Source organism: Gymnodraco acuticeps, unplaced genomic scaffold (assembly GCF_902827175.1).
Source record: "Gymnodraco acuticeps unplaced genomic scaffold, fGymAcu1.1, whole genome shotgun sequence".
Lineage (NCBI taxonomy): Eukaryota > Metazoa > Chordata > Actinopteri > Perciformes > Bathydraconidae > Gymnodraco > Gymnodraco acuticeps.
Genome location: NW_022989992.1, coordinates 15001 through 158275, shown reverse-complemented (window position 1 = coordinate 158275; position 143275 = coordinate 15001). Strand labels below are relative to the sequence as shown.

Genomic DNA, 143275 nt, shown 5'->3' with positions numbered 1-143275 from the left:
AGAACCACTTCCATCAGAAGGTCCGAGAGAAGGACAGTTTGGCAGCTGTGAAGTATTGGTCAGACTAGATCAAACATATTTAACAACACATTGACTAGACTGTTACCAGCACAATCGAAATACCAAGATTCTTTGGGCTTCAGGTAGCAAAAATACACATTTTTAATATTAATGTTGAATATATCACACACATTTTTCTTATGTTTTGTTATTCTTCTCCTTGAGGTAAAAAACAGCTATCAATAAAGTTAAAAAAAGCAGTGAGACATAATAGTTGGAAATTCTGCCGTGATCATAGGTCGTTTTTTAAACAAAAAACAGTTACTGCTTCACTGAAAAGATATTACCTCCAATATGAAGCACATGTCGGACTTTGAAACTGGACCTTTGAAGGAAAATATAAGGTGTGGGTCATGTGATTGTTTAATTACATGTGTATACAATTATCAATATTGATATGTATGCATGTGTTAAATAATCTGGATTGTTACATTTCTTTATCACAAACAGGAGTGTGCCTATTGACCCTCATGTTCTGTCTTTTGCTTCTTTGAGACCCTGTACACTGGCTCCAGTGCCCCTTTGAGCAGCTCTTCGGCCTCATTGGTCCAGTAAGAAAACCTCTGTCCGTGGTTATAAAAATCACATAATATCAGGATGAAAATGTAAATCAGTGTCAAAGAAAACTGTTGTCTATAAAGTAACATTTAAAATGTATGATTTACCCTTCAATCTGGTACCGTTTCCATGAGCATAATGCACCACCATTTCCGGATCTGTGCTATGTCCCGCTAAAAGAAAATGTAACAATAATAAAGTTGAAAATGAATGGAACCTCATCATTTGTCTACTCAATGTTAGCCCCCTCTTCCCCCTGAAATACTAACTCAGAGGATAAATACTGACCTCGGTAAACCAAAGTGGAGCATCTGTGCTGAAGTTGAGTGCATACTGTGAAAGGATAAAGATCTGTTAAGTTATGAGTTTCAAAAACTAACAAAACCCCTTAAAAAAAAGTGTCAAGGGAGGAATTTACCATCAGTATGAAGACACCACAGTCATTGCCCGTGGTTTGGTGAGGCAAACCCTGTAAGAATTTGGAATATAACAGTGATGTTCATGGTCAAATGGAAAATAAAGACATGTGAAAGCAGGTGTATGAGATGGTGGAGAAATGTACCTTGACGTCTCTGCCGAACTTTACTGTCCACTGACCTGGAGCAATGCGGTGCGCTAGGTCACTGTCAAAAGAAATGATAAGACATGGGAATTGATTTGGTGAAGGAACGCTATACTCAATATAATTCATGTTTTTGGATTTCCTTACATTGAACTATTGCATGCCTTAAAAGAGGAAAGTTATGAAAGCCACTGAACGGGGCTAAAATAAAACAAACAAAAATACGTTTACCAGCCTCTGAACAAAGCTGAACTTGAAAACAACCTTTGAACAAGGCTTATAACAAAATGAACATTATAATTCATAGCATCCTGTTGCAGACTCTTTTTCTTTTGGTTCCACTAAGGACACTCCAGACTTTGTGGAAATGGAGATATATTATAAATGAATTTGATCAGATTCAGACCCCTGGTCTACAAGATGGTTACTGCAGTATTAGAATACTATAAACTATTTAGAACTCCCATACAAGCCACAGAACGGTGGGGGTAATCATGTTACAAAAACCTAAATATGTCCTTGTAGGAATTGTCCCCAAAGCCATCTGGCTTAAGAGGGTCGAGCAAATATAACTCTCTCTTTGCTGGCTTGATCACCTGTCAACCATTGACAAAATAGCTGAAATTAGACATAATCAAACACCAGAAGAAAACCACACAGCACAACTTATGTTCATTTTGTACATGCTGGTGAGATCATTTGGACCAGACTCACGCAAAGCAAATAGTGATCTGCCTTTCCTTGCTGCCGACTCCAGGCAGGGATGAAAACCATGTCCTTGGTGGCCAATTGGTCAGCCTAGTATTTTAAACAAGGGATTTTAAGTTGCTGTATATCAATTTCAAGAAACATAGGTCTCAAGCAACAGGAACTTACTGGAAAACTGGCCAACGCGTCAGCTGTTTTGGACTTCCAGGTAGGAACCACATACATATCCACGATGTATATATCTTTGCCCTATATTGATAGTTTTTCAAAAAAAATGAAATCTTCATAGAAGTATGTTCAACAACAAGAGACAACCACACTTCACGAGATTGGAGTTTCACCACTAAACAGCTATTTAGAAAATATGTGTTATTCAAAAGAAAAAAGCAGGCCAATGATGTCTGTTGAAAACCGGACATGTCTTTGGGTGGCTTCTTGTACCATCTTCAGGCACGTGTTTCCAATCTGAAACAGTAACAACAGTAAGTTACCTGTGCCATTTATTTGAGACAAGATGAAGTTGGGAGGAAAGCTCAAGTATACCTACATTTGACTCCATGCACTGAGGAAGACCCAGGCTCCAAAAGTCCTCTCTGGTCAGGCACACATCACCCTCCTTCACAATGACCTCTGCTCCAGGCCTATTGTGGTCTAGCACATAGCTGAGCTGCAAATAACAGATTGCAAAACATACTTCAAGCCAATAGAAAACATAGAAAAATTAAAATCAAAACAATGCACCTCCATCACTGTGCATGAAGTAAACATATATCTACCAGCTTGTCTTGAATCGGATGTAGATCCTTTGCGTATTTCGCACCAGAGAGGGCATACTGGTGGTCAGCAACAGACCCCTCCGAATCCAACTTCGGTTCAGCTGTTATTAGATAGACAAAAAATAAACAGTATTATTGAAGTACCACACATGAAGTATACCTAAAATGTGTCCTTGTATTGATAATCAAAATACCTCTCAACATAGGCCTGATAAAGGGCTTCAGCTGAGACACATTCACACTCTGTCTCAGCTGAGCTCCTGTTGAGCTCAACAGGGTTACCACACCCTTGTTGGTGATTGAGGAAACCACATAAGGGCCAAACCAGTTGCACTCCAGTTTTCCACCTTTTCGGCCCTCCTTCCTCTTATTCGCTCTTAGGACCTCATCTCCAACGTTAATCAGGAAAGATTTCACATTCTTTCCCTTGCGTTTTTCAAAAGAGATTTTCTGTCTCTGTTGTGCTATTTGGATGTTCTGGTAAATCTGAGAAAGATATGTAACAGTTATCATTTACAGTCCTTAACATACGCTTGCATTTTTTAGGAGTTATTATGTTTTAAATATTGCCATTTTATTCTCACCTTCGAGTGCAAATCTGCAATGGTTGCAGCCTTTGCCTCAAGCTGCTGTTCTGCCTCATCAGCAGGCACCAAAACAGAGGTATCATCCCTGTCATTGACTGTAGCATTTATAACACCCGGGACGCGAGGGGTGCCTCCCAAACTGGGCAAAATAGGGCGTGCACTTGGTTGACCTCTGAAAGCATAAAAATTCCTTTTAGTATCTCTGTTGAGTATTGTTTCCATCTGCATTTGTTACAACATTGTACCTACTTTGAGGTGTTAATGCTCGCCACAATGCCCCTCAGATGTAAATCCCAGTCATTCTGGTCCTCTCCACAGTACTTTGCAAGTGCTTTTTTTATGTTTTGGTTTGTACGCTCATCTTGGCCATTGCACTGGGGATGGTACGCTGAAGTGATGCAGTGTTTTACACCCAGTGCATCAAAAACACCACGGTTGACCTGCAGATGGTTTAGTGTACACCAATTACCAAATTACCTGAAAAATCGTATTACATTGTTACACATAACACATACACTGTATTAGATAGATTATTGTACCTCATTGACAAATTCCCGTCCTTGGTCGGTAATGATCTTCTCGACAAGACCGAAATCGAGAAGAATATTTACAATCTTTTTTGAGACCTCAACAGCTGTTTTGTGGTAGAGCGTTTTTGCTACCACCCACTTCGTGAACAGATCAGTCGCTGTTAGAATGTATCTGCAATATAAAATGCAGAATGTTGTAAATACATACAGAATCACTGTAAATGATTTCCTTTCTTTTTAAACCAGATTCTTCACGTTTAGAACCTTTAAAGGAGGTTACACATGCTTCAGCCCATCATGATAGTACCTTTTGCCCTTAGCAGTGGAGGGAAGTGGGCCAATGAGATCCACACCAAGGACAGTCCATGCCTCGGGAACATGAATGGGATGCAGTACGGGTGCAACCGTTTTAATGACCTCGTGTTGCTGGCAGCGGGGACACTCATCAACCTTAGCAAATATCATACATTTTCAATCAGCAAAACAAAAAACTTTAGGTATAAAAATGATAGAACAGAGAAAACTTTCAGAGGAGACAGAATTAAACTGTTAAAGTTCTGAAATATGTTTTCTCTGCTCTGATGGAGCTCAAACTGTCTCACTCTGTTTCAATGTACACATACAACACATTTCTGTAGATCAATAATCAGTCAGTCAGTCAAAAACTCCCACCCATTTCTTCACGTCCTCCCGCATAGTGGACCAGTGGTACGTTGCCAAAACCTTCTCGGTGGTGCGCCTTCTCCCTGCATGACCTCCGGAACCCAGGTTATCATGGCACTCCTGCAGGACATTGATAATTTGGTCCTTGGTGCACACAACCATCCTCTCATTGTCCTTGTATGTGTAGTACAAATCTCCAGCTGGCACAACAGGAACAAAAAAACAATCATTTAGACATGTGTAGAGATGACATTATGACTAAAAGCTGTTCAAGAAATCCAGTGGCAAATGTGGTTTAGACGTAACAACTACAGTAATGTAAAGTGTGTATAACAAGAAAAAGGAGAAACAAGCTGTGGAGTCCTTGCGATTTACTGAAAAATGTTGGAATTGCAATATGATAAACCATTAGAGGTATGATCACTTTTGCACCAAAAAACACCATTAGATAAATAGATAGATAGATATATACTTTATTGATCCCTATAAGTAAAGGGATGTGATGATGTCACATGTACAGGGGGTTTATACCTCATAATAAAAACGTATGTTCGTGACTTAACCATGGTCTTATTCTGTTACTTACCTTTGATCAGGTATTGTTTGGATGCCCTCCGAATGAACGCCTTCCTTTTATCATGCTTTTCAGCGGCGATGGTGAGATTGTGGTAACCACCATTGAGCACGTACTGCTTTATCTCAGCATAAAAGCTCTCCATTTCTGTCATGAAAGTTAAAATGGTCGCGGTAATTATGGGGGAAGCGGAGGGATCTAGATCGTTCACACATAACAAGCTGTACCGAGTTCCTCCGGCTGCAGTTCCGCAGACGGCCGGTGTGTGGCAGCATAGCGCTGGGAGCAGAGGGAGGTGAGTATATGACGGATATGACGGATGACGGATGCGACGGAAATACACCCGAACATATCTGGTAGGCCGAACATATCTGGTACTGACACCGGCCCGCACGACGGGGGTGACTGCGGCGTGGTTACAGTAACCACTGTGTGGAGTCCAACAGAGAGGCAGCAGCTGCGGGACAGTAGACTGCGTACTGCAAAACCTTCCCTGTCTTGAAGAAGAAGTGATCCTTCGTTGTGAAGTCTGGTTTGTGCGCTCCGCACCACAGCAGCAGCCCTGCTGCGACGGAGTCCAACAGAGAGACAGGAGCTGCGGGACAGTAGCCTAGAAGCAGGGTTGGGTTGTAACGGAATACATGTAACGGCGTTACGTAATCAGAATACAAACATCAAGTAGGCTAACTGAATTCAGCTGGCGTTACATTTGAAAAAACGAGTAATCTGATTACAGTTACTTTCGTAAACCTGAAGTGAATACATTTTGGATTACTTATTGGAATTATTGGTGGAAAAGTTTCCTCACAAAATGTAATATTCATTACCGGCAGAGCTGTGTGCACACTGCACAGCGCTGCAGCATGTCTGTGAGCGAGAGAGATGCAGTGTGTCTGTGAGGCCCCGCCCCCGCACGCAGATGAGAGAGAGGGATCTCTTTTAAAATATATTGAAAGTTAGAAACGGAGATGGTTAGATCAAATGTGCAAGATAACGTTTATGTAGCATTTCTTTATTGTCGAAATGATGACATTTCATAACGGGATCAAATCAAAGTGAATGGCCTGCTGCTGCTGTATGCATGGGGCAAGTGACTGGAAAAAGTTTTAAAAGTTATAACATCGTTTCAGATAATAAATAATAATGATAATTCATTCTATTTAGGGGCGCCTTTCAAAGCACCCAAGGACACCTTACAATTCATAACATATTCCAAGGAAAGGTTTTAAAGCAGTACAAAGAATGCAGTCTGGGTGATGTTTTTATACGGGGTGCAGATGAGAGGGAGCTGTCCAGAATGACACCAAGATGTTGTGTTTGAGTTCTTGATAAGCCATTAAAACAGTAAAATACGTGTCTCCTGTTCACAAAAACATACCCATCTGTTATGGAGAAAGAAAGTATTCTAAAAGTAATCCCGATTCCAACGTTTCAGACACGTAACTGTATTCTGATTACTTTCAGAGCCATATATTCAGTATTCAGTAACTGATTACAGAACACTCAATACTGTAACGGACCCTGCTGTGTTATCTTGACTTCACACCTTACATTCATAATTTCAGCCGGAGGGAGGGGGAGCGGCGCTGCGGAAGAGCAGAGTGGCAGTGAGAGGCGAGCTTCCCTTTACAAGCTTAAACAATCAAAAATAAAAAAATATACACAGCTAGATCAGATCGCGTTTTAGATGCGACTTTAGAGTAGAAGGGAATTATTGAAACGGGATTTGTACAGTGTTCCGCGCCGCGTGTATATACGTGTGTGTTTGTGTATTTTTGCGTTTGTGTGTATTGTGTTTGTTTCCCGGGGAAAACACTCACGAGAAACACCGGCTGTTGTTATGCCTGCTGTGACGTTAAATTACTCCGTTCTCCGCTTGTAATTATGCCGTCACAAGCTTCAAAGTTGTATTTATCATCTGAATTTGCCGAAACAAGTTTAATATTCTGAAACCCAAGACTTTGCTTATTTGAAATCAGATAAAAACAAACTGTAACGGACCCTGCGGTGTTATCTATGATTACTATACACCTTACATTCCTAATTTCATCGGGAGGGGAGGGGGGCGGCGCTGAGGAACAGCAGAGTGGCGAGAGCTGTCATCTTCCCTTTACAAGCTTCAAACATGCCTGTAGCTACTAGCTAGTGAGATTGAATATAACAATCAAAAATAACAAAATATACACAGCAAGATCAGATCACGTTTTAGATGCGACTTTAGAGTAGAGGGGAATTATTGAAACGGGATTTGTACAGTTTTCCGCGGCACAGTTTCATGGAAACACATCAGTTTTTGGACGACAGTCAATATGGATTCAGGAAAGATAGATCAACATCTATGGCACTAATGGAATTAAGTGAGGAAATAGCAAATTGCATGGACAATAAAAAAACAAGCAGTGGGAATATTTATAGACTTACAAAAAGCATTTGACACCATAGATCACAATATTTTACTGATAAAGCTGGAACGGTATGGCATCAGAGGGGTGGGATTAAACTGGGTGAGAGATTATTTAAGCAACAGACAACAATTTGTTGAAATTGGTGAACATAAATCAGAATACATGAACATAACTTGTGGAGTACCTCAGGGGTCCGTGTTGGGTCCAAAGCCGACATTTGCAGAGTATCAAATATATTGAAATGTATTTTATTTGCAGATGACACAAATATGTTTTGTTCCGGTGACAATTTGAAAGAGCTAATGGAAGTGATAACAGCAGAAATGATTAAAGTAAAACATTGGTTTGACACAAACAAATTATCATTAAATATAAGCAAAACAAAGATTATGTTATTTGGAAAACATAAAACAAATCCACAGATACAATTAATACTAGATAACATACACATAGAAAGAGTATATGAAATGAAGTTCCTTGGTGTGGTTTGAGAGCACAACATCAGCTGGAAACCTCATATCACTCATGTAAAAGCAAAACTGGCTAAAACTATCGCAATATTGGGAAAAGCCAGATACATTCTGGACTATAACTCATTGCATACTCGATATAACACACTCATATTGCCATATCTGATTTACTGTGTGGAGATTTGGGGAAACACGTACAAAACCAACCTACAGCCGTTATGCACATTACAGAAAAGGGCTATAAGAGTTATCAATAATGTTGGATATCTTGAACACACTAATGTATTATTTTTGAAGTCACACATATTGAAGTTCATTGATCTGGTTAAATTTAAAACGGCGCAAATCATGTACAGAGCAAGACATAATCTACTTCCTAGGAAATTAAAAACATTGTTCGTAGACAGAGAGGGGGGGTATAATTTGAGAGGAAATCTACATTTTAAACTCAAGGTCAGAACAACTCTGAGAAGTATGAGTTTAACAATCTGTGGGGTGATTTTATGGAATGGTTTGGAGCAGGAGTTCAAACATAGCACAAGCATAATTCAGTTTAAAAGGATGTACAGAAACACTTTTTTGTAAAAATATGAGAATGAAGAAAGGTGATTGAAGATGAAAAATGATTGTATATGTATAAATGTAAATCTAAGTAGGAATAACTTGCATAATGATTTAAAGGACAATCATTGATCAAGTAAGGGGTGGGAATTAATAAGCATTTGCTTCCTCCTACTCCTTTCGGACACATATGATTTATTATTATTATTATTAAGACTTTTTTTGTTTTTTTTGTTGAATATACAAATATTACCATGAATGTGGATAAATACTGTATTATAACAATACGGTATTCTGTTTTCACACACACACACACACACACACACACACACACACACACACACACAGTTCTGTACTGTTATGCTGTTATGTTCAGTCACTGTTCTTATGTTGAACATGAATACATTTACTTTGTAAGTGATTATGGGACGTATTTCTTCTTTATATACATTTTCCTTCATACTTTATTGCCGTGAAATAGGTCTTAAATTCTATTCAAAGTGGTCTTAAAAATGTGTTAAAAAGTCTTAAATTTGAGTTGGCGAAACCTGCAGGAACCCTGTACAATAAAAAGTCCTGCATTCAAAATGTTACAAGTAAAAAAGTATTAGCATCAAAACATAGTTAAAGTACCACCTGCAGAGGGATCTAGATTCAGGTGTTCTCTTCCCCATAGAGACCGCCTCGCTGCACATTATCCCTTGCATAAAGTTAGATTGTGGGTCCCTTACAACATGTTGTACACAGTGGAAATAAACATTCTGGTTACCTTAACATCAGGGATCTTATACATTAAACTCCTTCTGAATCAGGGTTAGGGTTAGGTTGGGGAAGAGCGCAGGGCTCTTATTAAACCTTATAAGAACCCTTTTAAAAGCATCATAAAAGCTCAGTGAGGACAAGATCATTTCGAACGAATGGTTGGGAAGAGCGCAGGGCTCCGGAGGAGCCCTGCGTGGGTTAGGGTTAGGGGTTAGGGTTAGGGTTACCTAACCCTAACCCTCTTAAATTAGAAAAACACACGTTACTTTACCAGCAGAGAGAAAATGGATTATTAAATTATTAATGTGACTAATAAAGAGCAGTTTGATTATTAAGTATTATCCTGTTGATCGATGTCATTACATTTGGTGAAAAGCACATAATGACTTGTTTAAGACTCGTTTTGTCAAAGTTTAGGACTTGGACTTGACTTGAACTTGCCCATCCTGACTTGAGACTTGACTTGGACTTGAGCGCAAAGACTTGAGACTTGACTCGGACTTGCAAAACAATGACCCACCTCTGCAAATGACTCCCCCAAACCTAAATGCACAAACAATAAACATTTATGACAATAAGAAACAAATGGGGCGAAGCCTGCGAGCTAGTTCAGGCAGTCAACTCGAGCACCTGATACATTAACACGCACCTCGTCCCTCTTACAACCAACCAAACACATTCTCCTAAACATGCCGCTCTATTTAAGCTGCCAGGTCTGCCTGCCTCTGCCTCGCTAATGCTGCTGCTGATGTGTTCACTTGCTGTTGCTACGTTCCTGTTCCTGCTGCTGTGTTTCATGTTGCGGATGCTCGCCTGCCCCACCACCACCCCAGCTTCCACCACCCCAGCTTCACCCCAGCTTCCACCCCACCACCACCCCAGCTCCACCCCAGCTTCACCCCAGCTTCCACCACCCCAGCTTCCACCACCCCAGCTTCACCCCAGCTTCCACCCCACCACCACCCCAGCTTCCACCACCCCAGCTTCCACCACCCCAGCTTCCACCCCACCACCCCAGCTTCCACCACCCCAGCTTCCACCCCACCACCACCCCAGCTTCCACCACCCCAGCTTCCACCACCCCAGCTTCCACCTGTAGGCTCGGGGGATAGTTATCTAATCATCACTCAATGTTCTTTGTAAATCTGTGGAGTGATGAGGCCCGAGCCTAGACGCCAAACTCAAACTATATGCTGCTTCTAATAAACATATTAAGAAACATGTGAGTTGTCTGACTGAACTTTATTTATTTTCATACTACCACACCAAACTCCCATTTTTCTTGTAAAATGAACATGATGAATAAATAAAGTCGTAGGTAATGTTCGTGGCAGACTAAGATTACCATCCTCTGTATACATTTATTTTCTTTCGCTTAAATAGTTCATCAATCTTTGCAGCCTCAACAGATCCAGGATGATTGCCAGTTTTTGTCCATGGATGCAAATTAAGTACTTCTCCAAAGTAATGGTTCCACATTCCTTTACTGTCTGCTCCAAAGCCGAACACACTGACCTGTGAAAACAACAGGAATACACTGAAAGTCATATGGATTTAACTTGAAGATGAATATTATCATGGATTTTATAACCTAGCTTTCTGGCAGCATTACCAATCTGACTTTTGGACAATTAGCTGTCCTCATTAACATTTGTGTGAACGTATGACATTTTTTATTTAGAGTTAAGTTGTAGCAGTAGCCCATGTAATATAAGCACTAATATTCACTGTTAGAATACATTTAGATTGGATCACAATTCATTCTAAAAATATTTGACCTTATTGTAATATCATTTTTTTCTTTTATGTGAATGAATAACAATGAACCTACCTCATCGCACATGTAGATGCTGAAAATCAAAGTCAAAAAGCCAGTGGATGGATATTGGCCCTTCCTCCCGAGCCACTTCAAATGAACGTAATTCATGAAAGCTGGACTGAGGATCATCACCTGTTTAGGATTAAAGTAGGACTTCATTTTGACATTCATCAAAAACGAATTAGCATAAATTGTATAATGGAAAATACTCACTCACCAAATCCTTGTTAGCTTTTAACCCTGAGGTAGCATTTTCACTGTTGGAGGAAACATGACATGTTGTTGAAGTCTTTCTCTCGAAATGGTTTCAAATTAGTCCATGTTGTTCTTGCCTATACAATATGTCTAACAGATCCCAATATCAGCCTGTAGTAGGCCTATAAGGCTATGGTATTATAGTCAATTAATACATGTATTGCTCAGATAACACATGTTAGCACTATATGCTAACTCAAAATTCTGTCAGAATGAGCAGAGGTAGGCTCGTAGAAAATGAAGTTACCTACTGTAACTCCAGTTTCTATGAGTATTGGCGTAGCCCTCTAACCCCCAGTTTCCACTGGGTCCGTCTGCGCCGCGCTGCGTCGCGTCACGGCTGTGCCGCGGTTTTGGTCCGACCTCCTCTAGCGCCATAACCCACCGGACGCGTTTCAGAAGCGTAGCGTCGTGCAGGCTCGCAGTTTTGTTATTGATTCGGGCATCCTGGACATTTGTACTTCTACAAGAAAGTAAGTAGGCGACCTAGTTAAATGTTTTATTTTTGTGTCTGTTTAAATTGTGTTTATTGTTGTTATACATTTCCTATTTTGTTGTGTTGTAGTCTACAGACACAGTTAATAATAATTGTAATAGTCCACTTCCATGATGAAAACCTCGTTGTCCATTGTGCGTATCGTAGTGGAGGTGTTTTGATGAAGGAGGGGGGTCTGCTAAATTAGTATATGTGGGGGATGGGCCTGGCCCGGATGCTCACCTTTCCACTTCCTGCGAGGGGGGGTTGCCTGCCCTGACCTTATGTTACGGCTGCGCCGCAGCAAACATAGAATTCATCCTAATTTTAGAGAAGCGCTGCGCCGAGCCGCTTCTGGGACGCGTCTGAGCCGTAACACGGCACGTGTGGTGGAATAGCACCCATTGACTAGAGTGGCCGCGATACGTACGACCGCCGCGGCGCAGCCGTAACACGGAGCAGCGCGGCGCAGACGGACCCGGTGGAAACTGGGGGTAAGGCTATCGCTATTGGGTAATCCCCTGCGCAACCGCGCAGCACTGAAACACTTGTAGTCCACGCCCACTCTCAAGGTGGGCCCCACCCTCGGGCCTCCTTCCGGTATAAATAGGAAGGAGGCCCGACAATCTGCTCCCATACAAAATAACTTTTCTTCAGCTATTCGTGGAGCCAGTGGGGCCCAGCACTTAGAGGGCTACGCCAATACTCATAGAAGCTGGGGTTACAGTAGGTAACCTCAGTTCTATTTCGTATATGGCTTCGCCCTCTAAGGCTATCGCTATTGGGTTAAGGGCGAACCATGATGTAGTCTGCGCCCCACTGGGTCCGCCCGGTACTAGAAGCACAGACATACCTGCTCAGATAATAACCCATGCCTATTGCGCCATGCGTAATGGCGCATCGCCGTCCCTGGAATATAGCATAATATGAATATTCTCCATGAGGGGACGAAGGCTGGGAACAATACATACTTGCCGCTGTGAAAAAGTAGAGACGAAGGTCCCACCTTGCCCAGCGACAAACAGAGGGGGAACGGCAGCTCTCTGCGTGCAGACAGGCAGGAGAGCACACGGCTGGATCCCTGACGTCACTCACTCTGACCAGGCACTCCGTACAAAGTGTGTCAGAGAGGAATGGGAGACATCCCTCAAATGAATAAATGAACAGGGGGAAGACCAATATGCAGCAGTGCAAATATCTTCCACTGACATTCCTCCGTGCAAAGCCGTGGAGGAGGAAATTCCTCTGGTGGAGTGCGCATTGATGTTCTCCAGGGGATCCACCCCAGAGGAGACATACAGTATGCCTGTGACACAGCCTCACACAGCCAGTGTGACAGCCGTTGTGCAGACGATCGAGCGCTCTCTATAATGCACAAACAGGCGCTGAGAATGGCACAAGGCAGCTGTGCGTGCACTAGCAGGACAGCGCGCGCACAGGACAGAGGAGATGAGACGCGGCTTCTTCCTCCGACCTGTGAGGAGGGGGAAAGAAGCCATCCAAGGTGATCACTCTCGACTCTAAAGAGCTTGTGATGACCTTTGGCATAAAAGCCGGGTTAGGGCGTAAAACAGCTGAACTGCCATCTCCTTGGATCCGGAGGCATGACGGAGCCACAGAGAGAGCAGACAAATCACCCTTTTCTCTGATAGATACTACTTTGGCTGACAACAGTTTAAGGGGAACCTGGTCTAAAGGTTCAAATGGGGCTTTGCTTAGTGCGCGTAAAACCAAAGCCAAATCCCACTGAGGCGCCAGTGCACGTGACACAGGTCTGAGTCTCCATACTCCTCGCATAACACGGCTGCTGCGCTCTGCGAGCCCCTCTGTTCAATTCGCCAGGAATATACATTGCTCTGATGGAGAGCAACGTGTGTGCGCGCCCAGAACAGCAGCCGCCTGGCTGCGTTCAGAAGCTGCGCAGATCGTACTCCTCCCTGGCGATTGAGGTAGGTTGCTTCCATAGCCGTGGCCTGTTGTCTGTGCAAATCAACACATGTTTGATTGTACAGCAACGGGGCGACTCCCCCGTTCTTTTCCGAGATTTAGAAAAATAGCGGGGGTAAAAACCCAAAGACACTGTTCCTGGGATGACAGGAGTGTTTCTTGTATCCCATGGAACTGCTGGGGGGAGAGGCTTCTCTGTGATGTGCCGTAATGGTCATCATGGTGACGAACCACGCCATCGCCGCCGCCGCTGCCCTTGAGGCAAAAGGGCTGCGAGGGAGTTTCCACACGCTGCATTTCACCCCGTCTCACATCATGAGGCAGAGGATGAGAGGTGTGTGTATGCTGTCCACACGAGGCGTTATAACGGTGCTCGTGGATTTATTATGACCGTGTGTAGGAGGCATATCTGGGACAGAGGAATGCCACGGGCTCTGCAGTTTATAAACCAATAGGTTAAAAACAGCAGAATTCTGCAGCGAATGAACCACCTCTGGAGTGTCCCCCTGTTGGAAGAGACCCAAGGGGATCATCACGTGACCAGCTGACGCCAAGGCCGAGCAGCTGCGTCACGGAGAGGGCTGTGCGGGTTGTGACATGCCGGAGGAGAGCTGTCAGTTCTTCCACTCGCTGCCGTGAGAGCCGCGCTCTCATGCTGGCTGAGTTTAATTCCACTATCAGATAACCGATTGTCTGAGAGGGAAGAGGACAGCTCTTCTTCCAATTTATTATGAAACCCAGGCTTTGACAGATGCGATATGTACCGTCTGTAAAGCGACTTCCTCCCTGGAGCGAGCCAGCAACTAGCAGGTCGTCCAGAGGAAACCACACTCTCATCCCTCCTCTGTGTAGTGGCTCCAGCTTTCTCTACACAAAGAATGCGAGGAGCCAGGAAATATCCGAACGGCAGACGATCGTCTGGTCTGATATTCCCTGAAATGAGAAAACGCAGGAATTTCCTGTGTTTTGGGATGATGGGTACGTGGAAGTATGCATCCTTCAGGTGGAAGTGAACCAGTCGTCCTGGTGAACACATTCCAGCACCTGTTTGATCGTCAGCATGTGGAATACTGACGGATCGAGGATGTCTCATTCCCCCAGTGTTTTTCGGGATTAGAAAAATAACGGGAGTTAAAACCCCTGATTTTCCTCCCTTTGAGGAACCCTGGATATATCCTCTTTCAACAGGAGTTCCAGCAGCTCTGAATGGAGCGCAAGACTGTTCCTGGGATAACAGGAGTGTTTCCTGTATCCCATTGAACTGCATGTGGGGGGGAGAGGCGAACTGCAGGGTGTACCCTCTGCTTGATCAGCCTGCTCATCCATCTGTCCATCAGACACACGCGCTGCCACTCTGAGAAACACTCTGAGAGCGGGCGCACATGTTCGAGATGTTCTGTGGTCGTCATGGCGGCGAGCCACGCCAGGGAGCCTCCACAAGCTGCGTTTCACTCCGGCTCTCATCATGAGGCGTGTACACGCTCAGGGGATGAATGGAGGTGTGTGCAGTGCTGTCCACACGAGGCGTTATAACGGCGCTCATGGGTTTATTATGACCGTGTGTAGGAGGCGTATCTCGGACAGAGGGATGCCGCGAGCTCTGCAGGTTATTAACCGAAGTTAAAACCAGCAGGCTTCTGCAGGGAGCCCTGCTGTCTACTTAATCAACAGATTAGTGGCAGCCGGCTTAATTACCGGCTCTGCTTCCTCGGAGGCTCTCACGGAGCAGACCAGGAGCGGGGGAGCCTCACTCCCCTTTGACTCGCCGCCGGGAGACCCTGTCTCTGGGGTGGCGGGGGAGCGGAGACGTGGGACGGAGCCCCTGCAGCCGCCGAAGGGCGAGTCTGACGCCGAGGCGGTTGCTGTGGGCGTCTCTCCGCTTGCAGCCTCCTGTGGCCGGCGCGGGCGCCGCTGTGGGCGCTCAGCAGGCTGGAGCCAGCTGTACATGCTGGCAAATGCCGTCTGCCTGTTCCGCGGCCGTCTTCATGGACTCCACCATGGCGTGGAACTGGGGTCCGAACAGCCCGTCCGGGCTGATTGGAGCGTCCAGTAGCCCTTTTCTGGCCGTCTCCGTAACAGACGCCTGCTGCAGCCAGAGGTGGCGCTGGATCTGTGTCACCCACACGGAAATCCTCGCCTGGGAGACAGCGACGGACGCGCACAGAATGAGCGCCGTGCTGGCCGTCTTGCTGATTTCCTCTGCCTTGGTGGTGGACCGCTCTATGTGTCACCACCGAGTTGGAGAGCAGCGCAATGTTATTCACCGCCGCCTGAAAGGCACACTGGTGCCCGGTCGGGCTGGCGGGTGACATACTGGTCTCTGTTATGTTGACCTGTCTTACCCCAAAAAACGCCGTCAGGCTCGGCTCCAGAGAAGGGGTGGCTGGGAAACCAGCATCTGTGAACCCCTCCACCTTGGTGAGGGGAACAAAAGCCTCGGGTTTTTCCGCCGCCCCTCCTGGAACCTCCTGATGGCTGGGAAGTGTGGCCAGATCGGGTCACTCCTGACCGTCTGCACCCGCGAAAAAACTCCGGTTATGTCGTCCGGTGAGCGAGGGGAACAGGGAGATCTCTGCAGGCGGCCGCCTTGCGTATGATCTCCGGCAGTTCCCCTAGGATGCCACCTATCGCCGGTAGCGCTGTGGTGACGGAGAGGGGGAAAGCATGTTTGGCCGCCAAGCTGGCACCCTGCTCCGACTCTGTCTCCCTCGTCCGGGGGAGAACCGAACGGTGAACCGTGGAGGGAGGCGGGGCAGGAGTTGTTGGACTCCTGCCCGGCACTCGGCCCCAGGGACACAAGGCCCCCGTCCGCGGGCTCGTAAGCCTGGACGGGCCAATCGTCCTCCTCGGCCGCAGCAGCAAGAGCGTCCGCTCTCCGCTTTCTGTCGCCCGAGGGGAGTCGGGCGCAGTGTGTGCATGCTACCTGCTGGTTTAGAGCCGCGTACGCGTGCTCTGATCCCAGTTAGGATTCGCATACTGTGAGCTGGTCATAACTCATTATGAACCCAGAGCCACATGAGGGACAATCTCTTACACAATTGTTACTCATGTTTACTGTAGCCTTGTAAGCTATAATAAATATTGATTAGAACCTGCTTTAAACTACCATCCCCTTGTAGCTCCTGTGCCGTGCAATATTATTGGTCAGTTGGTGCATTGCTGTCATACACATACACATTTCTTCTGTGATGTTTAAATATCAGCCTTCCCTATCCCGAGCCTCACCAGCTGCCTATTATTATATTAATACCCAACAATATATAACACACATATATCACACACCAACTGTACCTTGGACTGAAAGTCTTGATGAGCCACTCTAAATCCCTTATCTTGAATGGGAACATCACAAAATGAGTGCTGTTGTCCAGATTAGTAGCACTCACTGGAAACATCACCCGATGTGTGGTTTTGTTTCCTACATCTCTCTCATAGCCTATGGTCGGGCCTTCGTTGATTCTAAATGGTACGGACAGAGGATATACATTTGTACATCATGGATTTAAAACAAAAGCTTGAAAGTCACTCACATGAGAAGGAAATATGGAATCAGGTTGCTTGTTAGTGAAAGATGGATACATTTGAGGATTGGCTGAAGCGTCAATTGAAGGTCACCTATTATGCAAAATCCACTTTTTGATGTCTTTTATACATGTGTCGTCTCTGTGTTAAGAGATTCGATTAGTTTCAGGAAAAAAATCTTCCCTATGTTTTTGACCTGATCCATCAATATAAAAACCTGTCTGAAAATGAGCTGATTAATTTGTAATGTCAAAATGTTTTTTGGGGGTTGTGCAACCATTAGCCAATAAACAACCAAGGTCCCGCCTTATCGCCTGAATCTCCTCCTAGAGCACCATTGTGTTTTAAAACCAATCATCTCTCAGAGGGGCGTGGCCAGCAGCAGCTCATTTGCATTTAAAGCTACAGACACATGATCAGCACTTTTGAAACAGGGCTGAAGCAGAGGGGTTTATGGGATGCTGCAATGACGACATGTTTTGTATATATCCGAGGCATATAATATACTGTTAAAAATAGTATAATAGGGGACCTTTAATATATTACATTACATGTCACTTGTTAGACACTTTTATCCAAAGCGACTTACATACATTCAGTACTGTGGGCAATCCCTACAGGAGCAATTTGGGGTGAAGTGTCTGAAGGATTCCACCTTAGTTCTCAAAATCAATTCCAAAATAATGTGCAGTTCACTTAAAGCTCTCCTATTATGCTATATTTTAACAATATATTATAGGGCCATATTTATAAAAAACATGTCTCTGAAGTGTTTTGCTCAAAATACCAAACAGATCACCTAGCCTCATACCCCTCTATTTCAGCCCTGTTACAAATGTGCTGATTCTGAGTCTGGCCCTTTAAATGTAATCCGAGCTGCTGCTGGCCACGCCCCTCTGGAGCTGCTGACCACGCCCCTTTGGAGTCCGCATGCAAGCAGTGAGCTCTGTGAAGAGAAGAGTGTCTACTCGGCAGAAACTCAGCTAAACGTTGCTTAAATTAAACGCCATATCATGTTCAAAACCACATCAAGGATTGGAGCTCAAATGCTTTCTCTCTCAGGTTTACCACAAGGTGAGTTCCTTTTTGTTTCCTGCTTTTTTACACATACTCTCTCCAGTACAGGTTAGCTCTGAGTGTTAGCGATGCTTGCTAATGTAAACAAAGACCATATTACGTCCAAAACAGTCGGGCATTGTTTCTGATAGCAACGTTTCTGATAGGTCCATATTTCAGATATTACGTCATATCGGACGCAAATCTGGATCAGCTCCGTTGTTCCCGCATTTTAAAGATTTGGATAAGGAGGAAAAGAGAGAGGGTTTTATTATCTGACACTTTGTGAGCCTCCTTAAACATCAGGGACATATATTTATGTATAAAAGACATCAAAAAGTGCATTTTGCGTAATGGGTGACCTTTAACACTGAAGCTGATGATTTATTACCTTATGACGATATCATGAAAATCTATTAGAGGTCCATAGTGTGATCTCTTCAAATTACCAGAATTTCCCACCACAGCACAAGTCCTGCAGCGATTAGGGCTGGGCTTAGGTGAATCATTTCTGCGTGGGAAGATTTTAAATACTTTATTCACTGTTTTATTGTAGACACCGAAGCCGCGTCTGTCTGTCTGTATTCTCTGAAACACATAACAAGAACAGATTGTCTTTAACAATGATGTGCACCACATTCATAGGGAGCTAGCTATTCATTTACAAATTACTTTATCAGAACCCACTGTGCAGTTCACTTAAAGGTGGGGTAGGTAATTTTGGAGAAACCAGCTCGAGTGTGCTAGTATTTGAAAATACACAGCCGGAACAAATCTGCCACTTCCTCACAGAGCCCCTCCTCCAACACACACGAACGCGCTCATGCCCAATGAGGGCACGAGATAAGTTTGTGCACAGATAGAAGGCTGACAGGCAGGTAGGCCATCCAGTTACTTTAGCCGGCTCAGATGATTGGTCGTGCTTTTTACAGTACCACGGCTTCCACAGATGATATTTTTTTATGGATTTTTTGTCAAAGCACTTCAGATATTCATTGCTATCGGGATGTTAAGAGCATTCCATGGAATATAACAAAAAGTGTATCTCGAGCCGGTTTCTCAAACGTACCTACCCCACCTTTAAAGCTCACCTATTATGCTATATTTTAACAATATATTATAGGGCCATACCTATACAAAACATGTCTCTGAAGTGTTTTGCTCAAAATACCAAACAGATTGCCCATTGTAGCCATGCCTCATATCCCTTTATTTCAGCCCTGTTACAAATGTGCTGATTCTGGGTCTGGCCCTTTAAATGTAACCCGAGCTGCTGCTGACCACGCCCCATTTGGAGCTGCTGGCCACGCCCCTTTGGAGTCCGCATGCGAGCAGTGATACTCTCTTCAGCACAAGTTATCTCTGAGTGTTAGCGATACTTGCTAATGTAGACAAACACCATATTACATCCAAGACACGTTGCATTGTTTCTGATAGGACCGCGGGAGTAAAACCAGCCCACATTTTAGTAATGTCGTCATGACGCAGCAATTCTGGATCAACTCCGTTGTACCCCCGTTTTTAGAGATGTGGGTACGGAGGAAAAGAGAGAGGGTTTTATATTCTGACACTTTGTGAGTTCCCTGACACACCGGGGACACATATTGATGTATAGCCAGCGCCAGCCAATCAAATCCTGTTTCGGAAAATCTGACAGCTCAAGCCGTAGCCAATCAAACCGCGTCTAAGCTGGGAGAGATATCCCGCCGTTCATTTCTATATTTCAAAAAAAGATGGAGGAGAAACTAATTATCCGGTTTTGTATGACCAGACCCTCTTCACCTACCGGGATACAAACCGGAGGAACCAAGCATGGAGGGAGGTGGCAGAGACAGTGGGTGAAACTGGTAGGTTTTCGCCTGTTTGGGGAGTTTATATATATATATATATTGCTCCCATAAAATCCCCGGGGGTTTTTGCTTTGGATGTCGGGGGCGGGAGATTCATGTGATTGGTGGTTGGTCGCGTTGCTTGAATAAAATCCCCAAGCTTCAGACACGCCCAGCTCCAAGCTTTTTTTGAAGCTGTAGTGTGGACGCTCCGTTACAGCAACAAAAAAAGAACAAGGGCCATATGTGAATTATTTTTTGGATTTTATCAAAAGTAACATAACAACGTTTTTTGAGTTCTGAGAATAATCTCTGAATTCTGAATATAATCTCAGTTCAACATTTTTTACTCAGAATTATGACTTTTCAGAACTAAAAGAAAAATGTACTTTCGATCAGATGCAAGATGCTGATTTGGAGGGAACATGTAAATACGCAGTCAGTGATTATTTTAGTAATATTATTTTGGAAAACACAGAAGTCATAAAGTGTATATGTGTCTTTAAAGATTGTAAAAGTTGATATTTACCTGATACCATTTAAAGTCATCCGCTGAGATCTTGTTTTCTGGTGTCAGAATGGGATCTGGAGAGGCTTTCATCAACTCAGTAAACCATGGCTCATACTCCATCATACATTTGCGACATGCACAAAGACTTTGGTTCTCTCGAGGGGAAAAGGACTCGTGGTACACAGATGAAATCCATGAAGACGAATGAAACACTCCAATGGCAGTGATCCACAATAGGAAAATCCAAAACAAGATTGTTCTATTCATCTTGGCAACTGGAGGTTCTTAAGTGAGGATCACATCCAATCTGTGGATACAATATGTGAGAAATACAACGGTGAACCAAGATGAATGAACAGTCCTGACAGCAAAACAAAGACATAGTTCACTCCAATCGTTATAGAGGAACCCCCTGAAGGCTGGTGTTGCTTTTGAAATAAATTCAGTCAACACCTTATTTTTCTTTTTTAATCTCATCCCTATATCTGTCACTTTCAGGGCTGCTGGATACCACATTGTTCTGCATGTGTTTCAGTACTGGAGGTAAATTATTATAGCCTACCCTCACGCATTGAGCGTGAGAGTCACGCAATTAACCCATATATCACGTACTCAGGCCACGCATGCCTTTCCTCACGCTAAGTTTTCGTCCAAAAATAAATGTATATAAAAATAAAGTGAAAGAACAGCAAACCGAGCGGTCTACGGAATGAGACGCTCCGGTTTACGGAGGACTTCCTGTTTGCGTCACCTGACACTGATGCCCGCGGTCCGTAGCACTGTCGCCTAGCAACCTGGACAGCGACAGCCTGTTGTTCATGTTTTACAGGTAGTGGCGGCGCCAGAGATTTTCTTTTGGGGCTGCTGTGGGGTAGTTTGACGTTTCATAGAAGGTGCTCAAACATTTAGGGTTTCCCATTAATGTACCGGGCGCTACAGTTGAATGTTCTACTGCAACACTCCCCACACGCACATACACAGTACACCCGCGACTGTTACAACGAAGGCTCGATAATCAGCATATAGGTGTAAGCAGGGGTAAAGTGCAGTTTTACAAGTGGGGGGTGGACCTCATATCCTCTAGGGGGGTCCTCACCTCTTCTAGGGGTCTGGGCTCGGCCGGGAAGATGTTTTTTTTAAATATTGAAGTTAAATGCATCAATCTGGTGCACTTTGAGAGCAGCATTAAGAGATCTATGGATACATCTCTTAACACCCATATGAAACGGAACTGTCTGTAAACAGATTTTCTTTTTCTTCATGGATATTTACAAATCACTCCCCTTTTAAACTGTATTGGGTTAGGGTTAGTTGTTTTACTGTCATATAGTATTTCATAACTGTTTTTCATGTATTCTCTTGTTTATTTAACTAGGCTATAATGATCATATGAAGGTGTGCCTCGGAAATAATTGTTGACATAGGCCTAAATGGGTGACCAAACCGTTTGAGACCCACTGAGATAACTTAGACTAAAGTTAACTATCTAAACACTCAGAGTCCTACACAAATACAATACTATTTTATTGTATTGTATTTGTGTAATATTTAATAGAAGGTACTTCTGTTTGATGTAAGTTCTGTTTTCTCTATTGTGTTACTATAATAATAATAATTCATTTATTTTATATAAGCGCCTTTCAAGGCTCTCAAGGTCGCCATACAAACACATACAAAACAAGATACACAATATATAACACCAGCATAAGAAACATAAACAAGACAATGCAGTATATACATCAATCAAATAAATCATTACTGTGCTGTTAAAAGATATATCTCCTGTGACTTGATCACACTGTGTACCAAGCAGGTTTGGGTTCTGAAAACAATTATTTGGACACAGACCTGTCTGGTGACATATCTTTAAAATAAAAATGGGTGTAGGGGGTGTTGAAAGAATGTACTTTGGCCTTACTTTAAAAGCGAATTAATAAAATGAAATGCAAAACTAAACATTTTTAAGGTAAAGGCTGGTAAATGTCTTAAGTCAAGTTAACCATTCTCAAAACAACTATAGGCCTACTATACCATGATACTTTATTGTAAGATCAAGTCTAAAGGTTATCTTGTATCATAGCAGCTCCATTAACAACATCATAAAGGACAACGATTAATGACAAGAACAAATATGTGAAAGACAAACACACCAACAGTTAACATACGTCCAAATATGTGTCACTCTTACCTTAACATACATTCCATTCAAATACAGGAGTCCAGTTGCTCTCCCTAAGGCTGCTAAAGAAGGAAATTAACTGTGCATTGGCGGCTGGTGGAAAATATTTTTGGTGGGGCTGTTGATGTAGTGAGTAAACAATTTTTTTTGGGAGAAATGACCCCTTAAATTAGGACTTCTGGTGATGTAATGGCGCGTTTCCAGTGCAGCGCGGAGCTCGCTTTAATGCTGCGTTCAGACCGGACGCGATGCGAATCTTCGCTTCGCTCTAAACGCTCCTATCGCATCGCTCTCGTCGCTCGAGTTTCACCGCGGCTGCCAGCTGTGTAAAACTCGCATCATTCAAACAAGACGCGCTGGCTCGGGAGCTACAACTACAACAAAATGAACATATTTTACCGTGATTAAAATGTAATACACGTTTCTAAATTATGCCGACGTAACAACATACTAATACCGGTTAGTAAAAACCATGAATTAATGCTTTGACAAGTCTGCAGACAGACGGCAGGCGAAAAACCTTTTAGAATGCTTGTTTCTGAATGGAGCTTGGCTAAGCTAACGTTATATATGCTCCGACCGTCCACACTCACAACACCGGCCTATACAGACATAAATAAACCAGCGACTGTATTCTCCATGACACAGACAGTCTGTGGTTTGTACTTGTTTAACTTTTGTCTAGTTTCTGAACAGATCGTATCTGTCCCCGGCTGTTTGAAGAGCAAGCATGTGAAACAAAAGATAGCATTTACCTGTTTGGGTGCGGACCGAGGTCCGGCGACTCCACCTGCACACCATTCTCATCCAACTACTACGTCACCTTGGTCACTCACGAGTCTAAAAAGCAACTCACGTCAACGCACGTAAGCAACGTGGGCGCCAACGCGAGCGCCCTCGTGACCAAAATATTTGACGGCGCTGATTGGCTGAAATTATGTTTCGGCGGCACAGTTTACTATTAAGACTTTTGCAACGTGCTGGTTGCTGCTGTTTGGCTCGGGGGCTCCGCCCGGAAATGATAAACTAATGCCACGGGCAAGGCCAGGCAGGAAACATGTGATTTATCAGTAACTTTAGACATCGTAACACAATTTAAACGAGATTTTATTGTAGATTATACATTTTACTGATACCAATTGTATGATATTTAGCTTGTTAATTAAAAATAAAAATATAAAATATATATTTTTTTTAAATATATATTTTTTAAATTTAATTTTTTTTTAATATATTTTTTTGTATGTGGGAAGAGGTGGGGTGGGGCCCCTAGCGCCCCTATGGGCCGGCCGCCACAAACATGAAACATGTCATCCCATATAAAGACGCCCAAAACAATGGGTATGTTTTGGCTGCATGCCATTAGTGAAGTGGATAGATCTGAGCACCCAGTGTTGTGACAGGAAAGGTCAGTCAGTTGTGTACACTATTCCTACTTCTGCAAATACTCTTTTGAATTATTATTTGTACAAGTGAGTTAAAGGTGGGGTAGGTAATTTTGGAGAAACCAGCTCGAGTGCGCTAGAATTTGAAAATACACTGCCGGAAAAAATCTGCCACTTCCTTACAGAGCCCCTCCTCCAACACACACGAACGTACACATGACCAATGAGGGCACGAGATAAGTTTGTGCACTTAGTATTTAGTTTAGACAGTAGCTGCCGGGTCCCGCATGAGCTCAGACCCCTCCTCTTTAAAGCTTTATACCCCAAATCAGCACTTTTGAAACAGGAAGTGAAATAGAGGGATATGAGGCATGGCTAGAATGGGTGATCTGTTTGGTATTTTGAGCAAAACACTTCATAGACATGTTTTTTATATATCTGAGACCTTTGCTATTGCCTACAAATAGCATGATAGGTGACCTTTAAATAGAAAACAGGAAACACTTGGTGGCATTGTACTGAAGGACAAAAGACTTGATTCTAAGACAAGTTTCCAAACCTACATGTAAATGCGATAACAATAAACATGTGTGAAATAGAAAAACAACTTCATTTCTGCCACCACACCAAACTGCCCTTTTTCTGGTAAAATGACGGGAATTTATAAATAAAGTCATAGGTGATCTTTATGTCAATATTCACCATCCTCTGTATAAATCTATTTTCTTTCGCTTAAATAGTTCATTAATCATTTCAGCCAGGATGATTGCCAGTTTTTCTCCGTATACTCAAATGAAGTACTTTTCCAAAGTAATGGTTCTATATTCCATGTTTATCTGCTCCAAACCCGAACACACTGACCTGTGAAAACAGCAGGAATACACTGAATGTTAAATGGATTTAAATTGGATATGATTGTTATCGTGGATTTTATGACATAATTAGCAATTACCCATTTGACTTTTTAACACATTATAATATAATACCATTCCATAGATTTGCTTTAACACGTGACAATGAGAACCCAGGAAACGTACACTTTACATTTGATGCAAACAGACAAAAAGACAAGGTAGTTGAACAAAATATAATAGCTAAGTTGAACCATTTTAATCCAGTTAGAACATTTGTTGATAGGCCATTCTTTCTAGGGATGGGAACGATTAATCGAATATTCGAAATTATTCAGGTATTCGAATATGAGAATATGAGTTAGAATATTTTTTTTGGGAGGGGTGCCTAAGTTGATTACATATGAACAAATGGAATAATTCAATGTATGCGACAGTGCCATAGCTAAGTGTGTTAGGTCTAAAGGTGTGTTTTGCTCCGCTCACGGTCCCTCACAGCGGGCAGAGCTGCAGGTGCTGATCCCTCTCTCTCGCGTCCGGTTATACTTCACTCGCGTTTATGTCCAAATCCATCAGATCTAGCGAGTTGTAGCTAACGATATGGCTGCTGACACGCAGATCACGCAGACTCAAACCTCATCTTATGCCCAAATTCCAGCTGAGAGGGTCTCCTCTACAGCTGGCCTGATTGTGAATCGCCTCCGCACCCGCCTCTCCCCTGAGTAGACATGCTCATATTCTTAAACAAGAGTATTGAATAGCTGCATTCTGTGCATAGGCCCTGTTATAGGTTGATCTCTGTTGTAATAGGGTTACGTTACCCTAACTCGTTAGGTTGTTCGTGTATGATCCCCAGAGGTGGGAGTAAGTCCTACATGTGCAAGTCATGAGCAAGTCTCAAGTCTTGACCTACAAGTATCAAACAAGTCCCAAGTCACTGTGGTGAGAGTCAAGCAAGTCAAGTCAAGTCATTGCTCAGGTCAAGTCAAGTCATACGAAATTCTGATGAACAAGCCCAGCTTCCACATTTAAATCAGTTAAAAGATAGTGGTTATGAAAATGGATTCAACCCACACTATGATCTTCATTACATACACAGTTAATCATTTGAAATCTAATTTAGACCGATGACAATCATATTAGATTCATATTAACCCCAGAACTGCAGACAATAGAGCTAGGACTCAAAAAGTCTGTTCAAAAAGGCAGAATTCCAGGTAAGAAAATCATAAATGGCATTTGTCATTACACATTTTTAATTTAAATGTCTGTTAACACTAGAACCGCCAACAACGTCAGCACCTACATAGATATCATTTTCAAATCATTTAATTTGTTCCTCTTCATAATTTCCTTATAAACTAAGTAGGACGATTTAAAACTCACTTAATTGGGTTCATTTTCAAATTGCTTCAGTTTATCATCATTCTTTCACACACACATACGGGTATTGGGCCGAGGGCGACACCGTACTTCCGGTATCCGCCGTTTTACGCGAGGTGCAAGCAGCCGTACACCGTCTAGGTGTTGCTAAGCTTCCTGTACTGAATATCATAGTCTATTGCCTTAATCAATATCTAGTCAACTCTAAAATACCACATATATGCAATGGCATGATAATATTATTGTGACAAGTGGGGTATTCACCTGGTGTTTCCAGAAGATAGACGTAGATGCAGCCAAAATCGACGAAGGCCACTGTCGTTTTTTCATACATCTGCAGGCAGTCTGTAACAACCCACACAGCTCTAGTTTACGCTGGTAACGACCTAAAGCACACCCCTCAAGTCCAGAGATGTAATCCGAAGACATGCAGCGATTTCTTCAACACATCCTCACTCCCAGGTCGGCCTATGTTGACGTTATGTCAAGTCCCCTGTCGGCTTTTTCCAACGCAAGGGGGGGGGCCTTAGCGTCCATTTTCAACGCAAGGGGGGGGCCCTTAGCGTCCATTTTCAGCTTTCCGGGATGTCCATATGCTTCTATGGACGCTCATGGAAGCACGGCATTCGTTTGTGTCGGCTGCCCTTAAAGGCAATGTGAGCGTCCATTCTCATTGGATAACGGAGAATTGTACGTAAGTATTCCCCTTACTGTCGATTGATTTTACAGTGATATCTGCACTACTCATCGACTAAAAAACACCAGATTATCCTTGTTAATTACACAACATTGATTGGTTTAAATTGTGTGCAATGCTTTTGTATTTTTCCCCTTCGATTCGGAGAAACAAATATGTTTTCGGAGTAAAGGATGGCAGAAGACACTACACTACCCAGAATCCCCAGCTATCGTTTGGACTACACCATGTGCTCTGTTTGACAAACCCCGTGATAGTCCTCAAGCTCTGTGATTGGAGAGTGTGCTCCGAGGGTTACGCCGAGCCTCGAACAGCACTTGAAATGGGATGGAACCACGCAGACTGTCCAAAACTGGATTTGAACGGGTCCACCGCGTCCCCCCCCTCCCCCACCCTGTCCCCAGAACTACAAATGCTGGCTATTCTGTTTCGCAACATGTTCTGTATCTATGGCACGTCTCTACTGGGAGTTGTAGTTTTAAAAGACGTTTTCGTATTTCCCATAATAAGAAGTTGCCAGTATTAAACTGTGTACATCCCTGGAGGTTTAGGGGATAGGAAACACTCACATTTAAAACATATAATTAATAAATGGGTGAAGATTGCTTGTGCCCATAATGGGCAGCATTAATATATATACACACATGCCAGCTAAGGTCAGAAGAACTTTATTTAACAGCTGGTCTTATGTTTGTGACCCCTGTTGTTAATTGATAACATTACATTACATTACATTAATTGATAAGCCTGAAACATGCACTTGTTAAGGTTCAGAGACACATTTTGCAAATATGGCAATATAGCCATCGATCAGCTTAAGATAAGATATACTTTATTGATCTCAAGTTGAAACATTTGCGTTACATCAGCATGTGTAACAGTTAAATATGCAGTGGTGTTTATTTGTAAATAATTTAGTGTAATCACACAAATTCTGTGTTTTATATTCAACAATTCTGTGTTCTTTATTTATTGATTGTTCAATACCCGACAAGGTCGGAGATGAAATATCTACATACATCTTATAAGAGTATAATACATTATGTATAATATCAGTTAAAAGAAGTGCTTCAACATAGTTAACATTGCTGGAGGTACGCACAAATATTGATAGATGTCTTGTAATGCACTATTGAGGAACCTGCGACCCAAGTTTTTCATTCAATGCATAACTACACCATAGTTGTGTAGGCCTATATGATATGTCAATAAACCTTAGAACATCTTGAAATCTTGAAAGGGATGTGCAAAATAGTCATTATATACAGTCTTTAATGAACTATTAGTAGAGAATAACGAGTAATTAATATACTTTATAGGGATCCTATTAATATCTAATGATACAAATAATGAAATTCAATAACATGCTTTAACCACTAGGTGTCCCTTTATATCAGCTGTGCACCTTTATGGTGTAAATACAGCCTATCTACCAATTGGATCAAATATAAAAGTCAGCCGAATTAGTGTTGATACTGCAAGGAGACGTATTGTGTGAAAAGAAATGTAAGATGTTGTTTAATGGCTGATATATTTATGATCCACGTCACGTTTTCAGTTCCTCATGTTTGTCTAGAAGTCTTCTCATCAGGGCTCTATAAATACAGAACTACGGCAGATATGTAATATTTAATGCAGCCGAACCGTGTATTACAATGCCGTTATGTGATGACTTCAAAAGAGAAAAGCAAGCACACTCGGAATAAAGTATTATTGTATTTTTTTTCAATGTTTTCGGTCTGTTTCCGGTATTTGTTAATGACGATGTGCTGTGAGATGTGAGACTGGAATTGCACAGGGGAAAATAACGTAGGCTATCTTTAGATGCGGATTTTGTTAAACTAATACGTTTGCGCTGTGGACCAACACTATACATTGACGGGGAAGGGGGTAGCAATAAAGATAACACCATTAAACAGTTACACAACATAACAGAAATAATATCGATAGCAGCGTCCCTAGCAACCACCTTGGTAACAATGAAAACGTTATGGACGCAATTTCCTGAAGTAATCTTCGTAATAACTAGCAAACTAAAGATCATGTACATCCACTGCACACATCATCTGAAATAACAACTCATATTTCTCGCATCAAATGACATCAAAACGCATTTTAATGGCCAAACTAACTTTAAAATAGGCATTTTCCATCGAGAATAAAACGAAGTTCGGCCATGTTTTTTTTTTCTTCAGGGAGAAATTTGAAGATCACGTGACGTCAAACAGAGCACATGGTGTAGTCCAAACGATAGCTGGGGATTCTGGGTAGTGTAGTGTCTTCTGCCATCCTTTACTCCGAAAACATATTTGTTTCTCCGAATCGAAGGGGAAAAATACAAAAGCATTGCACACAATTTAAACCAATCAATGTTGTGTAATTAACAAGGATAATCTGGTGTTTTTTAGTCGATGAGTAGTGCAGATATCACTGTAAAATCAATCGACAGTAAGGGGAATACTTACTTCCGGGTGTACAATTCTCCGTTATCCAATGAGAATGGACGCTCACATTGCCTTTAAGGGCAGCCGACACAAACGAATGCCGTGCTTCCATGAGCGTCTATAGAAGCATATGGACATCCCGGAAAGCTGAAAATGGACGCTAAGGGCCCCCCTTGCGTTGAAAATGGACGCTAAGGCCCCCCCCCCCTTGCGTTGGAAAAAGCCGACAGGGGACTTGACATAACGTCAACATAGGCCGACCTGGGAGTGAGGATGTGTTGACACAACACATGCACGTACCTTTCTCTGTGTTTTTTTTGCCATGTTAACTGACACGCCTGGCTACTAGTGGGTTGCCAGGTTTGCGCGCATGGCACTATAACCACCACGTTTTTCGAAAAATCTAAACGTAATATCTCACTACAAAAACAAACGCAAATATTTAATTGTACACAGTCAAGTCCTTTCAAGTCATCTATCTCAAGCTTAAGTCAAGTCTCAAGTCATGAATACCAAGTCAAAGGAAGTTAGTTAAGCAAGTCTCAAGTCAAAACATATGCGACTCGAGTCAAGTCATGTGACTCGAGTCCCCACCTCTGATGATCCCTCTTTCATTTAAAAACCAAGTTGTGTTTTAAGCATGAAAGCTGTAGCCTATAGCTGTCAACTGTTCAAACTGTGATCACCAGTTCAATACATTTGACAAATTCGACTTGGTTTCTATACTTATTTGAACATGTATTTTTTTGAATAATATTTATTTTTCCAAATGTAATTCTTCTTTTTTTCAACATTTTTCCCATTTTTTTGGGGGTTGAATATTCGAATATACATTTTCTTTCAAATTCCCATCCCTACTTTCTACCAATACCTCTTAAATGATCCATATCAATTATAATATTGATTTCACAATGAACATACCTTATCGCACATGAAGATGCTGAGAATCACAGTCATAATCCCAGTGGATGGTATATTGGCCCTTCTTCTTGAGCCAATTCAAATGAACGTATTTCATGAAAGCTGGACTGAGGATCATCACCTGGTCACGATTACATTTAGATGTTATCTGACATTTATTAACTAGCTCATTCCCATGAACTGTATAATAGATAATACTCACCAAATCTTTGTTAGCTTTCAAGCTTTTTTGTTCATTTGTATCTTTTCTGTCGGAGTATAAAAGAAGTCTGTTGTTCTTTCTCCTTCAAATTGGTTAATATTTTAAACTCTCAACGTGATGCTCACCAACAAATATGAGATATATTGCTCAACACTTTCTATACACAATACTCCTGTGATTGGCAGTTAAACAAAACAGATGCATATACTTGGCAACAATAATCACAGTATAAGAGCAATAACATGTGGCTATAATAAAAGCTTTTTTCAATACACTGTCTGGGAATAGCAAAAATCTGGTAGCCTAAATGCCATGCTAAGTTACCAGCTTTGGCAAATGTTCCACCCAAAGAAAATGTGTCCTCCCTGGAGGTCCCTCTGTTTTACAAACAAGCCATCATTTTAATATCAAGGCAATATTCCAAGACTTTTTCTTTGATTTAATTGTATTTTATTACACTTTTACGTGTTTAGTTTACATTTTTTGTCTAAGAGATGCTGATTTGAAACCGTTGTTACATACAGTTACAGTTCTGCCGGAGAGAGGGGAGGCCGTCCCAAAGCTTGCTGCTGTATTTACTCCCTCCATCTGACAGGAGGGAGCCTCGTTGAGCTGCGAGTGTGGCTACAGACGGAGTTCACTCCGTCACGGAGGGGTAGGGTCGAGGGAGTGGTTTGGGATTGGGCCTAGATGTCCTTCAACATGGCGCGCTGAAATCCATTTCCGGGTCACTACCGGAGGACCGAGGATTCGAGGAGTCGAGGAGGGGAAATTTGTGAAATGAGACCTGTATTGTACTGCTTCCCTTAAAAAAAACATATCTAAAGCTGCACATTGTATTATTTATATTTATTTAACCTACTTGCCCTTTTCAGTATAGCAGGCTCCATTTGAGTTTTCGTGTAAAGAAAACTGAATATCTGAGTTTGTTTTATCATCCATCCCTCCCACACAAGTTAGTACCAATGACTTGAAAATGGAAAAAAATCAACGAAGTGCCGCTTTAATGGGTTTTATATAACAATTAAGACCTCAACTGGATGGAAATAAGAAGTGTGACGGATATAGATGTGTTTAAATTCAGATTTAAATGAGTCAATACTACATCAGTGTACAATTGCACCAATAAAGGGATGTTTATGCAAACACATGTTGTTGTCCACTAGGGGGCAGTATCCCTTCATAGAAAATATGTACTGTTGTCTGCATGGTGGCTGACATATTTGAATTTAAACAAACGATGTGTTTATCAGTCTGTTATACCCGGAGAGAGAAAAAGAAAGAAAATGAAGACATTGATCGGGCATTATGTTTTAAGGCACATGGAGCAAATCATACCATATAAGCACCAGCAAGCTCAATTCCTGACTCATCTGAAATAACATTTCAGATCACAGATTATTTTTTGGTGAAATTGATAACACATCGTCACAAAGCTTTTACATCAAGTTCAGCGACTGCAGCTAACAACATCAAAACATAGCTGTGAAAGTGCAAGACTTTAAGACAAACTTACAGACAATATGGTTAATGTTTGTATCAGGCATATGATACTTGACAAATACAATAGTATAAACTAAACGAATGTAGTTAAACTGCTGATTAATATTACAATAAAGTACAATTTTATGGAGAACATTAAGTCTTTAAATCCTCCCATTAGAAGGCACTTAACACCTACTTTTTTATGAATAATATATGTCACATTGATATAAAAAATGTACAATTGATTTTTCACAATAAGGCACCCCTGTATAGGCTGTATGTCACATTTCCAAGATAAACACCTTGACACCTCAATCATTTTTCTTCATAGCACTGAGTGATTAAAAACCTCATCGATGGCTTCACTTTAGAAACTCTTTCTCTGACATTTACTGCAGGCCAAAGAAGAACGCTCCAACAATCATCCCCTGAAGATGTGTTTTAATCATTGCCTGCTCACATTTAAATTGTTATTCTAGTTTTCCATCTACAGTTTGCACGGTCTGGTGCAGGAGAGTAAGGAGAGTATTTCGTATTTCCTAACCCTAACAGCCCGTCCACACAGCGGCGTGCGTTGAAGCTTCCAACGCTTCTGCCCATTCACTTTGAATGGGGTGACGTCACTTTTAGCCGAACTGCATTTTGGGAAGCGACGTGGAGCGTTGCTGGCGTTGCTGGCGTTGCTGGCGTTGCTGGCTTCAAAAGTTGAGCAATGTTCAACTTTTGACGCCTCGACGGAGGCGTCAGCCAATGAAATCCCGTTTATGCAAATCTGCCAGTACAAGCGCTAGTCAATCAAACCGCGTGTATGCTGGGAGAGACTACGCAGGTCATTTCCTCATATTCCAAAAAATGGAGGGAAAATTCATTGTAGCGGTAGTGAATCACCCGGTGCTGTTTGATCAGTCTCTGTTCATCTACCGGGATACAAACCGGAGAAGCGAGGCATGGAGGGAGGTGGCAGAGACAGTGGGTGAAACTGGTAGGTTTTCGCCTGGTTGGGGATTTTATATCCAGTTTACTTCGTTTTAACATTGCTATTGCTTTGTATGTCGGGGGCGGGAGATTCATGTGATTGGTTGTTGGTCGCGTTGCTCGCAAAAAATCCCCAAGCTTCAGACACGCCCACCTCCAAGCGTCAACGCACGCTGCTGTGTGGACGGGCCGTAACAGAATGACATTTCAAGTGGCTTTGAAACATCAATTTCTCTATGTTGAGATATGTACAGGGAATAATATTAAACAAATGAATGACTAAATCAAATTGGACTGATTCAAATAACTTTAAACCTTATTTTTCTCGGTGTAGATAGACTCAGACGTGAGCACTTCTAAAACCCTGGCTACAATTTGTAAATATCATAATATGCTAAAAAGTGCGATCTTTGGGGCTGATTTTGGACTTAATGTCGGAGTGTCCCATGGCCAGGCGTGTGGCACAGTGGATTAGTGCGTTGGTGTTCGGATCAGGGGGTCACAGGTTCAAACCCCACTGCAGTCAGCATGTTGTTGTGTCCCTCAGACACTTCATCCCAAATTGCTCCTGTGGGGATTACCCACAGTATTGAGTATGTAAATCACTTTGGATAATGTAATGTGTTAATCTAATATGCAAGTCCTTTATGAGAATGATGTCCCAATCTATCAGTGTAATGGGGAACGAGTGGATTCTCCAAGCATACACTGTTTGTACCCTTATATGCAATAAATGTTATTTTTAGCCAGCCCAGGTGACGTATTATAGTAAAAATCTGTGTTGGAGGACTTATACTATACAACAGTACAAAAGCAGTCCTTATTTGCATGCTTGTTGAATTCCACCATTGTGTTGTCCGGAGGAATTACACAAACCAATGGCAGTGTGACTTCTGAATTGTTGGCGGTCTGTCGTTGTCTGGAAACACAGAGAGTGAAGTTCTGTTCTATCTCAATAGGTAGCATTACTCAATCATTGTCTTAGGTAAAGAAAGGGAAACCGGTCGGAGCAGAAAAGTTCATCGGAGAATGTCTTTTGAAACACGAAAATGACATTCTTCCAGCGTGAGTGAGGCGATGAAAAGTCAGACATTGAAAGGCTGTAGACCAGTTTCGTGGTTGCTGCACATGTTGGCTTTGTATCATCTGCCGTGAAACATTTGGATTTTGTGCTTGTCTGCCAGCAGCATGGTGACATTATATTCGTAATCTCCGTCGTGGACTCCCGTGTGTCGGAAAGCTCCGGCCAAATGGTTTTCCTCCCAGTAGTGGTGCCAGTTTCCATACTGGTCTGCGCCAAACCCAAACACATTGACCTGGAGGAGAAGAGGAACAAAACGCAATGTGTCACAAACACAGTAGAACATCATGGATACACAGGGGTGTTTCACCGAGGGCCACAGACAGAAACATATCGACTGGGCCGCTCACGAGAGGTATATTGCTTCATAAGTTAGAAACATCAATCAAATGTAGGTAAATTATGGTTGATATTGATGAAAAAAGCTCTCTGTAGGGTTTCATTTATTGTCTTGGCAGCTCATCCCTTAAAACAGAAGCCTCAGATTGATTATAATAAGAGGAAATAGGAAGGGTAGATTTCAAGGTTGTTATGGAAATAAATTATTGGGCTTTTTTCTTATCAACTAAGATTTGTTAGAACGTGTTTTCAACTTTAATTGACTGCATTTATTTGAAAATTGGGCTTATTAACACATGAATACTGTGTTATATAATTGAACATATGTATTTAAGAAGTACAATAGCAGCTGTTTAATTTGTGGGCCATATTTTATTCAATATTATACTTTTGGAATTTGCTGAGGGCCAATTCAAAATGGTCCGTAGTTTGGACACCCCTGCACTAAACACTTCATCATTAGTGCTGCGTACCGGTACACCGAACCGGTACTGGACTTGTAAAAAGTTTCGGTTCAAGTCCGGTTAAAACCGGAACGTCGGGAACCGGTACTTGGACTCGCAAAAAAACTAGCACTTACGTATATTCTCCTTTTTGTTCTAAACCATCTAAAACCTTCCATAGATCGAGAAATGTGCGCTGAGAAAAGACGAAAAACATCGTGTCGGCTTCTGATATGGCGGCCATTACTGAACTCACGAAGTCTCGCAAAATATCGCAACTGCTCGAGAGATCTGTGTGACGTCAAGGAAAGCTAGCGATGTGATTGGCTTAGACATAGTGGACGGTGTGGGCTGCTGGTCGCCATATTGGATATTTGGTAGTGTAGCTAACTCCTTTGTTTGGTGAAATAAATGTTTGAACTTTGTAGTAGTTCACTGTAGTTGTCATAAGTCATTTGTAGACTAAGTGGCAAAAAGTGTTTTTTTTACATTTGTACTTTGTAAAGAAATGTAGACACAAGTTGGAAGGGAGCACAATAAACCTGACGAGTTTGAATTTGAGTTGATTATGAGTTTATTTTCAATTGATAATTAGCTCACAATAAGTTCACTTTAGTTTCTCACACAACTTGACACAAGCCATGGGTTCAGGTCCGGACTTATAAGTCCGGACCTGAACCTGAACCTCTGGACTTGAGTCCGGACCTGAACCTGAATGTGAGTCCAGGTACGCAGCACTATTCATCATTAAGGGATTTTTTCCAGCTTTCACATTATGTCAAATTCTTTTAAAGAGTGGCTAATACTGGTCTTTAGATAAGGGTGCTGGAGAGACACTTCCCCCAAAAGCAAACAAGAGAGGTTGTTTAGTTTCAACCAAACTATTCATATCTCACACTGCACTGTAACTTTTATTCATGTATTTTGTCTTTTAATGTTTATTTTATTATCTTAGCTTTTTAAAATGCCATTTTCTTAATGTCTTTCATGTTTTGAATTGCCTTGTGTTGAAAGGTGCTATATAAATAATATTGCCTTGCCTAGTTTAACTTTAATATATCTATTAAACAATAAACTCCAGTGGACTTTCCAGAAATAAAAACACAATCAAAAATCCAATATAACTATTCTGTTCAGGCAAAAATAATTGACCAAATAATGCATAAAATAATATGCTTAAGCTCAACATGATAAAAACACAGACAGACAGACAGACAGACAGACAGACAGACAGACAGACAGACAGACAGACAGACAGACAGACAGACAGACAGACAGACAGACAGACAGACAGACAGACAGACAGACAGACAGACAGACAGACACACACACAGTATTCTGACAGGAATTTCAGCAGGAAGTGTTTATGAAGACTCACCTCGTCACAGATGTGCAGAGCGAGCAGTAAACTGAGGAAACCTGTAGAAGGATATCGTCCGTGACCTTCGAGCCAAGACTCGTAGACGTATTTGAGAAATGTTGGACTGTAAATCAACACCTGCAAAATAAATGGATTTGTTAAAAAATCCTTTGTTATTTACTGTGTTGAAAAAGAAACAGATATACCGTACAGGTGACTGAGGTCAACATTTGGATTAATAGACAAAACCATGAACTTCAACAGTTTTTTTTCTTGTAAAAAATATTTTATGAAATGTTATATTTAAACATGCAAATTAGGCTTTATCCTATTAAATATGTTACCTTTGAATAATCCAGATTTAAGAGTATTTTTTTGATTTGGTTGACATATTTTGGTCAAAGACTTAGACAGAGGAAGCAGGCTTACATGTTTCTATTGATTGAAAAGGGGTTTATTTAAATATATACAACATTAAAAGCATCTGTTTAAACCTTTAGAATGCAGTCAGGACTTAATATACTACATGTTGTTAATGTTAGTGATACTAAAATGGAGATTTCTGCAACAGTATGAGAAAAAAACTAATTTAAAGTGAAGTGCACCTAAAACATTATGAAGGATAGAATAGAATAAATAACGTCTGATCAAAAGTAATGTGATATTCAATTCAACAAACTGTATGTTAACCTCACTTTGACTCACCTTATCTTTATTTGCCTTTATCCTTGATGTAACAGCTGTGTATGTGCTGGAAGATAAGAAAAACATAGCAGGAGTGTAAACATTTGGGCGTTAATAAACTTGAATATCCTTGAAATCCTTGAACAATTCGTCTATGAAAACGTTCAGTGTGAGCTTCTATGCATTTCTGACTTAACCTACACGTTAACCTACACGTTAACTTACATGATGATTTAAAAAGAATAGGCTTAGTGTTAGGTCACATATGTTGATGTTTTTGCATGTTGCATCAATCGTATGGGAGACGACCTTCAAATAAAGCTGTGTGTTCAGTTCCAATATTTAAATGCTGCGATTTGCACAGAGAAAACCTGCTTGACAAACCCCGAGCCTGTTTTTCAGGTCTCAGGCTCGAAAATGACATTCCCAGAACAAATGACCATATCTTTTCTTCTAAAAGGGTTTAATTAATAATCTTTTTTCTCAAAGTAATGATAAACCTGTGAGTTGGATGTAGAAAAGTCAGATTCAATATAAATGTTTTTTATTTTAAAGAACATTCAGATTGAACATGGTAAAAAACTGTAAATTATAGTGTCCGTCCAAAAGATATTTGGTACTTATAGTGAAAACCAGGGCCGCCCCTGGCCAACTTGGGGCCCCAAGCAACATTGTGAGATGAGGCCCCCCCCCCACCACAACTGACAGGAGTGAAACATTTTTTTTGGGAAACAAAGTAGGCTACTTTGCAAATATAATTCCTGTTTATTATTATTATCAACACAGTTACTTTTTTATACAGTGAGGTAAATGGTAAATGTGCATGTATGTCGTTCAGTATGCGTTTACAGGTGAATACGTCTGCATTTCCTGCCAAATACTAGCCTCACTACTTCTACTAATAATAATCATAATCAATTCAATAATATAAATACTATATTATTTTTATTATAATATAGTTGTAATATAGTCAAGACAAAACATGCTTATGACATGCTCAAAAACTGACATTTCTTAAATCTGTATTCTAGTTCCCTCTGTCAGCAATGTATCAACAACTACACACACATTTCTATCAGTATTTCTCTGTGTTGTGGTTGACATGATGGTGACTGCTAGGAGTTAAGGGGAGAGGCTGAGCGTCACCATGATGATGACTGCTAGGAGTTAAGGGGAGAGGCTGAGCATCACCATGAAATGTTCAAATTGACATAAAAATGAATAAAAGGGGAAAAAATGCTCCATGTTTTTTAGGCTGTAAACTTTAACTGTTATGTAAGCCAACTAGACAGACAGTGTATCACTCTTCCTCCTGTACATTAGCAGATAAGAGGCATCACATACTTGAATGAATGTTAAATAAAGAATGCTGGAAATAACTGCATCTCCATTAGCCTGTATGCTCTGCAGAGACTGCCTTCTTCATGTCGTGAATTGCAGCTGATGTTTTAATATGGCAATTGGCAACATGACATTTGACTTATACAACATTAGCAAGTTGTACATTTCACTCATACAATAACCCAAGGCTTCGAGTGATGCTCTAGTTTCTTCATGTTTTTTTTCTTTCCCTCTTACATGCGCCGGACTGAAACTGTCTTTTCGCCGACATCTCTTCACCTGCACTAGTGGCCGTATCAAAGCCGTGATTGGTCAGATGTCGATTCATTGCAACGGTGTCGGGTTACAGACGTGCTCCCCTTGTCACCTCTCACTCTCACTCTCGCGGGGGGTGCGCAGAGAACTGAGCGGAGAACTGCGCACAGCAGCTGAGGCCCTCTGGGCGGGGCCCCCTGCGCAAGGCGGGGCCCCATGCAGCCTGCGTGATTGGCCTGTAGGGAGGGGCGGCCCTGGTGAAAACTAACGTTGGATGATGGGTTAGTAGACTAAAAGCTTTAGGAATCCAAAGTACAACATATAATAAGTACCCTGTATCAAGATTGATGCAAAACAAGTGGTATTTGACCTTTTTAGACAGATTTAGCAAAAAAAAACCTCTTCTGGGGCCATTTGGGTGGATTTTCCTTATCTCTGTTATTATGTCAGGTGCGCGTGACATGTGCCCCTGCGCGTTCGTCATTTGCAAAGTGCTTACACAGCATCAGAAAATGGTTAAAACAACCAGCCCTTATCGCCAGCAGCAACACTGCATCTACTGCAGGTAATAACAGTTCAGATCATGGGGACATACGTTACCCGCTGCCACTGTCGTGGACACTAACGTCCTCCTCGCCCACGGAGGCGGAGCAGCCGCAGCCGTCTTCGTTGCCCCAAACACCGCCGCCACCCCTGGGGACAGAGGACCTCGGCAAAACAGAGCCTGCCCAGGTATATTTAAAAAAGTATCCAACTCGCCTGTACAGTGGGGTAAGGCGCTCATTTTGCAGATCATGGTTTCAAAACAGAGATTGGCTGGAATATTCCTGTAAAAAAGATGCCATCTTCTGCTATGCATGACATTTCGGTCTTAAAAGGGTGATTTGTAAAATATCCATAAAGAAAACATCTGTTTACAGTTCTGTTTCATATGGGTGTTGAGATGTATCCATAGATCTCTTCATTTTGCTCTTAAAGTGCACCAGATTGATGCTTTTAACTTCAATATTTAAAAAAAATCTTCCCGGGGGAGCATGCACCCGGACCCCCCTTGAGGAGGTGAGGACCCCCCTTGCTGGATTTTGACATGTGACATCTCTTTCTGACCGTCAGAGCCAATGGAATCGAGGGGAACTCCCACATAGTCCTTATTTGGTCATGTGTGTGTGTGAGACTGCCGCATAGCCAAGACCGGAAGCAGCAGCCACTCTGGTGGCTACCATTAGCAGCTAACATTTGCTCTCCGATTTTTACATAAAAATTGAATTATGGATTATAAATTAAATCATTTTTTTTATACAGAGACGTTAAAAACCTATGGATTAACCGATTCAGCCGCGTTTTTTCTGGTTTTAATGCCATTGAACACGTCTTTTGATCAGATTGACAGCTACGGTGAGACGATCTCCCTAGAAGCTCCGTAAAGGTACGTGTTGTGATGTCTATGTCTATGTTTGCTTCCCCTGTCGCGAGTCTGGATCACTCAGTGATGATACTATATACCTAAATAATCTGTGGAACCTCAGCTTTAATCGGATATCTTGTATGTGCAGCTACGATAAGTAATAAGGGTACTTTTATCTTGAGTTCTGTGCCAATGTCCGTTAGCATTTTTCGCTAAGGGGTCATTTAGATGCTTCTTATGAGACTTGTGTTTTGTTTTGGTAAAAATGGTTTGTATCGTCAGTTAGCTGAGATTATTTCCGTTAATCTGGTATAACACATTAATAGGTTCTTAAATATTAAGATCCCCTGAGACACAGTGTCGTGAGAAAAAAAAACAGGGTCCCCGCCGGCGGGGACCTTGGGGTTTACAAAGGGGGCTCTATTATTAGGCTTCTCCCTCTCCTGTGTGTGTGTTATACAGGTTTTTGTGAATGTAAATGGTCTGCAAAGGTTAACATCCGTGTGTAGGGAGTTTCTCTCCCTCCCACGCCCTTTGTTTACTTCCATATCATAGTGTTGGGAAAATACCAGAGGTGGGAGTAAGTCCTACATGTGCACGTCATGAGCAAGTCTCAAGTCTTGACCTACAAGTATCAAGCAAGTCTCAAGTCACTGTGGTGAGAGTCAAGCAAGTCAAGTCAAGTCATTGCTCAGGTCAAATCAAGTCATACGAAATTCTGATGAATAAACCCAGCTTCCACATTTAAATCAGTTAAAAGACAGTGGTTATGAAAATGGATTCAACCCACACTATGATCTTCATTACATACACAGTTAATCATTTCAAATCTAATTTAGACCGATGACAATCATATTAGATTCATATTAAACCTAGAACTGCAGACAATATAGCTAGGACTCAAAAAGTCTGTTCAAAAAGGCAGAATTCCAGGTAAGAAAATCATAGATGGCATTTGCCATTACACATATTTAATATTTAAATGTCTGTTAACACTAGAACCGCCAACAACGTCAGCACCTACATAGATATCATTTTCAAATCATTTAATTTGTTCCTCTTCATAATTTCCTTATAAACTAAGTAGGACGATTTTAAACTCACTTAATTGGGTTAATTTTGAAATTGCTTCAGTTTATCATCATAACAGATCAAAAAGTTCAGATTCATTTTTACAATAAATCAAAGAATGATGCACTTCTACAAACAAAAACAACATAATTAAACAAACTACTAAAAGTAGATGAACTACATTATTCAAAAGTTTACAGTAACTTCTGATAATAACACGAGGCATCTCTCTCTCTCTCTCTCTCTCTCTCTCTCTCATCTCTCTCTCTCTCTCTCTCTCTCTCTCTCTCTCTCTCTCTCTCTCTCTCTCTCTCTCTCTCTCTCTCTCTCTCTCTCTCGCGGTTCTAGTGTTAATTTTCAGTTTTGTCTTCTCTTTGCTTAATCGATTTGAAACCAAGTCTAACGTAGCTTAAATGTAACGTTAGCTTTCTAGCTAACACAACACATGCACCTTTCTCTGTGGGTTTTTTTGTAGTGGTGGTCGTGTCACTAATCTTTATGCTGCAGACCCTGCATACCGCTGTTCTCTTCTTATTACGTGCGTTGAAGCTTCCAACGCTTCTGCCCATTCACTTTGAATGGGGTGACGTCACTTTTAGCCGAACTGCATTTTGGGAAGCGACGTGGAGCTTTGCTGGCTTCAAAAGTTGAGCAATGTTCAACTTTTGACGCCTCGATGAGGCGTCAGCCAATGAAATCCCGTTTATGCAAATCTGCCAGTACAAGCGCTAGCCAATCAAACCGCGTGTATGCTGGGAGAGACTACGCAGGTCATTTCCTCATATTCCAAAAAATGGAGGGAAAATTCATTATAGCGGTAGTGAATCACCCGGTGCTGTATGATCAGTCTCTGTTCATCTACCGGGATACAAACCGGAGGAGCGAGGCATGGAGGGAGGTGGCAGAGACAGTGGGTGAAACTGGTAGGTTTTCGCCTGTTTGGGGATTTTATATCCAGTTTACTTCGTTTTAACATTGCTATTGCTTTGTATGCCGGGGGCGGGAGATTCATGTGATTGGTTGTTGGTCGCGTTGCTCGGAAAAAATCCCCAAGCTTCAGATATGCCCACCTCCAAGCGTCAACGCACGCTGCTGTGTGGACACTCCTGCCTTCTAGTGGGTTGCCAGGTTTGCGCGCATGGCGCTATAATCACGTTTTTCGAAAAAACTAAACGTAATATCTCACTACAAAAACAAACGCAAATATTTTATTTTAAACCGTCAAGTCCTTTCAAGTCATCTATCTCAAGCTTAAGTCAAGTCTCAAGTCATGAATACCAAGTCAAAGTCAAGTCAAGTCTTTTATCAATGTTAGTCAAGCAAGTCTCAAATAAAAAAATATGCGACTCGAGTCTGACTCGAGTCAAGTCATGTGACTCGAGTCAAGTCATGTGACTCGAGTCCCCACCTCTGGAAAATACTGAATGTACTCTTCCAATCTCAGAGTACACATGATAAGGGTATCCCAACTGTAGCTGTGTACATTACAGGATGTATTAGTTCGTGACAAAGTCAGGATTTAGATATTTTGAGAAAAAGTCATAACTTTGAGAAAAAGTCATGATTTTGAGAAAAAAGTCATAAGTTTTGAGATTTTTGAGAAAAAGTCATAATCTTTGAGATTTTTGAAAAAAAGTCAGGATTTTGAGAAAAAAACCAACATTTTGAGAAAAAAACTCTTGATAACAAGAAGCAGCATTCCTCCATCTTGTGACTGTGTAACTCCCTCTCTTGGATATCAGTATGTGAAGGACACTGTTCAGGAACTAGTTGATGCTCTGTATGTGATGACTACTTCCATTCAGGAGAGGATCACAGATACATGGATCCTGAGGTTGAAGCTCAAGCTGGTGACGAGTGAGATTTTTCTAACATAGTCACATCACTATGTAACACTTGCACTTCTATTGGCTTGTTTTGTGTGTGACAGTACAGGAAGTAATATGTTGTAAATTAGTGAAGTATTTTCTTGGAAGGAACTTCTGTTTAAAGGGGCCCTATTAGGCTTGTTGTGGTTATCCCTTTCCTGTAGTGTGTTATATAGGTTTTCTGTGCATGTAAATGGTCTGCAAAGGCTAAAATCCCAACATTGACCAATCACAACAGAGCCGGAAAGCTAACCAATCGGAGCAGACTGGGCTCTGGTTTCAGACAGAGGGTGAAAAGATAAGATCATATAAGAAGATAAGAAGTACTTTATTGATCCCAATACACCTGAACATCAGCAGGAGAGGACTCTTTAAAGTAGAGACACTACATACTGATATACACCTGAACATCAGCAGGAGAGGACTCTTTAAAGTAGAGACACTACATACTGATATACACCTGAACATCAGCAGGAGAGGACTCTTTAAAGTAGAGACACTACATACTGATATACACCTGAACATCAGCAGGAGAGGACTCTTTAAAGTAGAGACACTACATACTGATATACACCTGAACATCAGCAGGAGAGGACTCTTTAAAGTAGAGACACTACATACTGATATACACCTGAACATCAGCAGGAGAGGACTCTTTAAAGTAGAGACACTACATACTGATATACACCTGAACATCAGCAGGAGAGGACTCTTTAAAGTAGAGACACTACATACTGATATACACCTGAACATCAGCAGGATAGAACTCTTTAAAGTAGAGACACTACATACTGATATACACCTGAACATCAGCAGGAGAGGACTCTTTAAAGTAGAGACACTACATACTGATATACACCTGAACATCAGCAGGAGAGGACTCTTTAAAGTAGAGACACTACATACTGATATATACCTGAACATCATCAGGAGAGGACTCTTTAAAGTAGAGACACTACGTACTGATATACACCTGAACATCAGCAGGAGATGACTCTTTAAAGTAGAGACACTACATGCTGATATACACCTGAACATCAGCAGGAGAGGACTCTTTAAAGTAGAGACACTACATACTGATATACACCTGAACATCAGCAGGAGAGGACTCTTTAAAGTAGAGACACTACATACTGATATACACCTGAACATCAGCAGGAGAGGACTCTTTAAAGTAGAGACGCTACATATTGATATGATCCTGAAAATGTAAACCCAGTATGTGCTCTTTAAAGCCACTAAAATATTCCACACTGTGCCTGTGCAGACTGAGTTTGAGAAGTAAATGGATGGCATACTAATGAGTGAAATGAAAAGTAATGACCACACTGTGAGATACTATCCTGACAAATGTTTCCAATTAAAGTAAGTTTTATTAAGGCTATTGCAATGTTACTCATTGAAATTCAAATATTATACAGACTGGCTTTAATGTGTTTCTGTACAATATAACCTACCAACCATTTTGTCTTCATTTTGCGGTGAATGAATGTGAAAATGGCCGAGTGTCTACTGGTGCATTAAATTATCCAGAACACTTAGCACTCTAATGTTATAAAATACATACTTCCATGCGTGAAATGTTTGCATTGAGAACTGCAATCAGTCCCTTTGTCATTTTAAAGAGGCCCTTTTCTATTTAACAAGATGAGAAAATGTAAAATTCACAGCCCTCATTTGAGATCTAACGGCTGTTGGGTTAACGCTGACATTACTGCCAATTCTGTGAAATGTAATGAGGCAGAAAGATTGCTTTGGAGTTGGACGACAACTATAGGAAACATTTGGATTCACTCGTCCTTATACAGTCTAACATGTTGGCACGTGTGAGTTATTGTCAGCTTTTTGAACATTTTTTGGACGTCCAGTAATCAAGCTAATGATCACAGGGTCATTGAGAATGAAGCAGCTGACGGAGAAATGTACTGGAAGATTAACACAGAACGGTTATTCTTATACAGCCATCTGACAAATAGGAATACTGAGTGAATGCTGTTATGACAATCTGCTAGTTAGAGAGTGTGAATGGATTTGGGGGGAAGCAACACACGATGCACAGTAATGAGTTCAAAGCTATTTAATATATAAGGACAGTTTTTAGATTGAATTGAGAAATGAAGCTCAGCGTAAGTTCAACCAGGAAGACCTTCTTTACTCATTCATTTACTATTTCCATGTCACTACTCTCTCTCCTCTCAATAAGTGATCGGGGGCGTCACTCCCCAGCTTAACCAATCACTTCGCTCTATTCTCACAAGCCTATCATAGCGCTCCGCTAACCCTTTTTTAAAATCTGCTCTCCCCCCTCTGACAGCTGTCATTTCAGGTGACTCGATGCAACCCTCCTCCACCCCTTTTCACCTCCTGTCCCTCTGAATCCAGGGTCAAGCTAAGCCCCTCCCCTTCAGACCGACCCCAACTATCCATTCACCACCACCAGGGTCAAGCTCCTCCCCTTCAGACCGAACCCAACTATCCATTCACCATCACCAGGGTCAAGCTCCTCCCCTTCAGACCGACCCCAACTATCCATTCACCACCACCAGGGTCAAGCTAAGCCACTCCCCTTCAGACCAACCCCAACTATCCATTCTCCACCACCAGGGTCAAGCTAAGCCCCTCCCCTTCAGACCGAACCCAACTATCCATTCACCACCACCAGGGTCAAACTAAGCCCCTCCCCTTCAGACCGAACCCAACTATCCATTCACCACCACCAGGGTCAAGCTAAGCCACTCCCCTTCAGACCGACCCCAACTATCCATTCACCACCACCAGGGTCAAGCTAAGCCCCTCCCCTTCAGACCGAACCCAACTATCCATTCACCACCACCAGTGTCAAGCTAAGCCACTCCCCTTCAGACCGAACCCAACTATCCATTCACCACCACCAGGGTCAAGCTAAGCCACTCCCCTTCAGACCAACCCCAACTATCTATTCACCATCACCAGGGTCAAGCTAAGCCACTCCCCTTCAGACCGAACCCAACTATCCATTCACCACCATCAGGGTCAAACTAAGCCCCTCCCCTTCAGACCGAACCCAACTATCCATTCACCACCACCAGGGTCAAGCTAAGCCCCTCCCCTTCAGACCGAACCCAACTATCCATTCACCACCACCAGTGTCAAGCTAAGCCACTCCCCTTCAGACCGAACCCAACTATCCATTCACCACCACCAGGGTCAAGCTAAGCCACTCCCCTTCAGACCAACCCCAACTATCTATTCACCATCACCAGGGTCAAGCTAAGCCACTCCCCTTCAGACCGACCCCAACTATCCATTCACCACCACCAGGGTCAAACTAAGCCCCTCCCCTTCAGACCGAACCCAACTATCCATTCACCACCACCAGGGTCTTGACCCCGGGGGAGTTCATCGGATCGGTTCTCCCCTCCCGAATGATACTCCTGCACAACGGGGCCTCGTCGCCAAAACTCCATTACATTCACTTGTGTATTCCTGGCATACATATGTATTCTTACAGCGTATTATTATTAAGTACTTGTAGAACCGTCCCTTTCAAGCAACACCTCTCACATTAAACATAATCATTTGATCCATTAAATGTAAGGAGATATGGACGCAGCTTCATCATCACATAAGTACACTTACTGTTTGATGGTTCCTGTGGTCAGAGCACTGATGATCCACTGCAGGTCTAGAGTTTTGAAAGGAACCAGCACCAGACACGTGTTGTTCTCCAGGTCTATCGCACTCTCTGGATACATGACATGATGTGTTGTTCTGGAGCCAACATCCTCCTCAAAACCAGACGTGGGACCCTGGTTCATTCTGAAAGACACAGAAAAGCAGAGTCATTTTCTGTCCGTTTTTTCACCATGTTTTTCTTTGATTTGATTCGAACGTGTAAGGCTTTTCTGGTTATTACCCGTACCCTTGTGCAAAAGTCACAAACCCTCAAAGTACACCCTGTAGCGAGTAAAACTCTAACACAGAAATTACCTGTATATGCTGCCCCAGAACGCTTCGTTGGACCTTTTTCTTCCTGGGTATAGTGACGTAACGGCTCCATTTGGACCAGCTCCTCACACACCAACACATTCTCACTCCTAACTCGTACTATAGTGACGTTATGTCAGGATCCCTTGGCGTCTCTATCAAACGCAGCGGGGGCCCTTTAGCGTACATTTTCAGCTAACAGGGAGTCCCATTGACTTGCATAGAGCTCCCTGAACGTTGGTAATAGACGAGTTGGGATCGCGGAGAAATGCTCTCCGCAGACCCATTCTCACAGCGTTATAAACCTTTTTCTTACTCAATATCAAGCCACACTTATTGTTTTTACTTCGGCTGTGAGTGTGTGTGTGTGTGTGTGTGTGTGTGTGTGTGTGTGTGTGTGTGTGTGTGTGTGTGCTCAGGCTGACTTCAGGCTGAGTTTTGCGGTGTCTCGCTGTCTCGCAGACCCCACGCAGCAACCAGGAAACGACACCAGTAATACAGCTCACACTGTCCGCTCCTCGAGCCTCAAAGGGCGAAGCAGCGAGCCCCACAACGTCCCGCTAACACGGCACCCAGACCCCACGCGGCATTTTCATCTGTTTGTCATTACTGGTGTCTACCTGATAAACAAAAACATTACTGACTTACAAATTAAATAAAAACCAATGATTTATCTAATTACACATCTGAAAATGGGTGGGAAGAAGTTTACACTTATTTAATCCCACCCCTTCTCCCAAAAACTAAATTATTAACATTTTTCTTTTAACAAAATGTACATCTAAATGTATGTCTACATACAATATACATTTACAATTATAAATAGATTATATCATTATTACTACAATATATATATATTTCCACACGACTACACAAATCGAGGTTTATTTCTAACCACATGATGCAACATTTGGTTTTTTTCTTCTGCTAATCCCCACAACCAACAAGTCAGCCAAAACACAGCGCATGAGAAAACAATATGCAAATGTCGAGACAAAAATCTCCATTTGCCCAATTTCTCCACGTGTTGGACCTCCAAACAGCCATGCAGGGTTCATTCAGAGCTCAACAATCACCACTTGGCAAGCAAGGCATGGCTATTATTATTATTTCTAACAATACACACTCAAGCTGCACCAGTTATTGGACAGCATATAGTTTGACAGTGGGAATAGGCATTGGTCAGTGACAGGAAGTGGCACAGAGGAGCAGAGGTGGGAAGTAGTGGAGTACAAATATAATATATATAGTAAATGTTTCTGGTATCAGTACTTTACTCCACTACTTATTTTTCTGATGACTTTTACTTTGACTTCTTACATTTTGAACCCAAATACCTGTACTTTCTACTTCTTACATGTTGAACACAAATACTTATACTTTCTACTTCTTACATGTTGAACACAAATACCTGTACTTTCTACTTCTTACATGTTGAACCCAAATACTTGTACTTTCTACTTCTTACATGTTGAACTCAAATACCTGTACTTTCTACTTCTTACATGTTGAACACAAATACCTGTACTTTCTACTTCTTACATGTTGAACACAAATACCTGTACTTTCTACTTCTTACATGTTGAACACAAATACCTGTACTTTCTACTTCTTACATGTTGAACACAAATACCTGTACTTTCTACTTCTTACATGTTGAACCCAAATACCTGTACTTTCTACTTCTTACATGTTGAACTCAAATACCTGTACTTTCTACTTCTTACATGTTGAACTCAAATACCTGTACTTTCTACTTCTTACATGTTGAACACAAATACCTGTACTTTCTACTTCTTACATGTTGAACACAAATACCTGTACTTTCTACTTCTTACATGTTGAACCTAAATACCTGTACTTTCTACTTCTTACATGTTGAACACAAATACCTGTACTTTCTACTTCTCTCATTTTCCAAACAGCTGGTTCCTTTAGTCTGAATGTGTGTTTGATGCGTGATCATTATTCTTTAGAGTCATTGCGTGCCTATTGATTTGAACACGATCCGTGTATCCATCATTTCCTGGTCTTCTCTAAAGAAGAGGGACCAATGGAAACGTTGTCATGTTGCCGTTGTTCAGCATGGAAACATTCATTAACTAACAATGACATTATTGTTCTATTAATATAAAGGTAGGTCAGGTACTCTTTAAAACAGCTGCTAGTTATGGGTACTTTTCACTTAAAGGTCACCTATCATGCTATTTGTAGGCAATAGCATAGGTCTCAGATATATAAAATATATAAAAAACATGTGTATGAAGTGTTTTGCTCAAAATACCAAACAGATCATTCTAGCCATGCCTCATATCCCTCTATTTCACTTCCTGTTTAAAAAGTGCTGATTTGGGGTATAAAGCTTTAAAAAAAAAGGAGGGGTCTGAGCTCATGCGGGACCCGGCAGCTACTGTCTAAACTAAATGCTGCCGTGATGAAACGCCATATCATGGATTATCAAGGATTCTCTCTGAAACAGTTTGGAGCTCAAAGGCTTTCTCTCTTGCCGGTTATACCACAAGGTGAGTTCCTTTTTACTTCCTGCTTCTTCACACACATGCTCTCCAGTACAGGTTAGCTCTGAGTGTTAGCCATGCTAATGTAAACATGCACCGACCATATTACGTCCAAAACAGTCGGGCATTGTTTCTGATAGCAACGTTTCTGATTGGGCTGTGGGTCCACATTTAAGATATTACGTCATATTGGACGCAAATCTGGATCAGCTCCGTTGTTCCCCGTTTTTAGAGATTTGGGTACAGAGGAAAAGAGAGAGGGTTTTATTTTCTGACGCTGCGTGAGTTCCCCGACACACCGGGGACACATGTTGATGTAGAGAAGACATCAACAAGTGCATTTTGCATGATAGGTCCCCTTTAAGTACATTTCAAAGCCCAAACTTCTTTACTTTTACTTGAGTAATTAAGTTTAGTCAGTACTTCTACTTTCACCAGAGTATTTTTAAACACGAGTGTCTGTACTTCTACTTGAGTAAAGGCTGTGTGTACTTTTGCCGTCCCTGCTGAGAAGAGAAATCACGAACCTGACCTCCTGTGTGACGAGCATCACATGTTTTAGCCGTCCCCCCCTCATTACTGACTCTGAGATGACAGCTTTATAACAACTTGACCTTTTCAGCCTGAGCCTTTCAGTCTGGACTCAAAACAACCTCCACTTAAGTGTTCGAGGCTCTCTGACAGGTGATGAGAAATGTTTTTCCATTTCATCTTGTAACGTGTAAGATGTAAGATTATATAAAAGATGTAGCCACTCTGGTTTGAAAATGACCATAACCTTGAACTGTAGATATATAAACTCTGTACCTAAAAGGCTCAACTAAATCAGTCCCAAGACGTTGAAATCAACAAAAGTGTTCTGTTTTGCATGTGGAAATGTTTTCTCTCAGTGATTGTGATGTTATGTTTGTTGTTTGTTTTTCTTTTATTGTGTCTTGATATTTGTCTGTTGATGTTACACATGGAGCTGCTGTGATGCAAGCTACATTTCAGACTTGCTCTGACCAATAAAGTATTATCTTATCGTATCGTAAATGGTTGCCTTTTATGATCCATGCTAATGCTAAAAAATAAGTGCAACCCCACACAATAGACCACTTACTTCTACCACTAATTGTTATAAGAATAAAACGAAAGGAATAGTTGCATTAAATTAATCATAATTCCATTGTTGAGGTCTACTAGAATAGATTTGTATTGTGCAATTTTCCAAACTCACATTGGTTTCTCATACAGCATCTCTGTATAGTGTATTCACTCTCTGTCCTAAACGGCTTGTTGGAGCTCCTGCCCCCCCTCTCTATGAGTCCAGTGTGCTCTGATTGGTCAGCTCGCCCACTCTGTTCTGATGAGTCCACCACCGTTACAGCGGAACATCAGTGATTATGTGTTACAATGGCGTTAGCAACCAGGAAATGACACCAGTAATGACAAACAGATGAGAATGCTGCGTGGGGTCTGGGTGCCGTGTTGGCGGGACGTTGCGGGCTCGCTGCAGGGGATCTGCGAGACAGCGAAACCCAGCCTGAACCCAGCCCGAGCAGACACACACACCTGCAGCCTGGCCGTGAGTCTGCGGGTGTGCTCAGAACGAGCCCAGGCCGGCCCCGCCGCGTCTCGCCGTTTCCGGCTGAGTTCAGGCTGAGTTTTTCACAAGAAAACAATGGAAAAAGATAAATCCCCAACGAGGCGTTCTGGGGCAGCACAGAGAGGTCTTCTCTGTGTTCGAGTTTTACTCGCTACAGGGTGTACTTTGAGGGTTTGTGACTCTGCAGACCGTTTACATGCAGAAAAAGCTACGTAACACAAGGGGACGGGTAATAACCAGAAAAGCATGACATGGGACCTCTAAATTGGATTTCTGTTTCTTGTTATCGGCTGTTTGTTAATCCAAAATTCTGATTTAGCTCGTTTTATCTAAACTCCTAGAGGACATATTTGTATCAACTAAATGCTCCACTGTGTTCATCAGCTAACCGCTAACTTTGCCCATCTTCTGTTTGATGCTTAGCAGCTAGCATAGCAGAAGCTACTTTTGTTACAAACCTCAGTGGACTGCATCTGGATTCTAGAAACGTTGCAGTTGTAATCCTGTGTAAAACAGTCCAGTTGCAGTTTATATCTATATTTCTCCAAAATGTAATACTTTTAACCATTTGGCATTTGTGTTGAATTGGCAACATATTTGCTTTTGACGTAGCCTCAGAGTCTGAACAAAGAAGCAATGCGGGGTGTATTAAAGCTGAATTATTTGCATGGGTCCACTGGTTGCAAAGATAAATCTGATTCTGTAGAAGAAGAGATAATAACCATACCTTTCACTTGATTTATTGCCATGCTTATTGAGTAATGGATAACAAGGTAAGGACACGAAAAGGGTAACTGCACTCCCTTACGGTTACATAAAAAAAGACGTAAGGTTTCTTGTACGATGTTAAAATAATTGGGATTATGGGCAGGATTACAATGAACAATACATTTTACAATGAGCAGAGAACACATTTTATTACAAAATATGTTTCTCTTTAAGACAGCATTGCTCTGTTGTTTGACAAAATACACTTTAGTAAAAAACATCTTATTGATATTCTATGATATTGATTTGCGTATATGATATTTAGGTAACGGAAATGAATCAGGTATTGTTGAAATGAAACTAAGATTAGGTTACTGGAGACATTTTTTTTAACAGGTAATAAATTGTCACAGATTATATTTCACATTTAGTCGACAAACCAATTAATCCTTTTACACAGTCTTTTAACAGCCGTCTTTAATGCAACAGCTCACTAACGCCTTCAGTCCCAGTGGAGAGAAGTGTTGTGTCACCAGTAATAACGCTGCCACACCAGAGGCGTCCGTGGTTATGATCACCAGTCGTATCATTCTGGAGGGAAAGGAGCTGTGCAGAATAATGATGTGTCAGTTCGCATGAGCACATCAACAGCTCTCTCAGCACAGACTGTTCGGTCCATTTTACATCAGACAAGGAGAGACGGAGTGAAAGAGCAATTTAATGTACTCTCTATTAACAAGACACGTGTACTGTTTCCTCTGTCAGCTGTGCAGGGAAGGAGGGCCAGAGTTTGCAGCTGCAGCGCGTTGCTTTTCTGCTTTATAGCCTATATAGAGTAGAAATGCACTGATGGAAGAAGAGAAGGCATAAGGCAGTGGTTCCCAAACTTTTTCAGTCGGGCCCCCCTTGGGTAATTGAAAATATTTTCGGGACCCCCCCAACCCGGTTCCCATCTATATTGGTAGGATTAATTGTATATTGTTGTAAAAACATTACATTTTCTCTGCTGATAATAAGATATAAAGATCCAACTATAATTGTATATCTTATTATGGATTACGCATGAACAAAAGTGCTTGTAATAGATACTGTGAATTAATTTGGCCTAATTAAAACTGGTTGGCCTTCTTCCCTGAGTAGTAGATTTTTAAATTCAAATTTCTTTAAGGAAAATATATTAATTAACTACTATTTCTACTGCAGGTTGCAAACGATCACATCACTTTACCATTCCTATTCCATAGCTTATCAATGACTTGTGTGTGCTTGCTTTCCCTCGCAGATCTTCTCAAAGCGGGGCTGTTGTTTTGAGACTGCCACTCAGTGCATTCTCAATGTTCAGCTTTGATCTGTATTTGGTTTTGATGGCAGCAACAGCAGAAAAAGCCTATTCACACAATGTTGCAAAAGGCAGCATTATGCCCACAGCTCTCTGACCAATGAGATATTTTCGAGCAGTGTTTATTTACAATTGAATAATAATAATACATTTGATTTATATAGCATACTTTAAAAACAACGTCATCTCTCAAGGTGCTTCACAAAGCTAAAAGGAGAACATAATAAAATCTTCCCGCGACCCCCCTGCAGTACCTCCGCGACCCACCAGGGGTCGCGCCCCACAGTTTGAAAACCACTGGCATAAGGGTTTATGGTGCAATACCTCAGTGGGAAAATAACAGCTTCTGACAGGACTACATTGGTGGGTTTCTCTCCTAATGGTAACTACAGCTTCAGGGAGTTTAGGAATTGCTCACCAAATGGATCCCTGCTGTCCAAAGCAGATGTGAAATGACGGCAGTGAGGGCAGAGGAACACCGTGGCCACATATCAAATAGCATAATGTGAAGACTTCATCACTTCTGCAGCACATTCAGAGTGTCTTTGCAGGTTGCAGGAGTTTTTCCTGAGACTTTAAAGCTGCAGTGGGGGACATATATGAAACAACTTCCTGTCAAATTTGCAGAAACTGTCCCATATGCTGACGTGCAAGAGACAGGAAATCTATGAAGAAATGATGCTACTCTGCCTCCCCCCAGTGCCCATAATGACATTAGTTGGCATATCTGTCTCATGCACTACTGTCAGGATAAAGTGCTAGTTTAAGCAAATATGATAAAAGTTGTTTTTTGTTCAAGTTACTAACTGCAGCTTTGATGGAACGCTACATAATGCTATTTTCTTACACACAACCAGAGATGGCAAAAGTACACACATCCTTTACTCAAGTAGAAGTACAGATACTCGTGTTTAAAAATACTCTGGTGAAAGTAGAAGTACTCACTAAACTTCTTTACTCAAGTAAAAGTAAAGAGGCTTTGAAATGTACTTCAGTAAAAAGTACCCATAACTAGCAGCTGCTTTAAAGAGTACCTGACCTCCCTTTATATTAATAGAACAATAATGTCATTGTTAGCTAATGAATGTTTCCATGCTGAACAACGGCAACATGACAACGTTTCCATTGGTCCCTCTTCTTTAGAGAAGACCAGGAAATGATGGATACACGGATCGTGTTCAAATCAATAGGCACGCAATGACTCTAAAGAATAATGATCACGCATCAAACACACATTCAGACTAAAGGAACCAGCTGTTTGGAAAATGAGAGAAGTAGAAAGTACAGGTATTTGAGTTCAACATGTAAGAAGTAGAAAGTACAGGTATTTGTGTTCAACATGTAAGAAGTAGAAAGTACAGGTATTTGAGTTCAACATGTAAGAAGTAGAAAGTACAGGTATTTGAGTTCAACACGTAAGAAGTAGAAAGTACAGGTATTTGTGTTCAACATGTAAGAAGTAGAAAGTACAGGTATTTGAGTTCAACATGTAAGAAGTAGAAAGTACAGGTATTTGAGTTCAAAATGTAAGAAGTAGAAAGTACAGGTATTTGAGTTCAACACGTAAGAAGTAGAAAGTACAGGTATTTGAGTTCAACATGTAAGAAGTAGAAAGTACAGGTATTTGGGTTCAACATGTAAGAAGTAGAAAGTACAGGTATTTGTGTTCAACATGTAAGAAGTAGAAAGTACAGGTATTGAGTTCCACACGTAAGAAGTAGAAAGTACAGGTATTTGAGTTCAACACTAAGAAGTAGAAAGTACAGGTATTTGAGTTCAACATGTAAGAAGTAGAAAGTACAGGTATTTGGGTTGCAAACATGTAAGAAGTAGCAAAGTACAGGTAGTTGAGTTACATGTAAGAAGTAGAAAGTACAGGTATTTGAGTTCAACACGTAAGAAGTAGAAAGTACAGGTATTGACAGGTATTTGGGTTCAACATGTAAGAAGTAGAAAGTACAGGTATTTGAGTTCAACATGTAAGAAGTAGAAAGTACAGGTATTTGAGTTCAACACGTAAGAAGTAGAAAGTACAGGTATTTGAGTTCAACACGTAAGAAGTAGAAAGTACAGGTATTTGAGTTCAACATGTAAGAAGTAGAAAGTACAGGTATTTGAGTTCAACATGTAAGAAGTAGAAAGTACAGGTATTTGAGTTCAACATGTAAGAAGTAGAAAGTACAGGTATTTGAGTTCAACATGTAAGAAGTAGAAAGTACAGGTATTTGAGTTCAACATGTAAGAAGTAGAAAGTACAGGTATTTGTGTTCAACATGTAAGAAGTAGAAAGTACAGGTATTTGAGTTCAACACGTAAGAAGTAGAAAGTACAGGTATTTGTGTTCAAAATGGAAGAAGTCAAAGTAAAAAGTCGTCAGAAAAATAAGTAGTGGAGTAATGTACCGATACCAGAAGAATGTATTATATATTATATTTGTACTCCACTACTTCCCACCTCTGCACACAACAGTAAAGGAATACACTTTATTTCTTTGTCAAAAAATTACGGAAATATATCGCAACCAACATTTTTCATAGCAGTTTTAAAAAAGCCATACGCTTTTCTATTGTTGAACGGCAAAGAAAATGTCATTTATTCTCAGTCTTCAAGCATTTCTTGAATATTTTACCCCATCTTTATGTAACTTCACTTGAGGTCTGTAAAGGATTGCGTTGTTCTTTCCATTTCTCATTGCAGCAATCAATGTTACATAATAATACAAGTGTGTAAGGGCACTCAAAAAGCTAGCTGTTTAGTGGATTCAGTGGACGGCGTTTTCACTTAATCTTGAGGGGGCGTCAACTGCTCCAAGGAGGCGAATATTTCAGATTGCTCTAATCAATATTCAACTTCTGCTCTAGTGCAGGAAACTTGAACCAGATGGCCTTGAAACATTTGGGGACTGATGTGTTCAGCCTTTGAAAGGTCCATCCCACCAACAAATGGTCTGCTCACGCACAGGAAATACAATCAGGAAACAATGGGAGGTTAAGATAAGATACGATAAGATAAGAAGTACGTTATTGATCCCAATATGGGAAATGTTTGTGTTGCAGCAGCATAAAAAGACATGGCATTGCACAATAGAAATGAAAAAGACTAGAAATAAGCAAGAAAGTAGAAAATATACATGTTGAATTTACAAATGAAGAATAACAAGATATACAGTAAAGCAAGGTATTATATTAGTGCTGTCAAAATTATCGCGTTAACGGCGGTAATTAATTTGTTGAATTAATTGCGTTAAAATATTTAACGCATTTAACGCATGTGCAGAATGGCCCGCCCCATACATGCCACCAGTGGCAGCGCCAGGGTATGGCTGGAGTAGGCTACACCCATACCAATAAATGGCTTAGCCCCACCATGAAAAATGATGTTAAAGTAAGCAAAATAAAGTCCGCCAACTCGCGCGGAGTAAATTGCACAGACAGCAGTTAGTAAGATTGATTTCAGTAGCCACGGTTTGTGAAAACTTTTGTCACGTAGTGATCGTCTTCTCAATAGAACATCTTTGATAACGGCGTGGTGTTGTTGCAGGAAGTCCCGACGGAGAATACTTTTGCTGTAGTACAGGGGTGCACATAACTGGTACGCAGGTTATGTGCGTAATCTGAAATGCGTACCGTCACTTGTGTCACAAAGCGCATTTGCGTACCGACGTACTTGTGAAGCTTTTCCAGAAGGCGGTTAGATCACCGGACGACAGAGTCGGTCTCCGTGTGCACAGACAGGGCTGCTGTTAACGTCGGTCTGGACAACGGAATTGTGCCAAAACTACGCAACCGGCTGCGGAGGGAGACTCCCCCCTTCACTGGAGAACTGCGCTAAAACAGCTGATCACAACGTTCACACTCTGTGGTCAAGAAGTACTCCACGAGCCGCCGCCCCCCCCCCCCTCTGTCGACTTTCCTGAAGTACTCCCCCGTTGATAGAAATCAACACGTAATGAATTAAGACCCCACGGTTTGATGATTGATAGGTGTGTGGGTTGTCTTTCATTTTGACACGCAGAAAATGTTATAATAAACATAGATACTGTGTTAAATGGATATATCCGCCTTCTTTCATTTATCTTTCCATTCTCACAACAATATACATAAAGAAATGGCATATTTTGGAAAATAGTTCGAATGGTGATTAATCATGATTAATTAATTTTTAAGCTGTGATTAATCTGATTAATTAATTTTTAAACTGTGATTAATCTGATTAAAAATGTTAATCGTTTGACAGCCCTATATTATATATACATAGGCTACATATGTGGCAGAAGGAATATTAAATATTAAACTGAATATATAAATGTACAATGTACCTCTGCCTGAGGTAAATAATGTTTTTAAAAAGTGAAATGGTAAAAAATAGTCTCTGGAGAATCATAAAGTTTCGAGTATTGTAACACAAAAAGGTTTGCTGTTTCTCGGTGGAGTGAAGGTATTTTTTAACTGTTGGCAGACATCTTGACAAGTAATTTTCAGCAGGCTTACATGGAGACTTCATGTACAAAGTGCCAGTATTCGAAGCATCAATCAACTTCACTCAACATAAGTGGCTCTCGACATCTCAAATACAAGTGGGTTTGAAATGTGCAAAGGTCTACTGTACAGCAGTGATTGATTGATGAATGAGTTTCATTATTCCCATGTTTTTCAGAGTTGAAGCTTTTAACCTGTTCTGTCTTGATGTATTTTCAGATTTAGTTTGAACAGAGTGCCAATACTACAAGACTCAGATCAGATGGACTACTCTTGACAAATTAAAAACAACATGCATGAATGAAACCTCACTGAGAGAGGTATTTTAAGAGTTTATTTGATATCACCAGAGATGGCAAAAGTACACACTTTACTCAAGTAGAAGTACAGATACTCGTGTTTAAAAATACTCTGGTGAAAGTAGAAGTACTGACTAAACTTCTTTACTCAAGTCAAAGTAAAGAGGCTTGAAATGTACTTCAGTAAAAAGTAGGGCCGGGACTTTAACGCGTTAATTAAGATTAATTAATTACACAAAGATTAACGCGTTAAAAAAATTAACGCATTTTAATCGCACTTATTTTTGCACCGCGGAACGTTTCTCACTGGATGAGTTTCAGGCGTACCGATTATACTGGAGCACCAACTAACGTTCATGACTTCAGACAACAACAAACCACAGTGAAGTGGGAAATGTTGTTTTAAAAAACGGACGGATGGAAGCGTCGATAAGAGCACGGTTGTGTGCAAATTATGCAAAACGGAATTCGCATATCACCGCAGCACATCAAGCCTCAAGTATCACCTCAATGCAAAACATATAGCAGCTAGCGTGGACGTTAGCCTCTTTTATCGCGTTCACACCAAAAAGAGCCGGTACTAAAATTAGTTAATGAGAACCTTTTTACCCCCACGAAAGTCCCTGCTAGAGAGCAGAGAGCTGCTAGAGAGCAGGGACTTTCGTGCGGCTCTCTTGTGAGAAAAGAGCTATATTTCTGATTGGCTGGGTGGATTGCAAACCACGCCCCGTAAAACTCCCAAAAAGTTTTGTGAAGCCGCCATTTTATTATCCTCGCATTAGCATTATTAGCATTAGCCCAGCGCAGAAACGCAGAGAGACTAACTTATGGCAACACAAAATAAAACATGGGAGCGGTGGAGATGAGGAGGTTGTCGGCGTTCTGGCGATTTACTCGGAAGGCTGCTGGGACTCCCAGCAGCTTCTACTGAAGCCAGTCCCCAACTCCGGGGACTTCCGGCCGGGGACTTTGGGCGGCAGTATACGCCGTGAAGTGATTTGCGGCCTGCCAGTAAACCCAAAGCAGAAGAAGAAGAAGTGACGTCAGCGGCTTCATTTGCCTAATCCACCCCCAGGTTCAAAGAGTTCTCATGAACTAAATTCTCATGAACCTTTGTGGGAAAAGTACTGCGGTGTGAATGCGCCTAATGGTATACTAAAATCCATGTGAAAAAAAATTGCTTCTCACTGTTCTTAGGTCAAATATGTATATGCGATTAAAAATGCGATTAATTTCGATTAATTAATTACAAAGCCTCTAATTAATTAGATTAATTTTTTTAATCGAGTCCCGGCCCTAGTAAAAAGTACCCATAACTAGCAGCTGTTTTAAAGAGTACCTGACCTCCCTTTATATTCATAGAACAATAATGTCATTGTTAGCTAATGAATGTTTCCATGCTGAACAACGGCAACATGACAACGTTTCCATTGGTCCCTCTTCTTTAGAGAAGACCAGGAAATGATGGATACACGGATCGTGTTCAAATCAATAGGCACGCAATGACTCTAAAGAATAATGATCACGCCACCAAACACACATTCAGACTAAAGGAACCAGCTGTTTGGAAAATGAGAGAAGTAGAAAGTACAGGTATTTGAGTTCAACATGTAAGAAGTAGAAAGTACAGGTATTTGTGTTCAAAATGTAAGAAGTAGAAAGTACAGGTATTTGTGTTCAACATGTAAGAAGTAGAAAGTACAGGTATTTGTGTTCAACATGTAAGAAGTAGAAAGTACAGGTATTTGTGTTCAACATGTAAGAAGTAGAAAGTACAGGTATTTGGGTTCAACATGTAAGAAGTAGAAAGTACAGGTATTTGTGTTCAACATGTAAGAAGTAGAAAGTACAGGTATTTGTGTTCAACATGTAAGAAGTAGAAAGTACAGGTATTTGAGTTCAACATGTAAGAAGTAGAAAGTACAGGTATTTGTGTTCAACATGTAAGAAGTAGAAAGTACAGGTATTTGTGTTCAACATGTAAGAAGTAGAAAGTACAGGTATTTGTGTTCAAAGTGTAAGAAGTAGAAAGTACAGGTATTTGGGTTCAACATGTAAGAAGTAGAAAGTACAGGTATTTGTGTTCAAAGTGTAAGAAGTAGAAAGTACAGGTATTTGGGTTCAACATGTAAGAAGTAGAAAGTACAGGTATTTGTGTTCAAAGTGTAAGAAGTAGAAAGTACAGGTATTTGAGTTCAACATGTAAGAAGTAGAAAGTACAGGTATTTGTGTTCAACATGTAAGAAGTAGAAAGTACAGGTATTTGTGTTCAACATGTAAGAAGTAGAAAGTACAGGTATTGTGTTCAACATGTAAGAAGTAGAAAGTACAGGTATTTGGGTTCAACATGTAAGAAGTAGAAAGTACAGGTATTTGTGTTCAAAATGTAAGAAGTAGAAAGTACAGGTATTTGTGTTCAAAGTGTAAGAAGTAGAAAGTACAGGTATTTGTGTTCAACATGTAAGAAGTAGAAAGTACAGGTATTTGTGTTCAACATGTAAGAAGTAGAAAGTACAGGTATTTGTGTTCAAAATGTAAGAAGTAGAAAGTACAGGTATTTGTGTTCAAAGTGTAAGAAGTAGAAAGTACAGGTATTTGGGTTCAACATGTAAGAAGTAGAAAGTACAGGTATTTGTGTTCAAAGTGTAAGAAGTAGAAAGTACAGGTATTTGGGTTCAACATGTAAGAAGTAGAAAGTACAGGTATTTGTGTTCAACATGTAAGAAGTAGAAAGTACAGGTATTTGTGTTCAAAATGTAAGAAGTAGAAAGTACAGGTATTTGTGTTCAAAGTGTAAGAAGTAGAAAGTACAGGTATTTGGGTTCAACATGTAAGAAGTAGAAAGTACAGGTATTTGTGTTCAACATGTAAGAAGTAGAAAGTACAGGTATTTGGGTTCAACATGTAAGAAGTAGAAAGTACAGGTATTTGAGTTCAACATGTAAGAAGTAGAAAGTACAGGTATTTGGGTTCAACATGTAAGAAGTAGAAAGTACAGGTATTTGGGTTCAACATGTAAGAAGTAGAAAGTACAGGTATTTGGGTTCAACATGTAAGAAGTAGAAAGTACAGGTATTTGAGTTCAACATGTAAGAAGTAGAAAGTACAGGTATTTGAGTTCAACATGTAAGAAGTAGAAAGTACAGGTATTTGGGTTCAACATGTAAGAAGTAGAAAGTACAGGTATTTGAGTTCAACATGTAAGAAGTAGAAAGTACAGGTATTTGTGTTCAACATGTAAGAAGTAGAAAGTACAGGTATTTGGGTTCAACATGTAAGAAGTAGAAAGTACAGGTATTTCTGTTCAAAATGTATAAAGTAAAAAGTCTACAGAAAAACAAGTAGTGGAGTAAAGTACTGATACCAGAAAAATGTACTTAAGTACAGTAACAAAGTATTTGTACTCCACTACTTCCCACCTCTGGATATCACATCAATGCATCATGGGCATGATGCATTGATGTGATATGTGATATGGGCTGCTGTTGTGATATTGCCTGCATTTCCTGGTCACTAACTGACTTCAGGCCTCATTGCTTGGTTATCTACAGATTAAGCTAACAGTGTTCAAATTCCAAGGGAGCCTTTAAAAGGAACATCTGCTATCTTTTAATGCGGATGTCTAATCAACGTTGATGGTAAATGTAGTCGATTAAAGCAATACAATTCTCAGCGTGTGGAAAATTGACAAAACAGTGTCCGCAGTGCCTACATGTCCCAGAATGCATTGCAAATAGGTCCAGCAAGTTGTCAGGGGCTTATCATATTCAAATGTTTATTTAACATGCACTTGACTTGTTTGCAGAAATAAGTCTGATTGTATAGAAGTCTATGAGAAAAAATGACACTACTTTTTTTTTTAACATTTAGTCTACAAACTAAAATGTCCACTTCTTTTAATGGTCTTATATTGACGTCAAATCAGCGTGATGGTAAATGTAGTCAATTAAAGCAATACAAATCTCAGTGTGTGGCAAATTGACAAAACAGTGTCCGCAGTGCCTACATGTCCCAGGATGCATTGCACATGAGCCCCTGATATACTAATCAAGGGTCCAATTAACCTGCACTCTGTCAAAAACCAGCAGGGGGCAATTTGTTTGCAGAAATAAGTCTGATTCTATAGCAGTCTGAGGAAAATGACATTATTTAAATTTAAAAAAACATTTACTCTACAAACTAAAATGTCCACTTCTTTTAATGATCTTATAAAAACTTGCAATCCTTCTCGGCCCAAACAACTAGAAGCCATTGATGGGAACGTTGTTAATGGGAACTTTGTTGATGGAAACGTTGCCCAAACACTCTCGAAGTAATTGATGAAAACATTGTTGAAAATAATCCTGTTGATGTCCGCTTTCTCAATCAAAATAGAAACAACTGATTTATTTATTGTATTATTCAACTACATTTAAAGCTCCTTACACACCAAGCCGATTTTCGGCGTCGATAGATGTCTGGCCGTCGATGAGCGTCGTGTCGCCCTACTCAGATTGGTGTGTACTGCACCGTTGTGTCTTTTCGGCCGTGCCGACACCTTCCGCCGACATGTTGAATCGGTAGGCTGTCGACCAAAGACATCACTCTGATTGGCTGTTCAGCTAGCGAATCAGTGCATGAGAAGCAAAACGGAAGTGAGGGACCCAAACAAACGATTAAGAAGGCAAATGTGAGATTTCATTTAACTCCAGCTCTCGACAGGTTCGGGAAAGCCCCGTGAGCTTCTCGCTGAAGAGGGAAAATGGAACACGCTATTTGTTGTTTGTTTATATCACGCAGTCTGTTCTTCTTCTCTCGGTTATCACGCAGTCTGTCTTCCGGTTGTTGCCTCTTTTGAATGACGAATACACACTACCGCCGCCTGCTGGTCAGGAGAGTTATTGCCACTCACGCATGCGCAGTTCGTACGTGCTGCTTGGTCGTCGGCTGAAGTCTTTGCGGTGTGTTCCAGTGCGACACATGGCCGAGACGCAGGAGACGTGAGGCGACGTGAGGAGACGTGAGGCGACGTGAGGAGACGCTCCGTCGGGACGTGTTCTTTGGTGTTCGTTTGGTGTGTAAGAGGCTTAAGAGTACACTGATTGGACAAGATAACACATTTTGTCAAAATGTTTTTATATCATGGCACAGTTGTTAATCACAATTGGTTTATGAAGCAAATGTTTGACGATTGTTAAAGGGTTTTGCCAGTTTCTACAGATCTGAATATTTCCACACATCTAACAATCATTCAGTAAGTCACAAAGTCTGGTCTCACTGATGGTTTCTTAAAGAGCTTGCTTGCGACATCTTTGAAGTAAGAGACAGAAAATGTGCAAAGAAAGGCCACAAGAATGGATGATAGTGACACAGCTGTACACGTTTTGTAAGTCAAGGACTCTTAAACTTGACAATGACTTCTTAAGAAAAATCTACAGTAGAGTTTTCTCCCTGGGAAAGTCTTGTCTTTTTTCTGTGAGAAAGTCATACCGATACACGATTAATTGCATATTTAATGTCAAGGCCCGCGAGCAGGGTGTTGGACATTTTTCTTCTAATTATTATTAATTTGTCTTCAAAATGCTTAAAGGCAAGAAACCCAATGTTCCATAGCCAGATCACGCAGCATGTAATAGCCACCTAACACTTTAAAGGTCAGAAGCATTCACCACTGTCTCATTTCTTCCCATCTCGCTGCTATCCTTTGTGAACCCAAGTGTGTGTGTCTTCATTTTCAAATTGACTATGCTGCTCCAGCTGACTCTGACATAATTCCTGATGGGGGGGCGGACACTGTGTACATTTGTATTAGGTAGGTGAACTAGAAAGTGGCAAAAGTACACACATCCTTTACTCAAGTAGAAGTACAGATACTCGTGTTTAAAAATACTCTGGTGAAAGTAGAAGTACTGACTAAACTTCTTTACTCAAGTGAAAGTAAAGAGGCTTTGAAATGTACTTCAGTAAAAAGTACCCATAGCTAGCAGCTGTTTTAAAGAGTACCTGACCTCCCTTTATATTAATAGAACAATAATGTCATTGTTAGCTAATGAATGTTTCCATGCTGAACAACGGCAACATGACAACGTTTCCATTGGTCCCTCTTCTTTAGAGAAGACCAGGAAATGATGGATACACGGATCGTGTTCAAATCAATAGGCACGCAATGACTCTAAATAATAATGATCACGCATCAAACACACATTCAGACTAAAGGAACCAGCTGTTTGGGAAATGAGAGAAGTAGAAAGTACAGGTATTTGAGTTCAACATGTAAGAAGTAGAAAGTACAGGTATTTGAGTTCAACATGTAAGAAGTAGAAAGTACAGGTATTTGAGTTCAACATGTAAGAAGTAGAAAGTACAGGTATTTGAGTTCAACATGTAAGAAGTAGAAAGTACAGGTATTTGGGTTCAACATGTAAGAAGTAGAAAGTACAGGTATTTGTGTTCAACATGTAAGAAGTAGAAAGTACAGGTATTTGTGTTCAACATGTAAGAAGTAGAAAGTACAGGTATTTGTGTTCAACATGTGAGAAGTAGAAAGTACAGGTATTTGTGTTCAACATGTAAGAAGTAGAAAGTACAGGTATTTGGGTTCAACATGTAAGAAGTAGAAAGTACAGGTATTTGTGTTCAACATGTAAGAAGTAGAAAGTACAGGTATTTGGGTTCAACATGTAAGAAGTAGAAAGTACAGGTATTTGAGTTCAACATGTAAGAAGTAGAAAGTACAGGTATTTGAGTTCAACATGTAAGAAGTAGAAAGTACAGGTATTTGTGTTCAACATGTAAGAAGTAGAAAGTACAGGTATTTGGGTTCAACATGTAAGAAGTAGAAAGTACAGGTATTTGTGTTCAACATGTAAGAAGTAAAAGTAAAAAGTCGTCAGAAAAATAAGTAGTCGAGTAAAGTACTGATACCAGAAAAATTTACTTAAGTACAGTAACAAAGTATTTGAACTGCACTACTTCCCACCTCTGGGTGAACCAGAAAGTGGCAACAGATGAAGGAGCAGAGTCTCAGTGGTTTTAAAGCTTGGAGCTTTGTAATTAATAGGGAGAATATCAAACGTGCAGTCATGGTTGTTTTGAGAACAGTGTGAGCTTTAGACAGCTTGCTTTTGTCCTGGAGCTCGAACACTTGACATTATTCACTAGTTTCTGAGTGGGCTGATGAAACAGCAGCAGCCAAGGTCAGTAGACTAATACACGCTTTGATCTAAAAGTAAACTCCACTCATCAAAAAAGGGGCAATTGAGCACATTTTGGGGTTTTTCCTTTCCTGCAGTGTGTTATAGGTTTCTGTGCATCTAAATGCTACAAAAAGGCTAATCCCAGTGTTTCTCTCCCACACACTCCCCCAACGCCTGAAACGCCTCCATTGGACTCCTTTGTTTACTTCCCAAACACAGTGACATCACTTTGTAACAGTCGCACTTCTATTTGCTAGCGCTCCAATCACAACAGAGCAGGCCAGCTAACCAATCAGAGCAGACTGGGCTCTGGTTAATTTAATTTCAAGCCTTTATTTACCCAGGTGTATCCCTTGAGATCATTGATCTCTTTTTAAGGGAGACCTGCTCAAGTAGGTTCCACATGAAACATAAAACAACAGAACAACAAAAAGGACATCATACAGCATCATTACAGGGGTTACAATTTACAATAACTATCCACATGAACAGGTACCAACAGCATCCGATTGAGTAGCATCCAACCGAGCTTTAAAAACATTTAGTGGCACCAGATTGCTCAGTTTCCATTTCAATTGCAGACTATTCCAAGACAGAGGAGCTGCGCATCTAAAAGCTTTCGTCCCTAAGACAGTCCTAGCAGTTGGCTCATTTAATAAAACCACAGCATTCGATCTCAGGCAGTAGCCACTTACAATTCTCCATGAGATCAGGGAGCAGATGTAGGATGGAAGTTTACCTAACATGGCTTTGTAGATGAAAATGTACCAGTGACTGAGCCTCCGTACAGTTAGTGAAGGCAAACCAGCCCTTGCATACAGGGTACAGTGATGGGTTAATGCTTTACAGTTAGTCACAAATCTCAGTGCGCTGTGATACGCAGCATCTAACTTGATCAGGTCACCAGAGTCCAGCACAGGTCAAAAGGTCACAGAGCCTTTTCCTGGCCTCAAGCGAGAAACAGGACTTGTTCCTGTAAAAGAAACCTAGCCTAACCCTCAGCTTTTTAAGCAGGTTATTGACATGAAGTTTAAAAGTGAGACAATCATCAAGCCAGATACCAAGGTATTTGTAACAGGTAACCACTTCAAGTGTTATTCCTTGCGTAGTTACAATATCTACAACAGGCTCTGGTGTCTTTTTAGCTTTAGAAAAGAGCATTACCTTGGTTTTATCAACATTTAAAATAAGCTTTAGTTCAGAGAGCTGAGTCTGAATAATGTTAAAAACAGCCTGTAATTTAACACCAGCCTCCTTAATGGAGGGACCTGCACAGTACATCACGGTATCGTCCGCATAAAAATGTAAGGTTGCTCCATCGACATTTTCACCTAAACTATTGATATAGATGGAGAATAATAGCGGACCTAAAACAGAGCCTTGTGGTACACCATTAGTAATGTTCAACCACTCAGAAGACAGTCCATCAAACTGAACACATTGGGACCTTTCAGAGAGGTAGTTCACAAACCAACTACTGCATGGCTGGACATGCCGATACTGGCTAGCCTCTGCTTTAAGATGCGATGATCGACGGTATCAAACGCTTTGGTCAGGTCAACAAATAGAGCTGCACAACTCTGCTTATTGTCTAAAATACTCGTAATGTCATTCACCACTTTCATTGTGGCAGTGATGGTGCTGTGTTGCTTTCTGAAGCCTGACTGATGTTTAGACAGGATGTCATTGTTACATAAAAACTCCTTTACCTGTTCACTCACTAGGCGTTCAAGAACCTTAGCCAGAACTGACAATTTAGAGATGGGCCTATAGTTATTTAATAAGGTGGCCTCCCCTCCTTTTAGCAAAGGCAGGACATACGCTGACTTCCATACTTTTGGAATTGTATTTGTGCTGAGGGAGAGGTTAAAAAGAGAAGTGAGAGGTGGAGCAATAAAATCTGCAGCTATCTATAAAAAGAAAGGTTCTACGTTGTCCGGACCAGCCGGCTTTTTAGGATCTAACTGGGTTAAGGCTTCATGAACAACTAAACCTACAAACCTAAACTACACCTGGGCTAGAGGATAACAAAAGAAATGTAAACACACCTCACACAGCTTGTTAAAGGAGCCCTCATTGTTCACAAAGTGGGAACATAATGAGTGTTCAGGCTCTTAATCCTGTGTATCAGTCGTAAAGGCCCTGACACACCAAGCAGTCACCAGAGGACTCGCCGACGTCGGCTGTTGCGTCGCCGTGTTCTCCTGCGTCTTGGCCATGTGTCGCACGGGAACACACCGCAAAGACTTCAGTGCGTGAGTGGCAATAACTCTCCTTACCAGCAGGCGGCGGTAGTGTGTATTCATCATTCAAAATAGGCAACAACCGGAAGACAGAGAAGAAGAACAGACTGCGTGATATAAACAACAACAAATAACGTGTGCGTTCCATTTTCCCTCTCGTCCATCTAAAACATGTTTTCGTGCGGCACTGGAGCTAACCCTTTTCTCCGTGAGGGCCTTTACGTACAGAGCTGGCCTCTCCTGGATCAAGGTGATGAGCAGGTCTTCGTTTGCGTCATTCCAGATCGCCATGATGAGATGAAAATGAATATCAGTCTGTGTGTGCCTTCTTAAATCGTTTGTTTACGTCCCTCACTTCCGTTTCGCTTCTCATGCACTGATTCGCTAGCTGAACAGCCAATCAGAGTGATTGCTTGGTCCGACTGCAGTCCAAATAAGGCGTGTCACGGCTGCCGGTGCGGGACACACTAAATTGAGTTTGGGCGACAGGACACGCTTCGTCTTCCGATTTACGAAAACGGCCGAAATCGGCCTGGTGTGTCAGGGCCTTAAGCATCTACTCACAGAGAGGTAAGAGGTTGTGTGCACACAGTTTTGTTCTCACCTTTTGTTTCATTTCCACAAAGGTGGTTTTAAAGTTCAGGGTATTTTCTGTCCTTTACAGGAACATTGGTTTGGCTTTTAGGATTCACATACAGAACAATGAAGGGTAACAACAAACAAGACATAGTTTACTGCACAGTTAAAAAAAAATTAGCAGTAAAATGAGTACTGACTGGATGAAACATAAAAATGCCATTTCTTATAACCACATTTATTACTGGTTTTAGACAAATCTGCATTTCATTTTTTCATTAAACCAGACAAGGCCAATGCTAAGATAGAGTTGTGACTTTAAAAATGACACCAGAAAAATAAGGTTAACGTCTAGGGCAAAAGTAAAGCGGCCAATTCCCCCAGACCCCATCTTTTAAGTCTGTGACACAGATAGACTGTATAACATAATAATAGTATATATAAGTATCCTCCTGTATTTTCTATTTTTCTCTAAATGCTGTTTTGGAGAGGAATTAGAAAGACATTATAACCTTGTTATTGAGATAATCCATGGGCGAGAAGCAGGGTCATTTTGATCATAGACCTAAATGAAATTGGACACTTTGCAACCAGTGGAGTTGCCTCCTACTGGCTATAAGAGAGAATGTGAATTAAATGCATTTCCTCACTTTACTTAATATTCAGGTACATCAATCTGCCCTTATTTTCAGATAAGATCGAAAAGCATAATTCATAGGGTTCGTTTGTTAGAATCAGAAACAGGTTTATTGCCAAGTAAGTAAACACATACGAGGAATTTGCTTTGGAGTATGGTGCATACATAAACACAGTGAAAGAAGATGACCCTTTAAGCCCCGAATGTGCTTTTTATCGCTCTCGAAATGTTTTTTGTGTGTACTTTCCTTACTATTAGATGTCCAAATAAAGTGTCAGCAGGGCCGTCCCTCCCTACAGGCCGATCATGCAGACTGCGTGGGGCCTCATCTGAGCCGAACATGCGGCGCACCTATGCGCTTATGCGGCGCAATTAGTGTGGCGCGGCACGGTTTCGCCGCGGCTCCACTAGCAACTCCCCCCCCCCCACGACGCTCGCGAAACAGAGGGCCTCATCATATAACTTTGCGTGGGGCCTCATGTTGGCAAGGGACGGCCCTGAGTGTCAGCCTATCAATAAGAGGAACAGAAAACAGATTGGTTTGCTCTTCTTCTTCCCTTTTATACACCCGGTGATAGCAGCTAACCCCCGCCACCAAGTATTCAAAATAATATTGCATTATATAATACAAATAAAATAAATTGACATGCCGACAAAACCCATAAAATGGCTCCTACAGATACCCTGTGTGGGCCTGTAACTTCACATGGAGATTGTGATTGGCTGCTTGGGGTTTTCGACAATATGTTTCAAATGCTCTTGGAGATTATTGATGGGAAATACAACAGTAAGCCGGTTGAGTAAAGGCCTCCATTTCTCAGTAACACATGTCTATAAAGCTTTTGTTAACCTCAACCCATTAGCTTCTATCAGAGTGAATGGATAACATAGTTACTTTGTGCTCGAGTCCTATTTGGTTGTTTACCTTTCTACTACTTCCTTTGTTGCTATGTTTGCACTTCATGGCACGGTCTAGAGTAAATAAATCTGAATCTGAAAATTAAGATTGCATGACCGCAGTTTCCCAGTCAGCATTAATACAAGGCAACCATTCCCAACATCGATCTGAATTAGAAAGTAAACAACAGAATGTACGCACAATTACTTTGGGGAATAATAATACAGCACCAAACAGCCCGATCACGTACGATACAAGTTTCTAGAGAACTATACATCTAAATGTAAGGATATGACAGGACCCCTGTTGAGTATAAATCCAGCTTGTCGTCTGCATGCTCCTCTCCTACTTTAATATCAGACGTTGTTAAAAACAGTAGGAATAATTCATTGCTAAACACGTCAGAGTTGTATTCATTTCTTCACACTGTGCTTTAAATAGATCTGATAAACACACACATGTTCCTTAAAACAGCAGGAGGACATATAAATAATATTTACGAGTGCATCCATACAAGAAGCCAAGCTACATTTCAGACAATGGATGACTAACAAATAGAAACGGTGCAACTAAAGTCACCTGCAATAGATGAAATTGGCAGCAATTTGAATTGAACACATTCATAGCGTCGGTAGCACAATGAATACCATGGGTGTCACAATAACACAACTGAGGAAGGGATTGATTGCAGAGTGGAATCAAAACACTTGAACATGAGGTCTCAATTGGGTTCTTTTCGTAATGATGGACCTTTGAAAGTGCTCTTCTCGTTGAGCTATAATCAAGACAACAATTGGGAGGAATGGTAGCAAAACAAGCTTTCAGTGCACTGTTGAAGCTTTAGGGCGCTGATGAACAACACAAAGTGCAGTTTATGTGTCCTTGGTCAGAGGTTGTTGATGGGTAAGAGGCACTTATTCATGAGCCCTCTGGAGCTTATCATTCTGGTAATAACGCTCTCTCAGAGGAAAGAAAAAGTTCATTCTCTGAATCTCTTCAACAGGTTTTCAAGGACATCCTTACTAGTTATGAGACATTTTCAGAAAACAGCTAAACCTCCTGTGACCTAAGATTGTCATAACTACACTGTAGCTATGCAAACATGACAATAAAAGCCTGTACAAGATCCCGGTTTTAAAGCCAATTTCAAACAGGGATTTCTGAGTCACATTTATGATGCGCCTACCTATTACATTTGCTGGCTTTAACATCCATCCTAATGAAGCAATTTGCAAGGGCTTACATCATAGTATGGAATATAAGCATGACTGATCCTCAATTCAACAGAGTAAATATGAACGATGAGACAATCACACATCTAAGGCAGCCTACTTCGTTTCAAATCAAATATGCTTGTGTGCCTCCGAGCAGAGAAGTACTGAAGGAATGTCATTGCATGTGATCAGATACTGTGTGCAAAAGAGATGTGAGTGATTACACATTTCTTATTTGTCTAGATATGGAGAGAGCAAGATTTCATGAAAGTGTATTCTGTACAAAATGTTGCCCTCAAGCATGCTGCCCAAGTTTTGTGAAATATGTATTGGAGGGGTGGTTCGGCTTAGCTAGGTTGACCTTTAGTCTCAGCATTAACACCTCCAACCAAGCAAAGCTCCAAATGTAAAGCTCAGGCTCAAGTAAATAAAAAGATCCAATCCATTGCATCGTCAGGGAAATGATTACTGAAGTGATAAATCGAGTGAGGAGTGGGGTCGTTTTATTTATAGACCTCTACACAAGACATTTAGCACTAAGACCAACCAAGTAAGACTCCAAATGTAAAGCTGAGGCTCGAATAATACATCTAAAAAATACATAGATAGACAATTAAGGTAAAACTGTGGTAGCTATTTGGCGATTACAAAGAAGCCCCCGCCCAGAAAACCTATGGGATCCTTTTCTCATCGACCCAATACAATATTGTCTATATTGCTCTAAATGAGACCATACTTTCAAACAGTTGGATCATCCTGAAATGAAGAAGACTGGAAACTAGTAATTACGATTATAACATCGTCAGGGGAATGATAACGGAGAAAATTAATCGAGTGAGAAGTCTGGTCATTTTTCCTTGACTATACTCTGAGCTCTAACCGCGGCGTTCACAGCGGTTCACGGCTAGAAGCGTCCCAGAAGCGTCTCGGCAAAAAATAGGATGCAAGTCTATTTTCGACGCGAGGCGTTGCATAGCGCCGGGCAGGAAGTGGACCGGTCAGAGCATCCAGTCAATCCCCAAAATAAACTCATTTTACAGACCCTATCCCTCCGTAGTCTTTCAAGTAGGAGGAGCAATGCCAGCGTTCTCCTCCGGTTTACAGGCACTGTATAAATTATATATATAGAATAATTATGATGATGAATGCATTTTTTTACCACTAAAATACAGCAACACATCTTTGAGTCATGTCGTTTATAACTGGAATATTACAATTCCGCTTCTGAAATGCGCCCGGTGGGTTATGACGCTGGAGGAGGTCGGACCAAAACCGCGGCGCAGACGGATCCGGTCCGTCTGCGTCGTGTTACGGCTGCGTCGTGTTACGGCAGCGTCGTGTTACGGCTGCGTCGCGTTACGGCTGCGTCGTGTTACGGCTGCGTCGTGTTACGGCTGCGTCGTGTTACGGCTGCGTCGTGTTACGGCTGCGTCGTGTTACGGCAGCGTCGCGTTACGGCTGCGTCACAGTTTTGGTCCGGCCTCCTCCGGCGTCATACCCTACCGGGCACGTTTCAGAAGCGGAGCGTCTTGCCTGCCGGCTCGCAGTTTTTGTTGATTTGGGCATATTTCCTGGACAGGCTACTTTGTACAGACGAAGTTCATAATAATTGTAATATTCCAGTTATAAACGACATGAATCAAAAATGTGTTGCTGTATTTTAGTGGTAAAAAAATGCATTCATCATCATAATTATTCTATATATATAATTTACACAGTGCCTGTAAACCGGAGGAGAACGCTGGCATTTCTCCTCCTACTTGAAAGACTACGGAGGGATAGGGTCTCTAAAATGAGTTTATTTTGGGGATGGGCCGCATGCTCTGACCGGTCCACTTCCTGCCCGGTGCCTCTGCAAAATAGACTTGAATCCTATTTCGAGCGGAGCCCAGAGCCGAGACGCTTCTGGGACGCTTCTGAGCCGTAACACGGCGCGTCTGGTGGAATAGCACCCATTGAAGAGTGGCCGCGATCCTGGCGAACGCCGCGGTGTAGCCGTAACACGGCCGTAACACGACGCAGACGGACCCAGTGGAATCTAGGCGCTTCCAACCAAGTAAGACAACAAATGTACATTTCAGGCTCGAATAAATAAATAGAAAACTGCATATTTCCTCTGCATGCTCCTGCAGGAAACTCCTCTGCTAATGGCGAAGGATAACTCTCGTCTCCTGCCATCCTATAATTGAATCGGTAGACGAGGCCATGCTGTTGTCGCAGTGGGGGCTGGCAGAGAAGATAAGTGCAGTAATATGGCTTTATAAAGAGCCAACATGTCACAGCATGTTCACAGCCACACTGCGATCAATTAAGAAGCATGCACGAAGATGCTTGTGTGAAATTTGCTTTTGGATATTTAAGTGGCGCTCTGGTTACTCTTGATAAGATCTTCCTTTCAGCCACATCGTCATGAAGTACGTTTGCCATCAATCTTAACAGAGTCCTCCCACACCTTTTTCCATAGAGGCAGTTCTATTGGCAACTGATTTTGATGGAATTGTAACACTTTCCTTTCCTTACCAATAACAATTGAGTTTGATACACATTTCTCTCAAATTAGGGTTAGGGTCGGGCGGGTACATGACATTGAAAAAAGATCTTCAATAGTCCTCAAATAATCATTATTACGAGATATGTATGTATGTGGAAGACTGCAACCACTACTATTTAGAAATATTTATGTCTATTTTACTTGCATCCTTTGGTTACTATAACCCTTTATGAACACAGTTAGAAATACACTACATTCATACAGTTTTGTACATTTAAAGTTTTTAGACTGTAAGTGTAAATATGCACATTGACATTGCATTTTATCATCGCTGCTAGCTCTGCGTTTACCACTCTCATTTATTTATTTGTGACTATTTTTTACATATAATATAGGGGTATAAGTCCCCTACGTGTGCCGTTTTAGTTTCAAGACCCTGGTTCGCGGAGGACACCAAAAAAGTCCTAGAAAGACAGGCGTGGTGAAAAGCAATAAACACAAAACATTTTACAACATAACCTGAAACAATGAAACAAATGTTTAAGTCGGTATTCATGTATCATCTACAACCGTGTTTAAAAAGACAAGGATGTGAAACACGAAGGTAACAAGGGGAAAAACAACATTCAAACAATGCACTGAAGACAAAGGGAAAAATCTATTTGGAAATACACAAGAGAGCAACTAATTAAAATACAGGTGCAATCAGGGCAGGGCTGACTGGGAAATAATCAACAACAAAAAACAAGACGAGACACAAGCGGAGTGAACCTTCAAAATAAGACAAGAAACAGACAGAACAAAAACCCAAAACGGACATTTGTAATGCAATCTTTAACTGCCATAAATGTCCAACTGCTGCAACTCATGATTACATTAGTTTTGTCTCTGTGGGGGAAACTTCTGAAGCAAATGGGAGTCAGGACTCAGAGAGACACGATGGAGAGCTGGAGCTTTGATGGCAAACACTGACGGTTTATTTGGAGCAGAAAATTCACAAGACATGGGCCACGATCTGACCACACGGTAGAGATGCCAAACCAATTCTGAAGAACTCTTCTGTAGTTCGAGGTTTTAACTAGTTCAGAGTTTAATAATCAACATTCTTCAATAGAGAGACTAAACAGCTGAGGACACTGAATCACATTTGTTGTCGGTTATGGCTCGGGGTCATCTACACCCCGAGAAGGATGTGTTCCAGGTGTCCCACAACAATAACTATCTCTCACCGAGAGTTGCCCGGTCACAAACTGGCAACATCAACAAAATGCTAGGGCAGCCCCTCCTTCAGAGAGATAGCATGCTGCCCAAGGCTGGGCATGCGTCAGAGGGCGAAGAGGACTTAGATACTAATATGACTACAAAATGAAACAAGAATGTTAAACCTGGCTTTATCCAAAGCTCAGATTTCGATTCCTGAAATGTGTTAAAATATGTGCATATTTAAATCAAATCTAATCAAGTTTTATTTATATAGCACATTTATAAACGATTTTTGGTCGAGCCAAAGTGCTGTACATATAATAAAAATAGCCTACAGTAGAGACACTTTACAGCAAATACAGCAAAAACAGCACAGATTGTTCAGAATATCAGTATGAGAAAAACGACACCCTCTGTCCTTAGACCCTCTGTCCTTAGACCCTCTGTCCGTAGACCCTCACATCGTACAAGGAAACACTTCCAGAGAAAACCCACAGTTTAAAGGGAACATGGAGAAACCTCAGGGAGAGCAACAGAGGAGGGATCCCTCTCCCAGGACGGACAGACGTGCAATAGATGCCGTGTGTAAATCCAAGAGATAATACATTTTAATGAGATAATGGATAATTTGCTTATTTAAACATGCTATTTCAGAAACTTGTAATACAAAAAACAATTGCCTTATTGTAAGTAATTAACTGGAGACATTTCTAGCTGATACCTTTAAGTTCAAAAAATTACCCTATTCACCTGGGGTGTCTCGCCAAACCTAGCTTTTTAATTTGGGTTAACTTTAAATTCTCACTTGTATCATTGTCCATGTTTTACTGTTTTGCTTTTATTTTACATTTCTAATTTTCTTTTTTAAATTGTTTTATTTGAACATATTTGAATTTGTTGTCAGCTTTAATTCACGGGAATTTTATTAGGATCGCTGTAGATGTTTTATCTTGTTCTGTATTTATTTTAATATTATTTTAATATTGTTGTTATGTTTTCTGTAAAGCACTTTGGGCTGCTTTGTGCATGAAAGGTGCTACACAAATAAAGTTTATTATTATTATTATTACTACCTGGAAAGGTCTATTACATCGTTGTGCAAAATAAATAGCCATGTGTTTCTGTTAGTTACAGGGAGAGTGGGTACTTTCTGAGTAATGGGCTTTCAGAACAATGGGATTTTGTGTTTGGGATAACAAGTTGTCGGACAAATTAGCTTTTGGTCCAATGGGAATATTACCAGACTCTAATGTTTCCGTAAATGTATTTATTCGTTTTACAAACCTAGAAATATCAGCTTAGATTTATGCAGGTTACATGTAGTAACCAAGCCCCCAGAAAGATATTCGTTGTGTCCAAACGGCGGTACTACAATTTCCGTATCTGTCCGTGACGTCACTGGCCCCAGAAATACTTTTCCCCATTGACTAACATGGGAAAAGAGACCTCTGTAAATCAGCGGATACTTTTTTAAAACTAAATAAACTACCCAGTACGAACTATTTTATAGTTCATACAGTTTAAAATGAGCAGCTCTCATAGGAAATAACGAGACCCCGCCTCCCACGCTGTATCCAGTTCTTATTATACATCCATGGTAGTAACCTACCTGAAATGCAAGATGCTTGCTAGTGCGATAGGTCAAGCTAAAAATCAACTTCTGAGAAAGAGATTAATACAGGTAGTGCATCGAGTATTAATCAGCATGCCACATTATTTGAATCCATAAGCAGCTTTTACATTATTGTTTAGTTATTTTTTTTGGGGGGATAACAAATATAATACATCATACATCTAGTTATAAATGGTCCCTAATTATTCAGCGTGCCTCATCTTCATTGGTTGTCTGTCAATGACTATGTTCTCATTATAGTTCCTTAATTACATTTTCACTGACTTTCTTTTTTATAATTCAGTTTTATCAGACACATGGACATAATACTGCCATGCTATGTTTGTGTCATAGGTACTTACTTGTTCATATTCAAGTCAATATTTTGTGCCTCTTCTGTGACATTTCTCCATGCTTTAATGTTCAAAAAGCTCTTTATTTTTCGCATACCTAGTTACTTAAAGGTTGAGTAAAATATATGTTATGTATCATGAAGCATCCGTTAAACGAATAAAGGAATCATATGGTTGTTGTTTATGCGGTCTTGCATAAAGCTAGACATTTAAAGAGTCCTCTCCTGCTGATGTTCAGGTGTATATCAGTATGTAGTGTCTCTACTTTAAAGAGTCCTCTCCTGCTGATGTTCAGGTGTATATCACTATGTAGTGTCTCTACTTTAAAGAGTCCTCTCCTGCTGATGTTCAGGTGTATATCAGTATGTAGTGTCTCTACTTTAAAGAGTCCTCTCCTGCTGATGTTCAGGTGTATATCAGTATGTAGCGTCTCTACTTTAAAGAGTCCTCTCCTGCTGATGTTCAGGTGTATATCAGTATGTAGCGTCTCTACTTTAAAGAGTCCTCTCGTGCTGATGTTCAGGTGTGTATCAGTATATAGTGTCTCTACTTTAAAGAGTCCTCTCCTGCTGATGTTCAGGTGTATATCAGTATATAGTGTCTCTACTTTAAAGAGTCCTCTCCTGCTGATGTTCAGGTGTGTATCAGTATGTAGTGTCTCCACTTTAAAGAGTCCTCTCCTGCTGATGTTCAGGTGTATATCAGTATGTAGTGTCTCTACTTTAAAGAGTCCTCTCCTGCTGATGTTCAGGTGTATATCAGTATGTAGTGTCTCTACTTTAAAGAGTCCTCTCCTGCTGATGTTCAGGTGTATATCAGTATGTAGTGTCTCTACTTTAAAGAGTCCTCTCCTGCTGATGTTCAGGTGTATATCAGTATGTAGTGTCTCTACTTTAAAGAGTCCTCTCCTGCTGATGTTCAGGTGTATATCAGTATGTAGTGTATCTACTTTAAAGAGTCCTCTTCTGCTGATGTTCAGGTGTATATCAGTATGTAGTGTCTCTACTTTAAAGAGTCCTCTCCTGCTGATGTTCAGGTGTATATCAGTATGTAGTGTATCTACTTTAAAGAGTCCTCTCCTGCTGATGTTCAGGTGTATATCAGTATGTAGTGTCTCTACTTTAAAGAGTCCTCTCCTGCTGATGTTCAGGTGTATATCAGTATGTAGTGTCTCTACTTTAAAGAGTCCTCTCCTGCTGATGTTCAGGTGTATATCAGTATGTAGTGTCTCTACTTTAAAGAGTCCTCTCCTGCTGATGTTCAGGTGTATATCAGTATGTAGTGTCTCTACTTTAAAGAGTCCTCTCCTGCTGATGTTCAGGTGTATATCAGTATGTAGTGTCTCTACTTTAAAGAGTCCTCTCCTGCTGATGTTCAGGTGTATATCAGTATGTAGTGTCTCTACTTTAAAGAGTCCTCTCCTGCTGATGTTCAGGTGTATATCAGTATGTAGTGTCTCTACTTTAAAGAGTCGTCTCCTGCTGATGTTCAGGTGTATATCAGTATGTAGTGTCTCTACTTTAAAGAGTCCTCTCCTGCTGATGTTCAGGTGTATATCAGTATGTAGTGTCTCTACTTTAAAGAGTCCTCTTCTGCTGATGTTCAGGTGTATATCAGTATGTAGTGTCTCTACTTTAAAGAGTCCTCTCCTGCTGATGTTCAGGTGTATATCAGTATGTAGTGTCCTCTACTTTAAAGAGTCCTCTCCTGCTGATGTTCAGGTGTATATCAGTATGTAGTGTCTCTACTTTAAAGAGTCCTCTCCTGCTGATGTTCAGGTGTATATCAGTATGTAGAGTCTCTACTTTAAAGAGTCCTCTTCTGCTGATGTTCAGGTGTATATCAGTATGTAGTGTCTCTACTTCATGTCTCCATGCTTTAATGTTCAAAAAGCTCTTTATTGTTCTCATACTGCCTGTGCTGCAGCACCTCTTTTCACCCTCTGTCTGAAACCAGAGCCCAGTCTGCTCTGATTGATTAGCTGGCCGGCTCTGTTGTGATTGGTCAACTGCTTAGAGATGTCCCGCCCCTTAGCCTATCACGTACAATGTGTTGTAGCGCTAGCCAATAGAAGCGTGAATGTTCCATAGCGATGACACAATGTTTGGAGAGTGTGTGGGAGAGAAACTCCCTTTGGAGGAAACACAGGGATTTCAGCCTTTGCAGACCATTTACATGCACTAAAACCAATAGAGCACAGGAAAGAGAAAACTCTAAAGAGTAGAATAGGGCCAACAACGAGCCGTCAGTCAAACGTATTCTCTTTGTTTCTTTTCCATGATGTTGCATAATTTAATTCCAATTAGTTTCTGCTGCATTATTCATGCATCCACACACACCTGCAGTTTTGTTATGCCTCTCATGTTTACGTTTCCATTACATTGAAACGATCACTATGCAAGACAAGCATCTACCAGGCCGGTTCTGTTTTTGTTTTATCTCCACCCTGTGTGTGTCCGAGCAGCCGTAGAGATGAAGTGCGACTCTGCTATCTGTGTCTTCTTCAAAAAGCGAGCTGTACTTTCACATTTACAAGATAAAAGCATCGACTTTAAGCCTGATTGTATTTTTTATCTGCACTGAAACACAAACTTTAAATGTTTTTTGTGTGTACTTTCCCTGCGATTAGATGTCCAAATAAAGTGTCAGCCTATCCAGCCAATAACGTCTGACTTAGAAGAACGAAAAACATAATCACATTTTAAGGAGGACTTGAAACATCATTATTCAAAATCCATCAAGCTTGTTTTTGCATTTGGCAGACTCTCTTTGAGACTCAAATCTATTTTACCAATTCAATCTGCTGAGCAAACAAGAGGATTTAATATTCATAGTGGTTCAAAAAGCAGGCTTTGGAGGATGTGAGCAAAATACATAATGGATATTTGGAATAAAACATTAGTTCTTAGTCTCTTTTAACCCTCACCCATGTATTTTTTCTTTTAATGTTTATTTTAATAGCTTTTCTTTTTAATGACTGATTTTAAATGCTATTTCCTTAATGTCTTTCATTTTTTGTAAAGCACTTTGAATTGCCTTGTGTTGAAAAGTGCTATATAAATTGCCTTGCCTCACAGGACTCAAGGAGTAATACATTTCCGGTCTCATATGACATTGGTTTATTTAGTGTCGTTGTTATATAATATTATAATTCAAGGAGATACTACTTTACTTAGGAATTAGCATATTCCGCCCCTGGAGATTGAAAGTCTGAGTGAGACTGTTTGTTTACCCTTTGACATCCAAATAAGCCTATGATGTTTTTAAATAAAGAAAACAGTTCTGCGGCAGAGAGCTCACCCACAAACCCCTTCAGAAAATCACCTTTCCATCTCTTTGCTAATTCACTCCCTGCAGAGCTGAGAATGGGTTAGATTACAGCGAGCGACAAACTCCTTTCCCTGCGTGTCGCCCCGAGGCGCCGGATAAACATTTCAATACTCAAACCCCGAAAATTGTTTTCATCTGCTGCTTGGTTAAGTCAATTTTCTCAATATGTTAGAGCAGTGGTTCCCAAACTCTTTGTGCCCAAGGCACACCAAAGAACAAGTACAAATCTCAAGGCACACCTATTGTGCAAAATAGCCCTTATAACACGTGTTATCACTCATATCATGTAAAATATCTGTAAATGTGCATAATTATTTACTAATGCAAAATAAAATGTGACAAAGACAACTATATTACTCATGAAATATTTATTAACGAAATATTTCAGAAATTAATTTGAAACGTTATCAAATTAGGCTTCATCAAAGCAGCAACACACTCATTTAAACCAGACAGGTCACAAAATTAAAAATGAGGCAAAGGAAACTCAGCAGAAATTCAGCACAGAGAACTGTCAATGCAAGGAAGCTGCACTGCATGGTCCTGAACTACACATTATAAATGTAACATTTCAGCAATCAGCATTGAAACATGTGCTATTGTAAATATTTTGCCGACTTACAAATTGGTGAGATACATGTGCCTGTCGGGGCCCGCAGAATGTTTTAATCCTTGGTGGCACTGAGGAGAGGGCCACTCGCAAGTCCTGTTCAACAGAGAGCCGTGACCTCCTGTTGTTCTTCATGTAAATCAGAATAGAGAACGCCAACTCCAGAGATGGGGTCGTTACTAAAAAAATGTAATATATTACATATTACTTTAAAAAAAAAAAGTAATATATTACACTACTTCGTTAATATCTACATAAAGTAACTCGTTACTTTACTTGCCGAGCACGTACGAACTGCGCATGCGTGAGTGGCAATAACTTTCCTTACCAGCAGGCGGCGGTAGTGTGTATTTGTCATTCAAAACAGGCAACAACCGGAAGACAGAGAAGAAGAACAGACTACGTGATATCAACAAAAAAGCATGTGTTCTTTGCAGGTGTGTGTTGAGGTTTGACCACGTGGTGTTTCCAGCAGTGGATAACAGCTTCTGGCCTGGACACAGTTTGCACCTCACCGTCACATTCCTGTCTATTCTTCGGACGAACTCAAAATAATGGGCATACCTCCACCCCTCGAAAGTTATCGCTGACTCAGCCATGTTTATGCAGCACTGCACGTGGAGATATGGACGCGCAAGTCGCGCAGATTACGTACATATAAACCTACAAAGTACTGATATAGTAAATTAATAATATAAAATAATTATTTTTGTGTAGTTGTATATTGCAATAATAACGTATGGTTGTCACAAAATCCCACGGCACACCCGGACTTGCCTCACGGCACACCGTTTGGGAACCACTGTGTTAGAGAGTGCAGAACGAAGGAGTGTGAAGGAAAATCCCCAACACACACATCTGTGCCGAGTGCATGCTGTGATGTGGCAGAAAGAGATGAGAAAGAGACGCTTCACAGTGAGGGAAATAAAACGCTTTTTCAATTAACTGATTAGGAATCAAAACAAATATTTGTTGAGTATTATAATATAATGGATGTTTTGCGGCTCATATAATTGATCACTGCTGTGGAGGAAGGAGTGAAAACATTTGCAGAAATACGGATCTGTTGCAAACACACGTTTATGATACTTACACGTTTTGTTCAGCAGTATAATCTCTTAACACCACTTACATTATTTCTGGGGCGTAAATACAATCTCCAGTAGAAAAAAGTTAGGCTATAAAGGAACTACGGTACGGTCACATGACTTCACCACCGCTAAGCTAAAGGTGGCTAATGTTGGGCTATAAAGGATCTACAGCACGGTCACATGACTTCACGTCACCACCGCTAAGCTAAAGGAGGCTAATGTTGGGCTGTAAAGGAACTACAGCACGGTCACATGACTTCACGTCACCACCGCTAAGCTAAAGGTGGCTAATGTTGGGCTATAAAGGAACTACAGCACGGTCACATGACTTCACTTCACCACCGCTAAGCTAAAGGCGGCTAATGTTGGGCTATAAAGGAACTACAGCATGGTCACATGACTTCACATCACCACCGCTAAGCTAATGGTGGCTAATGTTGGGCAATAAAGGAACTACAGAATGGTCACGTGATTTCACTTCACCACCGCTAAGCTAAAGGTGGCTAATGTTGGGCTATAAAGGAGCTACAGCACGGTCACATGACTTCACGTCACCACCGCTAAGCTAAAGGCAGCTAATGTTGGGCTATAAAGGAGCTACAGAACAGTCACATGACTTCACGTCACCACCGCTAAGCTAAAGGTGGCTAATGTTGGGCTATAAAGGAACTACAGCACGGTCACATGACTTCACGTCACCATCGCTAAGCTAAAGGCGGCTAATGATGGGCTATGAATGAACTACTGCACAGTCACATGACTTCACGTCACCACCACTAAGCTAAAGGAGGCTAATGTTGGGCTATAAAGGAACTACAGCACGGTCACATGACTTCACGTCACCATCGCTAAGCTAAAGGAGGCTAATGTTGGGCTATAAAGGAACTACAGCACGGTCACATGACTTCACGTCACCACCGCTAAGCTAAAGGTGGCTAATGTTGGGCTATAAAGGAACTACAGCACGGTCACATGACTTCACGTCACCACCGCTAAGCTAAAGGTGGCTAATGTTGGGCTATAAAGGAACTACAGCACGGTCACATGACTTCACGTCTCCATCGCTAAGCTAAAGGCGGCTAATCATGGGCTATGAATGAACTACAGCACAGTCACATGACTTCACGTCACCACCACTAAGCTAAAGGAGGCTAATGTTGGGCTATAAAGGAACTACAGCACGGTCACATGACTTCACGTCACCATCGCTAAGCTAAAGGAGGCTAATGTTGGGCTATAAAGGAACTACAGCACGGTTACATGACTTCACGTCACCACCGCTAAGCTAAAGGCGGCTAATGTTGGGCTATAAAGGAATTACAGCACGGTCACATGACTTCACGTCACCACCGCTAAGCTAAAGGCGGCTAATGTTGGGCTATCAAGGAGCTACAGAACAGTCACATGACTTCACGTCACCACCGCTAAGCTAAAGGTGGCTAATGTTGGGCTATAAAGGAACTACAGCACGGTCACATGACTTCACATCAACACCGCTAAGCTAAAGGAGGCTAATGTTGGGCTATAAAGGAACTACAGAACGGTCACATGACTTCACGTCACCACCGCTAAGCTAAAGGTGGCTAATGTTGGGCTATAAAGAAACTACAGCACGGTCACATGACTTCACATCACCACCGCTAAGCTAAAGGAGGCTAATGTTTGGCGTGATGACGTTTAGTCGTCTCATTTAGACACTTGTCAGCAACTGCCGTTTTTCTTTATTCACCAGTGGGGTATTTACTGCTGTATTTTATGTCGGAGAACAAAACGTGAACGAGGGAACCAGAAGTGGTAAAATGTTGACTCATTTTGCGGCTTTTCAATACATTTTTCGACATTTTGAATGAGGTAAAGTTACATTCTACACCTTTTAAAGCCAGCAGGAATGAAAACAATAAACAAATGTCATTGCAAAGGTCAGCAATCGGTGAGTGTACTGCTCTGTAAATCCCAGCCCAGATGGAAGTGCTCACTGACCTTATGATGAAGTCACTGGAGTCGATGAGGTTCCCGTATCGAGACCCCTTCAGGTTCCCAGAGTTCCCCACCACAGAGCAGGTTCTGCAGCGTTCTGGCCTGGCGTCCATGTACAGAATCTCACCGGGGATGACTTGGAACAACTCGTCCACCACTTCAGTGAAGTTAGCCGGCTGCCTCTCTGACTGCAACCACTGGAGACACAGAGCTCAATCTCAATCTTCATTTATTTATATAGCACATTTAAAGGTCTCCTATTATGCAATTCTCAGGCATATATTATTGGTCTCAGATATATAAAAAACATGTCTATGATGTGTTTTGCTCAAAATACCAAACAGATCATGCATTCTAGCCTCACACCCCTTTATTTCAACCCTGTTACTAAAGTGCTGATTCTGGGTATATATAGCTTTTAAAAAAAAGAAGAAATTGCGGGTTAACCACAAGGTGAGTTCGTTTTTATTTCCTGCTTCTTTACACATACTGGGTGTTTCTCAATCGTGAGGATGCTGGCTTGGTAGTCGCATACTTCCAAGTCACTTCCTTCACGGCTTCGGAAAACGAAGAAGAATGGAACAGCCTAACAAGTGTACCACTCTCTCTAACGGCTTCAACATAAACTGTACCGAAAATAAATACCTCACGATGTCTATCTAATTATGAACTTGCTTTACTTTCACGGAACACATTTTTGGTGATAACAAACAAATGTAACAAAGTAACACATTTACCAACACACGTTCTACGCCACTACTATGGGGGTTATTGCCTATCTTTATTCAAGAGCGTGGTCTTTCAATTTGAGAGCATACTTTATTGATTTATTTCCCTCAAACCCTGTCCTCACACTCAAATAGTGCCTGCTTGCACTTAGATTTGCACATTTAAATGTGTGCTGCGTCAGTTCAGCCATTCTCCGCAAGGTTTTTTTAAATTGGTCCGTGCGCAAAGCATTGTGGGGATTTTAAGGACGCAAAGTCTATCCATGTGCAGCCTCGAAATTTCCCCCAAACCAAGGACGCGGCTTCGGTGGAATTCCAAGTATGCTGGAGATTGGAACAGTCCTTCGGCGGCACTCGATGACGTAGCATCCTTGAAATATTGGCTTGGAAGCCAGTATCCTCGAGATTGAGAAACGGCCACTCTCTCCAGTACAGGTTAGCTCTGAGTGTGAGCGATGGTTGCTAATGTAAACAAAGACCATATTACGTCCAAAACACGTCATGCATTGTTTCTGACAGCAACGTTTCTGATAGTGCCGTGGGTCCACATTTCAGATATTACATCATATCGGCAGCGAATCTGGATCAGCTCCGTTGTTCCCCCGTTTTTAGAGATGTGGGTACGGTGGAAAAGAGAGGGTTTTGTTTTCCGACACTTATGAGGACACATATTTATGTATAAACGACATCAAAAAGTGCATTTTGCATGATAGGTCCCCTTTAAAAGCCAGTGCAAAGAGGTGTTTTTAGCTGAGATTTAAAAAGTTCAATAGACTGAGCAGTTCGGATATGTACTGGGAGACCTCAGAGAGAGAGAGGGCCACTTTAAGCTGAAGTGATTGAACAAGGGCAGCGGAGTTTGAGACACAGAGCACATTTCAAAAAATAACCTCAGGGGCGCTTAGCATGGTCTGTAGGGGCTCTTTCGGCCCTGGCCTTCTTCTGGTGGCTTTGAACTCGGAGAGACAGGAAATAAAAGCAGGAGTGTGTGAGTGTGTGTGAGTGTGTGTACAGTGTTCTGTTGTGCTGCTGGAAACACAGTGCAGATTCAAAAGGTTCTGCAATCTTTAACGCAGTGATTCATGCTCCTAATATCACTGCAGAGGCTTTTTCACCTTGCATACTGGGGGAACCATTAAGCACTTTCTCTTTATATTTGACAATAAAATATATTTTTACTGAAATATCGTTTTTAATCATAGGACTAAACTCCCAGGTAACACAACTTATATTGGACATTCTTATCCAAGGCCATTAAACAATACAGTTTGTTGATTGTGTGATTTTAAATGTGCCATCAGAGAATTTGGTTGCATTTGTAAAACTATTCCAAATGCTTGAATATAATAACAAATCAGATGTTCTATTAAGTTGTCTGAATTGAGCTTGGTGAACAGGAATAACAAAGTTGCTTACAAATTGACCACATCTTCTGATTTCTGATTTCTTAAATGGCCAATGTCACAAACAATACAAAGACATTTAGGAGCAAACGTGTTTATCCAGCTGCTGATATCATAGCGTATGGATTCAAACTGAAAGTATTATCCTACAGAACAGTACCGCTTAGAGAATAGATAACATCTGATCCTTTACAACAAACACTATATGTGTTAGGGATTAATTTGGTCTTTACTCAGACATTTAACCTTATTTTGTGTGTTGACATGTACGACCATCCCTGCTTCTAATCTCCTGTAAGGAATGTGTTGATGCAGTCGTATGTTGATACTAGGTTTTACAGCCTGACCTACAGGGCACAGGGAGGTTTTGCGAGTGTGAGAACGCTAGCTTCTAAGCTCCAGAGATGGGAGAGACATCTCCTGTGTCTGCAGATGTGTTTACGCCATGGTTTACGCCCATCCCCAATATGTGGATTTGACTCTCTGTAAACTAGTTCAAAGGTCTACCAAGATGCGAGGCTGATCAGATCTGACATGGCAAACCACCCGTGCAGTCAGAACCTTTGACTGTGTGACTTGTGATGTGAATTTCTCCGGCCGATGCTTGTATTAAATCTCAGTGTTTGACATCAGAACTCCTGCTCGTCCCGTGTCTCCTTCATGAGTCGGTGACTCCCACTGCATTGCTACACAGACGTTTCCTCCACAATATGCTCTTTGTTTACTTACATTGCAATCCTGCTAGTAATCCCCAATTTTTTGTAATCTGATTTTAAATGCAACTGTAAGGGAATATTTACCTTTTTATGTATCCTGATAACGTCCAACCATTACAAGTAATCCACAAAGCCTGAAGCTAATGTCTAATATTATGATCCGTTGAATTTTTCAGAATATTGAGATGCAGATTAGAATTTTCCAAAGGGGGGTTCGTTTAGCATGAAACACTTGAAATAACTAAAGGATAAGTTGGTACCACTTTACAATAAGACTACCCTTAAGAACCATTTATAAACCAGTTCTAACATAGTTTTCATACATCAACACAGGCTCACTATTTGGCAAGATGACTAAGCCTTATATTGGCTACTTAGCGATAATCAACTCAGTGAGCAACAGATACCAAGGATGCTGGCTGAGGAAGAAGACGAAGTAAGCTAGGTAGCCAATATAAGGCTTAGCAGTACAGATACATGTGGGCTCACTATTTGGCAAGATGACTAAGCCTTATATTGGCTACTTAGCTTACTTCGTCTTCTTCATCAGCCAGCAGCCTTGGTATCTGTTGTTCACTGAGTTGATTCCCCCCCTTCTATCTTGATGTTTCTTGGCTTCTCTTTATGACCATTTATTTAGGAGTTACTAACATGTATAGTTGCCAAAAGGGAGCCTTATTGTAAAGTGTGAAACAAATCACCATTTATTAATGAGTTACTACCATTTCTAATAAGACTTAGCAGTACAGATAAATGTGGGCTCACTATTTGGCAAGACGACAAAGCCTTACATTGGCTACTTAGCGAGAATCAACTCAGTAAGCTAGGTAGCCAATATAAGATTTAGCAGTACAGATAAATGTGGGCTCACTATTTGGCAAGACGACAAAGCCTTACATTGGCTACTTAGCGAGAATCAACTCAGTAAGCTAAGTAGCCAATATAAGATTTAGCAGTACAGATAAATGTGGGCTCACTATTTGGCAAGCAACAGGTCACAGTTGCCCTGTTTATCTCATGTCTCATAAAAGCTTAGTAATGATTTATAAAGTGTTCACAACCTGATTAATAAATGAATTACAAACTATTCGTAAACCCTTTATAAGGGTAGTCTTATTGTAAAGTGGTACCGATAAGTTAAAAAAGAAAGTAGAAAGAAATGAGTCTTTAAAGGCCACATTCTGATCTATATCTTTAATTAAAGAACACTTTTTAGGGAGTTTTAGGTCAATTAAATAGTCAATTATCAATGCTTTTGTATTAACACTGGATCACATGCTATAGTTACGTTAAAGGGGTCGCTTATAGTGAGAAACAAACAGTTCTCCTCAGCTTTCCATGGGATTTAACAATCGTTCAGCTTATTTTTTAAGAAAGAAAGTGTGGTCAAAGAAAACTATTTCTGCTAAAAAGTTAGCAATGATTGAGATTCAGAACTAAACATTTCAGATGTGTGTATCTCACACTGCACTGTGACTTTAATTCATGTTCCTTTGTCATTCAAGTTTTATTATCTATGCTTTTAAATTAGTGTTTTTAAATGCCATTCATTCTGCCTAATTCAAAACTGTCCTTTACTGTAATTACTTTTATCTGAGTTGCATGTTTGCTTTGACATATAGGTCATGCCTTTTAAAGCCAGAAAACCATCTTGCCAGCTGCTGTTGATAGTTGACACTTACCTCACTGTGAGCAGCATTTCCTGAAATGAAAAGTGACAGGAGGCAGCCTTGCAGTAATTGTTCTATTCTTGCCTCTAATTGGACACAGTGTGAGTCGAATACTGAGGCTCTGGATGCCTTCCAGACAAAGGTAGGATACTAGTGAGACATACATTTTGTGAATTGGCTTTTCTAATTTAGAGAGCTGTACTCTAATAATTGGATGTACAGAAGGTACTTTATATATTGGTCGGATGGAATTTAATTAAGGCTGGTACGTAATTATTTATATAGCTGACAGGAATTGTAATCTACAAAAAAGGGGATTTGAACGCGAAAAAACCTCCATAATACACCTGATGTATTAAAACAGGGATCCATTGAGATGTTTCCAAAGGAGCAACGTTAATATCTCTGTTAGTTAATTCCAGGTTTTTGTGAAGAATCCCAGGGTTTTTCTCTTTAAGCAACCATTTAACACTCAGCAATCGTACAGTTGACAAATCCATTATACAGTAAGGAAGAGGCAGAGATGAATATTCCTCCACCAGCTGCACGAGTACAAACTAAAGTACGATTAACATATACGCTCTAATTGAAAAGAAGCATCAATTTACCCTGAGAGAGACTAGAAGATCGATACGGCACATGCTAAGTGAGCTAAAGCCAGCAGACACTCGCTTAGAATAAAGACAGATGGAAACAGAAAGCAACTCATGGTTCAAAGCAGCTTTAAAGCTCAATATCATGTTAAATGTTGTTTATTTAATCTGTACAATCTAGGGGCAATAACAACTCCCATAAAACCTCAACTTGTCATCTTTAAATGTATGTTTTGTTCTGCCAGGTGTATTTATTTACCATTCGGACCAAGGGGCGACTGCTGGGTCTAAAAAGGCAAGCGGATGTGCATTAATCTACTATAGTTACAGATTGAATAGAAGTCTATGAGAGGATAGCTTGATTTAATACACCAGTAAACCCTTTTACCTTACGAGTTTATGGTCTCAATTGCTACTTTCAAGTCTTCTTCAATACTGAACGATGGAGAGTAAATTCGACGAGGCGTTGTGTGTTTTAGCGCCAGGGTAAAGACACACAAGGAGTTGGGAACTGTAGCCAAAAGTGGCATCCAATTAAAATCACAGCTTCTCATCACACCTCTCTTCTCCATCTCTTTGGTCACCTCTTGTTCCAACACAGCCCCAAAGCCAAACTCCCAAATTCATCGCATCAGATTTGAACTGGTAACATCACAGTGACTATTCTTTAATACAGTCTATAACTAAGATGTTGCCAGGCGCTTTATCAGTTTCCAGTCTTTATCTATTATTTATTTGTTTTTCCACATGTATATATATTGTCTATTTTTTGTTTTATATTCTTAAACTTTTTAGATTTGTAATGCTATTTTATTTCTATTTCTGAAATATTTTTGCTCTCTCTCTCTCTCTCTCTCTCTCTCTCTCTCTCTATATATATATATATAGAATATACAACACCTGCCAGCTGATCATTAACGTATTATATAAAATAATCGATACCAACTGAATAGGTGAACACAATAACAAGTCCTCTGAATCACAGAGGAACATGCACCAAGATGTACCTAACCCTTGGGGAATGTATTAATAAACATGAATGATTAATAAAGTTGATTTAAGGCTCGATATCTTGACTTATAGTCACACAGTTGGGTTTAATAGAAGCCTATATGCACGATGAGAAGTGTCATACACAAAAAACACTGAAATGTTGACTTTAATTCAATGTATTATGTCAACAGATTTCACACAACTGTTTAAGGTTGGTTGAAAGTTCAACCTAATAAATATATTCATTTATATAAAGGCTTTCAACTAACCTTACACTGTACAGTTGTGTGAACTAAATGGCATCACTTATGCATATATGCTTTAATGTTTGATGTGAAATGTCTTCGCCTGTAGATGTTGGAAGGATTGTGAGAGTAAACAACCATTTCCATATCAACCCTCTCACTTGTTAAATGTGACCAAATTGTGCGTGGGAGTCAGCTTCACAACTTGATCCTGCTGAAGATCCCTTGGATTTGAGACAATCAATGTGGCAAAAAAAAACAATTCTTGTGAGCGTTACAGCGCTGTGTGATCTCTTCTTTATTCATGATCTCTCCTCGTCTCGCTCTCAGAAGCTGAATGTGCAATTTCTTTCAGGACAGCATTGCAAATCCCCCCAAAACAAATCCCCTCGAATCTTACCTGCCACCATTTGAAGGTTTCATCAGAGAGGAGGCTGTTCTCCCGGGACATCAGAGGACTGAAGGACTGATTGAAGCGCTCTGAGAACCAGGGGTCGTCTTCCAGCTCTGTCATACATCTCTGGCATGCACAAAGCCCTTTGGAGAAGAAGGTATCCGAGAGGCGAAATGCGTACTTGAAGAAGTACAGCGAGGGGTCCCGGAACGTGTAGCTGAACAGGAATGTTGTGAATGAAATGACGCAAAAAAGCAACGCTAAAGTCCTGATTTTCCTACGCTTTGGAAGAGGCATGTCGTCACAAAAATCAGGGTTCAAATGTCTCTCTGATGTCCGATATGCATTCCCTGTTGTTCCTACTTTGCAGGCTCAAGATTGGGTTCATGAAGGATCCTGATGAAACTCATGGAGGGGCTTTGTTTGCAGAGTAATCCACACTAAAGGATGGTTACTGATTACTTCTGACTGCTGCTGGATAGTCGAATTCAGGCTGTTTTTATTCTGTTGACTCTGTGGGGTGAGTGACTGATGTGTTGTCCATTCTTCTGATGATCACCTGAAAAGCAAATAAGAAAAGACATTTTGTGAAAAAGGCTGGGATAGATACTTTTTTGCTTCAAACACACACAGTAAATTCTCATTAATTCACTGTACAAACAGTTCTCCCACTGTTAAGGGCATGTCAATAACCAGAAGCTGCTATTGTTAACGGATATAAAATGAAAGTCCTACTCCACTAGTCGTCCACACACTGGGATAGAACCAGAATGAGTTATTGATCCAGTGTCACATCCTAAACAATCAAATAATGTCTACTTAATGTGGATTTTGCAGATATTTTTCTCTATTTTCTACCCTTTGCACACCTCGGAAACTTCAAAATGATGTATTGAAATGTATTTTTTTTTAACATTTTGAACCCCAGTAGGTTAAACATCCTAATGTAAAACATGGTGATATTTCTGCCAGGGGTATGTGGAAGATTGTGGTGTCGCATCATCTAGTTGCCAAAGAAAGGGCCTTTGGGAAACTTGCACACCCAATGCCAAAATAAACAATGTGAACAAATATGAATTAATTTGATCTTGGTTTTCTAGCTGATGGATAAATTGCAGCCCTTATCTTTCTTACAACTAGAAAACACAGTATAACCATCTAGCTAACATTAACCTTCTGACATTGGGGTTTTCATGACTGAATAAACGCCCAAAGATCTTCATGATTCATGTTGGAAGTCGGACACTCTTGAAATCTGGTGAAATCCACTCTTTGCAACAAGGATAAATTGTTCAAATAAAGTCCTAATACCATTGGATAAAAGGCTGAAATAGTAGCTAAAGTAGTGAAGCAATGAAACACATTTCCACACAAGCTTATATGCAGAAGGCCTTAAGATGAATGGCGGGATTAGAAGTAATGGATACTGTAACTGGTTGAATTAGAAAAAAAATCTGCTTCTGTGACACCAAGGAAGTAAAACAAATGTAGACCTGACTACAGTTTGAATTGCATGACAAAAATAACCACATTCATATCCACTTGTATATGACAACTGGAGGTACTTCTGGCTAAAAGGGCAAGGCAGCACTGGTCTAAACTGGTATTTTCTAGCGACAGTCAGTCAGTAACCTGACACAATTCCCAGAGTAAAATAGAGAAGGGGATTTATTGTTTGTGCCTTTTATGACTGATAAAGCATGCGGACCACCTGGGGTTTAATTTAAACATGAAAAAGCCACTTCTGCCTTTTAAACACAGCCCGGGTTTCATTCTGATGTGCAGCTGTGTTCAGGGTTTCACAAATGCATCTATATTTAGATAGCAGCAAATCCACGCTGCAGATAAAGTCCTGTCATCCTCACACATGCTGAGACATATCTGAAAAGTGAACACATGCATATCTGCCGTTTGCTCTCGACAACTTCTGAGTGAGCCCTCCATATAAAAGATGTGTGGGAAAGGCTTTCACTACAAAAGGAGAAAGAGAGACTGCGGGTCTTTTTCCTGATTAGAAATTGATCAAGTCATTCAAATTCCACCCTGGAGGAAAGCAAAGAGGATTGGGTTTAAGACTCAGAACTGCACAGCGACACTGTTGATGTTCGGAGAGGGCAAAAGTACACACATCCTTTACTCAAGTAGAAGTACAGATACTCGTGTTTAAAAATACTCTGGTGAAAGTAGAAGTACTGACTAAACTTCTTTCCTCAAGTCAAAGTAAAGAGGCTTTGAAATGTACTTCAGTAAAAAGTACCCATAGCTAGCAGCTGTTTTAAAGAGTACCTGACCTCCCTTTATATTAATAGAACAATAATGTCATTGTTAGCTAATGAATGTTTCCATGCTGAACAACGGCAACATGACAACGTTTCCATTGGTCCCTCTTCTTTAGAGAAGACCAGGAAATGATGGATACACGGATCGTGTTCAAATCAATAGGCACGCAATGACTCTAAAGAATAATGATCACGCACCAAACACACATTCAGACTAAAGGAACCAGCTGTTTGGGAAATGAGAGAAGTAGAAAGTACAGGTATTTGAGTTCAACATGTAAGAAGTAGAAAGTACAGGTATTTGAGTTCAACATGTAAGAAGTAGAAAGTACAGGTATTTGAGTTCAACATGTGAGAAGTAGAAAGTACAGGTATTTGAGTTCAACATGTGAGAAGTAGAAAGTACAGGTATTTGAGTTCAACATGAGAGAAGTAGAAAGTACAGGTATTTGTGTTCAACATGTGAGAAGTAGAAAGTACAGGTATTTGAGTTCAACATGTAAGAAGTAGAAAGTACAGGTATTTGGGTTCAACATGTAAGAAGTAGAAAGTACAGGTATTTGAGTTCAACATGTGAGAAGTAGAAAGTACAGGTATTTGAGTTCAACATGTAAGAAGTAGAAAGTACAGGTATTTGTGTTCAACATGTAAGAAGTAGAAAGTACAGGTATTTGAGTTCAACATATAAGAAGTAGAAAGTTCAGGTATTTGTGTTCAACATGTGAGAAGTAGAAAGTACAGGTATTTGGGTTCAACATGTAAGAAGTAGAAAGTTCAGGTATTTGTGTTCAACATGTGAGAAGTAGAAAGTACAGGTATTTGGGTTCAACATGTAAAAAGTAGAAAGTACAGGTATTTGAGTTCAACATGTGAGAAGTAGAAAGTACAGGTATTTGTGTTCAACATGTAAGAAGTAGAAAGTACAGGTATTTGAGTTCAACATGTAAGAAGTAGAAAGTACAGGTATTTGGGTTCAACATGTAAGAAATATAAAGTACAGGTATTTGTGTTCAACATGTAAGAAGTCAAAGTAAAAAGTCGTCAGAAAAATAAGTAGTAAAGTAAAGTACTGACACCGGAACAATGTACTTAAGTACAGTAACAAAGTATTTGTACTCCACTACTTCCCACCTCTGCTGATTTTTCGCTCACCTCATCAGAGCGGGAAAACAAACTGTACAGCCGTTTATAAGCAGCTCTGACACAAAGGAAGCTTTATAAGTGATCCCATCTGCTGCTCAGAGCTCTCTAACTCACAGCAGAGAGGATCTGCATACAGCTCAAGGTTGCTTATTGTCAAAGGCAGCAGGATGGCAAGGATACCTGGACACTTATAATGGAAACCTCTATGAACAGACCTACTTCCAAGGGGGAAAGATCTTAAAAGTGAAAAATACCACAGTATAGAAATACTGTTACTACTCAAAGTCTGGCATTCAAAAGAGTTAAAGTATTAGCATCAAATGATACTTAAAGTACTCATTATGCATGCATTGCATTTTGCATTATCACTGGATTTTAATGTACTGTTAAAACTGTTTTAATTTTGCTGCTGGAAAAGGTGGAGCTAACTTGTTGATCGTTTATACTGCCGCTTATGTTATTCTCTAATAGCATGTAATTGAATATGTATTATTATTACACGGCTTAGTTGAACACTCAAATCTGATTGGTTGATTTGGACATTCCAGAGGTTGTTAATTTCCCCAAACTGACCGTTGCTAAGGAGAACATATTGTTGCTAAGAAGACACAGGGGAAGTAAACACTAAAGGGAACAGCAGAAGATAATGAATGTTTCCATGCTGAACAACGGCAACATGACAACGTTTTCATTGGTCCCTCTTCTTTAGAGAAGAGCAGGAAATGATGGATACACGGATCGTGTTCAAATCAATAGGCACGCAATGACTCTAAAGAATAATGATCACGCATCAAACACACATTCAGACTAAAGGAACCAGCTGTTTGGAGAATGAGAGAAGTAGAAAGTACAAATATTTGTGTTCAACATGTAAGAAGTAGAAAGTACAGGTATTTGTGTTCAACATGTAAGAAGTATAAAGTACAGGTATTTGGGTTCAACATGTAAGAAGTAGAAAGTACAGGTATTTGTGTTCAACATGTAAGAAGTAGAAAGTACAGGTATTTGAGTTCAACATGTAAGAGTAGAAGTAGAAAGTACAGGTATTTGTGTTCAACATGTAAGAAGTAGAAAGTACAGGTATTTGTGTTCAACATGTAAGAAGTAGAAAGTACAGGTATTTGTGTTCAACATGTAACAAGTAGAAAGTACAGGTATTTGGGTTCAACATGTAAGAAGTCAAAGTAAAAAGTACTAATACCAGAAACATGTGCTTGAGTACAGTAACAAAGTATTTGTACTCCTCTACTTCCCACCTCTATTTGACAGGCTGTTGACTGCTCTCAGTTTGAAGTCCCTGGACATTAAAGGTTCAGGTAGATGTGAGAGAGGCAGAATTAATTCTCAAACAGATGGCAGCTCCACACGTTTGACACAGGCCATCATCTCGTTCCCTGACCTTGTCCGACTGAATGCTGGCAGCCCGGCGCTGATCAAAGTCTGTAGAGTGAGAGAGCGTCTGTTCACACTTCAGAGGCTGAGAGACAAAGAGAGAGAGACGGTGGAGGGGGGGGGGGGCAAGCAGCAGTGTGTGAGCTGTGTTTCACCCATATTTTTGTATTGTCTTGTCTGTCCACCCCTTAAAACATAAAGCTTATATAAACACACGTGTGGTTTTGTGGTACAGAGATGCATGAGAAATTAGTGAGAAAAATCAGATGGTCCGACATTTTTGCGACACTTAAGCTAAAGCTTCGACAAATCCACTTTCACAGAGCCGCTTTGATTGCCCTCTGTACAGCATATTATACCTGGGGTAAAACCAAGTAATGTTATTTGCATACATTTCACTTTCAATGCATTAAGCGTTAACTCATTAACTGCTGTGTTACACCTTTATATCCAACTTTATCCTAATTCTTGAATTTTGTTGTTGTAATTTGTGGACAATAGACCTAATTCGCACAAAATTAAGCCACATTTTTGGGTGAAAAGAAGCAAAAACTTTGATTTCTTTTGACTATATTTAAGATCAGAGTGAAAACAGGACAATGGATAATCCCACACTGGTCAAAGTTAAGTGAGAAATCCAATCAAATTTGAATAAAACATCGTTCAATGAAAGCACCCTGAAAGCATCCATTATATTCGTGTGGCATTAAGATGAAAGAACCCGTTGTGCTGACTTAAAAACGTTTTGGAGAACAACAGGAAGGCACATCACATTTCAGGGTTTATTTTTTATTTATTTAAGAGTTTTCATTTTGTGTAGCGAGGAAATTATTTGTATCCCAAGCTTTACCTCTGCAATTTCAAAAATCAGAATACTGCAGTTCTGAAGCTTGTCGAGTTGAACCAGTGGGAGTTAACAATGGAAAGTGACCTTGGCACAGCAGCTCGTTCAGATTGTAAATGTGGTTTTAATTCAACATGTCGGTATAGTACTTTTATTCAAGGTAAAACTTTCACAGAGAGACATTCAATTCAATCAAAAAGCTTTGAACCTGTATTCCAATTATGTTGTATTAACTTGAATCACTGATTATCCACACAGTAAGTGGAATAAGCCGATTCAGATTGTCTCAGTCAATACAAAAAAGAGCTCCCTTACACGAATAGTAATCAGACCAGCTTCTTATTTACATGTAATGGTGATGCATATACCCCGAGATCATGACCCAAAGAACGAGATCGCGGATACAAGCGGTCGAGATGGGTTTTCTCCGCAGGGTGGCTGGTGTCTCCCTTAGGGATAAGGTGAGAAGTTCAGTCATCCGGGAGGGACTCAGAGTTGAGCCGCTCCTCCTTCGCGTCGAAAGGAGCCAGTTGAGGTGGTTCGGGCACCTAGTTAGGATGCCACCTGGGCGCCTCCCTAGGGAGGTGTTCCAGGCACGTCCAGCTGGGAAGAGACCAAGGGGTAGACCTAGGACCAGGTGGAGGGATTATATCTCTTCGCTGGCCTGGGAGCGCCTTGGGATCCCCCAGTCAGAGCTGGTTGATGTCGCCAGGGAAAGGAACGTTTTGGGGCTCTCTGTTGGAACTGCTACCTTCGAGACCCGACCACGGATAAGCGGGAGAAGATGGATGGATGGTGTTGCATATATATATATATATATATATATATATATATGGTTTATATGGCTGAATATCAAACAAAATGCTCTACATACAGCATGTTAGCAGATAGGAGTCCCAGCTTTAAGTTGTGTCGGTCACATAGTGTTTTTATAATATGCTAATACACCTTAAAGGTGGGGTAGGTCATTTTGGAGAAACCAGCTCGAGTGCGCTAGAATTTGAAAATACACAACCGGAAAAAATCTGCCACTTCCTTCCAGAGCCCCTCCTCCAACACACACGAACGCGCACATGACCAATGAGGGCACGAGATAAGTTTGTGCACAGATGGAAGGCTGACAGGCAGGTAGGCCATCCAGTTACTTTAGCCGGGCCGGCTCAGATGATTGGTCGTGCTTTTTACAGCGCCACGGCTTCCACTGATGACATTTTTTTTATTTTTTGTCAAAGCACTTCAGATATTCATTGCTATCGGGATGTTAAGAGCATTCCATGGAATATAACAACAAGTGTATCTCGAGCCGGTTTCTCAAACGTACCCTACCTTAACAGACAGCTGGAGCCGGTGATGTTGCATATTGTCAGAAAAGCCCCTTAGAAACTGTAAACGAAAAGCAGACTGGTTTCTTAATACGAACAATATTACGCCAAAGCAAGTAATAAAAAGCTCTCTGCTCTCATCAACATTCAATATCTGAAACTCCAGACGGGATGAATAAGAATAGATGTTAAAGGCAACGTACACAAAACCTCGGGGGATTTTCTGTGAAATTGCAATAATATCATTCAGGGAATAAAAAAATGAAAACGCTCCAGATTTTTACATTTGATGGCATCACATCTAGGAGACACACATTACACTCTGGCTTTGGCAAAGGGTATTTCATTTTCACAGATATTGACTTTCCGTCGGAGCTTTATTTTGATAAAAAAAGGCCTGGTTGTGTTTCTCACTCGCAGAAGAGGATTCTGGGCGCATTAAAATATCTTCACATAAGATTAGAATGAATGTAGAAATAACTCTGAAGTTAGTTCTCAGAGATGAACAGAATACAGAGTCAGTCGTCACGAATAGTTCATTGAATTCAAGGTGAAACAACCTACAGTAACCACATGTTCTTTGTTGCTCCATAACACAAGGCAAAGTTTACTGTAAGAAACAACAGTATGTTTTCTGTTGAGGCTTTTTAATGGGTTTCTGAAAGGGCTGTAACCCCTGGTTCAATTAAAGCCTTTCAAATCCCGAGGACAAAATTGCAAATGTGGTCCAATTCAAAATGTGTTTTTTCCCTGTCCTGACATTTTGAAGGTGAGAAGAGTTCCTTTTTGCCCAGGAGCAATGTGTTATTTATAAATGTTTAAACTTGCATGGTGTGCTTTTCTAGCTATTGATGTTTATACGTCCTGATTTGAGTATGTGACCAAAATCCTCACACAGGTCATCAGAGGCAACAAACTGCTCTTCATCATCAAAAACAGTAAATATCCAAAGTGACCATTTGCTCTTGTTGTGATGACATGAAGGCTCGATAATGGCGCGTTTCCACTGCAACGGGGTAGCCCCGTTTAAGCGTCCCTAAGCGTCCTCGCTCAGGCCTCGGGCTGCCTCGCTGGCCGTCCGAGGCCGTGGCGCATTTCCATTACAGTTTAGGACCTGGGGTAGCAACGCAGTGTAGGCGGGGCGATCGGCTTTGTTTTTGTTCACATTTCGAGTTGTTCCGTCGAGCTCCCGCTGGATTTGATCATCCCCAATGAGATGAAGGAACGTCGTCACCTCCTCGGTCGACCACGGTGTGCTTTTCTTATTAGAAGTAGCCATTTTTGTAGCTCATCCGTTTACAAAATGCTGTTTATAAAAATGCTGCAAGCTTGCTTCTAGATATATATGCGACGCTAGGGATGAACTCGCGCGCAATCTTGTGACGATTCTCTCTGACCAATCAGCAGTCGAGAGTGTTGACGTCACTAGTTCAGCCCTGGCCCTGGTCTGATAGAACCACGATTTTATGAGGCCGGAAAAAGAGGGAAAAAGTACCCGCTGGCCGGTACTAGGCTATATGGAAACGCCACCAAAAACCGGCCTGGCCGCTTGAGGACGCTTAAGGACTGTTAAACGGGGCTACCCGCTGCAGTGGAAACGCGCCATAAGACTGCAGGCACTTATTTGTTTTAGGATAGCAGATTTAACACAGCGGGATGTGACAAATGAACCACAGGAGAAAGAGGAATATATGCCATAAGGCTTTCATTGTAAAAGTAAAAAGAAAATTGAGGAATGATCTGACTACGGTTACAAGGAATTCTACATTTCCCCATGAATCTTAGGAGTGTGGAGCCTCCGAGTTGTTGTCTTGATAATCCAAGCTCTTCTACAACGTGATTCTTTCATTTGCAGTTTTAAAAACACAGAACATTTTTCAATAAATATCTCCGGGTTAGGGTTAAGAAATGCATCATAAAAAAAGCGTTGAAAGAAGACCCAACCGTTATCTTAGCATGGTTTGCAAAGGTCTATTTTGCCATTGGAGAGATTATCAAAAGGGTTGAAAGGGACTCTTGATGAGTTTTTAGGGGACTGGAATAGCACAATAACACTTTTGTTGTTTTTGCTACGATTTGTCTTAAAGGTGGGGTAGGTACGTTTGAGAAACCGGCTCGAGATACTCTTTTTGTTATATTCCATGGAATGCTCTTAACATCCCGATAGCAATGAATATCTTCAGTGCTTTGACAAAATCATCTGTTGAAGCCGTAGTACTGTAAAAAGCACGACCAATCATTTGAGCCGGCCCGGCTAAAGTAACTGGATGGCCTACCTGCCTGTCAGCCTTCCATCTGGGCACAAACTTATCTCGTGCCCTCATTGGTCATGTGCGCGTTCGTGTGTGTTGGAGGAGGGGCTCTGTGAGGAAGTGGCAGATTTGTTCCGGCTGTGTATTTTCAAATGCTAGCGCACTCGAGCTGGTTTCTCCAAAAATAACCTACGCCACCTTTAAGGTGTCAGAATAAAACATGTAAGAGAAATAATATGTATTTTTTCATTTTTGGGGTGTACTGTCCCTTTAAGGAGGCATACAGTTTACCACCAAGCAAAAGTCATTACACTTCCTCCTGCATCCCATGAATATGTGTCAAATGTCATGAACGTTGCAAAGTGACATGCTGCTCCCCACTAAGGCAGGTCACATCATGTGTTTGTATGACCACAGCACGTGTTAGACATGCTATCTGATAGGTGGGCTATGGGGTTTTTGATGAAATTATGCATGACACTATGACATGGCAACATGTGTGTGAAGAGAAATACTAAAATGGTTGAATGAAGACCCCCCTCATATCTTAGCATGGTTTGAAAATTGATGTTTGCCATATATTTTGCCTTTTTTTTTCTTTTTGCTGTAGTGTATTAGTTTAGTTTTTGTGCACGTAAATGGTCTGCAACGGTTTCGTAGTGACATCATGATGTAACAGTCAAGCTCTATTGGCAACACATTGTACGTGATAGGTTAAGCCCCTGTCACACTGTCCCGAAATTGACACCCGATGGACACACGATAAAGGAAATGTTCAAATTCGGCTGTGATCGTAGCAACATCGGGCCATTCGTGAGGGCATCTTAAGCCTTCCTATGACCGCCGGTGGAGTTTCTCAGGCTCCGGCAGCAACTTCGTGAGGCACTCGTGAGGGCATCTTGTCAAATCGTGTCATCTTCGTGTTATCATCGGTGCATTCACCCTCACTCTGATCGGGGCGAATGCCCGATGGCACCGATGATAACAAGATGCCCTCACGATGGCCTTACGAAGGGCAAAATGGACACACAAATTCAACACGAAAATGACCTTCGGCAATGTTTTGGCATGCCAAAGATTTTGCCACCGCTCACGAAGTTGCTTCCGGAGCCTGAGAAACTCCACCGGCGGTCATACGAAGGCTTAAGATGCCCTCACGAATGGCCCGATGTTGCTACGATCACAGCCGAATTTGAACATTTCCTTTATCGTGTGTCCATCGGGTTGTTTTATTGCACAACAAAATCATGTAAATATATTATGTAAATAACCCAATTTGTGTTCTGTGAAACTAAAAAGCATATAATATATTATTTTGAAGGACAGTTGACAGGAAGTTGTTGTTGCTATGGAAACAACAACATGACGGAGAAAACGTAATATTTTCTACATATAACGACGGATAAAGTAAAGAACAAAGTGTGAAGATATCAGTACAGTATCATAGTACTGTAACATCATTGTTTGTGTTACTTTCATTGCAGTTGTATGTCTTAAATGTAATGTAAATGTTGCCTTCGTGTGTGGCTCGGGGCCATCATCGTGCGAAATTCACAATTCAATATTCGTGTGTCCATCGGGTGTCAATTTCGGGACAGTGTGACAGGGGCTTTAAAGGAGGGGCAGATGTTGACCAATCACAACAGAGAGATTGGTCAGCTAACCAATCAGAGCAGACTGGGCTCTGGTTTCAGACAGAGGGTGAAAAGAGGTGCTGCAGCACAGACAGTATGAGAAAAATAAAGAGCTTTTTGAACATTAAAGCATGGAGACATGAAGAGACACTACATACTGATATACACCTGAACATCAGCTGGAGAGGACTCTTTAAAGTAGAGACACTACATACTGATATACACCTGAACATCAGCTGGAGAGGACTCTTTAAAGTAGAGACACTACATACTGATATACACCTGATCATCAGCAGAAGAGGACTCTTTAAAGTAGAGACTCTACATACTGATATACACCTGAACATCAGCAGGAGAGGACTCTTTAAAGTAGAGACACTACATACTGATATACACCTGAACATCAGCAGGAGAGGACTCTTTAAAGTAGAGACACTACATACTGATATACACCTGAACATCAGCAGGAGAGGACTCTTTAAAGTAGAGACTCTACATACTGATACACACCTGAACATCAGCAGGAGAAGACTCTTTAAAGTAGAGACACTACATACTGATATACACCTGATCATCAGCAGGAGAGGACTCTTTAAAGTAGAGACACTACATACTGATATACACCTGAACATCAGCAGGAGAGGACTCTTTAAAGTAGAGACACTACATACTGATATACACCTGAACATCAGCAGGAGAGGACTCTTTAAAGTAGAGACACTACATACTGATATACACCTGAACATCAGCAGGAGAGGACTCTTTAAAGTAGAGACACTACATACTGATATACACCTGAACATCAGCAGGAGAGGACTCTTTAAAGTAGAGACACTACATACTGATATACACCTGAACATCAGCAGGAGAGGACTCTTTAAAGTAGAGACACTACATACTGATATACACCTGATCATCAGCAGAAGAGGACTCTTTAAAGTAGAGACTCTACATACTGATATACACCTGAACATCAGCAGGAGAGGACTCTTTAAAGTAGAGACACTACATACTGATATACACCTGAACATCAGCAGAAGAGGACTCTTTAAAGTAGAGACTCTACATACTGATATACACCTGAACATCAGCAGAAGAGGACTCTTTAAAGTAGAGACACTACATACTGATATACACCTGATCATCAGCAGAAGAGGACTCTTTAAAGTAGAGACACTACATACTGATATACACCTGAACATCAGCTGGAGAGGACTCTTTAAAGTAGAGACACTACATACTGATATACACCTGAACATCAGCAGAAGAGGACTCTTTAAAGTAGAGACTCTACATACTGATATACACTTGATCATGAGCAGGAGAGGACTCTTTAAAGTAGAGACACTACATACTGATATACACCTGAACATCAGCAGAAGAGGACTCTTTAAAGTAGAGACTCTACATACTGATATACACCTGAACATCAGCTGGAGAGGACTCTTTAAAGTAGAGACACTACATACTGATATACACCTGAACATCAGCAGAAGAGGACTCTTTAAAGTAGAGACTCTACATACTGATATACACTTGATCATGAGCAGGAGAGGACTCTTTAAAGTAGAGACACTACATACTAATATGAACATGAAAATGAGAAAAATCTTAAAACACTGTAAGTGTAGGTCTTGGTACCATATCATCTTTTGACAGTTGAAAAAAAAATATTGAACATGATAGATTGCTGTATCTTTGAATTTTGTGGTGACCTGTCCCTTTAAGAAGTTATATTGTTTACCACCATCACAAAAGGCATTACAATTCCTCCTATGGAGCGCATGGATATGTGTCAAATGTCATGAATGCTGCACAATCACATGCTGCTTAAAACCAGTTAAGCCCCATGCCCCCGGTACAGGGGGTAAAACGCAACATCTTGCAAGAAACAGCGTCTGTGGGCTTCTTAACATTTAACAAACTATGAATGTGTCATACCCACTTAACGGGAAGAAACTCAGCTATCAGACAATATTAACGATTTTTAGCTGAACAAAACCCAAGGGTAATATCAAGCCTCTGAATTAGCCCTGAGCGAAATAATTCGAACGCACTTAGCACAGAACTCACGGTAGAAATACTTTATTACTTATCGGATCTGCACAAACAAGATATCAGCTAGCAAGCTGAGATTCCACAGATTCTAGAAGTATTAGTATCACCACTGAGCGTCCAAAACTCACGACTCAGGCGAAGCAAACCCAGAAAACACACAACGTAGCTTTACGGGACCAAAACTGAAAATAAGTCTTACCGTTGCTGTTTTCTGATCAAAAGTCGTGTTCAATGGCATTAAAATGCATAAAACGCTGCTGAAGATTAATCCAATGTGTCTGTGTCACTTTGAAATGATTACTGATAAGCCATCTTCATATTTATGTCAATAACGGAGATTTCATATATAGCTGCTATGATAGCTACGAGAGTGTATGAGAGCTTCCGGTTTTGGGCATTCTGGCTGCGCATCACTCATTCACCAATGGGTAATGTTTAGATGGATTTTAGGAACTTCCCCTCGATTCTATTGGCTCTAACGGTTAAAAAGAGGTGTCAATCATCAACAACGACCAATGGGTTTCAGAGATATGGAAAATCCACCCATATGACCCCAGAAGTGTTTTTTTTTTCTAAACCTCTCTAAAAAGGTCAAATGTCACTTGTTTTGAATCAATCTTGATACAGGGTACTTATTATATGTTATAGTTTGGATTCATAAAGCTTTTAGTCTACGATCCCATCATTCAAGGGTGGTGTTCACTATAAGTCTTGTTTTTTCTTTTGGACGGACAAAATAATTTACAGTTTTTTTACTATGTTCAATCTGAATTTACATTAAAATAAAAACATCTATATTGATTCTGACCCTTCTACATCCAACTCACAGGTTTATCATTGCTTTGAGAAAAAAGATTATTAATTTACCCCTGAACAGGTTAATATGTGTCACATCTTGCACATGTTAGACATGCATTGTGAAAGGTGTGGATGTTGTTGAAATGAAGCTTATTATATGGCAACTTTGAGGGGACAGAAATGCACTGTGTGTCCTTGTTGCTGTAGCTTTACTGTTATGAACACGGCTCTAATGGACCTTTACTCATTTGCCCTGGCTCAGCAGCTCATTATTCCCTAATTTTTACTATTGCAAAATTGCATTCTCTCTCTCTCGCTCTCTCAGAGTCTTTTTCGTCACGTCCTTCACACACACATCCGTGCACCTTTAGTTGCCGGGGGCAATAAAGTTTCCATGGTGTGTTAACTCCCTGAGAGGCTGCCTACTCACTGAATACAGAGCGCAGCAGGAGATGAACCTTCACACGATGATTCTGAACGATTCCCCCAGCTCTCACTTACTATTTGAAACCTCATAACATGCAGATAAACACCGTTAACCCTCCTGTTGTCTTCGGGTGAAATCTGACCGATTTACTACTTTCATCAATCATAACTTTTTTGTTTTACATTCGATTGCATTAAGGCGTCATGATATCCTTCACAGGAGACATTTGAACATATACAATGGCTGATCACCACTTTCATTGAATTTTGGATGATTTAGTCAACTTTGTAACACCCATGGTGTTCCCGGACCACCATAAAGAAAAGGAATTAGTAACCATCCGGGTCAGATAAAACACACACTAAATATGTTCCCCCTTATGTGCCCAATTCCCCCCATGTGAATCACACCTGGCACACACACAAACAGAACAATTTGACACATTTCCTGCTCTTATGTGCCCATCCCCCCATGTGACACACACACACAGTTATGACCTGGCTCAAAAGGCCATAACAAAAAGAAGACACACCATGTCAACGGTTATCAAAATATGTTTATTTAAAGGAAACAATCCAAATTAGCCAAATTAAATGAAGTGCAACAATAAGTAAGGCATGAGGTGTGGACGTCAGTGGTATCAGTAGTGTAAATGCAGGGTGAGGGTTGCATGAATGTGTATGTGTGAGAGTGTTGAGGTGCACAAAGTAAAGCAACTAAAGTAACAACAACATATACTCAACAAAACCGGGGGCCTGTAGGGAAAAGCAGAGAGCCCACAGAGAGGAGCAGAGAGGCTCTAAATAGCTGGGCAGGACACCAAACCCAGGTGCCCTGAGTTACTGTAATCAAGGTAATCACTGGAGCCAATGCAGCACAGACAGAACAGCCATACCCTCTCTACTGATGCACCCACAGGGGCATCACACACACACACACACACACACCACACACACACACACACACACAACACAGACACACACACACACACACACACACACACACACACACACACACACACACACACACACACCAGAACAATTTGACACATTTCCCGCTCTTATGTGCCCCTCCCCCCACATGGATCACACCTGGCACACGCAATACATGTTCAGTGTCTGTTCTTTGTATATTTACTGCAGTTGTTCATGTATACCAGTACTCTGATACAATATGTACAGTTTGAAAGGGTGTGAAATGAAATTTGGTGATTAATGGTTTTTGTGTTAATTTGGGTAGAATCCTCTCATTCCACTGTTTTTCACATCCCCTTGTTCCACTTTTGGAGCTATATTCATTTATATATTAAAACCCAAGACTCGATGCTTTTTAGTTTTTTATCCCAAATTCAGACTAATCTGTTTGTTGTCTGTAGATACTCTTGCATCTCCACTTGTAATGCATTTCTGTCTTTGTGTAACACTAATCACACGCCCAGCACACATTTAGGAGGTTTTTGATTTAGTAATTATATCAACACTTTAAAATGTGATAATCCATAATCAAATGCATTATTAATGCTAGAGTAAAATCCATATCCTATATGTCAGGGAACTCTTTAAATTGATAGTTTTAATTTTAATTCTATACTAAAAAACGACTAAAAACTCTACTAAATAAATACGCTATTCAAATTGAAATAGCATTATTGTTCAGATATCATTTGGTTTCTTCCTTGAATTGTTCAGGCCTACTCTTCGCTTTCTATTCAAGTGACTTCGGTAATGAAACCAACAAATATAATTAGGGCCCGGACTCGATTAAAAAAATTAATCTAATTAATTAGAGGCTTTGTAATTAATTAATCGAAATTAATCGCATTTTTAATCACATATACATATTTGACCTGAGAACAGTGAGAAGCAATTTTTTTCACATGGATTTTAGTATACCATTAGGCGCATTCACACCGCAGTACTTTTCCCACAAAGGTTCATGAGAATTTAGTTCATGAGAACTCTTTGAACCTGGGGGAGGATTAGGCAAATGAAGCCGCTGACGTCACTTCTTCTTCTTCTGCTTTGGGTTTACTGGCAGGCCGCAAACCACTTCACGGCGTATACTGCCGCCCAAAGTCCCCGGCCGGAAGTCCCCGGAGTTGGGGACTGGCTTCAGTAGAAGCTGCTGGGAGTCCCAGCAGCCTTCCGAGTAAATCGCCAGAACGCCGACACCTCCTCATCTCCACCGCTCCCATGTTTTATTTTGTGTTGCCATAAGTTAGTCTCTCTGCGTTTCTGCGCTGGGCTAATGCTAATGCTAATAATGCTAATACGAGGATAATAAAATGGCAGCTTCACAAAACTTTTTGGGAGTTTTACGGGGCGTGGTTTGCAATCCGCCCAGCCAATCAGAAATATAGCTCTTTTCTCACAAGAGAGCCGCACGAAAGTCCCTGCTCTCTAGCAGCTCTCTACTCTCTAGCAGGGACTTTCGTGGGGGTAAAAAGGTTCTCATGAACTAATTTTAGTACCGGCTCTTTTTGGTGTGAACGCGATAAAAGAGGCTAACGTCCACGCTAGCTTCCACGCTAGCTGCTATATGTTTTGCATTGAGGTGATACTTGAGGCTTGATGTGCTGCGGTGATATGCGAATTCCTTTTTGCATAATTTGCACACAACCGTGCTCTTATCGACGCTTCCATCCGTCCGTTTTTAAAACAACATTTCCCACTGTTGTTCACTGTGGTTTGTTGTTGTCTGAAGTCATGAACGTTAGTTGGTGCTCCAGTATAATCGGTACGCCTGAAACTCATCCAGTGAGAAACGTTCCGCGGTGCAAAAATAAGTGCGATTAAAATGCGTTAATTTTTTTAACGCGTTAATTTTTGTGTAATTAATTAATCTTAATTAACGCGTTAAAGTCCCGGCCCTAAATATAATATAATATAACACAGTATTTGACACTCGAGCCACAGTTTGAACACACCAATTGCCCAGTATCATCTGTTCAGATATGAAAAGCCCTGCATGTAATAAAACCAAAGTCAATAAGGTAAACATATCCGCAGCTCTTGTCTCCCCTCAAAATGTTTTTCATCGTTCACATTGAAAATCTCCAACTGTTTTGCATGAAGTCAAATGTGTTTTCCCTCTCTGCACTTCCTTTGATAGCAAAGTGGACAGAATGTAAAGTAGCTCTGATTATTGATGTGTTGTCACGTTCCTCCTCCAAAATGAGACGCCTGCACCATCAATCATTAACAAAGCGGAAGACCTTCGACGGTATGAAAAGAGAAGTCCATTTGGACATTTGTCAACGAGAATAAGTGCTGCTATGATTCTAGTGATTTCCTCCCCTTCTGTTTTTATGTCCGTGTTTTGATAAGGCCATTTTGCATGCAGACAAATGTTTTCTCCTGCACTTCTACTGATAGCTAGCTGGCAAGAGAATGTAAAAGAGGCCTTAGTATTAATGTGTTTTGTCAGGGAAGTTCTCCATCCAAAAGGCAGCGTCTGTCTCATTAATCATGAGCAACGGGGAAGGTGTGGGAAGCCTTGTATGAAATAAACCATCCCATTTGCATTTTCTCTACATAAACATGTCTACCGAGGTGCTGATTATTCTCTATGTTCTTGATTGTGGGAGGTTTTTGACAGTGGTTTTACACCAGAGTGATTTTCTTTTTCCTTTTAAAATATGAGTCACAACAAGGAGATCGGAGGCCAAGGCATCGTGACATGACAACAAAATAGCTTACAGTTTGGAATTATCCTCAGAGGATTTGGCGAACAACGATTGGAGACAAACCATTTCATAGCTGTCCTATTCATCTGTGGCAAATGGCTGCTGTCTTTGTTTCATTTATGACAATCTGTATTCAGATCTGTCACCAAAGTACATCAACAGGGCTGATTTCTTGTTGCTGTATTGAATGATTTCCCTCCAAGATGCACTGAGGAGTTCACCCCGTCTCTGATGTTGTTCCAGATCCAATTGTGCATTTTGATAACAAATTCCACTTCTGTCAAGTACAACATGAAAAGCACACTGTCCTCTCCAGAGATCCACAGCATTGGTTGTTAAAAGAACCGATGTTTACGTTCAGTAGCATTGGCACAGCAGGAAGCGGTGTAACGTCTGTATGTTGGAGGGAAAAATAACCGTGTCTGGGTCGACGGCACAACGAGTTTTACTTCATCTTGGAAGACTTTGCTCAAGTCCTCACTAACACTAAGAAAGTGGATCACATCAGTCCAGTTCTGAAGTCTTTACACTGACTTCCTGTCTGTCAAATAATTGATTTCAAAATACTGTTAGTGGTTTATAAAGCATTGAATGGTCTAGGCCAGGGGTCGGCAACCCGCGGGCCCTCTATTCTGGCTCCCTTGAGCTTAGACACAATTATAAGAAGGAAATCAAATTAAAATATTTGTAGGACTATTTATATTTTGTTGCACGGTTGAAAATGTTTCGTATCTTGTATTTTGAGGTGATACTGTGACATATATAAATAAAAACAAAACGGTTTTAATTAGGTCAACTCAATATTTTCTTGCAGGTGAATAACCTGACCCCCGGCTCGATGAGCGAACTATGGATACATCAAAGAAAAGAAAAGTATCGGAGGAACACAGAGGGTTTAATTCTGCGTGGTTAGAGTTATCTGCTTTCACAGCAAAAAATGCTGGCTTACGTTTGATGTTTGATGTGTGGAGAGAAGTTGTCAAAGGAGCTGCAGCCTTTACGTATCGAGGAGAAACACGGACGAGGAAGACAGCTGACGACCTTCAGTCATAATTCAATCAGTAAACTATATTTTTAGGGTGTAGCTATATGTTTTATTTATTTCAAAGTGGGCCCATTTGAATTATATTCATTTCCTTCAAATGTGCAGAGGACTCCCCAAGTGCTGTGTTGATTTATTTTAAAGTAGCCCTGTGTATTTGTTTTAATTCTCCTTATAAGAGTTATTTGTTTATTATTAGAGGTAAACAGTTTTCTATAATGTAATAAATAATAAATGCAAATAAACTGTAGTTTTTGTCTATGATGTAACAATAAATACAACTTTATAAGCTATCAAATATGTTTTGCGGCTCCAGACAAAAGAAATTGGTGGAAAAGGTTGCAGACCCCCGGGCTAGGGCCAAAATACATGTCTGACCTCCTGCTAAATGATGAACCATCCAGATCTCTCAGGTCTTCAGGGACTGGTCAGCTTTCTGTCCCCAGAGTCAGAACTAAACATGGAGAAGCAGCGTTCAGTTATTATGCTCCAAATATCTGGAACAAACTCCCAGAAACCTGCAGGTCCGCTGCAACTCTGACTACTTTTAAATCCAGGCTGAAGACTTTTCTTTTTGTTGCTGCTTTTAATTGAACTATTCACATCTTAGACTGCACTGTAACTTTTATTCAAGTGTTTTTTCTTTTAATGTTTATTTTATTAGCTTTTCTTTTTAATGACTGATTTTAAATGCCATTTTCTGAATGTCTTTCATTTTTGTAAAGCACTTTGAATTGCCTTGTGTTGAAAAGTGCTATATAAATAAACTTGCCTTGTCTTGGAAGACTTTGCGATTTACATCACGTCTTCTGCCAACACATAATATTGTTCTTAAACCATAACCACAATTTGTTCTACGAGTCTTTGTGCCATTAAATCTATCTAAAGCCAAACCACAAAGAAAGACCGATCAGTGAAAAGCTCATGGATCGAACTGTCTTTTCTGTCGTTCAGGAATACAAACGTATCAGAAAGCTGACTCTAACTCTTCCACTTACAGAGTCAATCAGCCCCGAGGCCATAAAACCATCGTATATCTGCAGGGTATTGATATCGTTGTTGATCGATACCAATGACTCGACATTTCTGCCTTTCACAGCTGACTTTCTAGCCCACGCTTTGTTCTGGAACAAAGACTCTCTGCCCTCAGTGATCCCAATCTTCACTTCAAATCTATACGCAGCTCCACAAAGGAAGGCAGTGCCATAAGTAAGAAACACAACTGAGCTGTAATAGTTTAAGCCATTGGCAGTGGTGTAGTGGGCGTTGGACGCGGGGGTACGCCGTACCCCCACTTATTTGGAGCATGTAAATATAAAATCATTGCCAGTCTTAACAGTTGCAAGTGTGTATTTGTTGTAATAATGACAACAACATAATACATTTCACAGTAATGGCCTATAATAAAAAATAAAAACGATTTCCTTCAAAAATGATGATTCGTCATCACGCTCGTGACCCCGCGGCGAGCTGGGGGTGTGTCAGTGACACACCCACGGCCAGCTCACCGCCCGCCGATTTTGCGGCAGCTCTTTCCCTCAAGAACGCTAACGAAAAAGCTCTATAATGGAAGGCTAACATGTTTTACTTGACTTCTTTTCTAAAAAGAATATAATTCACAAGAAGAAAGAGGCTAGCAGCACCGAAGCTACAAGTGAAGCTGCTACTAGTACTACCTCATCAGAAGAGCTGCCTAAAGACGTGGATAATGCTAGCTAACGTGCACGTTAGCTGCGCTAGCAACGTTCCCCTGGCTATCTCAAGCTCACCTTTCCCAGAGGTAAGGACGGAGGAGATGTGGCGGAGGAAACAAGAGGCTACCCGTGGATAGACTGCAAAGCTGGGAAACTCGGCTGCAAAGTTTGTTCATCCATTTCAGATGTATCAGTCTTCAAAACGCAAGGTGTGTGTGTGTGTGTGTGTGTGTGTGTGTGTGTGTGTGTGGTGTGTGTGTGTGTGTGGTGTGTGTGTGTGTGTGTGTGTGTGTGTGTGTGTGTGTGTGTGTGTGTGTGTGTGTGTGTGTGTGTGTGTGTGGCAGCGCTGTCTGCTTATTTGCAATGTAGGCTAGGCCTAATCAGAATAATTTCAAGTCCAGATTCAATGATTGCATTAGTAGGCTATATTTTTCGTTTCGGGAAGTTAATTTCAGGACAACTTTGGGAATTTTGTTTGTTTGTTATCAGTTTTAAATAGATTTTGAAAGTGGAGATAGAGAGAAGCAGCGCTGTCTGCTTAGTTGTAGCTTATGCAATTTAGGCCTATAAATTGTTGTAACTTATGTGCCAGTGTGTCCATGGTTTTGAGTCTGTGTGTGTGTTGAGCGCAGCGCCGTCTGCTTTTTGCAGTACAGTAACTAAAGTAGGACTAAGCATACGGGTAGTTTCTGTGGACCTGTCTGCCCGTTTTGTGAGTGCACTGCGCGCGTGCGCACTTGTGTGGCATTGTTTGGGATGACCTAATTAAAATAGCGTCCCTCCAGTAAAAAAATCCCCACTACACCACTGGCCATCGGTGTCCAAACTATGGCCTATTGAATTAGCAATCAGGAAATTCTAGAAGTATAACTACAATGTGCTTGTCTTATATTGTACTCCTTAAATATATACAGTATGTAAACATTGCAAAACTATATTACACAGTAGCATTCATGTGTTTCTAAGCCCACTTTTCAGATACATTCAGTCAACTAAAGTTGAGAACTTTGTCTAAAAAATATTGGATGATAAAAAAAAAGTATTTGCATAACAAGCTTGAAATACACCTTTCATATTTCCCATTAGTATAAGCAATCTGAGGCTTCTGTTGTAAGGAATGAGCTGCAAAACAAATTAATGAATTTCTATGGAACGCTGTGTTTTTTCTCTTAAAGAATATCCAAGTATAAAGAATAATAGACCTGCATTTGATTGACTTTGCTAACTTATAACTTCACTTAATAGGAAATATCCTCACCTTGTTTTTCGGTGGCCCTCATATGAAGGATATATGAATACATCTACAACTGTCTCTAAAGTCTATTCTCTTGCCAAGAGTTGCTAATCAGACTGCAAACAATGCCGTACAAAATATAGTGACATGGTCGGGATATTCTCTAGCTACACCAGAAACCACATACTAATGTATTACTGTTGAACTGCAACACATCCTGCTGACACATCACAACAAAAGACCAGGGCTAAAAGGCTTTTAATGTGAAACAGAGGTCTTATTTTACAATGGGGGTCAATAACAGCTATAGAAAAAGGAAGCAGGACACAACAGCAGGAAGAAGAGCCAATCAAAGACAACACATTTCATGACTCTAGCCCTCACTGTTCAGGAGCTATATGAGGATAATCTATTTTCCGCTACAATGGGAGTGAATATGAAAGGAAGTAGCAACAAATACCGAACTTGGTGCACATGAGCTTGGTCAAGAGCCAATCACGCATGTCAAATGTCATGACTCTAACACTCACTGTTCAGGAGTTATATCAAGATCATCCCTTTGTTCTCGTCTTCATTTCTTCTGTACATCTAACATAGTAACCGTCATCCTGCGAGTCAGTGTCTTGCATTATTTACACTGTTGAGTTTGTAGTAATCACAACAAAAGCAATTTGACATGCCAAATTGGAGCACAATTCAAGAAATGGTTTGGCTTCTCACTTAAAATGTTCTAGTAGTAGCATCTCTAGAGCAGTGTTTCTCAAACTTTTTCATACCAAGGACCACTTAACCAATAAAAAAACACTCGCGGACCACCTAACTCCACAAATATCCAAAAACACATCGTTTTTTACAAATCGCCTGAAAATTGTACAAACAAGTGGCAACATGTGTGATGAAGGTGTTTATCTGGGCTATATCATGCAATCGAAAGTGAAACTTAAGCTCGTTCCATTGCGGAGATATTCCCGCGAGAGTGCGGAAAACTTAAATAAATGTATTTATTTCAAATGTGAAATTTTACCAATATACTCACGGACCACTAGGGGGCGCTCACGGACCACCAGTGGTCCGCGGACCACACTTTGAGAAGCACTGCGCTGGAGTAAATGTCAGTTTCCCAATTGTTGATTTGATCTGTTTTGGTGGAAGTCCACAAACATTATTTGGCGGACTTCAGATGTAATGAGCTGCTGCTGAAAGGACTAACTTTATGTCACTTTAATTTGTACTAGTAGGTCTGCATTAAGAGAAAAAAACTAAAACCTTGATCCAGACTTAAAGATTGAAAAGTATTGTGTTTGAGGTAACATACTCTAGCCCTATAAAAGCATTGGGGAATACATCAAAATATCTAAAGGACATTGGACAAGTATGTTATTTCACAACAAAAGACGAGGGCAGAGAACCTTTAAATGTGAAACAGATTCGGTTTCTCACTGAAAATGTCCTAGAGTAAATGTCAGTTTCCCAATTGCTGATTTTATCCGTTTTGGTGGAAATCCACAAACATTATTTGGCGGACTTCAGATGTAACGAGCTGCTACTGAAAAGACTGACTTCCTGTCACTTTAATTTGTACTAGATCTGCATTAAGAACAAAATAAAACCTTGACTAAGGCCCCGGCCACACGAGGACGAAAACAGATAAATAATCTGAATTCAGTGTGCAGTTTACTTTGACGTGGGGGTGAGCAGCAGAGGTGGGGAGAGGCGGGGCTATTGCCTCATCATTATCAGAAAATGATCATATAGGGCGTACACACGATGCCGTTCTATCCACCTTGGGACCCGTTATCGTTTCCGCAGTCGTTTAGTGCCGTATTCGGTCGTCCTCGTGTGGCCGAACGGTCTATATGACACTAAACAGTAACGCAAACGACCGTTTTCGTCCTCGTGTGGCCCTTAAATATGACAAGTATTGTGTTTGAGCAAAGATACTCTGGCCCTATACATACTTACATTGGATCAGTATGTTATTCCACAACAAAAGACCAGGGCAGAAAACCTTTAAATGTGAAACAGATTCGGTTTCTCACTGAAAATGTCAGTTCTAGAGTAAATGTCAGTTTCCCAATTGCTGATTTTATCCGTTTTGGTGGAAGTTATTTGGTGGACTTGAAATGTAGCAAGATCATTCTGAAAATGACCTTTGAGTAGGCCAGTAGGCATTCATCAAAATTAAAATGCAAATGCCATAGCAGTCAGTGTTTTGGATGCTGATTGCTGGGTCTCTGCTGTTACATGATGACATTTGTGCCAGTTACAGAGCGGGAGGAGGGAGACAGTGAGGAGGTTTGTGTAGGAGGAGAGATTTTCTGTCATTACTGTTACAACTTGTACTTGTCCCCCTAGAGACATTAATAAAAACCACACAACCGTTAATGTGCCTATTAATATAAACTTGAGAAATCACATTCAAAAGATTGTTGCTTCTTGTGTTAATCTCAAAAGAAGCACTTTTCTTTATGCTCTCCTTTCACACTCCTTTGCAAATTCAACGACATCAAAGGACCTCAAAACTTTTCTAAAAAGTTTCAGAAGTTCACCCAGTGAAGAAGCCTTCTGTATGTTCAGGGAACAGATGGACTTTTTGGCAGACTTTTCACTTACAGTGTGGGGGATTAAGACAGGCTGCATTAAATAACCTCAGCCAGCTCTGCCCTGTCTAATCCAATGCCACAGTGTTATCGGACCCCTGCAGGTTGTTAATAATGTGAACTCCTCAATCCACAGGAGCCTGGTCTAGACCTCCATGTGGACTATAGGATGGACTCTGGCTGTCACTAATGCACTAAATACAAGTTTGTTTCTGTCTCAGCATGGCAGAAATACTTTGTGTGCGAGCCAAATGTAAGGCCTCTTTGTTTTCTTGCTAATATGTGGTATTTTCCCCTGTTGGTAGGCGCTATGAGCGGAGTTATTGTTGGTTGCATTGAGGGGGTTAGATGGGAACGGATAACATGCCAAAATAAAATATCTTTGCATTTCTGTTTTGCTGTAATACCAAATATGACACATGCTTACGAACGCTGGCGCTAATGAATAATATAATGACACCCTTCCAGCTTCTGTCACGATTCTTAGTTTTGTGTGTTTAGTTTCAGGTTTTATTTTGAAGTTCTGTTCTCACTGTGTTTGGTCTTCCTTCCTGTGTTTGCCCTCCTGTGTCTGATTGTCTGATTGTGTTCACCTGTTGCCCTTGAGTTTCTGCCTCCCCTGCCCAGCTGTGTCTTGTCCTGTAATTACCCTTCTGTGTATTTAGTCTTGTCTTCCCCTTTGCTCCCTGTTCAGTCGTCGTCTTCTCGTCAATGTTACCTCCCTGTCCGTGAGTGTGTTCCCTGCCTGTCCGTGAGTTTGTTCTTGTTCCTTGTTTCACCCGATTAGTGTTTTTGAGTTTTTCTTGTTTGTAATCAGCTTTTTTAATAAAGCTCGCTTTTTGTTAATACTACTTAGTTCCCTTTTCTAGTGCGTTTGGGTCCTCATACCGTTATCCTGACTGCTTCGTACATACATACTAAGCCCGCCCACTTTTTAGCAGTTCAAACTACGGTGGCCGACAGACAGGGCCGCCCCTGGCCAACTTGTGGCCCCACGCAAAGTTATGTGCGGGGCGGTGGTGGCGAAGTCGATAGGGGCTTGGCTTGGCAACTGGAAGGTCACCAGTTCAAGTCCCGGCAAGACCAAGTGCTACCGAGGTGTCCCTGAGCAAGGCACCGTTCCCCACACTGCTCCCCGGGCGCCGTTCAAAATGGCAGCCCACTGCTCCTAACACTAGGATGGGTCAAATGCAGAGAAACAATTTCCCCACGAGGGATTAATAAAAGTCCATCTTAATGTGATGAGGCCCTCTGTTTCGCGAGCGTCGACGGGGAGTTTATTGAAAGTGCTGCTTAAACGTTACATGTCAAAAACAAAATGCTGCAGGAAGCTCAAAACACAACGGAAATGTGCACACAGCTGGGACCTGGACAACTGTGACTCTCACTTTATTATTTTAACATTGTTATCTCATGATGATTTTGTCACGTTGGTGAAGATATTTCTTTATTTGCATGCATTTTGTCACATGTGTTTTTTTTGTTGGTTTTTTTTATTCTTTATTTATTTGGATTGACATTTTATTAAAACTACAGTTTGGCAAATCATATATTTGTAGAGACCCGAAAATGACATTTAAATACCAAACAAAATTGGTAAAATAAAAACGAAAAAGTATATAGGGGTTGTTTGAAATGACAAATATCTACACAAGTACACATGTATCTAATTAAAGAAACACATATATATATATATATATATATATATATATAAATAAATTGTATATATATATATATATATATATATATATATATATATATATATATAAATAAATTGTATATATATATATATATATATATATATATATATATAAATAAATTGTATATATATATATATATATATATATATATGCCCTCAGTATCTCACAGATCTCCAGAGTTAGGAAAAGGGACCACATTACTCCTGTTCTGGCTGCCTTACACTGGCTCCCTATAGAACACAGGATATAATTTAAAATTCTTCTTCTCGCCTACAAAGCCCTTAATGGGCAGGCGCCCTCTTACCTTAAAGAACTCATTATACCCTACTGTCCTACTAGGGCATTGCGTTCCAAGAATGCAGGGTTGTTGGTTGTTCCTAGAGTCTCTAAAAGAACAATGGGAGCCAGAGCCTTTTCTTATCAAGCTCCACATTTGTGGAATCAGCTTCCAGTTTGTGTTCGGGCGGCAGACACCCTATCCGTTTTTAAGAGTGCGCTTAAGACCTTCCTTTTTGATAAAGCTTATAGTTAGGGCTGATTAGATTCAGCCCCTAGTTTTGCTGATATAGGCTTAGTTTGTCGGGGGACATCTTACTTCTTCCTTCTCTCTGTCTGTACCTGTGTACTCTCATGTTCCGATTAACCCAGCTTCCCCAAATGTCTTTTTGGTGTCTATCTATGCCGGGATCTTGAGTCGTGGCTGTGCCTGTTGCTGTGGTCCTGGATCTTGAGTCGTGGCTGTGGTCCTGGATCATAGGTCCTGGATGGATATCCTCGTGGATTCATCTTCCTATTATACACACATGCATTTCCAAACATTTGGACTACCTATGTTGCAAATGTATAATCTTTTCAATTTACACACGGCATCTATTGCACGTCTGTCCGTCCTGGGAGAGGGATCCCTCCTCTGTTGCTCTCCCTGAGGTTTCTCCCATGTTCCCTTTAAACTGTGGGTTTTCTCTGGAAGTGTTTCCTTGTACGATGTGAGGGTCTAAGGACAGAGGGTCTAAGGACAGAGGGTCTAAGGACAGAGGATGTCGTATTGTCATACTGATATTCTGTACAAACTGTGAAGTCCACTGAGACAAATGTAACATTTGTGATATTGGGCTATATAAATAAACATTGATTGATTGTTAAGCGACTTTGGGTTAATTAAAGCCGCTATATACATTAAAGTTATTATTATATATCGTTTACATTTGTGTTTCTCCATCCTGCTCCTATGTACAAAGAAATAACGTATGTCACAGTAAATAATCTTAAGATGCTGCTACACTTCTGCAGTTTAGCTTCACCATGAAAACCAAACTCACACAAACCCTCAAAGGGACTCTTATCATGCTCATTATCGATGGTAATCTCTGGTTGTGCTCCTGCAGCTGGGTAATGACTGAAGCAGTAATTATACCTGTTTACCATGTCTTCTTGCCCTACGGATGATTATTGATGTTGCACTGTAACTTTGGGGATTTTTAAAAGTACTCCAGTCAGAGTTATTGTGTCCATTCAGGCGGTTTCTGATGTGTCAGGAGTTTGAGTTGGACTACCAAATACCTGGAGAGGATTTATGAATTTCATATGTGTAAGCACAAAATGGTTTTATGCTGTAGTGAAACGGTGTGAGGTGGGGGGGAACATACCGTATTTTGTTGCGTCAGCTAAGGTTATTCCAGTAGATTCAAGATTCAAAGGTTTTATTGTCATATGCACAAAGTGTAGAAATGGCAATCAAATTCTTCTGACCTGAGCTCCTCCAACAATGCCACATATATAATAAAATACAAAATAATAAGTAGTGCAAAAAGTCTATATACATGTCAATAGAATATGATATGTAAAAGAACAGAATAGGAAATTAAATAATGTAAATGTAGACAAAATTAAATATGTAAGCCATGTTTGTTTATCATGTCTTCGTGAATAAATGTGCAGAAAACATATTGATTATTGCTTGCTTTGAAATAATGACAATACAATTATATTTGCATTTTAATCCAAGTGCCCATAGCATTAGTCATTGTTCATAAATCCTTGCTTTTGCTTTTTGTTCAAGTTGCTCCTCATTAAAAAGATCATGTTAGGAGTTAACTTTATTGATCAATACCAACCGTTTTTGCAAGAAATGTTTTTGTGTAAATGTGGAATATTTAAATATTAGACTCAAATATTAGTGTGAAATTAAATTAAGCCACAGGCCTTGAGTGCAGTAAATATGTTAATATTCTTTCATTTCAGAATGAATTATAAGTAATTAGTTGTTCTCATTATTGTAATGAGATATTCATGAGTTTATTATTGAATTAGATACATCATTTGATTAGAAAGCCACTCCACTCCATGATTTTTCCATTTGTGAACAAAAATGCATTTATGTTCACCGGGGATCAGATCTCAAAGGGTTAAAAATGACTCAATTAATCTTGACTAGCTCTGAGAGACACAATTCTTTGCAAGGCTGACATTTTTTCAAATTCGTTGCTATCCATCCATCCACAGTTCATATATTTGGACATTTGAGTGCCATTCAATAAGCCCTGATGCAGGAAGTGTGAGACACTTGTCGCTTGAAAGGAATGGTGCACAAAAGAAAATCCTGGTGAAATATTGGTTTGAGACACTGACCTTGTTTATTTAAAATCAACATATTAAAAACGTGTAAATGTACTCGAATTAGCCAAAAGGCTAGTTTTCATCGATAGTCCCTTTGCCAGATGCTGATAGGCATCCTAAAAGCAAGATTAAAAAAAATACCACTACATTGTTATACAATTATTTTTTTTTACATATTTACAATAGACGCCATCACTGAATACAGGTAAGGAGCAAGTCATGATAATAAAGAAAACATTCACACACACACATCAGTGCTAACACTGTTGGTTATCAATGAGCCACTTTTTAACACTGTGCTTGAATGAGTAGTAGGATGAGGACTCTCCTATCGGTTGTGGTGTTGAATTCTATTGATGGGACGCGTTGAATGAAAAGACAACTAAACAACATCATTAGACACAAGGTGTTACTTATCTGTGCCCAGGGAGCAGGGGATTTTTGGAGTTTAAAGCGTTAGATAAAAGCAATGTGAGCAATTTTTGGTCAAATAGTTCATGAAAAATACGACTTTCAGTGAAACATTTTAACACCTTTGCTATCTTTCCCCATGTTCTCCCTGTCTGTTCTGTCTCTACCACTTACTGTGTCATCTTTTACTTTCCCTCGACAGGTGTATCCGGTAAAACCATCTCTCAGTTGATCAGTCCCAACGTAGTTTTCAGTCTGTTATGATACATATGGTGCAGTGGTTGGATCCACTTGGTTGCATTTACAACCCCGCCTACACACACTTTCTGCTGCTAAAACATTAAAGAGGAGGGTCATCTCTATTAAGTGACTCTTTCCTCAAACATGTCCTCATTTATCAGGAAGCATGGTGCCTCCACAGAGACAAACACAGAAGAATCCCACCTGACAGCCTTACATTACGTTAGATTTAACTTGTTCTCCTGAAGCCATCTTTGTTCCCATCAGTCCTGTAACTGAGGCTTCATCTGAGACTGAGGCGTGATGAAGCTAAAGCAGAGATAAGAAGCCAAATAAGAGATAACAGGAACTAGCCCCTCCAGAGATGGCAAAAGTACACACATCCTTTACTCAAGTAGAAGTACAGATACTCGTGTTTAAAAATACTCTGGTGAAAGTAGAAGTACTGACTAAACTTCTTTACTCAAGTAAAAGTAAAGAGGCTTTGAAATGTACTTCAGTAAAAAGTACCCATAACTAGCAGCTGTTTTAAAGAGTACCTGACCTCCCTTTATATTAATAGAACAATAATGTCATTGTTAGCTAATGAATGTTTCCATGCTGAACAACGGCAACATGACAACGTTTCCATTGGTCCCTCTTCTTTAGAGAAGACCAGGAAATGATGGATACACGGATCGTGTTCAAATCAATAGGCACGCAATGACTCTAAAGAATAATGATCACGCCACCAAACACACATTCAGACTAAAGCAGTGGTTCTCAAACTTTTTCTGGCATTCCCCACTTTGAACAGGTGGGCCTTTTCAAGCCCCACCTGTTCCTCGCTGGCGCCGCTCCAATAAAATGGTAGGCCAAGCTTAAAATGGTCAAATGCAACGTTTCTGATAGGGCCGTGGGTTAGGGTTAGGGCCTATGTTTCTGATATTACGTCATATCGGACGCAAATCTGGATCAGCTCCGTTGTAGCCCCGTTTTTAGAGATTTTCCATGATAGGTCCCCTTTAAGATATTGGATAGATATTATGTGATTCAGGGCGCTTCAGGGGCAAACACCTGCATCGCCAACAGCATAAGAGGCACAAGGAGAAAAATAAATGATCCCTGCAGATACATCACAAAATAGGAGGAAGCTGGAAGGAAAAGTCTCTGGACAAATGCTCCATACAGTCACTGAGTGGGCTTACATACACTCAAATAATCAATGCTAACCTGATAAAGGAATGGCCACAATATATACATTTCCTGATCTGATTAGCTTACTTAAAGTATGCATTTAATTATATTCTTAACTAGATTCCTCTGAATACATTTTCCCATTCATTTCAATAATCTAAAAATACCACTCATACCTCATTCACACCAACGCAACTCCGGTTCAAGCTCCGTGCTAGAGCTTTTCAGGTTCAGAACCAGTTCTTCGGTTTAGCTCCGGCTCTTTTCACACCGCCCAGAGTCCGACTGGTAATGCGTCGTTGCGTCATCGTTTGCGTCATGACGTAACCGTTTGCGTGTCTGCTTCATAAAGCCAAACCGTGTGGATGAAATCAGTTGCATTCATTTCTTATGGCTCTATCTGCAGCTTTTCCGGAGTCATTTCTGTGGTTTAGTTATATTCTTATAAAAAAGTGTACTCGTGTCAATAAAGGTTTTCTTAAAACACAACTGCTTCCGAGGTCGGTCTTATTTCTTAAGGTGGACTGAACCATGAGTGTGGAGTAACGTTGTATCTTTCATTTAAATGAACTGTAACCTTCACCCAGGTATGTAACAGCTGTTCTCAAATGAACACGTGAAGTAAAGTTTAATATTTATAGTTTTATAGATTTATAATGAGAGGTGATCAACGTGAATGCTCAGGTTCCACCTTAACACGCAGACACGTTGCTTCACCATGAGCAGAAACCTTTATATATACAGACTATGGCAGAAACTCTGAAACTCTTGTTAAGTTTCTCCATCGTTATCTACAAACCATAGACTGGTACAAACTGGATACAATCCGGCAGGGCCGGACTGGGACAATAAGTCAGGCTGGGAATTATACACCCAACCAGGCCACTACCAGTTTTATTTTGTGCAATTTTCCTGGATTTATTTGTCAATATTTACAGCGTTGCTGCCCATAGTGATAGCCCTAAACTTTAAAACTACCCCAGAATAAACATATGGACATGGGTTACTATTTTTTTTTAAAAGTGCAAATCTATTTAGGAACCTATCCATGTGAACATATTTTAAGTGGAGGTGGACCTCAAATCCTCTAGGGGGGTCGGGGGCATGCTCCCCGAGGAAGATTTTTTTTTTTTAATGTTGGACTTAAATGCATCAATCTGGTGCACTTTGAGGGGGAAATAAAGAGACTACACCCATATGAAACAGAACTGTATACATTTAAATAATCATAAAATCATAAGAACATGGCCATAACCAATAACATACCATATCCAATATGAAAAAACATTGAAACTTGTTTATTTATTTGTTTTTGGTTCATTTATAGTTAACATGGCATAGTGTGTCTGTGCTCCTGAACCAGCCTGACCTGTCTCGCTCCTCTCCCCCCTGCTCCTCTTTGAGGCAGCAGCAAAGACAAGTTTTAGCTCTCAACAAGTTTTTAAAGTTTATCATACCTTTTTTCACCTAGTTAACTTTTTTTTTTGTATTATTCATGCATATTTTACTAATCACTCCCCCTTCAAATGGAAATATGTGTTTACATAAATGGTGACCAAACCGTTTGAGACCCACAGTGAACTTAGACTAAGTTAACTATCTAAGCACTCAGAGTCCTTTACCTCACCTGAGCTGTAGTTATCAGTCTCTCAGTCTGACAGGAGAGGACTCTCCTCCACCTTGTTGACAGCTCATTCCGTTAGCGCCGCTAGCTAGCACCGGATGCTAACAACAACAATACACGTAACCAGTGCACGCGCTTTCTCTCTCGCTTGCTCGCGCCACACATACACACCCTCCCGAGCTTGAATGACACGAGACCAATCGAGGGCATTAGTGTATGATCTGTATGAAAGTGGCCATGTCGACAGGCCACATCATGTAGACAGCCAGTCACCCTCTGTGAGGCAGAGTCAGACCCACATTTGCGCAGCGTTGCGTTCACAATACATTCAAAAAATTCCTCAAGCCAGCAGGCCACTTAACAGGCCAGGTCATCGGGAAACCTCCCGGTCCTCCCGATGGCCAGTCCGGGCCTGCAATCCGGGCTTTTTGTTGTTGTTCAGGAGTTGATCTGTCTCTGCCCCCGTCTCGACGTAAGCGTGACGTAGTGTTGTCACGATACCAACATTTTGGTTTCGATACCAAGTCAAGAATTGCGATTCCGATTATTTTTCGATACTTTTCTTTTATTATTTTCATGATCAATAAAATTGTAGTTTATCTGTTAAGTGTTTTCTTACAACATGGTCTCTTCTTTATACTTGAGTTTATGTGATTTCTTTGATAGTCAACTTTATATTTTATTAACATGTAATAGTACAGTAATATAAATAATTATTGACAAAATGTACATTGCAGATGTTAGCCACATTGGTAAGTTAGCTAAAAAGATAGCCATATTAGACAGTTATCATTGCCATTAATTGCCTCGTCAAACTACGTAAACGGTCGTTTGTCACAAAATAAATTACACTTGTTTGACTTAGATGTGAGGGCATGGGCTTGAGCATGATGTAATTATGTTATCTATCACATTCGCTAACCTGTCTGTCTTTAAATTCTTTAAACAGCTCTGGATTCCGGTCGGCGAGGTGCTTAGCCAAGTCTGATGTGTTGGCTCCCTTGGTTTGCAGGGATCTAAAACATGTCTTACAGACGGGCCTCGTGGAGTCCGTAGGCTTGCCCTCACTGTCAGAGATATCGCTCAAATACTTACAAATGTAGCTTCTGGCGTCTTTTTTGTCAACAAGCCGAGGCGCAGCGGCAGTTGCACTCCCACTTGCAGCCATGCTTCTCGTTTTCTCACATGCTCTGGCAGCTAGAGCGTGGCCGCGTGCACGAGAGAGGGGCGGCACTTAGAGCGTGCTTGAGAGGGGAGGGACTGCAGGCACGGCTGCAGTGCAGGGAGTGGAAGCAGAGCGCTGAACACACACGGCTCTTATTAAAACAGCACTTTCTCACCAGAGTACTTCCCCCGTCATTCTTAAAGTACCGATACTAATGAAACGGAGGAATCGTAACGTTTTTAACGGCAGGGTATCGCGGTACCTTTCAAGTATCGGTACACCGTGCAACACTAGCGTGACGTATGTGGTGCTTTTGCTCTGGCCGGACAATTTTTTGGTGCTTGAAACAAACCGGATTCCGGAGCTAAGAGGCTGCTCGCTGCAGTGTGAAGAGGAAAACCCGGTGCTTTTCAAGCTCCAGCTCCGAACCGGCCCTGAAACACCGTTGGTGTGAATGAGGTATCACTGTATGTAGAAAATAGCATGGAGTCATCTGCATACATGCATAATCAGATATGTGGGGCAATAATGAAAGAACATAAAAAGTGAAATCCAGAGAGCTGCATCCCGACATTTACATTAGTTACATAAAACCAAGTCAAGGAATTTGAAATACCATTGATCACACAGATTCCCACTAATCCAATGCTGTGTTAGCTTAAATCTACTAAGAGACGCCATACAGCTGCTTGGCAAACTGAAGAAGCCTTTCTACATCAATAAGCTAATTAAAGAGGACTTTCTATGTACATTTTCAGGTTCATATCAGCATGTAGTGTCTCTACTTTAAAGAGTCCTCTCCTGCTGATGTTCAGGTGTATATCAGTATGTAGTGTCTCTACTTTAAAGAGTCCTCTCCTGCTGATGTTCAGGTGTATATCAGTATGTCGTGTCTCTACTTTAAAGAGTCCTCTCCTGCCAGGGCTGGACTGGGACAGCAAATCAGCCCTGGCATTTGGACCCAGACCGGCCCAAATCCATAAAACAAACGAATAGTAGCGGTTCCTGACAAGAATAATAACTCAGTATAATTTAAAAAAACACTATTATTATCCTTTTTACGTACCAGGGGCAAACAAAACTAATACATACCACAAGTATGTGTAACTATCAATCATTAGAGATTAGACCTTCAAACCCTCTCACAAAGCGAACAGTGACCGAGCACTAATATATCCCCCCCCCCAGAAGAATTTTTTTTTAAATAACCCCTTAAATGATGACTTCTAGTGAATTTAGGGGGGGGGGACCCTATAGTGCTCTGCCTCCCCTTTCTATGACAACACAATAGAGATAGGACCAGATGAGTCTACAGGATGAGTCGACGGCATCTTTTCTTGGGCTTGTTTCTCCCACAGATTGACCCTCTGATATGACTCCCTGATAAACACTGCTATGTCATTGATTAGGTTGAAAAGTGTTCCACATTCGATGACAGTTTGGGAGGTTTCTGCCTGGACAAGATTAAGAACATGAGCATAGCACCACACATGGACATGAGTGGGTGACTGGGAGGTCATCAGTGCAGAAAATCCTTTGTACCGGCCTTGCATATTGGATGCTCCATCTGTTGCATTACATATACACATGCCCTTCTCCAGTTTCAGATGCTCTAAGACCTCTGAGAGCAAGTTCACAAAGTATTGTCCGGTGGATGCATGGCACTTCACTAAAGCCACAAGCCTCTCTTGCACAGTCTCATTGACATATCTTAAGATGACTGAACACTGATCCTGAGAAGTTATGTCTTGTGTTGTGTCCAGCTGAACAGAAAACATTCCGGCCTTCTGGACATCACTGGAGATACTTTCTTTGATTAGACTACCAACAGTTTCTATTATGGAGTTAACAGTAGTTTTGGAGAGTAGACCTTTTGTTCCACTGGATTGGTGCAATTTCTTGCTCTTCTCTACGCAATCATCCAGATGCTCTTTTAAGCAGACATCATACTTTCCTAATAAAAGGATGAGCTCCAAAAAGTTACCGTGGTCCACGGTGTTGTAAACTAGCATATATGCTCCCTCATTCTCCACCTGCCTGCACTTTCACCACATCCACCACACGCTCCAAAACCTGACGTCTCTTTCGGACTTGTTCCCTATGAGCAGACATCTGACTGCCAGCAAACATGCAATGTCTGCTTTAGAGCACCGTAAGAAAAAAGCTTCAGCACAGGTTGAATGTGTAATGCTCTTTTCGTGCTCCTCTGTACGCTGGTGTGCGTGCCTCCAATCTGACATTCCAGTTATGAATGTGCCAGTTTCAGTCCTCTTCCCAAATGCCAGACATACAAAACAAAACAACATATGACGTCCCTTGCAATATATAAGCCACTTTCTGCTGGTGCCATCTTTACAGGTACTTCTGCACAACTGGATTTCTGGTATGTTGTTGTGGGTGCTGTTCTAAAAACATCTGTAACATAGATGGCTCGGGGCGGGCAAAGTAATCTATGTCCTCCTGCTCTTTGCTCTCCTCACTCTCGCTGACACTCTCCTCCTCTGGGGATGCTACCTGGCTCAACACAATGATATATAATTAATGGATTCCCTGATAGAGGTCCATACAAATAGGCATTGACATAACAATACCACACAGTTAATGGTCAAAACTACATGTGTGCCTCCATTTTTTATTTATTTCTATATTATTCATTCTATATATTGTCAATCAAAACTGACTATAAACATTGACTATCAACAACAAAAAAAGCTGACTATAAAAAAAAATGTCAGGTCCCAAAAGACCACTGTTGCCCTTATAACCAAATAAGTAAATAAACTAAACAAAACAAGCTGCCAGCTGACAGTAATTGTTTATGAACGGTGGTTAACAAAATAATGACATTCTTTCAATGAGACAACGTATCAGAGTGCCATTAAGCTATATTTTAACTTGTCAGGGAAAACCTAAAAAAGCCAGCTTACTAGCTTGTAGGCTAACGAATGTTTCTCTTATAATATTTGTCTTATTAGTGCTTCATCAAGGGTATATTAATGGGTTCCAGAACTACAGAGTATCATAACCTTAATAATAATCTTTTCCTAATTGTCTTAGCTTCTGCTTACCGCGAGTTCTCCTCCCTCTCCCCACTCGCGCTGATCTCTCTCCCTCTCATCATCTTCCTCACCACTAATATCGGCCACGGGTGCTGAAGATGGACCGGGACCTGTACTAAACATGTCGGTTATTTTGACACAAGCGGCAGCATCAGCACGAAGGGCCTGCTCAGTTATTGCCCGCAATTGTTCTGCTCCCCCTTTCAGGTGGCTGAGAGTGAGAGGAGGAGGAAGAGCTGGGCTGAGAGTGAGAGGAGGAGGAAGAGGTGGGCTGAGAGTGAGAGGAGGAGGAAGAGGTGGGTGAGAGTGAGAGGAGGAGGAAGAGGTGGGTGAGAGTGAGAGGAAGAGGAAGAGCTGGGCTGAGAGTGAGAGGAGGAGGAAGAGGTGGGCTGAGAGTGAGAGGAGGAGGAAGAGGTGGGCTGAGAGTGAGAGGAGGAGGAAGAGGTGGGCTGAGAGTGAGAGGAGAAGGAAGAGCTGGGTGAGAGTGAGAGGAGGAGGAAGAGGTGGGTGAGAGTGAGAGGAAGAGGAAGAGCTGGGCTGAGAGTGAGAGGAGGAGGAGGAAGAGGTGGCTGAGAGTGAGAGGAGGAGGAAGAGATGGGTGAGAGTGAGAGGAGGAGGAAGAGGTGGGTGAGAGTGAGAGGAGGAGGAAGAGGTGGGTGAGAGTGAGAGGAGGAGGAAGAGGTGGGTGAGAGTGAGAGGAGGAGGAAGAGGTGGGTGAGAGTGAGAGGAAGAGGAAGAGCTGGGCTGAGAGTGAGAGGAGGAGGAAGAGCTGGGCTGAGAGTGAGAGGAGGAGGAAGAGCTGGGCTGAGAGTGAGAGGAGGAGGAAGAGGTGGGTGAGAGTGAGAGGAAGAGCTGGGCTGAGAGTGAGAGGAAGAGGTGGGTGAGAGTGAGAGGAGGAGGAGGAAGAGCTGGGCTGAGAGTGAGAGGAGGAGGAAGAGGTGGGTGAGAGTGAGAGGAGGAGGAAGAGGTGGGTGAGAGTGAGAGGAGGAGGAAGAGCTGGGCTGAGAGTGAGAGGAGGAGGAAGAGGTGGCTGAGAGTGAGAGGAGGAGGAAGAGGTGGGTGAGAGTGAGAGGAGGAGGAAGAGCTGGGCTGAGAGTGAGAGGAGGAGGAAGAGGTGGGTGAGAGTGAGAGGAGGAGGAAGAGGTGGCTGAGAGTGAGAGGAGGAGGAAGAGGTGGCTGAGAGTGAGAGGAGGAGGAAGAGGTGGCTGAGAGTGAGAGGAGGAGGAAGAGGTGGGTGAGAGTGAGAGGAGGAGGAAGAGGTGGGTGAGAGTGAGAGGAGGAGGAAGAGGTGGGTGAGAGTGAGAGGAGGAGGAAGAGGTGGGTGAGAGTGAGAGGAGAAGGAAGAGGTGGGTGAGAGTGAGAGGAGGAGGAAGAGGTGGGTGAGAGTGAGAGGAGGAGGAAGAGGTGGGTGAGAGTGAGAGGAGGAGGAAGAGGTGGCTGAGAGTGAGAGGAGGAGGAAGAGGTGGGTGAGAGTGAGAGGAGGAGGAAGAGGTGGGTGAGAGTGAGAGGAGGAGGAAGAGGTGGGTGAGAGTGAGAGGAGGAGGAAGAGGTGGGTGAGAGTGAGAGGAGGAGGAAGAGGTGGGCTGAGAGTGAGAGGAGGAGGAAGAGGTGGGTGAGAGTGAGAGGAGGAGGAAGAGGTGGCTGAGAGTGAGAGGAGAGGAAGAGGTGGCTGAGAGTGAGAGGAGGAGGAAGAGGTGGCTGAGAGTGAGAGGAGGAGGAAGAGGTGGGCTGAGAGTGAGAGGAGGAGGAAGAGGTGGGTGAGAGTGAGAGGAGGAGGAAGAGGTGGCTGAGAGTGAGGAGGAGGAAGAGGTGGGCTGAGAGTGAGAGGAGGAGGAAGAGCTGGGCTGAGAGTGAGAGGAGGAGGAAGAGGTGGCTGAGAGTGAGAGGAGGAAGAAGAGGTGGGTGAGAGTGAGAGGAGGAAGAGCTGGAGGGAGAGGACGTGGACAAAGAAGAATACTCTCTAATGAAATGTTATCACATGGTGTGACGACGAGAGGCTGGACGGAGGGTTCAGCCTAATCTCAGCCTAATCTGTCGCCTCTGTAATCCGGACACTTAGACTTGGAAACAGGTTAGTCACCAGTTTGTAGCTCTGCAGAGTTCATGGTATCTCAGAGCTTATATCTGTTGTGTGAGACGTATTTACTTCATTATTGAATTGTTGGCATGTTGCAGACTATAACTACAAACATCCTGCACAATGGACTGTGGTAACTCACTGTGATGCAACACAGACACTGATCAACCACTATGTCTTTGTTGTTTATCTGAAGGACTGAGAAACAAAGAGGTGGAAGGCTCAGGATGTTCAATGAGGCACAGGAAGCAGCAGCTACAAACTGGGTTTTAGAAAACAATGCCATCACACTTAGAGAGATCCGAAGCTAGTAGCTGTGTGCTGAGAGGCATGAGATGCATCACAGTGTTATCTTTGAATAAAATATGATTTCTTTCAACAACTCATTTGTATTTCTTCACTTACTGTATTTCTGTAAACTCAAGCAATCTTTCTCTGCAGAACCCTCTCTGTACAGAGCACAGCCCAGAACACAGGGTGTCAAACTCAATTTCATCGCGGGCCACATTTCGCATAAAGGTTGCACTCAAAGGGCCGGTTGTAACTATATAAATATATATATAAAATAATGTATTATATTACATTATTGCCTCTGAATTGGATTATTATCGGATAGGATAATAACTTAGTAACTAACTACGTTTGAAAGCAGAAGTCTAGGGCAAATAATTGCAAGTCTCTTCAGTATGCATGTCACAAAACGAGATGCATTGTGGGACATGTAGTTTATGGGCATATTATATTATAAACGTATTATATTATTTGCAAGCTCTTGCGGGCTACATAAAATGAAGTCGCGGGCCGGATTTGGCCCCCAGGCCTTGAGTTTGAGACCCCTGCATAACAGATGGAAGTGCTTTAGATCAGTGTTTCTCAAACTTTTTCATTCCAAGGACCACTTAACCAATAAAAAAACACTCGTGGACCACCTAACTCCACAAATATCAAAAAACACATAGTTTTTCTAGAAGAGATTACAAATCGCCTGAAAATGGTACAAACAAGTGGCAACATGTGTGACGAAGGTGTTGCGCTGGGCTATAGCATGCAATTGAAAGTGAAACTTAAGCTCACTCCATTGCGGAGATATTCCCGCGAGAGTGCGGAAAACTGAAATTTATTTCATCCATCCATCCATCTTCTTCCGCTTATCCGTGGTCGGGTCGCGGGGGTAGCAGTTCCAGCAGAGAGCCCCAAACTTTCTTTTCCCTGGCGACATCAACCAGCTCTGACTGGGGGATCCCAAGGCGCTCCCAGGCCAGCGAAGAGATATAATCCCTCCACCTGGTCCTAGGTCTACCCCTTGGTCTCTTCCCAGCTGGACGTGCCTGGAACACCTCCCTAGGGAGGCGCCCAGGTAGCATCCTAACTAGGTGCCCGAACCACCTCAACCGGCTCCTTTCGACGCGAAGGAGGAGCGGCTCAACTCCGAGTCCCTCCCTGATGACCGAACTTCTCACCTTATCCCTAAGGGAGACACCAGCCACCCTGCGGAGAAAACCCATCTCGGCCGCTTGTATCCGCGATCTCGTTCTTTCGGTCATGACCCATCCTTCATGACCATAGGTGAGGGTAGGAACGAAAATGGCCCGGTAGACAGAGAGCTTTGCCTTCTGGCTCAGCTCCCTTTTCGTCACAACGGTGCGGTAAAGCGACTGCAGTACCGCTCCCGCTGCTCCGATTCTCCGGCCCATCTCACGCTCCATTGTTCCCTCACTCGAGAACAAGACCCCGAGATACTTGAACTCCTTCACTTGGGGTAAGGACTCATTCCCTACTTGAAGTGGACAGTCCATCGGTTTCCTGCTGAGAACCATGGCCTCAGATTTGGAGGTGCTGATCCTCATCCCAGCCGCTTCACACTCGGTTGCGAACCGATCCAGTGAGTGCTGAAGGTCGCAGACCGATGAAGCCATTAGAACCACATCATCTGCAAAAAGCAGTGGTGCAATCCTTAGTCCACCGAACTGCAGACCCCCCCCCCCATGACTACGCCTCGAAATCCGATCCATGTATATTACAAACAGGATTGGTGACAAAGCGCAGCCCTGGCGGAGGCCAACCCTCACCGGAAATGGGTCCGACTTACTGCCGAGGACCCGGACACAGCTCTCGCTTTGGGAGTACAGAGATTGGATGGCCCTGAGTAGAGACCCCCTCACCCCATACTCCCGCAGCACCTCCCACAGTAACTCCCTGGGAACTCGGTCATACGCCTTCTCCAAGTCTACAAAACACATGTAGACCGGATAAGCGTATTCCCAGGCCCCCTCCAGGATCCTTGCGAGAGTAAAAAGCTGATCCGTCGTTCCACGACCAGGACGGAATCCGCATTGTTCCTCCTCAATCTGAGGTTCGACAATCGGCCTGACCCTCCTTTCGAGTACCTTAGAGTAAACTTTCCCGGGGAGGCTGAGTAGTGTGATGCCTCTGTAATTGGCACACACCCTCTGATCCCCCTTTTTAAAAAGGGGGACCACCACCCCGGTCTGCCACTCCTTCGGTACTGTTTCCGACTTCCACGCAACGTTGATGAGACGTGTCAACCATGACAGTCCCTCAACACCCAGAGCCTTCAGCATTTCCGGGCGGATCTCATCCACCCCCGGGGCTTTGCCACTGTGGAGTTGTTTGACGACCTCAGTGACCTCCCCCCGGGAGATTGGTGTTGATCCCCCGTCATACTCCAGCTCTGCCTCTAACATAGAGGGCGGAGTTGTCGGGTTCAGGAGTTCCTCAAAGTGTTCCTTCCAACGCCCTAACACTCCATCAGTTGAGGTCAACAACGTCCCATCCTTACTGTACACAGCTTGGATGGTTCCCTGCTTCCCCCTCCTGAGGTGTCGGACAGTTTTCCAGAACAACTTTGGTGCCGCCCGAAAGTCCTTCTCCATGTCTTCTCCGAACTTCTCCCACACCCGCTGCTTTGCCTCGGCCACGGATGAGGCTGCTGCCCTTCGGGCCTGTCGGTACCTTGCAACTGCCTCGGGAGTCCCCCGGGATAACAAATCCCTGAAGGCCTCCTTCTTCAGTCGGACGGCTTCCCTGACCACCGGTGTCCACCAGGAGGTTCGAGGGTTACCGCCCCTTGAGGCACCTAGGACCTTGAGACCACAGCTCCCCGCCGCGGCTTCGGCAATAGAGGCTTTGAACACCGACCACTCTGGTTCAATGTCCCCAACCTCCACAGGAATGCCCGAAAAGCTCCGCCGGAGGTGTGAGTTGAAGGCCTCCTGAACTTGGGCCTCCTCCAGACATTCCCAGTTCACCCGAACTACACGTTTGGGCTTACCAGGTCTATCCAGAGGCTTCCCCCGCCACTCGACCCAACTCACCACCAGATGGTGATCAGTTGACAACTCCGCCCCTCTCTTTACCCGAGTGTCCAAAACATACGGCCTCAGGTAACGAAATTTATTTATTTATTTAAAATGTGAAATGTTACCAATATACTCACGGACCACTAGGGGGCGCTCACGGACCACCAGTGGTCCGCGGACCACACTTTGAGAAGCACGTGTGTAGCTGGGTGGTCAAACCATCTAGTATTATGAATGAAGTTATATTTGGTGCTAAAGTTTGCATTTGGTAAGTGTTTATGTAGTTTTGAGGGCAGTTCTTCATTTAGCAGGAGAAATGAGGTGTTTTGCACTTTGGGTGTGTGGTTTTGTGAATTGTGTTTAGTGTTCTGAGAAACTGAGCAATTTAAAACAAAAAGTATGTTAGCAATCGAGAAAAAGTGTAAGAGGGAAGCATATCTGCTATCCAAACAATCCAAATCCACCTGTGTCTGTCATTTCAAATAACTATATTACTTCATTTTCAACGTCCTATCAAACGAACAAATACGCACGTTTCCCAGAGTAATACCCCTGCTCTAATCCCTCTGTATAATTACCTTCCTGAGTCCTTATCACACACCTTGAGACTTCAATGTTAGCTGCAGAGGCATGAAAACGGTCGGAGGAACATCCAGCATGTGGTCACGGCTCTATCTCCGTAACAAATAGGATCACATTTGTGTTGGCAAACCGTATATAGAGAGTACAGCCTTGGATATGCAGCCTCCATAATCAGAACATGCACACAATGTAATGCATGTCATATTCCTCATAACATGAAGGAAACAGAGCTAGATTAGCACCCTGGGAAAGTGCTTTCTATGAACCACGTTACCTTCAGGTATCCAGCAGAGTGGCTTCATATGACAGCTTTAGTAGTATCTAACTATAGGTTTCATGTATCATCAATAGATGTCTGGGTGCCTCTTCCATTCACTATACAACCTGCTATTTTCTCCCTTGTAAACTATCATATTTTTAATAACCACCAATCCATGTAAGCGTTACCCAATAGAGATCAATCGCTTGTTTATGGTATTTAATTAAGAGGACATATTGTGCTCATTTTCAGGTTCATATTTGCATATTGTGATTCTGCTGTGACATGTTTCCATGCTTTAATGATTCTTTAATAATTGTAACCCATGAGGTGAACTGGGGGCGGACTGGGACTAAAAATCAGCCCGGGACTCTCGACCGGCCCACTTCGGTACCGCCGGCCCACCTCGGTACCGCAAGTAAATACCGCTAGTAAATTATCGACAGGACGGGACGGTGCTAGTGACTTAACCGACCGGCCCACTTCAGTACCGGCCCATCGGGATTCGTCCCGAACATCCCGATGGCCAGTCCGCCACCTGGTGATGTATAAACCAATACCACTGATGTTGTCCTGATAGTGGTGTTGGTACTTTTGTGTGTTTCATTTCGTAGAACGCTCTCCTTGTTGTTAAACTTTCTGTCTTGTGTTTTCCCGCCTTTTGTGATTGCTTTGTGTTTCTCTGTATGTTTGTCTTAATTTGTCCTGCCGTTGTTTCCCCTTATATGGTTCTGCTTTTCCATGTTTCCTGTCCCTGTTACTGTATTATCCCTCAAGTTTCTTTTTGAATGTGCTACTCGTGCCATGCTGACTCCTTCTCGTTTCTTTTTTGTTGTTTTTCCCCTCTGTTTTGTGTGAACTTTCCTGCTCTCTAGTTTCGTCTTGACCTCTGTTGTACCAGCTTGACGTTAATTATATAAACTCTCTTTCCTTTACTTCCACTGCATTTTGGTCCAACTGTTAGCTATATCCTGTGACAGATATATAATCAATAAGCTATATATACATGTTATATTTTGTCGATATTGTGTAATGTCCTTGCCAACTTATCAGTACTCAATGTAAGACGGGATATCACTTGAAGCGTTTATTGGTTGAAGGACTTCACATGTTGACACTAGTTTGTTAATATGGTACAGGTATCGCTAGTAGTTAAAAATGTTAATCTGAAGCTTTCCACCACCCAATTTTCCACATTAACCTCTGTCTATATTCAGCAGACTCGCTTGTAAAGAGATCCTGAGCTGTAGAGGTTCAGGCTATATTTATTTTGTCCTATCCGCTAGATCAGTGTTTCTCAAACTTTTTCATACCAAGGACTTAACCAATAAAAAAACACTCGCGGACCACCTAACTCCACAAATATCCAAAATCACATCGTTTTTCTAGAACAGATTACAAATCGCCTGAAAATGGTACAAACAAGTGCAACATGTGTGATGAAGGTGTTGCGCTGGGCTATATCATGCAATAAAAAGTGAATCTTACGCTCACTCCATTGCGGAGATATTCCCGCGAGAGTGCGGAAAACTTAAATGTATTTATTTATTTCAAATGTGAAATGTTACCAATATACTCACGGACCACTAGGGGGCGCTCACGGACCACCAGTGGTCCGCGGACCACACTTTGAGAAGCACTGCGATATATGTAGAGTGGGAAGCCATCTTTATTGTGATTCGTCACACTTTGCTGTGCCTGCAGGGGGCGCTATTTAACATTCATTTTACATAATCTACCTTTGAGCTGAATAGGGGAATTTCTGGGGATTTGTTTTGGCGACAGAATCTCAGCTCAGAGTGCAGGTCTGATCCTCTGGAGCGGAATTATTTAGCAGGAGATGAATTTTCTATTTTCTGTCGGCAATCTCTGTTTGTCATGCCGTACCTTTCCCAGAGCTTATACTGTATGAGTCAACATCTCCCTCGGTGAGCTGTGAATAAGTAGGGGGCTTTTAGTGCGCTTCAAAGGTTTCCTGCAGGACTCTGAAGGTACAGGAACCCTCTGAGGCTGCTCTCCGGTGTTTTTGAAGAACAGTCTGCCTCTCTGCTTACTTTCCCGCTCATATTAACTTTTAATATAGCTCCAAAGGCATTGGAAATATTTTTAAACGTAAAGTTTTCTTATTGTTTTCAAGAGATTTCAAAACAAGCTTCCCTCTCACATACAATTGCACCTCCTGTGTTTTAGGCTCTTGACAGATATTGTGTTCTTTAAAATATTAACCTCAATAATGTTGAGTGGGATAATTTCTCAGCCTGAAAAGGTGAACATATTTGCAGATAAAGTTCCGGGTTGATTTGAGTTTCGTGCCGTCAGTAAAGACGACACTTCCAGCCAGCCGAGTGTGCAGCTATGCACATCCAATACCACTGATCAATAAGTAGTAATGTGCAGGAGGGAGCATTTGGAAGGCATTGATCACGGTGCAATATTTGTGATCATGCCTCAAGGGTGTGAAAATAAAAGAGCAGGATGTCTCTCTGGGTCAATAATGCAGGCCCTCTGACTGGTGGCGACATTTTATGTACATACAGACGTTCGTGGGTGTGGTTGTAAACCCATTTAATAGTGTGTGTATTTATATAGATATATTATTATGTTTATATATATATATATATATACTGTATGTGTTGTGGTCAAAGATCATGGGAATGGTGTTGATATGTGGAGATTTTATAGCATAATTATCTCTTTTGTTCATTTTCTTTTTACGTGCTTAAAAGTATATGTCGTCACGGTTTGAAAACCAACCTGTCTTTATTGCATTAAACCAAACAAAAAAGTAGTACTTAAAGGGTTTATTTGAAGTGAATATATCTGCATTGTTCTAGTTGTTCTGGGTTTCAATCTTTACGTATCATTTCACTTATTGTAAGTCGCTTTGGTTAAAAAGGGCGTCAGCGAAATTAAATGTTGTTATTTTGGTGAGGACATCTGGGTTTTGTATTTACTGTGTGTTTTGTAAGTGAAGTGATTTGATTGTAAAGATTACCGACAGCAAGTTAGGAGTCAATCAAAGAAAGAGGATTAACCCAATGTGGGAAAGATTTAAACCCGGAATGAGCAGAAGGCGTTCAATAGATAAGCACAAGTTTATAGAGACGTTTATTTACCAACAACCACTATGCAAGGCAAAGGTGTATGTAGCAATGTTATATTTATACTGCAATGAAACAAATGAATGGCATTATTTGTATTCAGTCAGCTCCATACTGTTACGACCCTGGTCGTTATGTATATTGTGTGTAGAGATTTCCTTCAAGTCTTTTAGAGTCCTTCAGAATTATTAGGTAGGTTTAGTAGTAGGCATGGTTAACACAACTGTGAGTTTGTGTCTTAAGGGGGGGGGGGGGGGGGGGGTGGTGTCACGGCTGCTGCTGCTGTCTGCTCGTTAACCTGTCTGGGATTGTTTTCAGCTGTGTATGTTATATGTATAAGAGATGTGCCGTTGCCCGGAGGCCATTGGATGCCAGTTTCCTGTCCCTCCTCCGGTAGGCGTGACCGAAGATCTGGATTTGGAGCAGGTCGGGCCCAACTCACCAATCCCTGCCCACACCTTCCGGGGACTCTTACAAGAGTGTGTGCATCTCAGTTAGACAAGAGAGGTCTGAATCTGTGTCAGACGGCTCTCGGTGCTCTCCTTACGTTCTGTGTCAGTTCTGTGTAGCTCTGCGTTAGTTCTGCTACAGTGGTTAGTTAGGGCAGTGGTTCTCAAACTTTTTCTGTCAGGCCCCCCCTTTGGAGAAAAAAAAAAGTCGGGCCCCCCCCAACACAAGTCAGGCTCAGTGGCGGCGCCAGAGATCTCTTTTTGGGGGTGCTGTGGGGTAGCTTGACGTTTCATAGAGGGCGCTCAAACATTTAGGGTTTCCCATTAATGTACCGGGCGCTACAGTTGAATGTTCTACTGCAACACTCCCCACGCATATACACAGTGTACACAGTGACTGTTACAATGAAGGCTCGATAATCAGCTCACGGCATATAGGTGTAAGCAGGGGTCAAGTGCTATTTTTATAGGTGGTGTGTGGACCTCACATAGGGGGGTCCGGGGGCAAGCTCCCCCGGGAAGATTTATTTTTAAATATTGAAGTTAAAAGCATCAATCTGGTGCACTTTGAGAGCAACATGAAGAGCTCTATGGATACCTCTCTCAACACCCATATTAAACAGAACTGTAAACAGATTTACTTTTTCTTTATGGATATTTTACAAATCACCCTTTTAAACTTTATTCTTTTTTTAATGTCATATAGTATTTCATAGCTGTTTTTCATTTATTCTCTTATTTTTTTATAACTATAATGATCATATACATGTGTGCCTCGGAAATAATTGTTTACATTAATGGTGACCAAAACGTTTGAGACCCACGGAGATAACACTGAGAGAGTCCTTTAGCTCACTGAGTCTCTCAGTCTGACAGGAGAGGACTCTCCTCCACTTTGTTGTTGAAAAAACTCCTTATATCCGTTAGCGTAGCTCGCTAGCACCAGAAGCTAACAACTACGATCTCCGGTACCGGTGCGCTCTCTCTCTCGCTCGCGCACACAAAATGGCTCGTTCCACACACACACACACACACACACACACACACACACACACAGAGCCGAGCTTTAATGAAACACAGAGATCCAGACGTCATAGTACTGCATCATATTATTTTTGAATCAATAATTTTTCAAATTATGATTTTTTTTTCGTTTTTAATCTTTAAAAAAAAAAAAATTGTTATAACCATTTTTCCTCCTGGTCTCTCGCGCCCCACCTGGCATGCCATTCATTCGCCCCCCACTTTGAGAACCACTGAGTTAGGGTGTGTGCTTAAGTGTGTTTTGTGTGTATTCTGTGATTTGTGACGGCGTCGAACTTGTGCGAGACGCCTCACTATTTTAGCCTTAAGTGCCCATAGTGTGCTATGACTGTGATAATCTGTGGCCTTTGTTTTGTGTAGCGTTATTGTGAACAGATAGCTGGTTTTAAGAGCCTGTATTTTTGGTTATATCATCTTTATTTTGAGTTTATTATTAAAATCAACCTCTTACCAAGAACACCTGGTTTCCCTTTTACCCTAAGCGAGCTGGGGACGTAACAATACATCCTCCTCATATCGATGACATAGGTCAGTTCATTACTTTTTGTAATTATATATCATAAAACACTATTCACCCTCAGGTCCGGTTGCAAAGGGAGACCATCTTTCATGAGGGGGAGGTGAGAATATCAGAGCCGAGCAGTGAGGAAAAAGCTTGATTTCCATTCATTCTCCTCACTCTGCTGTAATATTACTTCTCCACAGGGTCTTCAGAAGCACTCAGGGGGGAATTGGAGCAATAACACAAGGGTGAGGGTGTGGAAGTGACACTGTACGGATGAATACGACGGATCACACGCCACTACAGATAAAGAAGGACTCAGTTACAGTGGTATTATCCTTTAAGCTGATTATTACTATCCCTATAAAATGGTTGGTCCTAATCTGACAAAGAGACTGTGTGTATTTACTTTGATGATGAGAAAGCAATGGGTGTAATTCACACATTTACTGGATCCAACAGGGAGGAAACGTGTGTTTTCTGAGGTCATTTGATTACCTGGAGGCGAGTAAATGTCTGTTTCATTTCCTTCACTCTGATCTTTCTCTGCTTTGATAGGAACATCCGTGGCACCAGCTTCGCAGACAAAATTAGCCGTTTGATCAAGGAAAAGGAAAAACCGCACAGTTTTGAAAGGCACTAGTTTGTGCTTCCATTTGTAAGAAATGAGATGAAATTCGGCACGCTGTGAAGCTCAGTGGGAGAGTCCAGAGAAACACTGAATCAAAGGTGCAAATTGAACTCACTCACTGGATGTAGGTCTCAGAGTGGAAAATAGACTTCTACCCACAGTCACCCCAGCTTGCTATTGGTCCACTTGCATTAATGGGAATTTAAAGAGGACATATTGTGCTGTTTTGAGAGTATTATATTGTATTATATTTGTTAGTGGAGAGTTGTATTTCCATCCATCTATCCATCCATCCATCTATCCATCCATCTATCCATCCATCCATCTATCTATCCATCCATCCATCCATCCATCCATATATCATCCATCATCCATCCATCTATCCAATCCATCTATCCTGCTACTCATCCATCTATCTATCCAGCTATCCATCCATCTATCTATCCTCTATCCATCATCCATCTAGCCATGCTCTATCTATCATCTCCATCCATCCATCCATCTATCTATCTATCCATCCATCCATCCATCCATCCATCCATCTATCCATCCTCATCCATCATGCCATCCTATCATCTATCCATCCATCCATCTATCTATCTATCTATCTATCTATCCATCCATCCTTCTATATATAGAATATACAACACCTGCCAGCTGCTCATTAACGTATTTTGGTATTTATATAAGATAATCGATACCAACTGAATAGGTGAACACAATAACAAGTCCTCTGAATCACAGAGGAACATGCACCAAGATGTACCTAACCCTTGGGGAATGTATTAATAAACATGAATGATTAATAAAGTTGATTTAAGGCTCGATATCTTGACTTATAGTCACACAGTTGGGTTTAATAGAAGCCTATGTGCACGATCGGAAGTGTCATACACAAAAAACACTGAAATGTTGACTTTAATTAAATGTATTATATCAACAGATTTCACACAACTGTTTAAGGTTGGTTGAAAGTTGAACCTAATAAATATATTTTTTCATATAACGGCTTTCAACTAACCTTACACTGTACAGTTATGTGAAATCTCTTGACATAATACATTTATGTTATTATATTAATGATTTTAGCCTTTGCAGACCAAATGTTACATGCACTGAAACCTTTACAGTATAACACACTACAGGAGAGGGAAATTACCCACAAATAAAAATAAATAAGTACCAGACATGCAACAAGTGCTTTGCAGGAATAATGGGTCACCTAGTAGGAACTTTTGCAGAGTTTCTAGTGTCGGGTTATTAGGGTCTGAAAAGCATATTTTTGGCATCCTGTGTAGAAACAGACAGAGTGCTGGAGCTGCTGTTTTATTGACGCGCTGCTTATATATAATATGCAGGATTTGTAGACATTGTGTGACAGGTTTATCCGGCCATGTATTCTACAGCCTGCTGCTCTGAGGGTATCTTATTATTAGAAGCACCCTCACTTGTTATTCACAGTTTTATTTTGTGTTATAGAATACAGTGATTATTGTGAACTTATCAAGACAGAAGGGAAACATGGAGGAAGTGTTAGGGTTGAATTAACGGCAAAAAGCTTCAACAGGGAATTAAACCGAAAACATTTTTAATAAAATAAGATATACTTGGAGAAATTCAATTCAAGCTTGCTCTCTCTGAGGTCAGGTAAGAGGAGGAAAATAGATTGCATTTATCCATCTCAAAACCTCTGCTTATTTAGAATTAAACATTTGTTTTGAAACAGAACTATTTACATTTTCCATTACCTCCTTTCGTCAAGGCTTCATGTTTTGTTCCCTAGTGATTTCACACCAATCTATCTGGTGTTTTTTTATATTTCAGTATTTATAACACATTTTTCTGCAGTGACTATATCGTTTGTTTTAATAAATTAGGAACCTGCCATACTAATAGTGTCATTTACTACTACATCCTTCATCATCTTCCTTTTTTAACTGGTGCTAATTAGTATGTGATGTTACATGAAGTACACCTAAACGACTCTGTAATTAGGAGCTCTTAATATAAACGGTTGGTCCCTAATACTCTAAAGCGCTAAGGTCTTTAAAGCTCTTAAATATGACATCATTTAAAAGGCTGAGATTAAAAGAGAGAAATAAGAAGATTTCCGTGAGCTCAGCTTAGAGGTGATGCAGCAGCAGCTTCTCTAAAAGATCAGGAGGTTCCTCTGATATGAATGACTCTGCAGAAAGGCATTTCTTCCAGCTGCAGTATGTACCGTGTTCAGAGACTTCACAGTGGGTTTAAAAGCTCATTTGAATGTTTGCATTGTGCGTTCAGGTATAAGCACCACTTTCCCCTAAAACTTAAATCCAGTTCATCTTAATTATACGAGAAGTTCTCCCGCCAAAGCTAATGCATGTATCCGGAGCGGATTTCACACTCTTCTGGTTCTTCCTTTAGTCCATCAAGCTATCCATTTCACAATTACCTTGCTGATTAACAAACCAACAAACTAACACACCAAGCAAACAAAAAACTCCTTTAGGGATTCAAACTACATAGTCAAAGAAAGATCATAATTATATAGCACTTTTCATTCAACACATGCAGCTCAAAGTGCTTTACAAAATGACATATCACAAGTTAAAAACAAACAACAAGAAAATCCCCTCCATTATTTGATAAGAACTTTAAAAGGTACATGCAGCAAAATACAACATGTTATCAGGTTAATAGACTAAAGGAGGTAAAACGTATGATAATACAAATAAAATAAAATAAATAATGGTGTCTCTCTGACAGATAAGACACAAGATGAATATTCTAAGTTAATTTCACTGGCTTGTTTTTCTTTGAATTAGAAATAAATCAAGTATTTATCGTCACATGTGCTCCTAGTTTTAGGCAGCTACCATAAAGCAACACGGAATTGTGTTTTGCTCAACTGGACTTTGGTAGTGGAAAGAACCTTTTAAAGTTCATTGAACTGTAATGTTCATTGAACTGTAATGTGATACTTGAATCTGTAGTTCCAAACAAACCCAAGGCCTTAAAAGCTGCATTTCCTACCAGGAGTGGGGTTCGAACCCACGAGGACTAACGTCCATTGGGTCTTAAGTCCAACGCCTTAACCACTCGGCCATCCTGGTCACGCTATACCTCAAAACAAGGACACAATATTAAAATCACTCCTCACAGTTCAGCAGTGTTTCAAGAGAAGCTAATGACCCTGGCTCTGTATGTCATGTAGACACTTCAATGCATCCTATTGACCCCTAAGGGCAGGGTTGTGAAAAGTGACTGAATGAATACACGGGCAAACAAAAACATCTTAAAAAGGATGCACTGCAAAATGGTTTAGGGTAAGTAAACTCAGCAGTAATTAGTGATGTTACGTTCGCGAACGATACGATTCTTTTGAACGGCTCTTTGGTACGAACAAAGGGAACCGAGTCGTACTCGGTGAGAGCCGTTCTTTTTATCATTGGTTCACCGCCTGCCATAAATCCACTCGCCTTTACGGGAACTTGCTTTCCTGAATGCTCTTTTGCCGTAGATGATGGCGTAACGCATGCTGCTTGAGTAGCAGTTTGGCTGGCTGAGAGATGTAGCAAGTTATATATTTTTCTGTGAGTAAAAGTAGATTTCTGGCAAAACAGTCAATCATTATCCTGGTGATAGTTTCACAGATACACCTATTAACCCCGCCCCCTTAAAACAAAAACGGCTCTTTTGAACGGCTCTCGGAAAGGAACGGAGCCATAACATCAGGCTCCCTTCAAAGAGCCGTAATTCCCATCACTAGCAGTAATCAATACATATAAATGATTTTGTGGTGGGTCTGTATCATGGTACAAAGCCGGACAAGGGCTCTGGTCAGGAAAGAGGAGAAGATAAATGGCTCTAAATATTTGGGAATGTGGTGGTCAGCTCTGATACAACAAATAAAATGTCCAAGTCAAACTAAAGCCAGGCAGAAAACCCACGAGCTCAAGCACAAACACTCTGTATTGATCCACTGTCAGTCTGACTACTGAGGAACAGGAGACAAATCCCAGATTCTGATGTTCGAAACGTATCAGAATCAGGTCACAGTTTTTATCAAAGCAGAAAAAGTGCTGTGGTTTTTCTTTTTTCACCTTAATGCAGCGTCAGAAATGAGCTTCTCCTTCTCTGCGGCATGTCCAATTGAAAGTGAAATAAAATCAAGTTTGATTTAATGGGGTTTCATTTCAGCCTTCGAGGCAATGCAAGGAGAAAATGAGACAGAGCCTGTAGACTTGTGATATCCGTGATGTATCCACACAGACGCCAGCCAGATTTACTTCCAATGCTGATTACAGAATTACTGAAGACAGTAATTATTCACAACTATTACAGAAGCCAACTAGCACGTGTGTGGCGCTCTGATTAAGACATACACACATTCTGTTTCAAGGACTTTTAAGCAGACACTGTGTGCACATTAACATTGTTCAGTTTATTCAAATGTTGACATTGTTAGTGTAGTATTCTAAGGAGTCCATGGGAAAATATGGAAATGTAGGCAGAGATTTTTGGATTACTACTATCCTTTAATACTGAGCTTTATTGCATCTTTCCGCTCAGAATTTTGGTTTTTATCACCTGAAATGTTATTGTTTTCGTTCACTCACATTAGTTAAAGACGCAAAATATACGTTTTTTACGTTAATTAAGGTTTTTTAACCTTAAATCTCACTTTTACGATGCAATTCTCTCTGCCAAAGGTCACAAACATATTTATTGCACCTTTATTTTTAAAGGGCCCATGTCATGCTTCTCCGGTTATCACCCGTCCCCTTGTTGTTATGAAGGTTGTTCTGCATGTAAACGGTCTGCAGAGTCACAAACCCCCAAAGTACACCCTGTAGCGACGGTCAAAAATGTTTTTTTCCCTCCCAGA

General features: G+C 41.3%; 2 protein-coding genes and 1 non-coding gene across 5 annotated transcripts; all 3 read right to left on the bottom strand.

Moving 5' to 3' along the window:
* Positions 1–10439: 10439 nt before the first annotated feature.
* On the bottom strand, positions 10440–23615 carry LOC117544056 (CMP-N-acetylneuraminate-beta-galactosamide-alpha-2,3-sialyltransferase 2-like). Of its 3 annotated transcripts, none has more exons than XM_034212844.1 (7): positions 23565–23615; positions 20649–20937; positions 18682–18878; positions 17004–17171; positions 11253–11292; positions 11048–11167; positions 10440–10731 (listed from the first exon to the last, which is right to left on the bottom strand). In XM_034212844.1, the coding sequence occupies exons 2-7, from the start codon at positions 20895–20897 to the stop codon at positions 10558–10560; spliced, it is 948 nt and encodes a 315-aa protein (XP_034068735.1). In that variant the 5' UTR covers positions 20898–20937; positions 23565–23615; the 3' UTR covers positions 10440–10557. The 3 variants fall into 3 exon arrangements, with proteins under 3 accessions (XP_034068735.1, XP_034068736.1, XP_034068737.1); XM_034212845.1 differs by having other exon boundaries at positions 18682–18801; XM_034212846.1 differs by lacking the exon at positions 18682–18878.
* A 9623-nt stretch (positions 23616–33238) lies between these two features.
* On the bottom strand, positions 33239–90601 carry LOC117544055 (CMP-N-acetylneuraminate-beta-galactosamide-alpha-2,3-sialyltransferase 1-like). Its single transcript, XM_034212843.1, has 6 exons — positions 90052–90601; positions 83307–83500; positions 46618–46797; positions 37081–37126; positions 36394–36513; positions 33239–34468 (listed from the first exon to the last, which is right to left on the bottom strand). The coding sequence occupies exons 1-6, from the start codon at positions 90340–90342 to the stop codon at positions 34295–34297; spliced, it is 1005 nt and encodes a 334-aa protein (XP_034068734.1). The 5' UTR covers positions 90343–90601; the 3' UTR covers positions 33239–34294.
* Positions 90602–141417: 50816 nt separating this feature from the next.
* trnal-uaa lies at positions 141418–141500 on the bottom strand. Its single transcript has one exon. It is a non-coding gene; the product is annotated as a tRNA-Leu (tRNA).
* Between the last annotated feature and the right edge of the window lie 1775 nt (positions 141501–143275).

Coding starts and splice junctions, on each gene's coding strand:
- LOC117544056 (XM_034212844.1), bottom strand. CDS start 20,897: ATGAATAGAACAATCTTGTTTTGGATTTTCCTATTGTGGATCACTGCC. Junction 11,168..11,252: donor TAAAAGCTAACAAGGATTTG/GTGAGTGAGTAT, acceptor AATCCTAAACAG/GTGATGATCCTCAGTCCAGC. Junction 10,732..11,047: donor GCATCTACATGTGCGATGAG/GTAGGTTCATTG, acceptor TTGTTTTCACAG/GTCAGTGTGTTCGGCTTTGG.
- LOC117544055 (XM_034212843.1), bottom strand. CDS start 90,342: ATGCCTCTTCCAAAGCGTAGGAAAATCAGGACTTTAGCGTTGCTTTTT. Junction 83,501..90,051: donor AAACCTTCAAATGGTGGCAG/GTAAGATTCGAG, acceptor CTGTGTCTCCAG/TGGTTGCAGTCAGAGAGGCA. Junction 37,127..46,617: donor ACCACAGGAACCATCAAACA/GTAAGTGTACTT, acceptor CTTATCTTCCAG/CACATACACAGCTGTTACAT.